The 144,179-nt window shown below is 46.0% G+C and overlaps 3 protein-coding genes across 3 annotated transcripts in view; 2 read left to right on the forward strand and 1 right to left on the reverse strand.

The window, feature by feature from the left end:
• Positions 1 to 23,954: 23,954 nt before the first annotated feature.
• fam131c (family with sequence similarity 131 member C) lies at positions 23,955 to 56,826 on the forward strand. The gene is made up of 7 exons (XM_080215136.1): positions 23,955 to 24,071; positions 32,502 to 32,617; positions 36,602 to 36,640; positions 39,249 to 39,342; positions 45,195 to 45,377; positions 47,993 to 48,103; positions 54,254 to 56,826. The coding sequence occupies exons 1-7, from the start codon at positions 24,050 to 24,052 to the stop codon at positions 54,601 to 54,603; spliced, it is 915 nt and encodes a 304-aa protein (XP_080071262.1). The 5' UTR covers positions 23,955 to 24,049; the 3' UTR covers positions 54,604 to 56,826.
• Positions 56,827 to 57,424: 598 nt separating this feature from the next.
• Positions 57,425 to 114,862, reverse strand: clcnk (chloride channel K). Its single transcript, XM_080215051.1, has 19 exons — positions 114,631 to 114,862; positions 108,400 to 108,528; positions 104,289 to 104,417; positions 97,305 to 97,444; positions 96,399 to 96,476; positions 94,881 to 94,959; positions 92,938 to 93,063; positions 90,633 to 90,717; positions 87,220 to 87,321; positions 83,181 to 83,265; positions 82,312 to 82,485; positions 81,162 to 81,231; positions 78,220 to 78,330; positions 76,472 to 76,685; positions 74,122 to 74,255; positions 70,968 to 71,065; positions 66,314 to 66,394; positions 61,322 to 61,408; positions 57,425 to 58,970 (listed from the first exon to the last, which is right to left on the reverse strand). Exons 1-19 carry the CDS (start codon positions 114,749 to 114,751, stop codon positions 58,917 to 58,919), a joined length of 2,097 nt encoding a protein of 698 aa, XP_080071177.1. The 5' UTR covers positions 114,752 to 114,862; the 3' UTR covers positions 57,425 to 58,916.
• Positions 114,863 to 130,327: 15,465 nt separating this feature from the next.
• hspb7 (heat shock protein family, member 7 (cardiovascular)) overlaps positions 130,328 to 144,179 on the forward strand; it is a 15,160-nt gene continuing 1,308 nt past the window's right edge. Inside the window, exons 1-2 of the mRNA XM_080214984.1 lie at positions 130,328 to 130,741; positions 137,668 to 137,801. Coding sequence (XP_080071110.1) covers positions 130,543 to 130,741; positions 137,668 to 137,801 — 333 coding nt within the window. The 5' untranslated portion in view covers positions 130,328 to 130,542. The remainder of the gene's footprint in view (positions 130,742 to 137,667; positions 137,802 to 144,179) is intronic.

Raw genomic sequence — 144,179 nt, forward strand, 5'->3', positions numbered from 1 at the left:
ATCCGACCTGCAGAGTTGGCAGCGGGACAGCCCCCTCCCTCACCGATTGTCCCCTTGGCCCCATCCCCGAGGACCCACCCCCTTGGCACTGACTGATGCCTGGGGGGCAGTGCCAAGGCACCCTCTGGGCATGAGCACTTTGCCCGGTGGGCAGTGCCAGGGTGCCCATGCCCAGGGGGCACCACCTCCCCACCACTTCCCCCTCCTGCCCCAGGGGGCCCCAATTGCTCCCCCCCTTCACTCCAGCAGGATCTTCCTGTGGGAGACCCTGCTGGAATAAAGGGCAGACCCAGATCCCGCAAAATGGCCGACACGCGATTCTCCCAAAAAAAATCTACGTCGACATGGGGGGATCGGGCCCATAACATCTGATGTGTTAACTGAATTTAAACTTCACCAGAACCCATGTCGCCAGAACATTAGACTGGTGACTTTGCCACCATCACCCGCACGTTATAATACATGCTAGTAGCCTGTAGAATCATAGAATCCCTACAGTGCAAAGGGAGGCCATTCGGCCCATCAAATCTGCACCAACCACAATCCCACCCAGGCCCTATCCCTGTAACCCCACATATTTGCCCTGCTAAACCCCTGACACTAAGGGACAATTTAGCACAGCCAATCAACCTAACCCGTACATCTTTCGAGTGTGGGAGAAAACTGGAGCACCCTGAAGAAACCCACACAGACACGGGGAGAATGTGCAGACTCCACACAGACAGTGACCCGAGGCCGGAATTGAAACTGGGTCCCTGGCGCTGTGAGGCAGCAGCGCTAACCACTGTGTTGCCCTAATTCCCTTAATGCACATATCTTGGGACACCAAGGGGTAATTTAACATGGCCAGTCAAATAGGAGAGAATGTGTAAACTCCACAGAGGCAGTCACTCAAAGCTGGGATCGAACCCGGGTCTCTGGCGCTGTGAGGCAGCAGCGCTAACCACTGTGCCACCGTGCCGCCCCTAAAACAGAGGGTAAGGGCTTTCTACAACTTTTGGCTCTTGCAAATCATTTACCGGATATTATGGATACGAAAAGTGCGTCTTCATACATAAGAGATGCAAGGTCCATTTACAGGGTCGAGGTTATACTTGAGAAGGTGTGGAATGACGTCACCCTCAAAATGAAAGCATTGAGGCCCACAAAAGCTGGAGGGTGTCAATGGGTTCAAAGATATGCAACAATAGTTAATTACTGAAGAGGAAGATTATTTCAAGAGAAAAAGGCTTTATTCAGGGAGTGTCCCAGCGGATTAGCCCTTGGGTAATAACTTGTATTTTGTGAGAATGTTTCAGAGTTAACTCGAACGAAGTGTCTAAATGCTTTGAATACTTAATCCACAGCACCTCTTGCCAATCAAATAAATAGGTGTAAGACTCACAATTAATCTGTTCAGACAATTTTATATCAGTCATGACTTCATCTGTGAGGATTCTTCAGCTGTGAAGGGAGGAACTAAGAAGACAACAGCTTTTATACTGGAATCTAGTCGCTGCGAGCTATGCCTTGTGTGATGTAACCGGCAAAACCAGGCCTGTCACATAGGGAATCATCAGCTTCTGCTCCAGGGTAATCCAGCCAAGCCATCAGCTGCCTATCAGACCAGAACTACACCAACTTTGGAAGAACAGACAGGTTCACATCAGGAGCAGAGGGATTCTGTGCCCCATAAGAACATAAGAAATAGGAGCAGGAGTAGGCCATCTAGCCCCTCGAGCCTGCCCCGCCATTCAATAAGATCATGGCTGATCTGAAGTGGACCAATTGTGGTGCCTCACCACCACAATATAAGCTGCAGCGAAACAAGGTTGCTCCTCTGCTTTTACCACTAAGATCCAATGTGGGATCAAGCCCAAGATGGGGTGCAATGCCTTGTCTTGACAGCTTGGATCTTGTTTATTTATTTATTATTGTCACAAGTGGGCTTGCATTAACATTGCAATGAAGTTACGGTGAAAATCCCCCAGTTGCCACACTCTGAAGCCTGCCTGGGTACATTGAGGGAGAATTTAGCACGGCCAATGCATCCTAACCAGCAGGTCTTTCAGACCTTGAGAGGGAAACCGGAGCACCCGGAGGAAACCCACACAGACACAGGGAGAACGCGCATACAGACAGTGACCCAAGCCGGGAATTGAACCCGGGTCCCTGGTGCTGTGAGGCAGCAGTGCTAACCACTGTGCCACCGTGCCCCCCCCTCTTGTTTGTCTCTCTTGTTGGGATCATGAATTGGATTCAATTTGAATTAGTTTTTGGAGCAAGCCAGGAGATAGATTTAGGTCTTGCCCGATCCACTCTGTGCATTGGCTTTGTAACTTTAAGAATGGGGTAAAAAATTTAAAATAAAAAACACTCCTCCTTCCTCCACAGTTCCACGCCGCCACTCCCGGCTTACTCATCATGCATCTGTTTTTGCCACAAAGAGCCAGCACAGCCATGATGGGTCAAATGGCCTCGTTCCTCACCGTAGTTTTCTCTGGAGTAGAACTTGTGCAATTCTTTCCGTGCTTCCAGCAACCAGATTCTATCAAATATCTGCCTCAGTTATTATCGCTATTGGCTGCTCACACTTATTTTAGTGCCAAACCCCAAGCTGAAAAAGGCTCTATAAAATGGAATAATCTCTAACCTGTGACTAAATCCACTCTGTTAACTCTCTCCCTACAGATGCTGCCAGACCTGCTGAACTTTTCCAGCATCCCCTGTCCTTGACTAAATCCAGTCACTTTGCACAGATGGGGTGGTGGTGGAGGGTGAGACAGGGTAGCGGGAGTGCAGGGGAGTGTAGGTAGCAAAAGAGGCAGTGAGAGAGGGAGGGGAAGAGACAAAGAGAGGGAGAGAGACAGAGGAGAGAGAGAGGAGAGAGAGAGAAGAGAGAGAGAGGCAGAGGAGAGGGGAAAGAGAGAGAGAGAGACAGACAGAGACAGATAGAGAGAGAGAGCGCCAGAGAGAGAGAGGGAGAGAAGGCGAGACAGAGAGAGAGAGGGAGAGAGAAGAGAGAGACAGGGAGAGGGAAAGAGACAGAGAGAGAGAGAAGAGAGAAAGAAGAGAGGCAAAGAGAGAAGAGAGAGAGGGAGGAGAAAGAGAGAAGAGAGAGAAAGAGAAAGGGAGAGACAGGCAGACAGAGAGAGACAGAGAGAGTGAGGGAGGTTAGTTGAGAAATTGCCATTGATCTCAGTGTCCACAGTGTAGTAGGAGATGCCAGTCAATGACCCTCCTCCTAGTCACAGGCCTCACCAAATCCCACCCACCCACCCCCCCATCATCCCAAAATTTCCAAATACATGCACATTAGTACAGGATTGGGTGAAGATGTAGTGCCCAATGGGTTAATACTCTGCTAATACAAATCATCTCGGCCCAAAAATGAAGAATGACTAATTAAGGGAGTTTCTGGAGGGTGGCATATTAGCCCTGGCACTGTGCCCTAACAAGAGTCACGGGATCTCAGGAAGGGTAGACAGAAAATGAGCAGAGAGAGGAACGGTTATAAAGGCCACACATGTTGCAGAGTGATTACTGTGTCTAATGGGGAGGGAGTCACATAGTCATGGCTGATAAAGAAGGAAAAGATTATTTAAACTGTAAACTGCAATCGGGGAGTGGCCTTTGTGGATGAGCCCTGAGGCACCATCAGTACTTCAGGGAATTGATTCAGAGCCAATAGGAGTGAAGGCTTGAAATCCTTTTTAATATTTAATCCAACTCAAGAGCATCAGCTGCTCCAAACAGAGTAACGTAGCAACCATCAAACCATGAGAGATTTTATTGTTGAGATTTTATTGAGATTTCACATGCATAGCTTCAGGTGAGGGGGTCTCAGGTGTTGGTGCTCAGATCAGAAACTCCAAGGTATGTTATGAATTTAGCCTAGGCCCTAACTTCGGGTAAGCGGAAGCTGTTTAGCTCTATCTATGATTCAATTAACCCACTAGGAATTTTTTTTATCAAAACAAACTTTATTTAAGAACACTTTTAGAAGATAACAAAAATAATTAGCACAACTTTTACCAGTTAAAATACTTAAACATGACAAAGTATAATTCTTAACAGCTAGCTATCACTGTTGTTCCAATTTAATAGTATCCCATAAACAAAAACCTCTTCTTCAGAACCAGTTAGCACCAAAAGCAGACATGCTCACGTGGATGTTGGATTTCCAACTTTTTAACACCACTTGACAGAGATCCAGACAGACACCTGTCTTCAGACACTCATACAGCAGACTTTATGAGAAAGATCCACCCAAAACAGCAGAATTTCAGCGAAACAGACTTATTTCCTGGCAGGTTCCAGTCTCCAATTTCAGTGAGGAAAAGAGAGGCACCATCATTTCCAAGCAGCATCTGAGTGTGAGTTTGCTGTGTAAGCCTAGCTCCACCCTGTTACATCTTTTGTTCCCTGTCAATCATTCTAATCAAGCCCTACTCTGCAAAACCCCAGGGGAACACTAAGAACAACAGAACAGCATTAGTCCAGATTAAAACAAACATTCTAGCAATTAGGAGCAATTATGCTGCTGCAGTAACAATACAGGGCTGTTGGATATAAACCCAACAGCACTGATAAAGTGGAAGGGACTGGAAAAAGATCCTGCATAGGAACATGACAAACACATTTCTTAAAAGGCACAGTATCATCACACAGGGTAGTTAACCAACATTATTTCAGCTGGTCAAAGTGCTGTCCTCTTGTGTTGAAGGCATCGACTCTTGCTATGGTATGAGATCACATAGATAATCAACACTCCTGTACCCTCATTAGGGTTTTGAACCCTCCAGGATTGGCCTGGAGTCTCCAAGGATTGGAGCTCAATCTCCAGGATACTTGCTGTGTGTGACTCCGGAGGAAAAGAAACACTAGAACATTGAAAAAGATTGGGTTATTTTCTTCATTTTCTTAAAACAACTTACCAGATAGAAACATATTGTGAATGGGCTTGGCTGGCATTCAAGCATTATCAGATTGTGTAATGTATCTTCTATGTTTTGCAGTTAAGAGTAGGAAGGCAGTAGTTGTACTATTACTACCTTGAGCTGTAGTGTCAGGTACTCTGTCCAAGACCGCAAGAAACTACAAAGGGGTTGTGAATGTAGCCCAGTCCATCACACAAACCAGCCTCCCATCCATTCACTCTGTCCACACTTACCACTGCCTCAGAAAAGCAGCCAGCATAACCAAAGACCCTACTCTCTTCCACTTTCTTCTGTAGGGAAAAAGATATAAAAGTCTGGAGCTAGTGGCCCGAACCCACTGCAGTGAAGGGGGGAAATTGGGGCCTCCTAGAGAGGGGTGTCTCTTGGGCATCAGCACCTTGGCAGTGCCACCCTGGACCCCTTGATACTGCCCAAAAGGCAAAGTGCCAATACCCAGTGGGAACCTTGGCACTGGCCACTGGGTGTTGGGCAGTGCTAATGGGGGCTGGGCCTAATGGGGCAGGGCCTTATGGATGCAGGGTTTGATGGGGGCAATCAGTAGGGGGGGTATCCCACTGCCACTCTGCAATCAGGATCGGTGGGAGAGGGAGGCCAGCGATCGGGGTGAAGGGTGTGGGAGTTAGCTGCTGGAGGTGTCAGGCTGTGGTGGGGGAGGGGGGTTAGGCACTGCAGAGGGGGCGGTCCGAACTGCCGGTAGGGAGAGGGGGAATTGGGGGAGGTGGGAGATTGGGGCTGTGGCAGGGTGTGAGGTTGGGCCCCTGCATGCTTGGGGGAGCCAGTAATTGGCCCATGGGATGGGGTGGAAAGGCTGGCAATGCGGGGGCCACGGGCCTGGCCAGTGATTGGCAGACAGGAGTCACTGCACATGCGCCGATCCCACCGCTGACAGAACAGCACATGCGCAGTGGCGCACTCAGCATTGTGCTGCTGGCTTCTCGAGTGGGAGTAGGCCCCGCCTCCTGGATTTTTACTTGATTTATGCAAGTGCACTCAGCAGTGCACAGAGTGTGGGAGATTCTTCTCTGAATTCCCATGAAAAACAAGCGTGCCTTACTTCAGTTTACAAGCCAATTGGACACTTGGAATATTTTTGGGAGAATTCTCATTGTGGGGTCTCCTATGGATTGGGCCTCATTCATGAGTCTTTGCAATTCCTTATGGTCTTGGGCAGAGCAGGAGCCTTACCAAGCTGTGATACAACCAGAAAGAGTGCTTTCTATGGTGCATCTGTAAAAGTTGGTGAGAGTCGTAGCTGACATGCCAAATTTCCTTAGTCTTCTGAGTAAATAGAGGCATTGGTGAGCTTTCTTAACTATAGTGGCAGCATGGGGAGACCAGGACATGTTGTTGGTGATCTGGACACCTAAAAACTTGAAGCTCTCGGCTATTTCCATTCGCCCCCGTTGATGTAGACTGGGGCATGTTCTCCACTATCCTCCCTGAAGCCAGGGCCCTGATAAAGGATCATCCAGATTTGAAATGTTGGCTCCATTCTCTCCTCACAGATTGTCCAACATTTTCTGTTTTTGTTTCAGATTCCAGCATCCGCAGTATTTTGCTTTGATTTTACTCAACCAATACCTTCCTAACAGCACTGCGGTTGTACCTACACCACGTGGACTGCAGTGGTTCAAGGAAATCGTTCTCAAGGGGCAATTAGGGAAGGGTAATAAATGCTGGTTGAGCCAGCGATGCCCACATCCCCCTGAAAGGATACGAAAGTTATCAGAACTGATCATTCCCTGTGTTAAAGGCCTCACTTTGTGGTCAGTCAGTGGAACTAAGATATTTAAGGGATAGCCTGATGGGGGTTTTAATGGGTTGAGATAAAGCAAATGGTGACAAATTGTTCCCACGCTCAGGGAGAAGGTAGCAAGTGACAGAAATTTAAGTTTAATCACAAAAGAAATGGAAGAGGAGGTTGTAAAAATAACTTTACACACGGAATGATTGGAATGTGGAATTCTCCTCCCAAGACTCTCGTTGAAACCATAAATTTTTCACAAAAATGAATTAGATAGCTGCTGGAAAAAAAGAAAACTTGTTAAAAATGTGGGACACAAACAGGACATTGAGACTGAGTTCTATGACTCATGAGGGGAAAAGCACAGGCCGAGATTTGTTGAATTGAGTGGTCTGGTTTCTGTGTGTTTGACCTACGGCAGGCCTGGTTTTCTGATTGTTTTCTCCATGTAGTAATGTAGCCTGTCATAATCAGATTTCAGTATCAAACACAGAACAGCCTGGTGGTTGTTAAGATAAAGGAGCAGAATTAGGCCATTTGGCCCATTGACTCTGCTCCACCATTCGATCATGGCTGATATGCTTCTAAACCCCATTCTCCCACCTTTTCCTCTTATCAATCGAGATCCTAGCTATCTCTGTCTTAAATACATTCAATGACTTGTCCTCCACAGCCTTCTGTGGCAATGAATTCCACAGATTCACCACCCTCTGTCTGAAGAAATACTTCCTCATCTCGGTTCTAAAGGCTTGTCCCTTTACTCTGAGGCTGTGCCCTCGAATGCTGGTCTCTCTGACTAATGGAAACACCTTCCCCACGTCCACTCTATCCAGGCCTTTCATTGTTCTGTAAGTCTTTCAGATACCTCACTCGGGGTGAAACTGGTGTTCATCAGTCATATAAGGTGGATGAGAATGAATTGGCTGTCCAATTTAGGACCCATGATGTGGAGATGCCGGCGTTGGACTGGGGTAAACACAGTGAGAAATCTCACAACACCAGGTTAAAGTCCAACAGGTTTATTTGGAAGCAAACGCCACTAGCTTTCGGGGCTCAGCCCCTTCGTCAGCTCAGTGGGGAGTTCTGATCACAAACAGAGCATATAAGGGCACACGCAGTTTACAGAATACTGATTAGAATGTGAGTCTTTTCAGCTAATCAGGTCTTAAAGGTGCAGACAATGTGAGTGGAGATAGTGTAGGTTAAAGAGATGTGTATTGTCTCCAGACAGGACATAAGTGAGATGTTGCCAGCCCAGGCAAATCATGGGGGTTACAGATAGTGTGACATGACTTGTCCTCCTTGAAAGCTGTGGAGGACAAGTGTGCCTCAACCAGCATCTTGGGTTCATGTCACACTATCTGTAACCCCCATGACTTGCCTGGGCTTGCAAAATCTCACTTACTGTCCTGTCTGGAGACAAAACACATCTCTTTAACCCATGCTTAATACTATCTCCACTCACATTGTCTGTACCTTTAAGACTTGATTAGCTGTAAAGACTTGCATTCTAATCAGTATTCTGTAAACTGTGTGCCTTTATACGCCCTGTTTATGACCAGAATTCCCCACTCACCTGACGAAGGGGCAGAGCCCCGAAAGCTAGTGGCGTTTGCTACCAAATAGATCTGTTGGACTTTAACCTGGAGTTGTGAGATTTCTTACCCAATTTACAACCTGCCAGATTTAACATCTGAGTTGGCCAGGGTATTGTGAAACTATTGTACTACAAGTTCACCACACCCTGGCCAACTGAGATGCAAATCTGACAGGTTGCGAATGCAGTTAGGATTGATGGGGGAGGGAGGCCAGCGATCGGGGCTGGCCATCGGGGAGGAAGTGGGGGGGGGGAAGCCTGCTGGGGGTGTCAGGGCTGAGGAGGAAGGGCGGTTGGCATTGCGGAGAGAGGGGTTGGAATTGCCAGTAGGGAGGGACTAGTTTTCAATAAGAGTCTTGAGAGGAGAATTCTACATTCCAATCATTCCGTGTGTAAAGTTATTTTTACAACCTCCTCTTCAATTTCTTTTGTGATTAAACTTAAATTTGCATGTCTTGATACCATCTCCCTGAGCGTGGGAACAATTTGTCACCATTTGCTTTATCTCAACCCATTAAAACCCCCATCAGGCTATCCCATTACTTACAGGGCGAAAAACTGCAGCAGGCGACGGTGCAGAGGGACCTCGGGGTCCTTGTGCATGAGTCGCAAAAACCCAGCTTGCAGGTGCAGCAGGTGGTCAGGAAGGCGAATGGGATGCTGGCCTTCATAGCGAGGGGGATTGAATATAAAAGTAGGGAGGTCTTGCTGCAGCTGTATAGGGCATTGGTGAGGCCGCAGCTGGAGTACTGTGTGCAGTTTTGGTCGCCGTACCTGCGCAAAGATATTTTGGCCTTGGAGGGAGTGCAGAGGAGGTTTACTAGGCTGATACCGGAGTTGAGGGGGTTGAGCTATGAGGAGAGGCTGAATAAACTGGGCTTGTACTCGTTAGAGTTTAGAAGAATGAGGGGAGATCTCATTGAGACGTATAAGATGATGAATGGGATGGATAGGATAGAGGTGGAGAGACTCTTCCCGCTCAGAAAGGACAGTAGGACTAGGGGGCACAGCCTCAAGATAAAGGGGGGTGCGGTTTAGAACGGAGTTGAGGAGGAACTTCTTCACTCAAAGGGTGGTGAATCTCTGGAATTCTCTGCCCGTTGAGGTGGTGGAGGCTGCCTCGCTAAATATTTTTAAGACGCGGGTTGATGGGTTTTTGATAAGAGAGGGGATTAAGGGTTATGGGGAGAGGGTGGGAAAGTGGAACTGAGCCACGACAGATCAGCCATGATCTTATTGAATGGCGGGGCAGGCTCGAAGGGCTAGATGGCCTACTCCTGCTCCTATTTCTTATGTTCTTATGTTCTTAGTTCCACTGACTGACCACAGAGTGAGGCCTTTAACACAGGGAATGATCAGTTCTGCTAACTTTTGTATCCTTTCAGGGGGATGTGGGCATCGCTGGCTTGGCCAACATTTATTACCCATCCCTAATTGCCCCTTGAGAAGGTGATGGCGAACGAGCTTCTTGAACTGCTGCAGTCCATGTGGTGTAGGTACAACCGTAGTGCTGTTAGGAAGGTATTAGCCGAGTGAAATAAAGGCAAAATGCTGCAGATGCTGGAATCTGAAACAGAAACTGAAAATGCTGGAAAATCTCAGCAGATCTGACAGCATCTGTGGGGAGAGAATCGAGCCAATGTTTTGAATCTGGGTGACTCTTTGTCAGAGCCCTGGCATCAACTTCAGGAAACATAGTCCCATGTCTATATCAAAGGGGTCAAAGTGGAAATAGTCGAAGGCTTTAAGTGTTTAGGTGTCCCGATCACCAACAACCTGTCCTGGTCCCCCCATGCTGACACTATAGTTAAGAAAGCCCATCAATGTCTCTACTTTCTCAGAAGATTAAGGAAATTTGGCATGTCCGCTACAACCCTCACCAACTTTTACAGATGCACCATAGAAAGCATTCTTTCTGGTTATATCACAGCTTGGTATGGCTCCTATTCTGCCTAAGACCACAAGAAACTACAAAGGGTCCTGAATGTAGCCCAATCCATCACACAAACCAGCCTCCCATCCATTGACTCTGTCTGCACTTCCCACTGCCTCAGAAAAGTAGCCAGCATAACTAAGGATCCCACGCATCCTGGACGTTCTCTCTTCCACTTTCTTCTATCGGGAAAACAACACAGAGGTCTGAGGTCACGTACCAACTGACTCAAGAACAGCTTCTTCCCTGCTGCCGTCAGACTTTTGAATTGACCTGCCTTGCATTAAGCTGATCTTTCTCTACACCCTAGCTATAACACTACATTTTGCACCCTCTCCTTTCCTTCTCTATGAATGGTATGAACAAAGAACAAAGAGAATTACAGCACAGGAACAGGCCCTTCTGCCCTCCGAGCCTGCACCAACCATGCTGCCTGACTTAACTAAAATCCCCTACTCTTCGGGGGACCATATCCCTCTATTCCCATCCTATTTATGTACTTGTCAAGACACCCCTTAAAAGTCACCACTGTATCCGCTTCCTCTACCTCCCCTGAGAACGAGTTCCAGGCACCCACCACTCTCTGTGTAAAAAATCTGCCTTGTACATCTCCTTTAAACCTTGCCCCTCGCACCTTAAACCTGTGCCCCCTTGTACCTGACTCTTCCAACCTGGGAAAAAGTTTCTGACCATCCACTCTGTCCATGACTCTCATAATCTTGTAGATTTCTACCAGGTCTCCCCTCAACCTCTGTCGCTCCAGTGACAACAAAATGCTTTGTCTGAATAGTGCACAAGAAACAATATTTTCCACTGTACGTTAATACATGTGATAACAATAAACCAAATCAAATCAAATTAATTGAACATTGTGCTGACACCTCCCACTTTGGCTGACAAAATGATGAATGAGGTAGCTGAGGACTAACAGCCCTGTTTGAACCGAACCTTATCTCAGAGTACATAATCTTCAAGAGTCAAGGAAGAAAATTGGAAGGATATAAAAATCAATGATGGTCTGGAGTTTCCCCTTATTATCTGTTCACGAGAAGTATTCACTGAATGCCTCTGAGCTCTGATGAACCACGAGTGTGTAAATCACTCTGCTTCACTTATCTATGAGGGGTGGAATGTTACAACGGATCCTTTAATGTCATGAATCACATTCGCATAGACACAGAAACTGAACAGCCGAGTTAACTCCTGAGTGACTCCAAATCTCCCACTTTACTGGCAGCAGGAATCTCCAGTGGTACACTACCAATTAAACCCATCATTCATTACACCAGACCCCCATCTTACTGACACCTTTGTTCCTCCAAGGTTGTTTGGGTGAGGCTCTTCGCTGGGGTAAGATCTCATCTCAATCTTGTTTGATTGGAGTTGGATGAATAATTAAGGGTTTTTTTTAAGAAAACACTTTCTGTGATGCTGTCTATTTGTAGCATGTGCAGGAATTTAATGACTTTTAAGAGGCGTCATAACAAATACATGGAAAAGATGGAAATGGAGGTATGTGGGAAGGGTCGCAGGCTTGGAGGGCTAAAGGACCTGTTCCTGTGCTGTAATTTTCTTTGTTCTTTGAACTGTTCCATATTGGACAGCGTATCAAGGGAAGCCATTGAAACAGGCAGTTTAAATGGACTGGCTTCAAAATGTTTCTGAAATGGGAAGGAATTGGAGAACTTGGCTATGAAGGGGTTAACCATTGACAAAGCAACATGCTTGTTAGGCATAATGGCCTTTATCTGTTCCTAGAACCAGAGAATCATAGAATACTACAGTGCAGAAGAGGCCCTTCAGCTCCTCGAGTCTACACCGACACAGGAGAAACACCTGACCTGCCACCTAATCCCATCTGCCTGCACTTGGCCCATAGCCCTGAATGTTTATGATGTGCCAAGTGCTCATCTGGGTACTTTTTAAAGGGTACGATGTAACCCACATCCACCACCCTCCCAGGCAGCACATTCTAGACTGTCGCCGCCCTCTGGGTAAAAACGTTCTTCTTTACATCCCCTCTAAACTTCCTGCCCCTCATCTTGAACCTATATCCCCTCGGGACTGGCCCTTCAAGTAAAGGAAACAGCTACTTCTCATCCACTCTGTCATAATCCTGTACGCCTCAGTCAGATCGCTCAGTCTTCTCTACTCAAATGAAAACAACCCAAGTCTACCCAATCTCTCTTCATAACTTAAATGTTCCATCCCCAGGCAACATCCTGGTGAACTTCCGCTGCACTCCATCCAGTGCAATCACATCCTTCCGATAATGTGGCGACCAGAACTGCACACAGCACTCTAGCTGTGGCCTCATCAAAGTTCTACACAATTCCAATGTGCCTTCTTGCTTTTGTAATCTTTGCCTCAATTGATAAAAGCAAGGGTCCCATGTGTCTTTTTCACCACCCTACTATCATGCCCTTTCGCCTTCAGATGTCTGTGGACAAACACAACAAGATCCCTTTGTTCTACAGAACTTCCTAGTGTCCTAGCATTCATTGAATACTTCCTTGTTAAATTACTCCTTCCAAAGTGTATCACCTCAGACTTTTCAGGGTTAAATTCCATCTGCCGCTTATCTACCCATTTGACCAGTATATCTATATCATCTTGTAGCTCAAGGCACTCTGGCTCACTGTTAACCACCCAACTAATCTTAGTTTCATCCACAGATTTACTAATCCTACCCCCACATAGTCATCTATGTTGTCTAAAAAAACACATGTTAGTGTACTACTGAAAGCGCATGTGTCACGTAGCAATGCAGTATCGGATAACACAAAGTCCCAAATAAGGACAGATAAACACACGAACACAGAAACATAGAAACCAAAAGTAGGAGTAGGCCATTTGGCCCTTTGAGCCTGCTCAGCCATTCATTATGATCGTGCCTGATCATCAAATTCAATATCCTGATCCCTCCTTTCCTCCCACATCCTTTGATCCCTTTAGTCCCAAGAGCGATATCCAATTTCTTCCTGAAATGACCCATATTTTGGCCTCAACTGCTTCCTATGGTAGTGAATTCCATACATTCACCACCCTCTGGGTGAGAATATTTCTCCTCACCTCAGTCTTAAAAGGTTTACTCCTTATCCTCAAACTGTGTTGCCTAGTTCTAGACCCCCACCCACCCCCACAACTCTCAGGAACATTCTTTCTGAATCCACCGTGTTTTAACCCTGTTAGAATTTTGTAGGTTTCTATGAGATCCCTTCTCATACTTCTAAACTCCAATGAATGTAACCCTAAACAATTTAGTCTCTCCTCATATGACAGACTTGCCATCCCAGGAATCAGCCTGGTAAACCTTCACTGTACTCCCTCTATAGCAAGGACATCCTTCCTCAGATAAGGACACCAAAACTGCACACAATAGTCCAGGTGTGGCCTCACCAACACCCTATGCAATTGCAGTAAAACATCCCTATACTCAAATCCTCTCATTTTGAAGACCAACATACTCTTTGGTTCACAAGTGCCCAGGGTGTGTCCCTGTGTTGGTGTGCCTGCAAGCTGCATGTCTCTGAGGGGGGTATCCAAACCTCCTCCAGGTTCCTCTGCAATGTTAGCCTGGGGCCTCGAGGGACCCAGTTTCTGTGTGTTGTCACAAGTAAAAAGTCTGACGACACCAGGTTTTAGTCCAACCGATTTATTTGATAGTAAACTCACTAGCTTTCGAGGTTCCCCTCTTTGTCAGGTGAATGGAGAGTTCTGGCCTCAGACAGAGCATATAAAGCACAGACAGTTTACAGGTTACTCATTAGAATGCGAGTCTTTACACCTAACCTGCTGTTCAAGTCTTAAAGTGGCCGACAATGTGAGTGGAAGGAGCACTGATCACAGGTTAAAGAGATGTGTATTGTCTCCAGACAGTACAGTAAGTGAGGTTTTACAAACCCAGGCAAGTCACGGGGGTTACAGATAGTGCGACATGAACCCAAGATCCCTGTTGAGACCGTCCTCGTGTGTGAGGAACTTGGCTATCAGTCTCTGCTCAGCAACTCTGCGCTGTCATGTGTCGTGAAGGCAGCCTTGGAGAACGCTTACCCGAAGGTCAGAGGCTGAATGCCCGTGACCACTGAAGTGTTCGCCAACAGGAAGGGAACAGTCTTGCCTGGTGATTGTCGAGTGATGTTCATTCATCCGTTGTCGTAGCGTCTGCATGGTCTCCCCAATGTACCATGCTTCGGGACATCCTTTCTTGCAACGTATCAGGTAGACAACATTGGCCGAGTTGCAAGAGTTCTCTTCATTCACCTGACAAAGAGGAGAACCTCGAAAGCTTGTGAGTTTACTATCAAATGAATTAAACCTGGTGTCGTCAGACTTCTTACTGTGTTTACCCCAGTCCAACGCCGGCATCTCCACATCATGTTGTCACAAGCAAGCACAGCTGAGGAGGTGTTGACGGGGAGACAGAGCCTTAGGCACAACACAGATAAACAACGTCATACACCAACACTTCGGCTTGCTGCAGGCCAGTGGGGAAGGCTGAAAATGAGAAACAAACTAAAATCATAAAAACCCTACAGTGCAGAAGAAGGCCATTCAGCCCATCGAGCTTGTACCGACCACAATCCCACCCAGGTCCTTTCCCCATAACCTCAGATATTTACCCTGACAATCCCCCGACGCGAAGGGGTGATTTTGCATGGCCAATCCACCTAACCCACACAGCTTAAAGTTTATTTATTAGTCACAAATAAGGCTTACATTAATACTGCAATTAAGTTACTGTGAAATTCCCCTACTTGCAACAGTTTGGTGCCTGTTCAGATCAATGTATCCGACCAGCACATCTTTCAGAATGTGGGAAGAAACCGGATCACCTGGAGGAAACCCACGCAGACACAGGGAGAACGTGCAGACTCCACACAGACAGTGACTCCAGGCTGGAATTGAACTTGGGACCCTGATGCTGTGAGGCAGGAGTGCTAACCACTGTGCCACCATGCTGCCCGCCCCCACTATGCTACTGTGCTGCCCCTTTGGAGTGTGAAAGGAAACCGGAGCACCCGGAGGAAGCCCACGCAGACACGGGGAGAACGTACAAACTCCACACAGACAGTGACCCCAGGCCGGAATTGAACCCGGGACCTTGGCACTGTGAGGCAGCAGTGCTAACCACTGTGCCATACAACATGGAACCTGTCTTCACCCATACATTAGATACACCACGTGTTGGACACATGCATGCGCGTGCGCACACACACACACACACACACACACACACACACACACACACACACACACACACACACACACACACACACACACACACACACACACACACACTGCAAGATGCGATAGCCAAGTGTTGCATAATATGTTGTGAGGTAACACAATACCAATGGGAAAATAATCACTCATTGTTGCCTGAAGTGAGGGTGTAGTGACTGAAGCTAACCTCATAATTATCATATTCTGAACACTTGGCCCACCTGATGTGCAGATAGTTATCACATTGTTCCAGATATGGGGTTTCTCTTAAAACGAATGACGCAAAGAAAAACAAACTATGATTAAATGAGAAAATAAATTACAAAGTAGCAGGGGCCAAAGTTTCTGAAGATCACTTCAATGGCGAACATGCAATGCTGCCACTGTTCAATGAGACAAATAACGCCTTCCAGGGTTCCTTGCAACTCAGCTAGTGTCAGACAGGAGGAAAGCAGAGTAATGTCACTCTCTGAACAGACCAGTCAATCACAATGCAACTCAGGGAGTTTCCAAACCTTCACTGCCAAGACCAAACCATTCCCCGCAGCCATCCCCAATATTTTGATTCAATGCAGTTTGAGCCCACCGTATATAGCATTAAGGAAAGGGCACTTGTAGCCAGTGAAGACCACGCACGAGGCTGTATCTACAGCTGGCACAATACCCATTTATTGCCCATCCCTGGTGGTGATGAACCACCTTCTTGAACCATGGATGCCCATCTGGTGTAGGTACAGTCAGAGTGCAGTCAGGGAGGGAGCTCTATGTTTCCGACCCAGTAGCAGTGAGGAGCAGTGATGTGGTTCTACAAGACCGTAAGGCATGAGAGCAGAATTAGGCCACTCGGCCCATCAAGTTTGCTTCAATCATGGCTGATATTTTTCTCATCCCCATTCTCCTGCCTTTTGCCCATAACTCCTGACCCCCTTATTAATCAAGAACCTATCTACCTCTGCCTTAAAGACACCCTGACCTCCACAGCCTTCTACACATTCACCACTCTCTGCTGAAGAAACTCCTCCTGTCTCAGTTTTAAAGGATCCTCCTTTAAGCCTGTTCCAAACCAGGATGTAGAATAACTTGGAAGGGAGGTCCTGGTATTCCCAGCCGCCTGCTGCCCTAGTCCTTCCAGGTGATAGAGATCCCAGGTTTGGGAGTTTTCTTTTATTCAGTTGGTGGTGAGCCTCACAGCGCCAGGGTCCCGGGTTCAATTCTGGCCTGGGGTCACTGTCTATGTGATGTTTGTACATTCTCCCCGTGACTGTGTGGGTTTCCTCCAGGTGCTCCAGTTTCCTTCCACAGCACAGTAGCATAGTGGTGGGAGACACGATGGCACAGTGGTTAGCACTGCTGCTTCACAGCGCCAGGGACCTGAGTTCGATTCCCAGCTTAGGTCATTGGCGCCTGTTCGGATCAATGTATCCAACCAGCACATCTTTCAGAATGTGGGAAGAAACCGGATCACCCGGAGGAAACCCACGCGGACACAGGTTCTCTTCGTGTCTGCGTGGGTTTCCTCTGGGTGCCGCTGGTGAGGGCAGCATTTATCACCCATCCCTTGAGAAGATGGTGGGGAACTGCTTTCTTCAATCACTGCAGCCCCGTTGATGTAGGTGCATGTGGTGTGGGCTATCAACGGAGCCTTAACAACTCTGTACAGTGCAAACATGGTGCACTGCTGGTGGAGGGTGTGGATGTTTAAGGCAGTGGATGGGGTACAAATCCAGTGCCCTGGGTGGTGTTGAACTTCCACAACACTCTGGACTTGTTCCTTTTAGTTGGCGGGGAGACACTGAGGAGTTAAGAAGAGAGCCACTCTGTACAGAATATTCAGCCTCTAACCCACGCTAGTGCCTGCTGCATTTCTGAGGTTCATCCAGTTAAATTTCTAGTCAATTGTAACTCCCTCCCCCCAACCCCAGGATGTTGGTGGTGGGGGATCTGGCAATGGAAATGTGGCTGAAGGTCGAGGGGACATGGTCAGTGTTTACTACCCGAGTATTCTGTAACACAAGGCATGCACAATGCATGTGCAAAGCCATTAGAAGACAGGCGTGCAAACACTAAAAGTTAACCAGCATTACAATGCAATACTGCAGGTGTTGGAAACAGTTAAGTTCAAGTTTATTTATTAGTGTCACAAGTAGGCTAACATTAACACTGCAATGAAGTTACTGTGAAAATCCCGTGGTCCCCACGCTCCTGGTCGGGTACACGGAGGGAGAATTTAACATGGCCAATGCACCTAACCACCTTTCAGACTGTGGGAGGAAACCCACACAGACATGGGGAGAATGTGCAGACTCCACACAGACAGTGATCCAAGCCGGGAATTGAACCTGGGACCCTGGCGCTGTGAGGCAGCAGTGCCACTGTGGAAATACAGACAGAAAGGGCTGGAAATACTCAGCCAGTCAACTGCGGAAAGAGAAACAGAGGCCAGAATTTTCTGGCTGGCGGGATCTTTTAAACACAGTAAAAAGTCTGACAACACCAGGTTTTAGACCAACCGATTTATTTGATAGTAAACGCACAAGCTTTCGAGGTTTCCCTCTTCGTCAGGTGAATGGAGAGTTCTGGCCTCGGACAGAGCATATAAAGCACAGACAGTTTAGAGATTACTGATTAGAATGCAATCTTTTAATCCAGTCGACAGCGAATGACGATCACAGGCTTCACGTCAGGGGAGGGAGGGGTGGGGGTAGGGGAGAGGAGGGAACACATCTATGTGGATAGGAGGGGAAACGCCATTGACAGAGGCAGAATCGGAAGATCTCGCCAGTGGCCAATGGTGAGTCACCTGCGGTGTTGGGCAAATCCTGCCCAGAGTTAACGTCTCAGTTCATAACCTTTCATCAGAATCAGCAATTTGTGCATCATTCCTTTTGTCTGAGCAGCTGAAGGTTTCGATGCACTGAAATATTGTCTGTTTGGAAAAACTCACCCTTCTGTTGTAGAGAGGTCTCAATCTGGCCTGAACTGCCCGAATAGTCTTTTGGGGGGAGGGGTGGGGTTTAAACCCAAGTTTTTAAACATTCAAAGTTTATTTATTATTAGGCTTACACTGCGATGAGGCCATGCTGGCACGGGGGCACAGTGGTGAGCGCTGCTACCTCACAGCGTCAGGGACCCGGGTTCGATTCCCGGCTTGGATCACTGTCTGTGCGGAGTTTGTATGTTCTCGGTCACCCTGTTTGTTGTGTGTGTGTGTGTGTGTGTGTGTGTGGGGGGGGGGGGGCGGGTGGAGGGGTGGGGGGGGAGGTTGGTGACTGGTCCTCAGTTTCCTGGGAGTGGAAATTGGGAGAGTTTAATTCCAGAGTGAATGGGGTGCCCTTTAAAGATGGCACCCGATCTCTGTGGAGCCAGTCTTGTTGACTCCATCCACTCCGCCCCACTAGGCTGATGGTATAAACTACACCCTCAGATCTTGTTTGCACCAAGGGCCACAAATTCTGGTGTGAAAACTCAGCTGTCCATCTGGAAAGACGCACGGTCAAATTCGCCCCGATGTGTGCAATCATTCTGTGCGGAGTCTGCACAGTCTCCCCGTGTCTGCGTGGGTTTCCTCCGGGTGCTCCGGTTTCCTCCCACTATCTGAAAGATGCGCTGGTTAGGTGCACTGACCATGTTAAATTCTCCCTCAGTGTACCCGGACAGGCGCCGGAGTGTGGCAACTAGGGGATTTTCACAGGAACTTCATTGTGGTGTTAATGTCATTGCAGGGGCATGACCTCAAAATAAGGGGGAGCAGATTTAGGACTGAGTTGAGGAGGAACTTCTTCATCCAAAGGGTTGTGAATCTGTGGAATTCTCTGCCCAGTTGAGGCTACCTCATTGAATGTTTTCAAGGCAATTGTAGATAAATTATTGAACAGTGAGATGGTGAGTGGGCGGGTAAGTGGAGCTGAGCACACAAAAAGATCAGCCATGATCTTATTGAATGGCGGAGCAGGCTCGAGGGGCCTGATGGTCTACTCCTGCTCATGGTTCTTCTGTTCTTATGTCAATGTAAGCCTACTTGTGACACTAATAAATAAGAAAGATAAATGGATCAAGCAGTAGGGAAAGAAAGACCAGTGTAATACCTTGTAGTTCCTCATGATGGCACTGCCGTACAATAAGTGCCCCAACTCACAGCAATGGCCACAGCAGGGTGTGTGGTACCGAGGTCCTGATAGTCTATAACCTCAGACTCAGATCTGCAATGGTCCCAGAAAGGTGACCTTGGCCAGTTAATTCTTCAGCTCCCCCTTCCAAAGCCCTGTTTACATTAATAAGACTTTGAAGTTCCTATGCGGCCACTCTGCCAGAGTGGATCCTCTGTAATCACGACCCTATCCTTCGCTCAGAGTAGTTCTCTCACCTTTCAGACAGAAGTTCATGCCTTCAAGTCCCTACTCCAAAGAATTTTTCTTTTATTCATTTGTAGGACATTGGGTGTCGCTGGCTGGCCGGCATTTATTGCCCATCCCTAGTTGCTCTTAGAGGGCAGTTGAGAATCAACCACATTGCTGTGGCTCTGGAGTCACATGTAGGCCAGACCAGGTAAGGACAGCAGATTTCCTTCCCTAAAGGACATTAGGGAACCAGATGAGTTTTTCCAATAATGGTTTCATGATCATCAGTAGATTCTTAATTCCAGATTTTTTTAATTGAATTCAAATTCCACCATTTGCCATGGCGGGATTCGAACCCGGGGCCCCAGAATATTAGCTGATTAATAGTCTAGCAATAGCACCACGAGGCCATCGCCTTCTCTTACACAGAATCCAGACTGCCAAACTCACACCAGGCCAGAGGGAGGTTGTAAGAGGCACATTCTTACGGTTGAGATGTTAATTGAGGCTCTGGTTACTGGTTCAGGAAAGGGTCCTGTGGCATTATTGCACAAAGGACAATGGAGTTGACCGCGAGCCCGTGCCAATTCTGACCCTCCAGCCCAATATTATTTCAAGAAAGGGTATCAACAGATTGGTTATTTATCTCGCTCCATGGATGCTGCCATGCCTGCTGAGATTTTCCAGCCTTTTCTGTTTTACTCCAGATTTTCAGCATTCGCAGTGTTTTGCTTTTATACTTGGTTAGGCTAGAGTTATTTTCCTTACAGCAAATGAGGTTCAGGAATGACCTAATTGAGGGGTACCAGATCATGAGGGGCCTGGGTAAGATAGACAGGAAAGACCTCTTTACACCTAGTTGAGGGGTCAATTTTTGATTTGATTTGATTTATTATTGTCACATGTATTATATACAGTGAAAAGTATTGTTTCTTGTGCGCTATACAGACAAAGCATACCACTCATAGAGAAGGAAAGGAGAGAGTGCAGAATGTAGTGTTACAGTCATAGCTAGGGTGTAGAGGAAGATCAAATTAATATGAGATAAGCCCATTCAAAAGTCTGACAGCAGCAGGGAAGAAGCTGTTCTTGAGTCAGTTGGTACGTGACTTCAGACTTTTGTATATTTTGCCCGACAGGAGAAGGTGGAAGAGAGAATGTCTGGGGTGCTTTGGGTCCTTAATTATGTTGGCTGTTTTGCTGAGGCAGTGGGAAGTGTAGACAGAGTCAATGGATGGGAGGCTGGTTTACGTGATGGACTGGGCTTAGGTCACAACCTTTTGTAGTTTCTTGCGGTCTTGGTCAGAGCAGGAGCCCATACTAAGCTGTGAAACAACCGGAGAGAATGCTTTCTATGGTGCATCTGTAAGAGTTGTAGCGGACGTGCTGAATTTCCTTAGCCTCAGTTACCAGTTGGCATGGATTTTACGTGTTTGGTAGGAGGATTGGGGTGGACATGATTAAAGACCTTGTCACCCAGAGGGTGGTGGTGTCTGGAATTCATTGCCTCAGTTGGTGGTTGTGACTGAAGCACTCAGTGCATTTGAAAAGTGCTTGGGTCTGGACCTGAAGTGTTGGAACCTGATGACTGTGATCCAGGGCTGGAAAGTGGATCAAAATCTGGTTTCTTCTTTCTCTGATTGGCGCAGGCACAATGGGCTGAATGGCCTCCTTCTGCAACACAACTTTTCTAAGGCTCTATGGTTCTAAATGTAAAACTTTCTTTCTTTCCATCACCTTTCTGTTCTTTTACAGGATGTGGGAGTCCCTGGCTGGCCAGCATTTATTGCCCATCCCTAATTGCCCCTTGAGAAGGTGGTGGCGTGCTGCCTTCTCAAACCGCGACAGTCCATCTGGTGTAGGCACACTCACAGTGCTGTTAGGGAGGGAGTTCCAGGATTTTGACCCGGCGACTGTGAAGGGGCGGTGACAGATTTCCAGGTCAGGGTGGTGAGTGTCCTGGAGAGGAACCTGCGGGTGGTGGTGATCCCAGGCTGCCCTTGTCCTCTGGGGTGGTAGAGATGGCGGGTTTGAAAGAATCAGAGAAACTCTACAGTGCAGCAGAGGCCACTCAGCCCATCGAGTCTGCACTGCTTCCCTGACAGAGTATCTTACCCACGTCCTCTTGCCCCACACTATCACTGTTAACCCACACATTTATCATAGAAACCCTACAGTACAGAAAGAGGCCATTCGGCCCATCGAGTCTGCACTGACCACAATCCCACCCAGGCCCTACCCCCATATATTTTACCCACTAATCCCTCTAACCTACGCATCTCGGGATAGTAAGAGGCAATTTAACATGGCCAATCAATCTAACCCGCACATCTTTGGACTGTGGGAGGAAACCGGAGTACATGGAGGAAACCCATGCAGACACGAGGAGAATGTGCAAACTCCACACAGACAGTGACACGAGCTGGGAATCGAACCAGGTCCCTGGAGCTGTGAAGCAGAAGTGCCAACCACTGTGCTACTGTGCTGCCCTTAGCTATTTACCATGGCTAATCTATATATCCTACAAATCCTGATACACAAAGGGCAATTTTAGCATGGAAAATCCCCTAACCAACACATCATTGGACCTAGCAATTTGCTGCAGTGCATCTTGCAAAAGGTACAAGCTGCTGTCGCTGTGCACCGGGATGGGGTATCGATCAAGCTGCTTTGTTAAAGTTTATTTATTATTGTCACAGGTAGGCTTACGTTAACACCGCAATGAGGTTACTGTTAAATTCCCCTACTCACCACATTCCAGTGCCTGTTCAGGTACACTGAGGGAGAACTTACCATGGCCAATGCACCTAACCAGCACACCTTTCGGACTGTGGGAGGAAACTGGAGCACCCGGAGGAAACCCACGCAGACACAGGGAGAACGTGCAGACTCCACACAGACAATGACCCAAACCAGGAATCAAACTGTGGTCCCTGGAGCTGTGAGGCAGCAGTGCTGATCACTGTGTCACTGCCGGATGCTTTTGATTCGATTTGATTTATTATTGTCACACGTATTAGCATACAGTGAAAAATATTATTTCTTGTGCACTGTACAGACAAAGCATACTGTTTATAGAGAAGAAAAGGAGAAGGTGCAGAATGTAGTGTTATAGTCATAGTTAGGGTGTAGAGAAAGACCAACTTAATGCCAAGTAGGTCCATTCAAAAGTTTGTTGACAGCAGGGAAGAAGCTGTTCTTGAGTAAGTTGGTACGTGACCTCAGACTTTTATATCTTTTTACCAATGGATGGAAGTGGAAGAGAGAATGTCCAGAGTGCATGGGGTCCTAAATTTGCTGGCTGCTTTACCAAGGCAGCAGGCAGCGTAGACAGTGTCAATGGGTGGGAGGCTGAATGATGTCAAGTGCTTTGTGTGCTGTTGGAGATGCGCTCACCTGGGCAAGTGGAGAGTATTCCATCACACTCCTGACTTGTGCCTTGTTGATGGTGGATAGGCTTTGGGGATTTCGAAAATGAACCTTCTAAAGGTGAACTTGGAGGAAACCCATGAAGACGTGGGGAGAATGTGCACACTCCACACAGACAGTGACCCAAGCCAGGAACTGAACCCGGGTTTCTGGCGCTGTGAGGCAGCAGGGCTAACCACAGTGCTGCCCAAATCCAGAAACTCAGCTAACATTCTGGGAAACCCAGGTTTGAATCCCCCCAGTGAAAAAAAAATCTGGAATTAAGAATCTACTGATGACCATGAAACCATTGTCAATTGTTGGAAAAACCCATCTGGTTCACGAATGTCCTTTAGGGAAGGAAATCTGCCATCTTTACCCTGGTCTGGTCTACATGTGACTCCAGAGTCACAGCAATGTGGTTGACCCTCAACAACTTTAAGATGACTGAGCAAGCCACTCGGTTCAAGGGATGGGCAATAAATGCTGGCCAGCCCATGTCCCATGTGCGTGTGGCAACAGGTTCCGATTCTAGACCAGTGAGCTCGGTTATCATTGCAAGCCAGAGTCAGAGCAAACCTGGTGCCTGGTGGTGAAGGAGTTAATGCCTAGATGCAGTGAGAGTGACAGATTGGTGTTCCCATCCCTGTGTGTTTCTCCGGTCTCAGTTCAGCTCAAGGACCAGGGGCTCCGCGACTGATAGCGCAGACGCCAAGACCAGCTGCCTCAGCCAGCAGTCTGTTCAGGTACTCTGAGGAAGACAGTCAAATCCTCTCTTTTACAAAAAGACATGGTACGCTTTTTTGAAAGCTAGCAGAGGACAGCCTGCTTTCTCCCTCTCTCTCCCTCTCTCCACAGCTCATTATGGGTTGCTGCATCTCCAGAGGTGAGTGTAAACGCTGACATATAACCCACTCGCTCCCAAATCAGACTGCACCCCTTGTTATCTGGTCCAATATCGCCCCCCCCCCCGCCCTCTGGCCGTGGTGTTGGGTGACTGTCTTGGAGACACTGTGCTAAATCAGTCTGGTTTGTTGCTGCTATGGTTACAAGTACGGATGGAACAGCACCTGACTGACTGCTCTTTGTTTGACTTGCACAGAGAGAGAGAGAAAAATACAAGGATGCCCAAAATGTGTACATTCAGTACACGTTTGTTGGAATATTCTAGAAACGCAGGGGTCACATTTTGTGTGTCTGGCTTCCTAAACCTGTGGTAATCTAATCTCCTGTAATTGTGGACACTCTGCTGCAAATACAATTCATTATCTTTCAAATAGGAAGCCAGGGGACTGTAACCTGGGGGGGCTCCGTCACCAGCTGATGTGCCAATTTAGTGCACATCAATAATTTCCCCGGGCAGCATGGTGGCACAGTGGTTAGTACTGCCGCCTCACAGCGCCAGGGACCCGGGTTCGATTCCTGGCTTGGGTCACTGATTCTGTGCGGATTCTGCATGTTCTCCCCATATCTGCGTGGGTTTCCTCCCACAGTTCGAAAGACGTGCATTGGCTATGCTAAATTCTCCCTCAGTGTACCCGAACGGGCGCCGGAGGGTGGCGACTAGGGGATTTTCACAGTAACTTCATTGCAGTGTTAATGTAAACCTACTTGCGACACTAATAGATAAACTTAAAGCTCTCAGATGGAGTGGCCTAGGCCCCTTCAGGTCTGTGTGGGACTGGAGTCACTCGGGCAACAGGTTTGTTTCTTTCTTCACTCAAGGGACACAGGTGTGAACCAGTTGGGTTTTTACAAGACTCTGGCAAATCTGTGGTCACTTTTAGCTGGCATTTATTTCCAGATTTTTAAAGCCTGAATTCAATTTTGCAAGTTGTCCCAAAGGTACTTGAGCTCGCTCCCTGCATTACTAAAACCACTCGCAAGGACTAGGAATTGGAAGAGAGAAATTTTAAAACCACAAGACCCTGCAAAGAGTTAAAGAAATATTAATCCGTGGCCACTATGAACTGAGAAATGAGGGGAAAGGTGAGATGACGAAGGGTTTGGGTGGCACAGTGGTTAGCACTGCTCCCCCACAATGCCAGGGACCCAGGGTCAATTCCGGCCTCGGGTCACTGTCTGTGTGGAGTTTGCACATTCTCCCCATGTCTGTGTGGGTTTCCTCCAGGTGCTCTGGTTTCTTCCCACAGCCCAAAGATGTGCAGGTTAGGCTGATTGGCTGTGCTAAATTGCCCCTTAGTGTCAGGGGGACCAGTGGGGTAAATGCATGAGGATACAGCGATGAGGCCTGGGTGGGATTGTTGTGGGTGCAGACTCGATGGGCCAAATGGCCTCCATCTCCATGGGGATTCTATGATTCTACAACAGGGAGAGTGAGAAGAGAAAGAGAGAGGGATGAGTGTAGAGAGAAAAGCAGGAAGAATGAGTGTGGAAAGGCAAGGGAGGGCGGAGTAAAGGAGTGAGGAGAGGATTGGGGAATGAGTAAATAGGATGAAGATAATAACTGAATGAACTGAGAGTGGATAGGTCCAGAGGGTGTGATAGGAAGGCAAGGGAGGAGAGAGTGAGGAGGATGAGGATTACCACAAAATGGTGAACTATCTTGGGGGGATAATTAGATATTGGAGGATATATAAACAGATGACATCAGAAGGATCAGCTGTTTGAAGCTTGTTAGCACCCCAGGCAATGGGAGCTCACACACAAGAACAGTACACACAACCTAAACAGACCCCCCACCAACAGTAGTTTGTGCATTACTCAGGGTGAAGGTTCAATACATATTGAGTAGTGCAGCATAAAGAGAGAACCAGGACTCACTGATGTGCTTTAGAATCCATAGAAACCCCACAGAGCAGAAGGAGGCCATTCAGCCCATCAAGTCTGCACTGACTTTCTGAAAGCGCATCTTACTCAGGCCCACCTCTGCTCTATTGCCGTAACTCCACACATTTCCCGTGTACTAACCTACACAGCTTGGTACATGAAGTGGCAAGTTAGCATGGCCAGTCCACCTAACCAGCGCGTCTTTTGCATTGTGGGAGGAAACTGGGGCACCCTTGTGTGACTTTGACAAATTCCTTCCTAAAGTCCATATAGACAGTGTCCACTACAATACCCTCAGCAATGCTTCTTGTTACTTCTTTAAAAAGTTCAATACAATTAGTAAAACCTGACCTTCCCCTAACAAAACCATGCTGACTTATCCCTGATTAGCCTTTCTAAGTGACAGTGTATCCTGCCTCTCAGAATTGATTCTGGTAATTCTCCCACCACAGAATTCAGATTGACTGAGCTGTAATTTTCGGGCTGGTCCCTTGCACGTTTTTTAAATAATGGTACAACGTCTGCAGACCTCTAATCCTCTGGTACCTCACCTATATCTTATGGGGATTGGAAAATAATCCTCAGAGCATCCGTTATTTCCTTCCTGGCTTCCTTCAACAGCCTGGGATACAATCCATCTGCCCTGGTGATTAATCCAGCTCCAAGGAACCAGTTCCTCCAGTACTTCCTTTCTCACTATGCTTATTGCATCTAATATTTCACACTCCACGTTTTGACTAGAATGTCTGAATCATCCTTCCCCCGAGTGAAGTCAGAGACAAAGTATCTCATATTAATTTGATCTTTCTCTACACCCTAGCTGTCACTGTAACACTACATTCTGCGCCTTCTCCTTTCCTTCCTTATGTACAGTGTGTTTTGTCTGTATAGTGGGCAAGAAACAACACTTTTCACTGTATACTAATACATGTGATAATAATAAATCAACTCAAATCAAAGCAATGACATGGTGGCAAAGTGGTTAGCCAACACTGCTACCTCACAGGGACCTAGGTTCAATTCCCGGCTTGACTCACCGTGTGGAGTTTGCACATTCTCCCCGTGTCTGCGTGGGTTTCCTCCAGGTGCTCCGATTTCCTCCCACAGTCCAAAGCTGTGCGGGTTGGGTGGATTGGCCATGCTAAATTGCCCCTTAGTGTCAGGGGGACTAGCTAGGGTAAATGCATGGGGGTTATGGAAATAGGGCTTGGGTGGGAATATGTTTGGTGCAGACTCGATGGGCCGAATGGCCTCTTTCTGCACTGTAGGGATTCTATGGTACTCTTTGAGAAGCCTGCCAACGTCATCTGAATCAACCCCCAGGTTACCATGTCTACCTCTGATCAACCCGACCTATTCCTTAGTTATTCTCTTGCTCTTAATATAGAGCTAAAACATTAGGAATTTCTTTCATTTTACTCTCCATTATTTTTTACATATTCTCTTATCTTTCCTAATTTCTCTTTTACTTCACCGCTGTACTCTCCATACTCCTGTAAGCTTTCTACACTGTCTAGTTGTTTGTGACTGCTTTGTGCTTTCTTTTTCTGTTTTATCTTACACTGTACACTGCTGGATAAGCAGCATTGCCCACATTCTTTGTGAAGACATGTTTGCATTGTGCCTATAGAATCTCATTTTTGAATACTTCCCACTGACTTGGCAATTACTTTCCTTCATACAGTTGTATCCAGTTCACTTTTGTTCAATCGCCTCTCATAGAATCCCTACAGTGCAGAAAGAGGCCATTCGACCCATCGAGCCTGTACCAACAACAATCCCACCCACGGCCTATTCCCGTAGTCCCACCTATTCACCTTGCTAATCCACCTGACACCACGGGGCAATTTAGCACGGCCAATCAACCCAACCCGCCTATCTTTGGACTGTGGGAGGAAACTGGAGCGCCTGGAGGAAACCCACGCAGACACGAGGAGAATGTGCAAACTGCACTCAGACAGTGAGCTGAGGCTGGAATCGAACCCAGAACCCTGACACTGTGAGACAGCAGCGCTAACAAGTGTGCCATCACGTCGCCCACAATTTAGAAATCATACTTCTTTTCTATCTTTTACGTAACGATGTTAAATCTGTTTATGGTCACTATCTCCAAAATGGTCCCCCTGCGCTCCTTTATCCACTTGTCCTCCATCATTCCCTAAGCTTCTTTGCAGTTTCTGCATTGCCCCCGTTCTGTTTTATGTGTGTGGGGGGGTGGGGAGAGCGGGGGGGGTGGAGGGGGGGTTACTGCTGCTCTGACTCTGCCCTGGTACCCTCTCTGCTTGGTGCAATGGAGTAAGCAGTCACCTCCTCAATGAGTCTGACCTCTGTTACCCAATAGTCATCCACAGAGCTGAGGTACAGACTGGAAAATGTGTGGCAGGTTTGACTCCCTCAGGGTAAATGAGTCATGGCAGCTTTCAGGGAATCACACACAGAGGTGGAGGTTTTCTTTAAAGTTTTAAGGTTAAAAAATGTGTAATTTATTTATCAGTGTCACAAGCAGGCTTACATAAACCCTATAATGAAGTTAGTGTGAAAATCCCCTAGTCACCACACTCTGGACCTGTTTAGATACACTGAGGGAGAATTTAGCACGGCCAGTGCACCTAACCAGCATGTCTTTTGGACTGTGGGAAGAAACCAGAGCACTCGGAAGAAACCCGCACAGAAACAAGGAGAGTGTACAGACAGTGACCCAAGCTGGGAATTGAACCTGCGTCCCTGGTGCTGTGAGGCAGCAGTGCAAACCACTGTGCCACTGTGGTAGTCACATACAAGCTGTACACTGACTGCATGTAAAGACATCCTTTGCATATATCTGTTCGCTTCTGATGCTTTGATGACAATGACAGAATTTTCTGACCATTTCTGCTGGTGGGATCTTCCGATTCTGCCAACGGCGAAATCCCATCGTGGGTTTCCTGGCAGTAGGGGTGCATACAAGGGAAAACCCCAGAGAAAACGACGGGAGCAGAAATATCCGCCATCAACCAATGCCGGGCTAAATCCTGCCAATATGTGTGTGACCAATCAGACCTTGTATTTATGGAGAGTCAGATGTTGACTCAAATTCCATTGTTCTTTGGATCTGAGGCTCCACATCTGTTGGAAAATTAAAGTGCTCTCCTACCTCAGTGAAGGGCGTCAGTCACTGATGTTATAGATTTTGAAGGAGTCTTGGTGAGCTGTTGCTAATGTGGTGGAAGGAATGAGTATTAAAGGTGGTGAATGGGATGCCAATCAAACATTCAAGCTCTTTCCAGGATGATGTCGATCTCCTTGGAGCGTTGCTGAAACTGCACTTATCCAGGCATATGGAGAGCATTCCATCATGGACAGGCTTGGGGGAATCGGGAGGTGATTTGATTTGATTTATTATTGTATTAGTATGCAGTGAAAAGACTTGTTTCATGCATGCTTACAAAGCGTACCATTCATAGAGCAGGAAAAGAGAGAGTGCAAAATGTAGTGTTACAGTCATAGCTAGGGTTTAGAGAAAGATTAATTTAGTGCAAGACAGGTCCATTCAAAAATCTGATGGCAGCAGGGAAGAAACTGCTCTTGAGTCAGTTGGTGCATGACCTCAGACATTTATATCTTCTTCCGACGGAAGAAAGTGGAAGAGAGAATGTCTAGGGTGTGTGGAGTCCTTAATTGTGCTGGCTGCTTTTCCAAGGCAGCAGGAAGTGTAGATGGGAGATTGGTTTGCTTGATGGACTGGGCTACATTCATGACCTTTTGTAGTTTCTTGCGGTCTTGGGCAGAGCAGGAGCCATACCAAACTGTGATACATCCGGAAAGAACGCTTTCTATGGTGCATCTGTGGAGGTTGGTGAGAGTTGTAGTGGACATGCCAAATTTCCTTAGTCTTCTGAGAAAGCGGAGGCATTGAGTAGAGGTGAGACTTGCCGCAGGATTCTGAATTTCTCACCTGCTCTTGTATACAACGTGTTAATATGTCAAATCCAGTTCAGTTCCTGGTAAATGGTCACCCCCAGGATGCTGATATTGGGAGATTCTTTAGTAAAATTCTTGCATGAGCATGACTGGCTGGGTCTGAGTGGCTTGCTAAGACATTTCAAAGAACATTCAAGAGTCAACCACTTTGCAATAGATCCAGAGTGAGGAAGGATGGAAGATTTGTTAATGACAATTTCCATGGTTATCATTAGACTCTTAATTCCAGAATATTTATTGAAGTCACATTTCACCATCTGCCATGGTGGGATTTGAACCCAGGTGTCCAGAGTATTACCCTGGATCTCTGGATTACCAGTTCAGTGAAGATACGACTATGCCAGTGCCTCCCCACTGATAGTAATTAAATGTCAAGGGGAGATGGTTGGATTTTCTCTTATTGGAGATAGTCATTGCTTGCCACATGTCAACCCAAGCCTGAATCTCTGCCAACACATGAAGAGTTGCCAGATGGTGAAATTACAAGATGCCCCATGTGGATCATAATACAATCGTAAGAAATGGGAGTAAGAGGAGGCCAGTCGGCCCATCAACGCTGCTCCTCATTTAGTAAGATCATAGCTCATCTGACTGTGGCCTTAACTCCACTTTTCTGCCTGATTTCCATCACCCTCTACCCCCTTGTCAATCAAAAATCTGTCTAACCGGTGGTAAGCACAGGAAAGTGAGGATAGCATGTAAAATAATTAATTAATATTACAAAATAAAGAAAAGTCTGCATCCTTCATCCACCATATCCTACCCAATACATTTTTTTCTGATCAGAGAATCCCTACTGTGCAGAAGGAAGCCATTCGGCCCATCGAGTCTGCACCGACCACAATTCCACCCAGGCCCTATTCCCATAACCCCAGGCATTTACCCTAGTTAGTCCCCTTGACAATAAGGGGCAATTCAGCATGGCCAATCCACCTAACCTGCACATCTTTGGACTGTGGGAGGAAACCAGAGCAATAGGAGGAAACCCACGCAGACACGAGGAGAATGTACAAACTCCACACAGACAGTGACCCAAGCTGGGAATTGAACCCGGGTCCCTGGTACTGCGAGGCAGCAGTGCTAACCACTGTGCCACCACGCCTCACTGTCCCAATGGAACAATGAAAGAAGAAAAGTTATTGTCATGTAATGAGGTAAGATTCAAACCCTAGCTATGACTGTAACACTACATTATGCACTCTCTCGTTTCCTTCTCTATGAATGGTATGCTTTGTCTGTATAGCATGCAAGAAACAATACTTTTCACTGTATACTAATGCATGTAACAATAATAAATCAAATCAAATCAGTGAGCGAACAAAGGTTTATTAACAGGATAACTATACACATTACAGAGTGAGGACAAAGGCTTTGAACTCCATAGGCCCAAAATCCTGACTGCTGGGACAAGCCCAGACAAGTCTGAATGAGTCTGCACATGACTCTTTCAGGAACACACCCATTCATAGGCTATGACACCGCAGCTATGGGTCAGAGATGAAGTCACACATGACGTGTGACTGATTGCACATAGCAATATGGTGCTAGATATACAATTTTACATCTGCAACACTCAGCACTCCATGTGCCATGATCATAATGAATAGCAGGGTAGGCTTGAAGGGCCGAATGGTCTCCTGCTCCGATTTTCTATGTTTCTATCTCCTGAACCAGGACAACTGTGAACAATACTTTCTTCATTTGAGATTCTAATGTGAAGGTTACAGTTTGTCCTGACGTACTGCTCCGAGTGTGGAAAAGTGTGGGAGCGGGCTCATTAATCAGGAAGTGGTCAATGGGTGACTCCACACTCTGGTTTTAAAAGCCTGCAGCGTCGGAAAGGATGGGAATTTGGAATGTGTTCCTCGGTTTCGAAATCCTGGGGAAGAGCAAGTTGGAGGAGGAGATGACATAATAAATCTTTACACAGTGAGGCTGGAATTCTCCCATCCCGCCTGCCACTGGCGGCACGGTGGCACGGTGGGTTAGCACTGCTGTCTCACAGCACCAGGGACCCGGTTCGATTCCCGGTTCGGGCCACTGTGTGGAGTTTGCACATTCTTGGTGTGAGCTTCCTCCGGGTGCTCCGGTTTCCTCCCACCGTCCAAAGATGTGCGGGCTAGGTGCATTGGCTGTGGTAAATTGCCCCTTAGTGTCAGGGGGACTGGCAAGGGTAAATATGTGGGGTTAAGGGGATAGGACCTGGGTGTGATTGTGGTCAATGCAGACTCAATGGGCTGAATGGCCTCCTTCTGTGAGGATTCTGAGAAATGATCATGTAAAGGTTCATTGAAGTTGGGCGCAAATCTCCGGTATTCAGCTGAGCACAGCCAAGGAATCCCATCCCGTGTAGCGTGGTGTAGATTAGAGCTTAGGAAAACCAAGAGAGGAAATGGCAGAGCAAGACTTCTGGATTAATATAAAGTTGGGGATGGGTTTGGAACAGGGAGTAATTAGATGCTAGAGAACTGTTATATTTCCGATGATAACTCTTTTGTAGTACAATTCATTATTTATCTCTGGTGCATGCATTGCTTATACTTCTATCAATATTTAATCTCTTCAGAAATTCTCACAAACACTTGTGAAAATCCCTCAAAAGCCAGTGATGTCCCTCAGGTTCCTGTTCCACAGGAGAAGAGAGAACCTCCACCAAACACTGAAGGCCATGACGTCTGTAAGGTAATGTCCCCCCACCCCACCACATCCTGATACACGAAAATCAGCAACAAAAAAACACACCATTCACCTTTCACCCTGTCTGTTGAACCAGTTATGGGCGACACGGTGGCACAGTGGTTAGCACTGCTGCCTCACAGTGAAAGGGACCTGGGTTCAGTTCCGGCCTTGGGTAACTGTCTGTGTGGAGTCTGCACTTTCTCACCGTGTCTGTGTGGGTTTCCTCCAAGTGCTCTGTGTTTCCTCCCATGCCCCAAAGACCTGCAGGTTAGGTGGATTGACGATGGTAAATTGCACTTAATGTCAGGGGATTAACAGGGTATATATGTGAGGATATGGCAGGATTGTTGTCAGGTGCAGGCTTGATGGGCTGAATGGCCTCCTTTGGCACTGTAGGGATTCTATGATTTATGATTTACAAAATGGCCAACCCCTAACGTTGCTGTTTAGCTGTCTGCTTGAAATCCAACACAGTAAGAAGCCTCACAACACCAGGTTAAAGTCCAACAGGTTTATTTGGTAGCAAACACCACTTTGCTAGCAAATAAACCTGTTGGACTCTAACCTGGTGTTGTGAGACTTCTTACTGTGTTTATCCCAGCGGCATCTCACATCATGAAATCCGACACTCAGTCTTCTATCTAGCCTACAACACTGAAACTTCCCTGGTCAAAGTCACGATCTGAATGTTTGTGATTATAATGCATTTTGGTCTTCTTCAACCTCTCGACAGCTTTCAACTCAATCATGTATCCAATTATCCCTTCCCTCCTTTCCTCAGATCCATCCCTACGATATCCCTCCCTGCCATCTGGTTCCAATCTTCAATGTCCAATTGGATCCTGCACCTCTCTGATGGTGGTTTCACTGCATTGCATTGTTATCTGTAAGAATGGAGTCAGATTTCTTCTGTATGTGGAGCAGAGCCAGCTTCACCTCTCCCTCATCACCGCGGGGCTGTTGCTATTCTGCTTGTTCAATCTCAAGCTGAATTCAACAAAACTATTGCCGTTCTCCCACTTGTTTGGGCCCAGCAAGAATCTCTATCTGTTGGCCCCAATCTGTCCCCTTTCCTGTATACCCGTTGAAACTCAACTTGGTTGTCTTACTGGACTTGAATCTGTGGTTTGACCTAAAAGAAACTGGACTTGAATCCGATCTTCAAACACTGTGTTTAGTCCACCACTAATACAGCCAACGTCCACATCCAGATCACAGCACATTAACATCCTTACTTCACTTCCATTGCCACTGAAGCTTTTGGCTATAAATGCCACTGCTACTACTAGACTTGAGTTTACAATCATCTCCCACACCAATAAGGGGTGGCACGGTAGCACAGTGGTTAGCACTGCCGCTTCACACCTCCAGGGACCTGGGTTCGATTCCCGGCCTGGGTCACTGTCTGTGTGGAGTTTGCACATTCTCCTTGTGTCTGCGTGGGTTTCCTCCGGGTGCTCCGGTTTCCTCCCACAGTCCAAAGATGTGCGGGTTAGGTTGATTGGCCATGCTAAAAGATTACCCCTTAGTGTCCTGAGATGTGTGGGTTAGAGGGGATTAGTGGGTATAATGTGTAGGGATATGGGGGTAGGGCCTGGGTGGGATTGTGGTCGGTGCAGACTCGATGGGCCGAAGGGCCTCTTTCTGCACGTAGAGTTCTATGGTTTAATAACCCAAGTTACACCCTTTAAGGACCAGAAGACATAGATGCGGAAGTTGGCCATTCGGCCCATTGATTCTGCTCCATCTTGATATCCCCAGACCGCTGGATTCCCTCACTGAATCTGTCTAACTCTGCCTTGAATATCCTTACCAACCCAGCCTCGACAGCCCTCCACAGTAAAGAATTCCATAGATTCACTACCCTTAAAGAAGAAATTACTCCTCATCTCTGTCTTAAATAGTGATCCCTTGGTCTGAGATTGTGTCCTCTGGTCTTAGCCTCTTCCACAGGGGGAAACAACTTCATAGTTCATAGAATCCCTACAGTGCAGAAGGAGGCCATTTGGCCCATCGAGCCTGCACCATCAACAATCTCACCCAGGCCCAATCCCCGTAACCCCACATATTTATCCTGCTAATCCCCCTGACACTAAGGGACAATTTAGCATGGCCAATCAACCGAACACACACATCTTTGAACTGTGGGAGGAAACTGGGACTCCGGAGGAAATTCAGGCAGACACAGGGGGAATGTGCAAACTCCACACAGACAGTCACCTGAGGCTGGAATTGAACCTGGGCCCCTGATGCTGTGAGACAGCACTGTGCTACGTTGCCTCCCCTCGAACTTCTCATCATCTATCAATCACCTTATCCTTTTTCACCTGGCTTCCCAATTCATTGCATCCAAAATCCTTGTCTTCATTCAATAATCTCCCTAGTGCCAAGCTGCACACTATCTTTGTTATCTCCTGCAGTCTTGGCTACTTGTTGTATTCTGCAGTCTTTGGATTACATTCTCTCTCAGCTCATTGCTCTTGGCTGAAATGTGACAGAAACTCTTAGGTGAACAAAACAGGCTTTGCCACACTTCCATTAAAATAGCAATAGCGAAGCAGGAGAAACTCCAAGGAATTTTTTGGACCCACCTGATTATCAATATCCATTATCCTGACAACATTGCAGTTCAAAACCAGTCCTCCGATTTCTCTACTCCAGCCACTTTTTTTTCTCTGTGGGACATGGGGGTTGCTGGCTGGCCAGTATGCATTGCCCATCCCTAGTTATCCTTGCAGGGCAGTTGAGAGCCTATCACATTGCTGTGGCCCTGGAGTTGGCCAGCCCAAGTAAGTTTGATAGATTTCCTTCCCTAAAGTAACCAGGTGGGTTTTTCCGACAATAGTTTCATGATCATCAGAAGATTCTTAATTCCAGATTTTTTTTATATTGAATTCAAATTCCACTATCTGCCATGGCAGGATTCGAAGCCGGGTCCCCCAGAATATGAGCCGAGTGTCTGGATTAATCGTCTAGTGATGATACCATTAGGCCAATGCGTCCGCCTTCGCTTTTACAAAACAGAGGATTCCGTGTTGCACAATAGGAAGATGAGATTTAATCTCGAGTGAATAATATTTATCAGTCTTATCTGGGGGAAGATTTTTAATCCCCTCCCCAAAGTGGGGGGTGAACATGGAGGCGGACACTTTGGGTAATTCCTCTTACCAGCCTGCATCCCAATTTTTTTCTCCCGTGGACCATTTTCCCAGAATTGGGTAAGGAAGCTCAGGGTTACACACCCATGTGGCAAGCAGCTAAATGAATCATTTCAAGGCTTATTGTCAGAGGTTGGCTACGAGGAGAGATTGAATAAAGTGGGATTGTTCTCCCTGGAAACAAGTGTATAAAATTATAAGGGGCATAAATAAGGTGAACCGTTGGAAGTTTTTTCCCCCAGGGCAGAAATGACAATTACAAGGGGGGCACAAGTTCAAGGTAGGGGGAGGGATGTTCGGTGGAGATGTGTGGGGGAGGTTTTTTACACAGAGGGTGGTGGGGGCCTGGAATGCATTGCCAAGTGAGGTGGTTGGGGCAGATACATTAACCACATTTAAGACTTGTCTGGATAGGCACGTGAACAGGCGGGGTATAGAGGGATACAGGCGGTTGGTCTAGGTAGGACAATATGATGGGTGCAGGTTTGATGGGCCGAAGGGCATATTCCTGTGCTTGACTGTTCTTTGTTCTTGGAACCCTAGTTTGACCCAACATTGGGGTCAAGAGGCCCATGAGGAAAGTCTTGCTCCACGTTAGCCTCAGCACTTCTGGGAACAGCTTTTCATCCGAATTATTATCCAATGAATTGGGAATGTGCAGATACTGACTAGGAAAGCATCACCCCGCCCCCTCCATTCCCACCCACCCCCATCCAGAACATTCACACATTAAAAATGGTAAAGGTACAGGGCAGAGGGGAGAGGGTTGCAAAAGGGAGAACCTTATTAAGCTGTTGAACTAATACTTTCTTTCGATTGATTGTTTCAGCAAGACAGGATGGATTTCTGCTGGGACCCCATCATACAGGTTGGCATCTCTTTCATCGCACGATATTGTTCCAAACGTTGTTAAATACAGGACCACATTTAGAGAAAAAAACCAAACTGACTGGAACTCTCCAGACCTTAAATGCATTGCTCAAAGGAGTGCAGAGTCAGATGGTGTAGGCAGTTCCTGGGTTCAATTCCAGTTTGTGATGTTTCTTATTCCAGGAATGTAGGTGACATTAAGCGCTACCAATGTAGACAAGAGAAAAAAACGAAATGAATGAATGAGTAATTGTTAAGTGCCAAGCTTGAGCTTTGCCAGGTACCAGCCATGGCTCAGTGGGTAGCATCCTTGCCTCTGAGTCAACACCCTTGCCTTTGAGTCAGCACCCTTGCCTCTGAGTCAACACCCTTGCCTCTGTGTCAGCACCCTTGCCTCCAAGTCAACACCCTTGCCTCTGTGTCAGCACCCTTGCCTCCAAGTCAACACCCTTGCTTCTGAGTCAACACCCTTGCCTCTGAGTCAACAAACTTGCCTCTGAGTCAACATCCTTGCCTCTGACTCAGCACCCTTGCCTCTGAGTCAACACCCTTGGTTCTGAATCAACACCCTTGCCATGAGTCAACACCTTTGCCTCTGAGTCAGCACCCTTGCCTCTGTCAACACCTTTGCCTCTGAATCAACACCCTTGCCTCTGTGTCAGCACCCTTGCCTCAGAGTCATCACCATTGCCTCTGAGTCAGCACCCTTGCCTGTGTCAGCACCCTTGCCTCTTAGCACCCTTGCCTCTGAATCAACACTCTTGCCTCAGTGTCAGCACCCTTGCCTGTGTGGCAACATCTTTGCCTTTAAGTCAAAAGATTCAAGCCCCACTCCATAAAATCTAGGATGGCACTCCAGTGCAGTATGGAGGGAGTGCTGCACTATTGGTGTCTTTCAGATCAAGCATTAAACCAAGACCCTACCTGCTCTGAAGTGGATTTAAAAGATCCCATTAACTATTCAAAACAGAGAAGACTTCACCTTTGTCCTGGCCAATATTTATAGAAATGTAGGATTTAAGAACAGGAGGAGATTATATAATGAGCCTGCTCTGCCATTCAATAATCTGGTTATGGTCTCAATTCCTCTCTCCTGTCCGCACTGTCCCCACCCATCCCCGGCCCAATAATCCAGGGATAGGGCCTGGGTGGGATTGTGGTGGGTGCAGACTGGATAGGCTGAATGGCCTCCTTCTGCACTGCAGGATTCTATGATTCTCTGAATTGCTTCTAAAGCAATGATATCCTTTTTCAGATAAGGAGGTGAAAGCTGCACACAATATTCTAGATGTGGTCTCACCAATACCCTGAACAGCTGCAGTAAAGTTTTTGTATTCCATTCCCCTTACAATACAATTGTATAGTTGGCACTGGAACCACAATAGCAGAGAGATTGAGCTGGCAGCGAGGATGGGAGAGCTGATCGGAGTTAAGGAGGTGTGTTCCAATTGACGTAACAAACTCAGAGCAAAGCAGGGGCTGAAAAATTGAGCAGGATTTTCAGTTCTGCTCAAATGGATATTTGAGGGAGTGACGTTGTCTTCTGTCTGCCCACTCAAGCTGTTTAGTCTCAGGCTTGAAGAATGAATGAAGCAAAAGAAAGATGTCAACTCCCCGGGACAATGAGTCCAGCCAACAAAAAAAGGACAACAGGAGAACTTGGCAAAAGAAAACACAATCTGAGCTCTTCCAGCCCCCTGACATCCTGGAAGCCTCCACATTGCAAAGGGACCTTAGTGTGTTTGTCCACAGGTCTCTGAAGGCGGAAGGACATGTTAGTCGAGTAGTGAGAAAGGCATATAGGACATTTGTCTTTATCAATCAGGCTATAGATTGCAAAAACAGGGAAGTTCATATTAGAATTGTATAGAACTTTGGTGAGGACACGGTTGGAATACTGTGTGTAGTTCTGGTTGCCACACTATAGGAAGGATATGATTGCACTGGCGAGGCTGCAGAGGAGATTCAGTAGGATGCTGCCTCGGGATGGAATATTTAAGCTATGAAGAGAGATTGGATAGGCTTGGGTCGTTTTCGTTGGAGCAGAGAAGACTGAGGGAGTGACCTGATTGAAGAGACATGGCGAGAGACATGGACAGAGTGGATAAGGAGCAGTTGTTTCCCCCCAGTTGAAGGGTCAGTCACAAGGGGATTTTGGTTCAAAGTGAGAGGGAGGAGGTTTAGGGGGGATGTGAGGAAAAACCTCTTTACTCAGAGGGTGATGACGGTCTGGAATATGCTGCCTGGGAGGGTGGTGGAGGCCTCACATCCTTTGAAAATACCTGGATGAGCACTTGGGGCACATCATAACGTTCAGGGCTATGGGCTGGTAGATGGAATTAGATGGAAATTCAGGTGTTTCTAATGTGTCAGTGCAGACTCAATGGGCCGAATGGCCTCTTCTGCACGCTATGGTTCTATGATATGTCACAGAGATGTAAAAGATCATAAAACCTGGTTTTCTTGTGTTCTAGGCAGGTGATGATATGATGTTGCAAGGGATGTGATACATCAGTAATCTGTTCAAAGTTACATGGTTATTTAACCAAAATCTGATTGAACATTCTGCGATTTCTTTAGTAATTCTTCCTTTCTTTGGGATTTAGAATTGTTTCGGGAGCACAAACGTCATTTTCTCCGGCTCTAAGCAAACTCTGAACGGCTACGACATCACCGCACTTGCCAGGTCATCGCTGGTTGGTAGGTTGTTGGGCATCATTTGTAAATTCTCCAGGGCAAAACTGATCTGAAACTTCTTCCACTGAGCCGTTAGCATGTGGAAAGTCACTCCGTCCGCAAGATGTTTATTCCATGCACGGCCTTTTCCAAAACCCAAGGGGCCCCAGAGCTATCAAAACCGTGCTGGGTTAGGTGTCTCAGTTGTTGAGGTTCTAGGGCAGATCATAGAGTCTCTACAGTGCAGAGAGAGGCCATTCAGCCCATCAAGGCTGCATCAACACTGGAGTAGGGCTCTACTGAGACTTGAACCCAGGATCACCAGTTTACTAGACAGGCATGTTAACCAACTGAGCCACATACACAATAGAACATAGAAACCCTACAGTGCAGAAGGAGGCCATTGAGCCTGCACCGACAACAATCCCACCTAGGCCCTACCCCACATATTTATCCCACTAATCCTTCTAATTTACGCATCCTGGGATACTAAGGGGCAATTTCGCGTGGCCAATCAACCTAACCACCACATCTTTGGACTGTGGGAGGAAACCCACGCAGACACGGGGAGAACGTGCAGACTCTGCACAGACAGTGACCCAAGCCGGGATTCGAACCCGGGTCCCTGGAGCTGTGAGGCAGCAGTGCTAACCACTGAGCCGCCGTGCTGCCGCAATGGCGGGAATTTTCCATTCCCGCCCATAACAGGAATTGTAGCGGGTGGAGGTGGAGGACGGATCATGTAAAGGATGTGATTTTCCGGTTTCGGGGAAATCCCGTCCGTAGGATCAGAATTGGTGTAACGAAGTGGCCACCTCAGGAAGGTATGGGGTTAGCCATGGCATGAATAGAGATTGCCCAAAAACTGTACCCGCCTTTCACCTTTGGCCAGTTAGCCCGCTTTGATTGATGGTCTAATACAGGTAATGATCTTCAGCAACTTCACTGCCTCTGAGTTCAGGGACCAACAGGCATCCTTTCAGCCCTGCTTTTACATATACCTGACTATGAATGGGTGAATGTATTATGCACCCACACATTGGCCCCAGTGTTGATAGAGGAGTTCTGCCTGAGTGGGATCAGGGCTCCTGAGGGAAATGCAGAAGTCAGTCTAATTGACTTCAAGTCGGAAGGGAAAGGACCAGGAAGGAGCATGGTTTGATGACCCTGGAGATCTTTTGACAAGGAGGTAAGGTTTGGAGGTGGGGTGCAGGGAAAACCCCTGTTCCTCTTGGCCCACATGCAGTGCTGTAAAGCTACTTACTCTGCCTAAATCTTTCTCCGTTATATTGATCGGGTTTCCCGAGGTCTGGATAAGCCAGCCACAGTTAAATCAGAGGTAGCAGCCCTTCCAAAAGTAAGAGCAACTCGGATCCGAGGGCACAGACTCAGAGTAAATCTTTAGAGCTGAGATAGGAAGGAATTCCTTCAGCCAGAGAGTGGTGAGTGTGTGGAATTCATTGCCACAGGAGGCTGTGGAGGCCGGGTCATTAAACATATTTAAGACAGAGCTAGATAGGTTCCTGATTGGTAAGGGGATCAGGGGTTATGGTGAAAAGGCGGGAGAATGGGGTTGAGAAACTTATCAGCTGTGATCGAATGGTGGAGCAGGCTCGATGGGCAGAATGGCCTCATTCCACTCCTATGTCTTCTGGAAGCAGAATCCATTGTAACTTTCAAAAGGGAATTGGATAAATATTTGAAAAGGAATTATTTAGCAGGGCTGTGTGGAATGTGTTAAGGACCAGATCAGAAACTCGAAAGTATGTTATGAAGTTAGCCTAGACCCTAACTTTTAGATTTAATTTTGGCATTAGGGTGAACGTGAGATGTTTCAAACCAGGTATGATTCAAGTGATCCACTAGGAAGCTTTTATCAAAACAAACTTAATTTAAAAACACAATTAGAATATAACAAAAAGAATTAGCATCATTGTTACCAATTAAATTACTTAAACATGGCAATGTATAATTCTGAACAGCTAGCTATCTCTATTGTTCCAATTTAGCAGTATTCCCCACAGAATTGAATCTCTTCTTTAGGACCAGTTAGCACAAAAGCAAAGGTGTTTACATAGATACTAGATTTTGACACTTCCGGAGAATGTACCAGACAGACATTTGTCTCCTAATTCTCATGCAGCTATTTCCAGAGAAAGCTCCACACCCAAACAGTAGAATCTCAGAGATAAAGGTTTATTTCTGGGCAGATTCCAGTCTCTACTTCAAACAGAGAAAGAGATACAGAGAAAGCAACCTCTCTCAAAATCCTGAAAGCAGACCAAGCTTGGTTTTTCTGTGTAAGCCTAGCTGTACCCAGCCATAGAATCATTGAATTCTACAGTGGAGAAGGAGGCAATGTGGCCCATTGAGTATGCACTGACCACTATCCCACCGAGGCCCCATGCCCACAATCCCATGTATTTACCCTAGCTAGTCCCCCTGACACTAAGCGGCAATTTAGCATGGCCAATCCACCAAACCCACACATCTTTGGACAGTGGGAGGAAACCAGAGCACCTGGAAGAAACCCATGCAGACACAGGGAGAATGTGTAGACTCTGCAGTGATGGTGACCCAAACCGGGAATTGAACCCAGGTCCCTGGCACTGTGAGGCAGAAAAGCTAAGCACTGTGCCTCCATGCCGTCCAAACGTATGATCATACCTATCAATCAACCTAATTAAGTCCCACTCTGCAATATCCCAGAGGAAAACACAACGCAACAGAACTCAGTTCAAAACAAACGCTGCAACAATTAAGATCAATATTGTTGTTACAGTAACAATACAGTGCTGCTGGATCCAAACAGAATGGATAAAATGGAAGGGACACATTCAGCACAGAAGAACGACTGAAATATATTTCTTAAAGACACAGTATCGTCACAAATAAGCAAGAGGGTGGAAGTAACTGAGTAGCTTTTTCAAAGAGCCAGCACAAGCACAGTGGGCTGAATGGCCTGCTTCTGTGCTGTCTCTACAGATACAGTAGAGCAGGGCCTGATGTCTTCTCATGTGACTTGTGCTCACGGCCATTGACCAAAATATCATGTGAGGGCACAATAACATCTGGGTGGGCCCTACTTTATAGGTAAAATTCTGATCCTAATTTTAGACTCCTCAGCCAGGGCAGGGGAAGCTTCTGTTCAACTTGCACCCGGTTAAGCTCCACAAGAATGTTATAAGTTTCAATGGGATCGCCTTTCAGTTTGCTGAATTCTAAAGGCATAGTCCACTCAATCTCTTGGCATTGTATACATTACTCCTGGAGTCCGATTCCTTGATTATCCGATAAGGAGAGATCTGAATTTAGCCCAAATCAAACTTCTCCTAAATCCGAGCTGAGTTCAGAATGCAGATCTACAAAAGAATGTGACTCTCTCTGAAAGTTTAATTTCTGCCTGTGTCTAAACCTCTCTGCATTCAGTCTGCTCAGTAAGAAGTCTCACAACATCAGGTTAAAGTCCAACAGATTTATTTTGGACTTTAACCTGGTGTTGTGAGAATTATTACTGTGTTTACCCCAGTCCAACGCCGGCATCTCTACCTTCAGTCTGCTCACCCAGTGCCTACATGATAATGGAGCCGAAATTCACACTCGAAACAGCCCCGGGGAAACGAGTCATCAACCTGCAAAGTAAAGTAGAGCAAAGCATTGATAATGTTCACCCAGCTGAGAGAAATTAGATTCATCTTGCAAGTATCACATGCCAGATGTGATCTAAACTACCAGTGGGATTTTACAGTCTCGCTCGGACGAGGCTGGAAATTCCTGCCTGAGGTCAATGGAAATTTCCGTTGTTGGACCCTCGCCAGCGCTGATTCCGTGGCGAGCCCATTGGTAAAGTTCTGGCCTATTTGTCTTTGGCGTAGTTTCTGCCTGGGTGCAAAATAACACAGTGTAAACCCGATTATGGCACTCCGAGGGTGATTTTCTGACTTTGCCCCATGATAAAGAGCTGTGCCCGACGGCGCAGAGGGACCTGGGGGTCCTTGTGCATGAGTCGCAAAAACCCAGCCTGCAGGTGCAGCAGGTGGTCAGGAAGGCGAATGGGATGCTGGCCTTCATAGCGAGGGGGATTGAATATAAAAGTAGGGAGGTCTTGCTGCAGCTGTATAGGGCATTGGTGAGGCCGCAGCTGGAGTACTGTGTGCAGTTTTGGGCGCCGTACTTACGCAAGGATATTTTGGCCTTGGAGGGAGTGCAGAGGAGGTTTACTAGGCTGATACCGGAGTTGAGGGGGTTGAGCTATGAGGAGAGGCTGAATAAACTAGGCTTGTACTCGTTAGAGTTTAGAAGAATGAGGGGAGATCTCATTGAGACATATAAGATGATGAATGGGATGGATAGGATAGAGGTGGAGAGGCTCTTCCTGCTCAGAAAGGATAGTAGGACTAGGGGGCACAGCCTCAAGATAAAGGGGGGGCGGTTTAGAACGGAGTTGAGGAAGAATTTCTTCACTCAAAGGGTGGTGAATCTCTGGAATTCTCTGCCCGTTGAAGTGGTGGAGGCTGCCTCGCTAAATATTTTTAAGACGCGGGTTGATGGGTTTTTGATAAGAGAGGGGATTAAGGGTTATGGGGAGAGGGCGGGAATGTGGAACTGAGACACGACAGATCAGCCATGATCTTATTGAATGGCGGGGCAGGCTCGAAGGGCTAGATGGCCTACTCCTGCTCCTATTTCTTATGTTCTTATGTTCTTATAATGCATAACACACACAATGCAGCACACCATTTCCTATCTATGCTTTCCAGTCGCAGTAGGTTGTGGATTCAAATCCCATTCCTGACTTAATGGGCATAATCTAGGCCAGCACTTCAGTGCAACACTAAACAAGTGGTGCGGTGGCACAATGGTTAGCACTGCTGCCTCACTGCACCAGGGACCCAGGTTCGATCCCAGTCTTGGGTCACTGTTTATATGAAGTTAACACATTCTCCCCATGTCTGTGTGGGTTTCCTCCAGGTGCTCCGGTTTCCTCCCACAGTCCAAAGATGTGCAGGTTAGGCTGATTGGCCATGCTTAACTGCCCCTTAGTGTCAGGGTGATCAGCAGGGTAAATACTTGGGGTTATCGGGGTAGGGCCAGTGTGGGATTGCTGTCAGTGTAGGCTAGTTGGATTGGCCATGGTAAAATTGCCCCTTATTGTCCCAGGATGTGTAGATTAAGGGGATTAGTGGGGTAAATATGTCGAGTTATGGGGATAGGGCCTGGTAAGATGCTCTGTCAGAGAACTGGTACAGACTTGATGGGCTGAATGGTCTCCTTCTGCACTGTAGGAATTCAATGATGATTCTTCTATGAAGTACAGCATTGTCTGAACACAGCTATTGGGTCAAACCGCAACATGATTTAGTGCTATTTAACGGCAAGTCTTTCTCTAAGTTTAACTCTGATTAGGACATGCCCCAATGCTTCCTGCCCTCTTCCATGTCTTGCAAGAAAGTTAACCTGTTAACGAAAACAGAAAACACTGGAAAAACCCAGCAGGTCTGGCAGCATCCATGGAGAGAGAAATAGAGTTAATGTTTCATGTCCATATCACTCTCTTTGCTTTTATAAAATTAACCTGTCGATGGCCAACCTTGCTTTTACCTGAAAAATGCAAATAAAAAGGAAAGGGTTAAGTAAAATGATTTCCAATTAGTTATATTAAATATCGAGACAGCAAACAGACAAATGAAAGGAACTGGTGTGTAAATGGAGAAGATGGAGCTAAGGGGTTGAGGTTTTCAGGACTGTAACAAGAGTCCTTCATTTATAATGCTCACCATTTAAAATTTCAGATAGTTACTTTCTGCAGTATAGAATGAAATGTGTGGATTTGTTTCACCATTGTAGTGAAGTGTGATAATGATTTTCTGTTGCAGGTCTGGTTCAGACTGTGAAAGATCACATAACAAAGCCCACAGCCATGGCCCGCGGGCGAGTCGCTCATCTGATTGAATGGAAGGGTTGGGGCGCACATGGGAGAGGATCTAACACTTGTCCGATGGACGAAGTCCATTACTCCAGTCTCACTGACGAACTGAAAGAGGCTCGCTTTGCAGCCGGTAAGATGTGTCATGGTGGGTTGGACATTGTGTCCCGCTCAAGGTGGAAGTAAAGCAGTCAGTTACAGGACTGGCCCTAAGTCAAATGTCCACTCAATCAACATGGAGGAGATAGTCAATGATTCCCATCTTTCCTCTGCCCCAATTCGATCCACTGTGTCACATTGTAGCAGGACAGGGTTAAAGAATCTGACCATCAAAAAACTAATTTTTTTAATTCATTCACGGGACATGGGTGTCGCTGGCTGGCCAGCATTTATTGCCCATCCCTATTTGCTCTTGTTCAGAGTGGCAGTTGAGAATCAACCACATTGCTGTGGGTCCGGAGTCACATATAGGCCAGATCAGGTAAGGACGGCAGATTTCCTTCCCTAAAAGACATCAGTGAACCAGATGGGATTTTCCGACAATGGTTTCATGGTCATCAGTAGATTCTTAATTCCAGATTTCTTTTATTGAATTCAAATTCCACCATTTGCTGTGGCGGGATTGAAAGCTGGGTGCCCAGATCATTCGCTGAGTTTCTGGTTTAATAGTTGAGCCATTAGGCCACTGCCTCCCTTGTAAACCTAAGATGTACGTATGAACTGCTGTGTAGTTCCAACCTTTGATCTATTGATCTAAAGTTTACTATATGTAAACTAGTGAACAGAACTATGCTCTGTTACGGCATTGACCTCGAGGCTCTCTCTATACCATATGGAAGTGACCAAAGCCAGGTCTTTCCAGCTCACACTCAGCTCTATAATGTGAAAAATCTGTGTTGAAAACAGAAGTCCGAAAGCCCAACCCAAATGGGCTTCCCAATCCATTGGCTCCCCCTAGTGAAACCTAGCAACAATACTAACTACTCGTACTTCCATAAGGGGAGATACTCTTGTTCTAATACTCCAGGTGTATATGTTCCCTGCATTCGACAGGTGCATTAAAACAGAATATAAATGTTGGGAAACCTGCTGGCAGAATTTTCCACACACTTCCCCTCCTGACCACTGCAGTTCCTAACACTTTAGGGATTAGAGAGAACTGCCGGCCAATCTGATTATTCTGCAGCTCTCTAAGGCGGGACGTCCTCCTGAGTGAGGGGTAGAGTTCCCACCTGCAGCCAATTGACACCCATTCGGATGTGAAAAGGCTGCGGGAAAGGAGGTTAATTCAGATGGCCAGAAGGGAAACCCGGCCATCTACAATGTTCAGGCCACTGAAGGCATTATTCTTGGTCCCCCCTCCATACTCTGTTCCTTGGTCCTGACTCCGTCCCTCTCCCTGGCAGCAGTCTGAGATTAAGCCAGTCTGTTCCCAAACTTGGTGTCACATTGGAATCCAAGATGAGATTACGACCTCACACTTGGGCCATCACTAACACTGTCTACTCCCACCTCTGTAATATTGCCCGACTTTACCTCTGTGTCAGCACATCTGTGGTTAAGAACACACAACCTTTCCCCTTATCCCCAAACTGGCAAAGACCTGTTCTTACATCTAGTTAAGAATACTGCTCTAACCTTTCCCCAGTAGCTCTCACTTACAACATTAACAATTGACGTCATCATTAGCTCTGCATTCAATTATTCCAACGCACTCTCAGCAGGTTTCTCAGCCCTCTGTAACCTTCAGACTATTCAACACTCTGCTATCTGTGTCTTAACTCACAGCAAGCCCCATTCCCCTATCACCCCTTTACTCAAATTAGCTTTTCTCAGGCAATGTCTAGAATTTGAACATCTCATCCTTTTCTTCTCAAGTCCCTCCATGACCAAGCCCCTCCCTATCTCTGCAATCTCCTCCAACCCCACAGCCCTCCGAGATATAACTGTGCTCATCTAATTCTGGCCTCTTGTGCATCCTAATTTTAATCACTCTGATGGCCGTGCCTTCCGTCGCCTGAGCCCCAAGCTCTGAAATTCCTTTCCTGCACCTCTCTACCTCTCTTTCCCCCTTTAAGACACCTGAAAGACAAATGTTCTGTATGTCGGAGCATAAGGGAATATGTCGTGTGACCAGGTATGTGGGTGAGCCGGTTGGGAACTGCCCTGAGTGAGCAGTCAATGTTTGGAGTGTGGAGCGAGTAGACTGAATAAAGATCTGTGTTCCCTGATGGGGATTTGAACCAAGATCGGTGGAGCTGTGAAGCAGCCGTGCTAACCACTGTGCCACTGTGCTAACTGGGCAGAAGGGCTGTCTGAAGAGAGAGGCTATGGGAGGGCTTTTGAACTAGAGAGAGACATAGGGGTTTAACAGTGCGATCATTCAGGCGCAGACTTATATTTTGCAAATAAGAAATGTTGCAAGTTTCAACTCTGAAGCACCACAAGTTCCTGCCTTCCAAAACTGGTGGAAAATTAATTATATTTTTGACTACAACATCAAGAGCCTGATTTAGTTTTACACTGTGCTTCCTTCAGTTTGATTGGACTTTAATTTGGGCTGTTTTATTAATGGAATCTAACTGAGATGGCGATTAATTTCTGTTGCATGATACTGGGGTTTCTTTGCTCAGTGCTATCCCTCTTGGTCTAGTTAAAATAGTTTTCGTTCCTGTCAATGCTTAGCTTTAATGTTGATACTCTTTAGCTTTAACTGGCTAATTCCATCTATTTTTTTCTTTTGAATAGGTGTTGCTGAACAGTTTGCCATTACTGAAGCTACACTAAGCGCCTGGTCCTCTCTAGACACAGAGGAGGTTATGGGGAGCAGTAGCCTGAGCAACACAATGGACTACCTCAGTAAGTCAAATTTGTTATTGGTCTGTTGTGTGGAGCATAAATCTTATTATAATGTTCATTCGAATGGAAAGGCCTTTCATCTCTTCCTATCAAATGCCATTGCATTGCAAAATCTTTCTGTTTCTGATATGATCTCAGTCACCTTTCCTCGTCACTCTTTCCAGTTGTTGGTCATTCTCTAAAGAAACACATAGCACACGATTCCTTGCCATGAAATAGGGCTGCACGTTGGCACAGTGGTTAGCACTGCTGCCTCACAGCACCAGGGACCCAGGTTTGATTCAAGCCTTGGGTGACTGTCTGCGTGGAGTTTGCACATTCTCCCTGTGTCTGACTGGGTTTCCTCCCACAGTCCAAAGATAAAGTAACATTTATTTCTTAGTCACAAGAATGCTTACATTCATACTGCAATGAAGTTACTGTAAAAATCCCCTGGTCACCACACTCTGGTGCCTGTTCGGGTACACTGAGGGGGAATTTTGGCACGGCCAATTCACCTAATCTGCACATCTTGTGTGGCTTAGGTTGATTGGCCATGGTAAATACCCCTTAGTGTATCGGGGGATTAGCAGGTTAAATATATGGGGTTATGAGGATAGGGTCTGGGTGGGATTGTTGTTGGTACAGGCTTGATGGGCCGAATGGCCTCCTTCTGCACTATAGGGATTCTATAAAAATGGGAGAATGTTATTTCCGGTGAGAAAACCGACCGGTGGGATTCTCCAGTCTCGCTACAACGAACAGAGATTTGGCGGAGCTCCAAATTCTCCATCCTCTCTGGTTGCAGTGGGTGACGTGGATGGCCAGAGAATTTCGGCACGCGCGCTTCTCTCCAGAGAAATAGGTTTTCCCTCCAGATCTTACGCCAAATAAAATCAAGGGGGCGTGTTTCATGATGTCATTCAGAGGGGCGGAGTCTCAACACAAAACCCGGCAGCTCAGAGATCGGGACGCCATCTTTAAATCCAGTCATAATCTGGGTAAGTCTTCCCAGCCCTCAGCCCACCAGAGAGGTCTCAGGACCCACCTATCCCCATCCCTCCATACTTCTCTACCTCTCCCCCCACCAATCATTGACCTCTTCCTCCCCCACCCCTCTCCCCGATCATCTCCAGCTTCCCTGATCATTCCTGGCCAGCATCATCTTTAAATGAATTCCAACCCTCCCCTCCGCCCCATCACCATGAGGCTTCCACTCAGTGTAACCTTCTAACATGGAGTGTATTCGAGCAACAAGCAAATTCCCCATTTACTGACACAGCCACTGACTATAATAATGTGATGGGTTAGTTAGGATTTACAGCACAGAATGAGACCATTAGACTCATCAGGTCCACCCTGTTGCTCTTTAAGTGGCAATTTCTCCCATCCATTTCTCTTGATTAATTCCAGTATCCTTGAATATTTTTCCTTTTTGAACGCTTATCTAATCACCTGTGAAATATTATTGTGTCTGTCCCAATGGTCACTTCTGGTGAGAGTTCCTAACTTTCCTCTTTATTGTTCCCATGGAATCCCTACAGTGCAGTAGGAGGCCATTCAGCCCATTGAGCCTGTGCTGACAACAATGCTACCCAAACCATATTCCCATCACCCTCATGTATTTACCCTGCTAATCCCCTGACACTAAGAGATAATTGAGCATGGCCAATCCACCTAACCTGCACATCTTTGGAGTGTGGGTGGAAACTGGAGCGCCCAGAGGAAACCCACGCAGACACGGGGAGAACATGCAAGCTCTGCACAGACAGTGACGCGAGGCTGGAATTAAACCCTGGTCCCTGGCGTTGCGCGGCAGCAGTGCTAACCTCCGTGTTCTGATCAGTCAACACCAGTCAATTGCCACTATCCTTTTTAAAAGCTCTTATAAGCTTTAAAAATTCAATCATATCATCTCTGGGCATCTTTTTTTGGATGAAAATGGTAGTGTTTTGAGACTTTGAGACATAACCACATTCTTTGAGTGCCGGAATGGAGCTGCATCCTTTCCATGGCTTGGACATCCTTTCTATCCCGGGATATCCAGAAGCATGTACAATATGCCAAGCGTGGTCTAATATTTTGCACCAGTTCACCTGACTTCCGTGCTTTTATATTTAACATCCCAAGGCATGAAACGGCACGTGAACCATTTAACCTGAGTTCAGCATTCCCTTCTCACACTAAATGCAGCATCATAATCAATACCTGCTGGAAATAATTCAATAAATTTACCAACACATCACTGAGAGATACCCAGCCCCTACAATCAGAGTGTGTAAACAAGCCTTGTGACTCACCATCAGAAGGCATTCAACCCAGTGGGAGTCCATAATCTGACTACTTTTAGCCTCCCTACTGTGAGGAACAATGTAACTTCTCCTCCCGGCTGTGTGTTATGTTCCTACATGGTGTTATAATTCATGTAGTGTGAAGAGCTAAGCAGAACGATGGATTACCTGGCTGGTAGGATGGTCTTCATTTCCTGTTAACATATTTCATACACTGCACTCTTATTCTACCATCTCACAGAACCTAGACCATAGACCATAAGATATCGGAGCAGCATTAGACCATCCAGCCCATCAATCATGGCTAATAAGTTTTTCATATGTTTCTCCCACTTTCTCCCTGTAACCTTTGATCCCCTTACCAATCAAGAACCTCTCTATCCCTGTCTTAAATGCACTGAATGACCTGGCTTCCACAGCCTCCTGTGGCAATGGATTCCACAGATTCCCCACCCTCTGGCTGAAGAATTCCTCCTCATCTTGGCTCTAAAAGGTCGCCTCTTTATTTTGCAGGATTGTAGTTTTTCTTGTGGGGCCGGGGGATTAGCAATAAACAGTTAGTTATTTCAAATTATGTGCTGGTCAAACTAAGGTGGAAAATGACACTGACACGGCAGCACAGTGGTTAGCACTGCTGCCTCACAGCGCCACGGACCCGTGTTCAGTTCCAGCCTCGGATCACTGTCTGTGTGAAGTTTGCACATTCTCCCCGTGTCTTCGTGGGTTTCCTCCGGGTACTCCGGTTTCCCCCCCACAGTCCAAAAATGTGTGGGCTAGGTGGATTGGCCATGATAAAATGCCTCTTAGTGTCAGGGGGATTCACTAGGGTAAATGCATGGAGTTACAAGGATAGGGCCTGAGTGGGACTGTGATTGGTGCAGACTTGATGGGCCGAATGGCCTCCTTCTGCACTGTAGGATTCTATGATCTCAAGATCATCTATGATTTGAGAAATACTTGTCCAAAGAATTTGTTTGCTCCTCCTGTAATACCACATCTGGTGTTTTTATGAAGACAACATTTGCTGCCAATCCCAGTTCAGGTGTGTTACTCCATAATATTATTGCCAGAGACAGAATAGCAACAGCCAGGACCAAAGATGGTGCCACTCAAATCATCACAGCTCTGTTTCAGGCAGCGGGGTCCTTTTATCTGATCTTAAGGCATCCTTAATTTCTCCATAAAGTTAACAGCTCCAAATCCATTGGATGGAGAAAATGTCTAAACTTATGTGAATTCAAGCAATGATTTAAAATCGTGGTGTCACATTTTTAACCTCTGGTGGGATAGAAGTGAATTAAAATGGATTATTTGGAGACAAGTTTCCACAGTGTAGTGTTTATCATGTTCACCTAACGCGTGCAAGGTCCCCGGTTCGAAACCAGGTGGAAAAATTTGTAGGGGGTTTTAGTTCAGTTGGGCAGTGTAGTTGGTGCAGGGACAAAGCGCCTGTTCCTGTGCTGTAATTTTCTTTGTTCTTTATACAGTAGTGACTTTTAAGGACCATCTTGACAAATACATGAATAGGATGGGAATAGAGGGATATACCAGATTGACATCATTAGTTTTCTTGTGTGTCAGACTAGTGTGTGTGCACAGATGGGTTTTAGTGGCCATTTTGCATTCGCAAGCGACACGGTAATTGTAAATGCTGTTGGCATTCGGCACTGAACGGGCGGTTTTCTTTCCATAATGAACCTTTGACATGTTTGTGTTTAGTTTATTTGTTAGTGTCAGCTTACATTAACACTGCAGTGAAGTTACTGTGGAAATCCCCTAGTCGCCACACTCCAGCACCTGTTCGGGTACACCAAAGGAGAATTTAGCACGGCCAATGCACCCTAACCAGCACGTCTTTCGGACCGTGGGAGGAAACCGGAGCACTCGGAGGAAACCCACGCAGACATGGGAAGAACATGCAGACTCTGCACAGACAGTGACCCGAGCTGGGAATTGAACCCAGGTCCTCAGTGCTGTGAGGCAGCAGTGCTAACTAACTACTGTACCACCGTGTTGCCTTTGTGGTCCTCTTCCACAAGAATATGGGGGGAAGGCGGAATCAGGCTATTGAGTTGGATGTTCATCCATGTTCATAATGAATGGTGGGGCAGGCTCGAAAGGCCAAATGATTACTCCTGTTCCTATTTTCTATGTTTCTATGTTCCCGTGTTCGGGTTTCCCTGAGTGCAGTTCATACTAAACGATTTCCTTTAAACTATTTCAAAAGATCTGGTGACTTTACAGATATTAGTCCTTTTTACCAAGCTCCCAGTGTAATAAGTCTTTGGAGGCAAAGGTCCCTTCACCTAAATCCCTTTATTTATAAACTCTAACAGCGGCACACAGGGTGCTATAGTCAGCAGTCTATCCCCCGGGGGTGTCAGAGGAACTGACACTCCCAGTTAAGTACAAGGCAAAGGCTTCCTGATTGGTCCATCAATTGGATCCTTAATCAGGGAGTTCATTCCCCAGTAGGCCAACCTCAATAACCTGATTGACGTCATTACACCCAGCAGTTCCCATTCATCTTTACCATGGCAACCTCACATTTGTCATTTCCATAGAAGTCAATTACAAAGGCACTGCTAGTAACCAATCAAGTGCACAGTCTGTTACAAGTACTTAGCGATTGAAAATGCTGTGTTGATTTCAGGCGTGGGTTGGGCGTTGAAGTGGTTCACACCAAGTTAAAGTGTGATTCTTTTAGTGATGAGCTTCTGGTTACAATTGCTGGAGGCAATTAGCACAGGCAGGCAGCTGCAAAGTGAGATTTTCTGTTTTACAAAGATATGTTGCTGATTTGACTTTTGTAGACAAATCCCATTAATGCCAACACACCCACTTTACATTGTGGGAACGGCTTCAGTAAAACGCACTGTGAGTTCTCGTAGAAGCGTAAAATCCCTACAGTGCAGAAGGAGGCCATTCAGCCCTTTGAGTCCATGCCGACCACAATCCCACCCAGACCCTATTCCCATAACCCTTCATATTTACCCTGCTAATCCCTGACGCGAGGGTTAATTTAACATGGCTACCTCACACATCTTTGGACTGTGGGAGGAAACAGGAGCACCCACCTTGCCACCCACTGAACTGGATGAATATTTCAACAATATGGCATAGTGGTTAACACTACTGCCTCACAGCTCCAGGGTCCCTGGTTCAATTCCGGCGTTGAGTCACTGTCTGTGTGGAGTCTGCACATTCTCCCCGTGTCTGTGTGGGTTTCCTCCCACAATCCAAAGATGTACAGGTTAGGTGGATTGGCCACATTCAATTGTCCCTTATTTGATTTGATTGATTATTGTCACATGTATCGGGATAGAGTGAAAAGTATTTTTTCTTGTATGCTATACAGACAAAGCATCCAGTACATAGAGTACAAAGGGGAGAAGGAAAGGAGAGGGTGCAGAATGTAGAGTTACAGTCATAGCTAGGGTGTAGAGAAAGATCAACTTTAAAAGTCCGGTGGCAGCAGGGAGGAAGTTGTTCTTGAGTCGGTTGGCACATGACCTCAGACTTTTGTATCTTTTTCTCGATGGAGGAAGGTGGAAGAGAGAACATTCGGGGTGCATGGCATCCTTAATTATGTTGGCTGCTTTTCCAAGGCAACGGGAAGCGTAGACAGAGTCAATGGATGATGAGCATCTAAATTTTTATGGGTTAGGTGGACTGGCCATGCTGAATTGCCTCTTGGTATTAGGGTATTAGCAGGGTCAATACAGGGCCTGGGTAGGATTATTGTCGGTACAATCTCAAAGGGCTGAATGGTCTTCTTCTGCACTGTTGAGATTCTATGATTCGATAGAGAGCCTATTGGAGCTCCTCATTTCTAATCCTTCAGAAGTATTGCTCTTAATGCAGCTTTTCTCTTTTTCAGATACAGATGAAGTGTACCTTGACGATCAGTCTCCCAGTGGATCGCAAACCTTTTACTCGCTGGGTGTCGAGAGTTCCTGCAATATGGTAACCCCTGTCATGTCATACGTGGCCAGCCTGTCTGGTGAAGCAGTGCAAACAGACATGACTGCTGTACAGCCTTCCCACAGCGGATCTCTGGCAGAAACCTTCGTGACCTGTGACCCTCCAACCTGCTTGTCCCTTCCAGAAACCGCCTGCCGTGGGGCGGAATTACACAGGACACTGCAGCAGAGCACGGGCAGTCACCTACATCATTCACACTCCAGCAACAGCAGCTCCCTGATAGAAGATGATGTGTTTTATAACTAGAATTAGAAGCTGTAGTCTTGGACAAGGGGGCTTACTGCTTCCCTGAAATGAAAATTGAATTGTTATTCCATTTTAACTTTGTGTGTGTGTGTGTGTGTGTGTGTGTTTTGTGTGTGGGTGTGTGTGTGTTAGTGTGTGTTCATTGAGATATGGGATGACGAGAAGTTGGAATTCCACAGTTGCTCACATTGTCCCACAGTTTGGCAGGAGGAAGTGGAGGAGGATCAGAAATGGGCAGCGTTCCCTGCTTTCCATCACCATTCGGTGAACGTCGCTCGGGGTTGAGATTAAGAACCAACAGAGCTTCACAGTCCTTCACAGTTTTCAAATAGCCAAGCCCAAAACCCAACGGACGTTCGACTGGTCTCCCGTCATATCTCCACTGGGAGTTTGTTAAAGCTTGCAGGGAAATGGTGTTCAAGTCTGGACTATTCATGATGGATAGAATCATAGAATCCAAGTGCAGAAGGAGGGCACTCAGCCCCATGTGTCTGTGCCAACTCAACACCTTACCTCAACCCACATCCTTATTTGCCCTATCCCCAAAACCCCATACATTTCTCATGGCCAATCCACCTAACCTACACATCTTGGGACACTAAGGGGCAATTTAGCATGGCCAATCAATCTAACCTACACATCTTTGGACTGTGGGAGAAAACCGGAGCATCCAGAGGAAACCCATGCAGACACAGGGAGAATGTGCAAACTCTACACAGTCACCCAAGGCCAGTATTGAACTCGGGTCCTTGATGTGTGAGGCAGGAGTACGTCACTATGCCATCCTCAGGATACTCCTGCAAAGGTCGACAGCCCAAGGAGAGAAGGGGAGAATATTGCAAGGGAAAAGTCAGGTATGTCTTGGCTGAGATCCTAGTCTAGTACGACATTACCATAATATAGAGCTCCTCCTTTTTTGATGACAAGTATTTGCCTTAAAATCGAATCTCCTGTTATATTCCTGACCATATCTAGCCTTGGTACAGCTCACTTGATGTTCACTGAATAGGGGGAGACAGTGTTATTGTGGTAATGTCACTAGACTAGTAATCCAGAGACCCAGGTTAATCCTCTGGAACCAGGCATTCAAATCACACTGTGGTAGCTGGTGGAATTTAAACTCAATCCATATAAAATCCAGCTGATCTCAGTAAAGGTGATCACGGAACTATTGATTATCATAACCCATCTGGTTCACTAATATCCTTTCTGGAAGGAAGTCTGCTGTCCTTAGCTGGTCTGGCCTACACGTGACTCCAGACCCACAGCAATGTAATTGAATCATAAGTGCTCTTTGAAGTGGCCTAGCAAGCCACTCGGTTCAAGGGTACAATCCGAGGGCACAGCCTCAGAATAGACTAGAATACAAGAGCAGGGATGTACTGCTGAGGCTTCATAAGACTCTGGCCAGACCACATTTGGAATATTGTGAGCAATTTTGGGCCCCATATCGAAGGAAGGGTGTGCTGGCCTTGGAGAGGGTCCAGAGGTTCAGGAGAATGATCCCAGGAATGACAAGCTTGACGCATGAGGAACATCTGAGGCGTCTGGGCCTGTACTCGAAGGAGTACAGAAGGATGAGGGGGAACTCACTGAGACTTACAGAATAATGAAAGGCCTGGATAGCGTGGACATGGAGAAGGTGTTTCCATTAGTAGGAGAAATTAAGATCCGAGGGCACAGCCTCAGAGTCAAGGGAACCGAGATGAGGAAGAATTTCTTCAGTTAGAGGGTGGTGAATCTGTGGAATTCATTGTCACAGAAGGCTGTGGAGGCCAGGTCACTGAATGTATTTAAAACAGAGATAGATAGGTTCTGGATTGGTAAGGGGATCAAAGGTTACCGAGAAAGGCAGGGGGATGGAGTTAAGAAATTTATCAGCCATGATTAAATGGTGGAGCAGACTCAATGGGCCTAATTCTATATTATATACATATATAATTACATATATATTATATGTCTTTTGGTACTTAGTGATGGCTAACAAATGCTGGACCAGCCAACAACATCCACAACCTGTGAAATAATATATATTTTTTAAATTCTTTCATTTCTTTAGATCTTTTTATCAAAACTGTTTGACCCTTCAGCTATTAATCATCCCATATCCCAATTAATGCGGTTAGTTCTATCTTGTGCCATGTTATGTATAAAGCACTTTGTCAAGTGTGAGTTTGCGAGGTATGTGGCATCTGAATGGCTGTGATTGACTATTCTGTCTTTGTCGAGAATTGTACTTGGAATTCAACCATATTTAAACAAAAAAGAAAATTAAACTTCATTGAAATGTATTCTTTTATTTCTTAGCTTTTTCTGGAAAGGTTTCTAAAATTCTGCAAACAATCCCAGCTGTGAATACATAACAATTAGAAGCAGGCGTAGGCCATTCAGCCCTTCGGAACCATAGGAATGGAGGAGTTTGGGTTGGAAAACATTTTTTGGAAAGCTGCTGACAAATATTGAAACATCTAACTATCCATAGCCAGCCTCTCGCTGAAGTAAGTCTAAAAACCAGCACCATGTACTAGCAGCAATGAACATGATTTAGAATATAGAATCCTACAGTGCAGAAGAAGGCCATTCGGCCCATCAAGTCTGCGCCGACAACAATCCCATCCAGGCTCTATCCCCGTAATCCTGCTAGTTTCCCTAATACAACAGAGCAGTTTAGCATGGCCAATCCACCTAACCCGCACAGCTTTGTCTGGGTGCTCCAGTTCTCTCCCACACTCCGGATTAGGTGGATTGGCCACGGTCTATTGCCCCTTGGTGTCAGGGGGGACTAGCAGAGTAAATATGTGGGCTTACAGGGATAGGGCCTGGGTGGGATTGCTGTCAGGGCAGGCCCGATGGGCCGAATGACCTCCTTCTGCACTGTAGGGTTTCTACAACTCTATGAATACATGGAACAGGTATTAAAATGTTTGTGTCTCACATTGTATAGGACCATCTTTAACAAGCTGTGGGTGAAACTTCATAAATATTAGATGGCACTCTGAAGGGTTGACTCTCTAGTTGCCTCTCATCAAATGTAAGTGGTGATGTCTGTCCCCTGACTGATAAACCCCTCTGGAGTTCTTGCTCCAATACTGGAGGATGAAATAACAAGGGTTATTTGGGGAAAACATTGCTTGCACTAGTGTGGAATATCATTGCTTAAATACTTCTGACTCTTCCTCAGTACACAGTGAATTCTTCAGAAGGCAACCTCTAACTGTCCCTTCAATAAGACAGCAGATATTCCTTATTTTTAATTCATTTATGGAATGTGGTTATCACTAGCAAGGCCAGCATTTATTGCTTATCCCTAGTTGCCACTCACAAGGTGGTGGTGAGCTGTCTTCTTGAACCACTGCAGTCCCTGAGGTGTAGGTACACTCACAGTGCTGTTAGGGAGGAAGTACTTTGACACTGAAGGAACAGCTGTTATATTTCCAACTCAGCGTGGTGAGTGACTTGGAGGTGAATTTCCTAGTGGTGGTGTCCCCATGTATCTGCTGTTCTTGTCTTCTAGAAGGTTGTGGTAGGGGTTTTGGAAGGTGCTGCCTAAGGAGCCTTGGTGAGTTCCTGCAGTGCATCTTGTAGACGGTACATGCAACTGCCACTGTGCATCAGTGCAGGAGGGATTGAATATTTGTGGATGGGGTAGCAATCAAGCAGGCTGCTTTATCCTGGATGGTGTTGAGCTTCTTAAAGTGTTATTGGAGCTACACCCATCCAGGCAAGTGGCGAGTATTCCATCACACTCCTGACTTGTGTCTTTTGGATAGTGGACAGACTTTGTGGGGGGGGTGGTCAAGAGGTGAGTTACTCGCCGCAGGATTCCTAGCCTTTGACCACCTCTAGTAGCCACAGTGTTTACATGGCTAATCAGTTCAAAGAATCATTCAGTGCAGAAGAGGCCCCTCGACCGATCGAGTCTGCACCGACTCGCAAACAACATCTGAACTGCAACATAATCCCAGTTCAGTTTCTGGTCAATTGTAAGTTCTGAGAAGGCAATACAAAATTTAATATCACAATTCAGTTATTGTAGTCTCCTCAAGCAGGAATCTGATTAAATAGTCCAGCTATTCACTACTTTAGAGTCACATAGCTCACGATAAAGAGGAACTCAAAACAACTTAATGTAGGAATTTTAACTTTTGTGAAACACTTTGGAATGTAGGAGGCACATCCTGAGTGCAGTGTCAGAGCACGAAAAGCTTAATGTGTTGCTGCAGGAACATGTCGCAACATATCACGCTGAAAGAGAACTGGAGAAATCACAATGGTACAAAGAGAAGGCACACAACTCTTTTCCTCTGTAATATTTACATCTTGGCTGGGCTACGGCCATTGGTGAGATCTTCAATCACCTTCTTCAGCTGATAGAGAACACACAAGTATTAGTTACTGAACAGCTCACAGTGCATCAACACCTGGATATACAGTGCTAAGTCATTGATCTCAGTCTGGAAGCAATATCACCGTCCCCCCTCAAACTACTTTAAAAGTAATGAGGGTACGTGTAGTGACTTCAATCAGGCCATTGAGGCTGGTCGATTGGAGTACGAATTCCCTGACTAAGGAGTTAATTGATGGACCAATCAGCGAGTCTTTTCCTTGTATTTCACCGGGTGTGTCAGTTCCTCTGGCACTCCTGAAGGTAGACTGATGTCCTGCTGTTGGAATTGTAAATAAAGGGATTTTGGTGAAGGGACTTTTGCCTCCAAAAATTTATTACCGCACGCTTAAAGATGCTCTTGCATTTGTGTCATTTGATGTGTTCTCCTCCCCTTTTGTTGTACAAAGTCCAAGCTTCTGGCAAATTTAATTGATAGTTGAATAAAAACAGAAAATGCTGGATAAACCCAGCAGGTCTGACAGCCTCTGTGGAGAGTGAATCACAGTTAATGGGCGAAACTCTCCCATCTCCCGGCCGTGTGTTTCCCGCCGGCTGGAGGTGGCGTGCCGTTTGCTAGCGATGGGATTCTCTGGTCCGGTCACTGTCAATGGGAATTCCCATTGATGTCACCCCATGCCAGCGGGATTCCCACAGGAAGGGGTGCGCTGCCAGGGAATCCAGCTGGCGTGAATGACCAAAGAATTAAGGCCAATGCTTCCAGCCTGTTCTACAGAACGGTTTTCAGTTTTTATTTCAGGTTTCCAGCAAGTATTTAGCTTTTCTTTGATAATTGGTTGTGTGCCTGGTTTTACACTGCAGGAGAGACTGACACTGGACGCAAACGGACTTTTAACTAGAGGAAACTGTCAGATCGACGCATCTCTTGGGGCTTTATATTAGCAGGAACTCACACTTGCAGAAGGACGTACAAGGCTTTGAAGAGGATGCAGAAAAGATTTACAAAAATAGTTCCAGGGGTGCGAGACTTCAGTTACGTGGACAGCCTGGAGAAACTGGAAAAGGTTCAGACCAGATCCGGGAGATGTGTTCAGAATCATGAGGGGGTCTGGGCAGAGTAGATATGGAGAAACACTTCCCACTATCGGAAGGGTTATTAGAAACATAGAAAATAGAAGCAGCAGATTCACACAGCGAGTGGTTAGGATCTGGAATGCACTGTCTGAGGGTGTGGTGGAGACAGATTCACACAGCAAGTGGTTAGGATCTGGAATGCACTGTGTGAGAGCGTGGTGGAGACAGATTCACACAGCTTTATAAATATTATAATGAAGTGTCCTGTCTCTCGAGAATGGGATACTGATGCATCAATGCAACACACAGCCAGAAAAACAGTAGGAGGTGTGTTAGCTGCAGTGGAGAATTTTAACACCACCCTCCTGACTCTCTCTTGTCCATTTCAAGGGGTTAAAACTCCCCTCTTGGTGTCCAGGAGAGTCAAGAACTTCATTCAATTTTTGTTCTACTTTAATTTGTGTGGCTGAACAGGATATACTCTAAAATGCAATGTTCCCCTGCCTTCCCATGTCTGTGCCATACCAGTACCCAGCCAGATAAGGATGACACAGTGGTTAGCACTGCTGCCTCACAGCGCCAGGGTCCTGGGTTCAATTCTGGCCTTGGGTGACTGTCTCTGTGGAGTTTGCTCATTTTTCCCTGTGTCTGCGTGGGTTTCCTCCCACACTCCAAAAAGATGTATGGGTTAGGTTCCTTGGCCAGGCTAAATTTTATTCTTGTCTGGCTGAACAAGGCTGGCTCCTTATTGTCAGGGGGATTAGCAGGGGTTATGATGATAGGATCTGAGGGGGTTGGGGTTGGTGCAGACTCATGGGCTGAATGGCCTCCTTCAGCATTGTTGGGATTCTATGATTCAATTGAATAGGATATGCTCTAGAAGGCAATGTTCCCCCTTCCCTGCCCATGTCTGTTCCATACTAATATCCAGCCAGCCAAGGATATAATTAGTGCTGAACATTTTAAATTCATATACAAATATCCCTTTCCCTCCTATGGTGGCACCGTGGTTAGCACTGCTGCCTCACAGCACCAGGGACCCAGGTTTGATTCCCAGCTTGGGTTACTGTCTGTGGGGAGTTTGCACATTCTCCCTGTGTCTGCGTGGGTTTCCTCCGGGTGCTCCAGTTTCCTCCCACAGACTAAAAGATGTGCTGGTTAGGTGCATTGACCGGAACAGACGCCAGAATGCGGCGACGAGGGGAATTCCACAATAACTTCATTGCAGTGTTAATGTAAGCCTTACTTGTGACAAATAAATTAACTTGAATCCCTGGTTACACTTTCTTCTTGTCTTACCTCATTCCTAGTCACGAAGCCAACCACCTTGCCTGCGGAGCTAACAAACATGTGCTGGAGGACAAGAAGATCAAAGAGTTTGTGTGCCTGGAAATAGATCACATTTTTAATGATATTCCTCAAAACAATTTCACCACAATTCCAATTCATTATCCCTTCCAGGTGCTGCCTGGCAGTTTGAAAATGTCAACTGATTGCAAACTGTTTAACACATTATTCATGCATTAGACACAGTTCTGTGGCGTCACTAACAGCAATAATTGCCATTAGTATGCCTCAAAGTACTTCACACAGTGAATTTCTGTGGAACAATTGTTGTTTATTGACAAATACATCAGCTGCTCTGCCCCAAGAATATACCATACACAATAACAGAAATGTGGTGGAGATGCCGGCGTTGGACTGGGGTGAACACAGAAATAAGTCCCACAACACCAGGTTAGAGGCCAGTAGCTTCATTTGGAATCACGAGCTTCTGGAATGTTGCTCCTTCATCAGCCGAGTGGGACATACCTGAGGAAGGAGCAGCGCTCGGAAAGCTCATGATTCCGAATAAACCTGTTGGACTTGAACCTGGTGTTATGAGACTTCGCACCAAGACATGTGATCAGTGAATCACTTTTCAACAGTATTGCTTGAAAGATGGAAGGACTGGCCAGGACAAAAAACATCTTGTTCCTCTTCAAATAATACCAGTTGAACAGGCAGACATTGCACCTAAAGAACAGCAGTTCCAATCATGCTAGACTTCCTCAATTCACCGTGGTGTCAATGTCAACTCCATTCTCAAGCACCCAGAGGCTAGAAGATAACCAACTGAACTAAAGAAAGAGTATGGTGATGCATTCGCCTTGACTTCTCTGCCCTTGCCAATAAATGGCTTATGGTGTGTCAACATAGAGGACGTGTAGTCCCCGATCATATGGGTGCACTGCAGCATGGTGGCACAGTGGTTAGCACTGCTGCCTCACAACACCAGGGACCTGGACTCGATTCCCAGCTCGGTCACTGTCTGTGCGGGGTCTGCATGCTCTCCCTATGTCTGTGTGGGTTTCCTCCAGGCGCTCTGGTTTCCTCCCACAGTCTGAAAGGTGTGTTGGTTAGGTGCGTTGGCCGTGCTAAACTCTCCCTCAGTGTACCCGCACAGGCACTGGAGTGTGGCGACTAGGGGATTTTCACAGTAACTTCATTGCAGTGTTGCTGGAACCCGACTTGTGACACTAATAGAATAAACTTTAATTGAAAATCAAGCTCTCCAAAACACAGTGGGAGCCTGATTTCAATATAATGAAGTGTCCTGCCTCTGAAGAACGGGACACTGATGCATCAATGCAATCCGCACCTATAAAAACGGTAGCAGGTGCGTTAGCTGTAGTTAGGCAATTTTAACATGTTAAATTCTCCCTCAGTGTACCCAAACGAGTGTGGCGGCCAGGGGGTTTTCACGGTAACTTCATTGCAATGTTCATGTAAGCCTACTTGTGACACTAATAAACAAACTTAAAACTTAAACTTAAATGGGCAACCCTTTACTCTGAGATTATGCCTCTGGGCCTAGACTCTTTCACAAGGGGAAACAACCTCTCAGCGTCCACCCTATCAGGCCTCCGGAGAATCCTTCATGCCTCAATAAGGTCATCTCTCATTCTTCCAAACTCCAATGAGTACAGGCCCAACCTACTCAATCTCACCTCATAAGAAAATCCCTCAATACTTGGGATCAACCTCGTGGTTGATCTTTGGACTGCCTTCAATGTCAGTGTAACTTTCTTTAGATAAGCCCCAAGATTGCTTAGAGTCACGGAGCATAGCGGCACAAAAATGAAGCCATTCGGCCCATTGTGTCCACATTTTGTTTGTGTCATTGCCAACTCCTTGAATAAAATTTTCCAAATAAATGCAGCTCAGGTGCAGAATTCCTGGTTCCAACTCCCAGGTAAATCTACTCATCGAACCAGACTAGGAACCTAAAGCCAGATTGCAAAGTCTGGTGCGCAGAGGGTTAAGACCGTAATCCTCTTTTTAATCTCCAAACTCTTCCTCGGCTGAAGCCAGAAGTTCTGAAGCATCCCAGTTCCATCTGAAATGTCATCAGCGTTTGCATCAGCAGTGTTCCAAAACGGGCAGGTGAGTCATCTTTCTGTTGGATTGAAACGTTCGGAGCTCTGGGCTTTGTGCTCATGCCTACATTGGTATCTGTGACAATTAGGTCACTCAGATGCTGCTGTTAAATAGCCCTGGCGAGCAGTCACTTTGCCCACAGCACAGTGAAGCGGGGCTGCTGGGGTTTAAATAGTGGGTCAGATCAGGAATTGGAATTCATGCTCCATGAAGCAGTCTGGCAACTCATACCTTCCTCGGGCGTAAGCGTCAGACAGACCACCCCGCTGGCACTCAAATCCTGACCCTTTTATTTCTGTCTCTCTGTCGATCGTTTTCGTTTAAGCAGTGAATACTAATGACACAGTTTGGATATGGGTTTGGCAATGTTCCAGGAAGCTGACTTTACACACACGGCTGAAAAGAATTCACTGCTGAAGACTGAAAAAGGAATTGAGTACAAACATACTTAATGAACGCGCTCTCCTGGAGGCTCTAACTGGCGGCACTTTAATGCTGCCATTAGCCCAATCAAAATTCATATGGATTAATATGTTGTTAAAGTAATACTGGCTGTGAAATCTCCAGTCTTTATAAGAACATAAGAACGTAAGAAATAGGAGCAGGAGTAGGCCATCCAGCCCTTCGAGCCTGCCCCGCCATTCAATAAGATCATGGCTGATCTGTCGTGGCTCAGTTCCACTTTCCCGCCCTCTCCCCATAACCCTTAATCCCCTCTCTTATCAAAAACCCATCAACCCGCGTCTTAAAAATATTTAGCAAGGCAGCCTCCACCACTTCAACGGGCAGAGAATTCCAGAGATTCACCGCCCTTTGAGTGAAGAAGTTCCTCCTCAACTCCGTTCTAAACCGCCCCCCTTTTATCTTGACGCTGTGCCCCCTAGTCCTACTGTCCTTTCTGAGCGGGAAGAGTCTCTCCACCTCTATCCTATCCATCCCATTCATCATCTTATACGTCTCAATGAGATCTCCTCTCATTCTTCTAAACTCTAACGAGTGCAAGCCCAGTTTATTCAGCCTCTCCTCATAGCTCAACCCCCTCAACTCCGGTATCAGCTTAGTAAACCTCCTCTGCACTCCCTCCAAGGCCAAAATATCTTTGCGCAGGTGCGGCGCCCAAAAATGCACACAGTACTCCAGTTGCGGCCTCACCAATGCCCTATACAGCTGCAGCAAGACCTCCCTACTTTTATATTCAATCCCCTTCGCTATGAAGGCCAGCATCCCATTTATAGCTTTGTTTAAGATTAGAATCTCACTGGGATTGATGAAAGGCAACACCTCTTTCTCTCGGCTAGTAGCAGGGGCCTTACTCTGAATGAGTCTCGGTCACTTTCATCAAATTAATATCTACAGGCCCACAACATGAACATCCCGAGACTCCAACACAAGGCAGCATTTCACTGACAATCTTACTCAAAGGAGTTCCAGTCATTGGTATGAAGAAGGGCAGCTTTATACTGGCACAATAAATAGAATCATAGAATCCCTACAGTGCAGAAGGAGGCTATTCGGCCCATTGAGTCTGTACTGACAACAATGCCACCCAGGCCCTATACCCATTACCCCACCCGAGTTAGTCCCCTGACACTAAGGGGCAATTTAGTATGGCCAAGCCATATCTTTGGACTGTGGGAGGAAACCAGAGCACCCAGAGGAAACCCACACAGACACAAGAAGAACATGCAAACTTTGCACAGGCAGTGACCCAAACTGGGACTCGAACCCAGGTCCCTGGTGCTGTGAGACAGCAATGCTTATCACTGTGCTACCATGCCACAAAGTAATGCTCTAAGATTGGTTAGGTCACGGTAGAGAAATTTTATTTTGCATGTGACCAAAGCTCTGTTTGATCTGAGATCGCTTAATGCAGGCATTTGGTTCCAGTAAGTGGGAGAAAGTAATCCGTTTCCCAGTGTGGATACCCTTCATCTCAATATACATTATATAACAGTGGGTAATGTAAGGCAGCTGCTCTGGCCTCACATAACTGCACACCTGATTTGTTTGTAGCGATGTGAAGAGCCACATTAATCACAGCTCTGCGGGTGGAAATGTCAACCAGTGGGCTCAAAGGATTTAACCGTCCACCATTGCACTGTGAAGCAGCCCGCACCCCTAATTGCTGCTGTAAACTTCACAAGATGGTGTTCCACCCACCTGTTCAAATGGATAATAAAAATCCCATGGTGGTGGCACAGTGGTTAGCACTGCTGCTTCACAGCGCCAGGCACCCGGGTTCAATTCCCAGCTTGGGTCACTGTCTGTGCGGAGCCTGCACGTTCTCCCCATGTCTGCATGGGTTTCCTCTGGTTTCCTCTCACAGTCCAAAGATGTGCGGGGTGGATTGGCCGTGCTAAATTGTCCCGTAGTGTCAGGGGGACTAGCTAGGCTAAACGCATGGGATTGTGGGGATAGGACCTGGGTGGGATTGTGGTTGGTGCAGACTTAATGGGCTGAATGGCCTCCATCAGTGCTGTATAAGTTCCTGCGCTGCCTTTGCTGTCCCGTAGAATGGGTATGCTAGCATGAGGAATAGTTGTGTTCCACTAATGGCTCGCTTGGTGCTCGCTATCTGTGTGCTGACTTAACAAAAGTTACTGTTTACGGGTGAAGAACCTTGAGATCTATTTATGAGATGTTCACTTGATTCAGGTATTAGGTGAATGTGCCTTTTGTTTTTCTATCACAGTATTAAATATTAGGATTACACTTTAAGGCTCACTCTGACAAAGTGAATGTAACTTGAGCATCGCTCACAAAAAGACACAGGTCGAAGCTTTTTAAAGTTAAATTAGGTATAAATACATAATTAAAATGTGAACACACCTTAATAATGAGCATTCGAACTCTTGTCCAGCCGGTACTCACCTGGTGTAATGACGTGCTTGGTGACAGCTGGACTGTGACTGGATCAATGTGGCACCTTTCCCAAAGGTTCACACCCATTTCCTTCCACAAAGGGGAAAAAACACAGGTTCAGACCGAGGGCGTAGTGTGTGGGGAAACATCAGAGAAAAAGAGCTCACGCTCAAGGAGAGAACCTGCCGAGGGGGGGAGGGCACGAGCAGGGGTCGAGGATAGCCCATTGCGCTGGGGAGGTGCTGACCCTATAATCGTGGTGTGTCTAAGCTCGGGCAGAGTAAGGGATCAGGATGGCCAATGAGATTAAACCGAGTCGTTTATCTGATGCAATTTTTTAAAGCCATCCCAGCCTTTTGGCTAAGATTAAGCATCAGATCAAACCCGGGATGGGGTGCAATGCCTCATCCTGTCAGCCGGGATCTTCTTTTGATCCAGCCTAAGATGGGATGCAATATCTCATCTTGTCAGCTTGGATCATGTTTTTCCCGCATGTGGGGACCATGATTGGACCTATTTGGGCTTTGAGAGTCATAGAATCCATATAGTGCAGAAGGAGGCCATTTGGCCCATCGGGTCTGCACCAACCACAATCCCACCCAGGCCCTATCCCCATGACCCAATGCATTTACCCTGCTAATCCCAGTGACACTCAGGGACAGTTTTAGAATGGTCAATCAACCTAAACTGCACGTCTTCGGAGTGTGAGAGGAAGCTGGAGCACCCAGGAGAAACCCACGCAGACACGGGGAGAATGTGCAAACTCCGCACAGGCAGTGTCCCGGGGCCGGAATTGAACCCGGGCTAACTACTGTGCCATCAGAAAGGTATCAAAAAAAGGAGGGAACGACTGAAGTTCCATCTCTTCATTTAAATGGAGGGAAAATCAAACAGTGCCAATTCTGGTACTGCATTGATTCTCACTCAGTTTTACAACATGGGCTAACTGTGAAAAGAAACTTAATAAACCCCGATACAACAAAACCTGCTTTAGATACCATAGGGGTAATATTTCTGGACTAAAAATCCAGAGGCCCAAACGAAGGCTCCAGAGACTCGAGTTCAAATCCCATCTCCACAGTGAGGGAAGTTGGAATTCAATGAATTATTATATCTGGAAATAAAGCGCAGGAGTAATACCAAGCTGTGATACATCCGGAAAGGATGCTTTCTTTCTGGGATAAATACATGGGGTTACGGGGATAGGGCCTGGATGAGAGAGTCTGTTGGAGGGTTGGTGCAGGCTAGAGGGGCTGAATATCTTCCTTCTGCTGAGTAGGGATTCTAGAGATGGAATTTTCTGCCTGTTCACGCCTGCAGGATTCTCTGGTCCTGTTGCAGTAAACGGAGATACGGCCAAGCGCCAAGTTCTCCATCCTCGCCTGCAGGGGTGGCGGGGTGTGTATCGCCAGAACATTCCAGCCAATGATTCCATGGTTCTTTAAGAGTAACACAGCAGAAAAAGGTCACTTGATAGGGCAGATGCAACACGGTTTCATTAAAGGGAAGTCGTGTCTGACAAATTTACTGGAGTTCTATGAGGATGTGTCTAGGGCGGTGGATAGAGGAGAGCCGGTGGATGTGGTCTTTCTGGATTTTCAGAAGGCGTTTGATAAGGTACCTCACAAGAGGTTACTGCAGAAGGTCAGAGGACATGGAGTTGGGGGTAGGGTGTTAGCGTGGATAGAGGATTGGTTGTCAAATAGGAGGCAGAGAGTGGGGGTCAATGGGTGCTATTCGGATTGGCGGTTGGTGACTAGTGGGGTGCCCCAGGGGTCGGTGCTGGGGCCTCAGCTATTTACCATTTATATAGATGATCTGGAGGAGGGAACCGAGTGTAGGGTGTCGAAATTTGCTGATGACACCAAGATTGGGGGAAAGGCAAATTGTGCGGAGGGTGTGGAGAGTCTGCAGAAGGATCTAGATAGGCTGGGCGAATGGGCCAGGAAATGGCAAATGGAATTTAATGTTGGCAAGTGTGAGGTGGTCCACTTTGGTAGGAAGAATGGTAGGAAGGACTATTACTTACGTGGCGAAAAACTGCAGCAGGCGACGGTGCAGAGGGACCTCGGGGTCCTTGTGCATGAGTCGCAAAAACCCAGCCTGCAAGTGCAGCAGGTGGTCAGGAAGGCGAATGGGATGCTGGCCTTCATAGCGAGGGGGATTGAATATAAAAGTAGGGAGGTCTTGCTGCAGCTGTATAGGGCATTGGTGAGGCCGCAGCTGGAGTACTCTGTGCAGTTTTGGGCGCCGCACCTGCGCAAGGATATTTTGGCCCTGGAGGGAGTGCAGAGGAGGTTTACTAGGCTGATACCGGAGTTGAGGGGGTTGAGCTATGAGGAGAGGCTGAATAAACTAGGCTTGTACTCGTTAGAGTTTAGAAGAATGAGGGGAGATCTCATTGAGACGTATAAGATGATGAATGGGATGGATAGGATAGAGGTGGAAAGACTCTTCCCGCTCAAAAAAGACAGTAGGACTAGGGGGCACAGCCTCAAGATAAAGGGGGGGCGGTTCAGAACGGAGTTGAGGAGGAACTTCTTCACTCAAAGGGTGGTGAATCTCTGGAATTCTCTGCCCGTTGAAGTGGTGGAGGCTGCCTCGCTAAATATTTTTAAGAAGCGGGTTGATGGGTTTTTGATAAGAGAGGGGATTAAGGGTTATGGGGAGAGGGCGGGAAAGTGGAACTGAGCCACGACAGATCAGCCATGATCTTATTGAATGGCGGGGCAGGCTCGAAGGGCCAGATGGCCTACTCCTGCTCCTATTTCTTATGTTCTTATGTTCTTATGACTTCAGTCACCAATAGGCACTCAGAGCAGGTGATGGAGCTATGCTAGGCAAGAGACAAGACAGAGCGGCACGGTGGCACAGTGGTTGGCACTGCTGCCTCACAGTGCCAAGGACCCGGGTTCAATTCCTGACTTGGATCATGGAACCCATAGAATCCTCACGGTGTAGAAAGAGGCCATTTGGCCCATCTAGTCTGCACCGACCTCAATCCCACCCAGGTTTTATGCCCATAACCCTACTTACTTACCCTACTAACTCCCTGACACTAAGGGGCAATTTAACATGGCCAATCAACCGAACCCACACATCTTTGGAGTCACTGTCTGTGTGGAGTCTGCATGTTTTCCCCACGTCTGCATGTGTTTCTTCCGAGTGCTTCACTTCCCTACTACAGTCCGAGGATGTGCGGGTTAGGCTGATTGGCCATGATAACTTGCCTCTTGGTGTCGGGGGGATTAGCAGGGTAATGGGGTCATGGGGATAGGACCTGGGTGGGATTGTTGTAGACTCAATGGGCCTGATGGCCTCCTGCACTGTAGGGGTTCTACGTAGGGAGAAAGTTCTGAACAATCTTTATTAATAAATCCTTAATGAAGTTTGTGAAAGTGCATTTTACACAATGACATTGTAAATTTGGATTTGTTCTTCATTGTATAGCATACAGGTGACGCAGAAGCACAGCCAGGTTCACTGTGAGGCTCGAGGCTACCTTAGATCTTTATACTAATGAGGGAAGAGAAAAAGCAGCAGCTTGGACCTGTGAGCTTTCCGTCACAGACACTTTTTTTTAAAGTTCAAGAAATATCGAGGATAATAATTGACTTGCTGGAAGGTCTCCAGCCATGGAAGGTCATTTGGTATTCTTGTTAAAGTTTATTTTTAGAATTTTGGTCTCAGATGCCAACACACACAGAGTGAAACCTTCCTTTTAAATCTATGTAATTGCCAATTCCCGATAAGGATATCTCTAATCCAGGCTTAATCGTGATTTTTTTTCTTTATTCTTTCACGGGTTGTGGGCATCACTGGCTGGGCCAGTATTTGATGCCCATCCCTAATTGCCCTTGGACTGAGTGGTTCACCAGGCCACTTCAGAGGGCAGTTAAGAGTCAGCCACATTGCTGTAGATTTGGAGTCACGCATTGGCCAGACTGGGTGAGGATGGCAGGCTTGGTAATGGCAACACAGTGGCACAGAGGTTAGCACTGCTGCTTCACAGTGCCAGGGACCTGGGTTCAATTCCGGCCTTGGATGACTGTCTGCGTGTAGTCTGCATGTTCTTCCCGTGTCTGTGTGGGTTTCCTCCCAGTGCTCTGGTCTCCTTCCACAGACCAAGGATGTGCAGCCTAGGTGGATTGGCCATGCTAAATTGCAGCTTGATGTCCCTAGAAGTGTAGGTTAGATGGATCAGCCATGGGAAGTGAGTGGGGTTACATGGATAGAGTGAGGGAGAGGGCCTAGTGCTCTCACAGAGTGTGAGTGCAGACTTGATGGGCCAAATGGCCTCTTCTGCACTGTAGGACTTCTATGGTTGCCTTCTCTAAAAAACATTAGTGACAATTTGTGATAGTTGTCATGGTCGCCATCACAGGGACTAATTTTATATTCCAGATTTATTCATCAAACTTAAATCCCACTGGCCGTCGTGGTGGGATTTGAACCCATATCCTCCAGAGCAATATTCTGGACTTCTGGGTTACTAGTCATTTAATTGACCAGTTACTGACTCGTCATTTAGTGACATTAGCACTGTGACAGCATCTCCCCCCCAACCCTCCATAGGCAGCAAAACATTTTATTTTACTATAGAGTCATATGCTCCTGAGGAGGCCATTCAGCCCATCAAGCCTTTGTCCAGCAGTTTGCTTACCAGCTGTGATTTGTCCTTGTGGCATTTCTCTTCCCTGTGAGCCTGAAGGAATTTGATAACCTCGTTCCTTTGAACTGATCCCACGAGCACCATGGATTCTATCAAGAGAAACAGAATTCCTGCTTATACTCAAGGATAAAATGCCTTCTGGAGCATTCTTGTGCCAGGGCAGCTACAGAAAGTGTTCTCTGGAATCTTCCACATTTGAATTGTAACGTGGAATTAAAGAATTCATCAAAAGTGTGAAATAATGGCCAGTGTCCTGTCTGTGGGGAGTCTGCGCGTTCTCCCCGTGTCTGCGTGGGTTTTCTTCAGGTGCTCCGGTTTCCTCCCACTGTCCAAAAATGTGCGGGTATAACGATTTCAGTCAGGCCACTGAGGTTGGTCGATTGGAATATGAACTCCCTGATTGAGGAGTCAATTGATTGGTCAATCAGGGAGTCTTTTCCTTGTATTTAACTGAAAGTGTCAGTTCCTCTGGGCTCCCAAAGGTAGACTGCTGATTGATAGCACTCTGTGTACTGCTGTTGGAATTGTAAATAAAGGGATTTTGGTGAAGGAACTTCTGCCTCTGAAGACGTATTACAGCGGGTTAGGTTGATTGGCCCTCAATGTCAGGGGGATTAGCAGGGTAAATATGTGGAGTTACAGGGATAGGGCCTGTGTAGGATTGTTGTTGGCACAGGCTCAATGGGCCGAATGGCCTCCTTCTGCACTTTCGGGATTCTTCTACAGAAAATGGGAAGGAATTCTTAGTTCAACAGCACAAGAATTTTCAGGTGCAGGTAAAAGTCCTTCACCCCCAATAAACCTATCCTATTTTCAGGGAACAACTCCCCACCACCACCACCCCCCCCCTCACCCCCCCACCTCTGTCTAATGGGTCTTAAAATTTAGTCTTATTTCTTTTCCATGTGGAATAAAGGACAAATGAACTTCAGAGAAGTCCATTGAACAACCTGGTGAAAAGCAGTCACTATGGTTCTGGGATAAGGAAGTTCCTGCCTATTCAATGAGGAATTGACAATCCATCAGACAGTCTTAATCATGTGGTGATCTTGTCCTTACAGCTTGCATACTTACAATGCTGTGCACGCAACCATTCGAGAAAGTTGCTCATAAAAGCTGACTATTACAGTTCAGAGAAAATGCGCATGGTGGTACAGTGATTAGCACTGCTGCCTCACCGCGCCAGGGGCCCTGGTTTAATTCCCGGTTTGGGTCACTATCTGTGTGGAGCTTGCATGTTCTCCCCATGCCTGTGTGGGTTTCCTCCAGGTGCTCCGGTTGCCTCCCACAGCGCAAAGACGTGCGGGTTCGGTTGATTGGCCATGCTAAATTGCCCCAAGATGTGTGTAGGTTTCCTCCCACAGTCCCAAAGACATGCTGGCCAGGTGCATTGGCCGTGCTAAATTCTCCCTCAGTGAACCCAAACAGGTGCCGGAGTGTGGTCTTAGCAACCCCTAAGGAGGAAGTTAACCAGGGTTCCTGCTGCTGGTTGCAATCCCGCAATGCTTACCGAAAATGCATTGTATAACGAGAACAAAATGAGACTTGGCTGTTATATCCCCAAAGCCAGTTGCCTCGGGGAGCCTCTTCATTAAGGTTAATGCGTGAATCATTGTCACTTGGTGCCTGAGGGCCACAGCTCATTGTGAGACTGAGGGTTGACACAGTGATTAGCATTGCTGCCTCACAGCTCCAGGGACCCGGGTTCAATTTCGGCCTTGCGTAACTGTCTGTATGGAATTTTTCCCCGTGTCCACCGGGTGCTCCACTTTCCTCTCACAGTACGAAAGACTTGCTGGTTAGGTGCATTGGCCACAGTAAATTCTCCCTCAGTGTATCCGAACAGGCTCCAGAGTGTGGCGACTAGGAGATTTCACAGTAAATTCATTACAGTGTTAATGTAATCCTATTTGTCACACTAATAAATACACTTTAACCTTAAAACTTGGGAACAGATAAAAAGAGTAGAAAACAATGAGTTCTAGTTAGAGAGCGACAATTGGAGGTGGGAGGGAATACTGATTGAGAGTGGGGGTGGCACAGGAGCTGTTGTGGGAAGAACTACTTCACAATGTTAATGACCTGAGTAGAGAAATCTTTCACGCAAATTGGTTGGATTTGCAGAGATACCAAACCAGGGTTATTAGATAGTGAGGAGACAAGGCAGAAATTATAGAACCATAGAATCTCTACAGTGCAGAAAGAGGTTATTCAGCCTATCGAGCCTGCACCGACAACAGTCCCACCCAGGCCCTATTTCCTTTACCCTACATATTTACCCAGCTAATCCCCCTGACACTAGGGTCAATTTAGCATGGCCAATCAACACAACCTTAGACTGTGGAACAAAAGCAGAGCCCCCAGAGGAAACCCACACAGTTACGGGGACAATGTGCAAACTCCACACAGACAGACAGTCACCCGAGGCTGGAATTGAACCCAGGTCCCTGTTGCTGTGAGGCAGCAGTGCTAACAACTGTGCCACTGTTGACTTATAGATTGGGTTAATATGAGTGGGCTTAGCACTGACTGCATTCAATTCATACCCATGCAAACCACTGCAGGTGGGAAGGAAAGATGAGCGACGTACATATTCCAGCAATTGTACTGAAATAACGAGGGATGAAGCTGATAAAATGTCTAACAGAGGCTGAAAAGTAATAAACAAAGTCAACAGGATGTCAAAGCAGCCATAGAGATCAAAGAATGTCATGTTCAAACTGTACAATGTTCACACCAGAACAAAGCTTGAACCTTCTGTCCAATTCTGGTCACCAAGAAACAAAGTGATATTTGAGCATAGGAAGCTGCATTGAGCAGAACCAGAAGGTTGGTTTGAGTTCTGAGGAATTCATGGAGAGACGCTGGAGAAGAGATTACTGCCCTGCTTGTGCAGCCTGGGCTGCTGACTGCATTGTCCCAAGGATTCGAGGGCCATCTGTGAACGCTCAGCTTGGAGTCACCTTGAGTGATCATCTTGGGGAAATATAGAATGATGTTGGAAATCGTCACGTGTCAGAGTTGCCCAATGCAAAGGTATCATTCACAAGTTCAAACGGCCAACAATCCGAAATGAGAGTCTGTCACTGGCAGTTTAGGTCAGAGTTCTTTAATCAAAAGTTTGCGCAATGCTAAAGGTAATTACCTGAGTTCTCTACAATGGGATACACAGTATCAGGACGCGAGCTCACCAGTCGCAGGATATCGCTGTAGCTGAAACTTTTGTCCAAACATGTGATATTGGTGTTCATGAACTCTTCCACCGTCACCTTGTAAGAGCTGAAGAATAAATTGATATTATTACAGCAAGATTCTGTCTCGGGCTGTTCCAATAAAGGTAACAGGATGAAGTTAGAATCACAGAATCCCTACAGTGCAGGAGGAGGCAGTTTGTCCCATCAAGCCTACAGCGACCACAATCCACTCAGACCCTATCCCCGTGACCCCACATATTTATCCTGCTAATCCCCCGACACTAAGGATTAATTTAGTATGGCCAATCCACCTAACCTGCACAACTTTGGAGTATCGGAGGAAACCGGACCATCCAGAGGAAACCCATGCAGACACAGGGAGAACATGCAATACTTGGTAAATACTTATTGTTCAGATGTCTATGACAGGAATGTGTAAGAAGAAATATCTCAGAAAGGACGACATTGGGCAATTTGGTTTAGAGCACATCTGTCTGTTTGGTATCTTCACACAAACACATTTTTCCTATTGGCAAACAGTGGATAAGAGCTGATACGCTCATTAACAAGTTGTTTGAATTTCCCCAAGATGTGACTGTCCATTCAGTGACAAATAAGAGGAGGCCATTTGGCCCATTGAGTCTGCACTGACAACAATCTTACCCAGCCCCTATCCCCATAGCCCCATGCATTTACCCCAGCTAGTCCCCCTAACACTAAGGGGCAATTTAGCATGGCCAATCCGTCTAACTTGCACATCTTTGGACTATGGGAGGAAATTGGAGCACTCAGAGGAAATCCATGCAGACAGGGAGAGAATGTGCAAACCCCACACAGACAGTGACCCGAGACAGGAATTGAACCCGGACCCGTGGTGCAGTGAGGCACATTGCTAACTGCCGTGCCATCGTGCTGCCCCATCTGGGAAAGGGATTTGAACCCAGAGTTTTGGTTCAGAGGCAGAGGCCCTGCTGAGCCTCAAGACCTCCTAGCTCCCTTGCTCTGGCACTGCCGCAAGCGAGGAGGGAGAATTTGAAGCTCAGCCACATCTTCATTCACTGCAGTGGGACCAGAGAATCCTTCTGGTGTGAACAGCCAGAGAATTCCACCTGTATCGTTGGAAAATTTCAAGGGTATGTTTAACCCCCAAAAATAGCTAGGTTTACGTTGGGTGGCCCATTAACATTTTTTAAATCTTGAATCCAACACTGACACATTTCGAACCGACCCACCTCTGGAGGTGCAACAGAGGAACGGGCAACCAAACTGCTCCCAGGCTGGCTATTTTAATATTATAATGAGGTGGAATTCCTCATAATCAAAATGTCTTCCTGGTTTCACCATGGCTGACTGGGCCCCAGGAAACCTAACAACTAAAGGGATGTGAAAATCGTTTCATCAGAAAAGCAAATGCCTTTACAGCACTGCTTGTGGGTCTAGAGCAGCAAGGGTGCTTCCTGCCAGGCCACCAAGCTTCCTGCCTGCTATTGGACACGTCCTGGGATCAGAGGTTGAACACCTCCCCCACTTGCCCAATTCACTCCCCTCACTCCAACATCCAGACACACCTCCCCCACCCGCCTCCCCCACCTGCACCCCCCCCCCCACCCCCCCACCCCACCCCACCCACCCTCCTCCCACAGTCTCTTACTATCATTAACCCAGCTGTGGACTCCCTCCCTGATATTGGCTCGTGGCCTCTTCCAGGGCCTTCCCCACCTGACAAGGGGGATCAAGCCTATCATTGAGGCAGGCTTCTGGTTGGGGGGGGACGTCCTTAAAAGAAAAGACAGAAGTAGTGACATTACAACAGATTCAGCTTCTGAGACTTCACAGAATCATACAATCCTACAGTGCAGATGGAGGCCATTCAGCCCATTGAATCTGTACTGACTACAATCCCACCCAAGCCCTATTCCTGTAACCCCATAATTCCTAGCATTTACACTGGGTAGACCCCCTGACACTAAGGGGCAACTTAGCATAGCCAATCTACCTAACCCGCATGTTTTTGGACTGTGGGAGGAAACCAGAGCACCCAGAGGAAACCCATGCAGACACAGGGAGAATGTACAAAACTTTACACAGACAGTGACCCAAGCCAGGAATCGAACCCAGGTCCCTGGCGCTGTGAGGCAGCACTGCTAACCACTACCACCTTGCTGCCCCTTCCAGCTAAAAATCTAAACCCAGCCGAGTAAATATCAAGATCTCAGTCTTTTTGCTCCACACCCGTTGTAACTCAGCACAGCCATCGGACACCCCACCAAGAACCTACCGACACACGGGGGTGATACAAACCCAATGTCAACACTCCGTATTTTCGGTAAATATGGCAGTTTCTTCACAATGATGGTTCCATCGTAGAAGGAAGGCTGGAATTTCTGGGCTATGGCGTTTGCCACGAGGACAGCTAGTAGAACGGGTAAGAAATGCGCCATCTGTCCTGTCAGCTCGAATACCAACAGCGCTGTGGACAGCGTGTGGGTCACCGCTCCGGAGAATGCTGCTGCCCCTGCCAGGATAAAAAAGGATTTGCCCCATATTATTTGAGCTTACAGAAGAGAATATAGCGGCCTATCAAAGCCGAATTGGAAACATAGAAACTAGAAGCAGGAGTGGGCCATTCGGCCCATCGAGCCTGTTCTGCCATTCATTGTGATCATGGCTGATCATCAAATTCAATATTCTGATCCCACGTCCCCCTCATATCCCTTGATCCCTTTAGTCCAAAGAGCTATATCGAGCTTCTTCTCAAAATCAGATGTTTTGGCCTCAACTACTTCCTGTGGTAGTGAATTCCACACATTCACCACTCAAGACTATAGAGATTTCTCCTCACCTCAGTCCTAAGAGGTTTACCTCAAACTAATACAATAAATACACCTAAAGTGGCAAAGTTGTGCCTGCGTGCCATAATGACCATTCATATCAATGTAGGCTGTACATGTTAGCGAACAACAAGGAGAGACAGCTTAAAGTTTATTTATTAGCGTCACAAGTAGGCTTATATTAACACTGCAATGAAGTTACTGTGAAAATCTCCTGGTCGCCACACTCAGGCACCTGTTCTGAGGGAGAATTTAGCATGGCCAATGCACCTAACCAGGACGTCTTTTGGGCTGTGGGGGAAAACTGGAGCACTCGGAGAAAACCCATGCAGAGACAGGGAGAATGTGCAGACTGCACAGACAGTGACCCAAGCTGGGAACTGAACCCAGATCCCTGGTGCTGGGAGGCAGCAGTGCTGAACACTGTGCCACCGTGCCGAACGCCTTTCACTGTATCCCAATGCGTGTATCAAATCAGATCAGACTGTGGGACGGAGCTAGAGCACTCAAAGGAAACGCACTTGTGGCCTCTACCAGAGCTTTCCCCACCTGACAGGGGGCAGTCAAGCCTATCGTTGAGGCACGCTTCTGGTTGAGGGGGGCATGTTTGAAAGAAAAGTCAGAAGCAGTAACATTACAACAGATTCAGGTTCTGAGTCATCATAGAATCCTACAGTGTACATGGAGGCCATTTGGCCCATCGAGTCTGCCCCAACCTCTATCCCACCCAGGCCCTATCTCCATAACCCCATGCATTTACCCTTGCTAGTCCTCCTGATGATAAGGCACAATTTAATATGGCCAATCCACCTCATCCCAGGAACTCCGTGAAGCTCCTTCAGCAGCACCTAAGCAGACTCCGCACAGATAGTGACCCAAGCCGGGAACTGAACCCGGTTCCTTGGCACTGTGAGGCAGTAGTGCTAACCACGATGCCACCGTGCCGTCCTAATACAGTGGATACCAAGGATACGGTGACACACATTACACATAATCCAAGAGGATCATCATTCACTGGCACAGCTCCCAGTACGGTGGGAAAATCTTCCGACTCTGCAGATCCATACAGAGCAATAGGGCTGCGTGTTTAGACAGCTTGCCCGCTGCACTGGAAGCCAGTCAGTAATCTTCAATCCCACAGAATGGATCTAGAAACTTGCACAGTAAATAGATAACACAGTGAACTGCTTTGGGATTGCATGACCAGGACATACTTGCCTGCAAGGGCGTATCCCCCTGGGATTATCGGGTTCAGAATGCCTTCTGACTTGATGCCATTAGGAAATATAAGTGCCACAACTTCTCCTACTAAACGACCTATCACTGCACCTACAACACAACATGCAAAGGATAAATGTCAGGGCTTTATAATGTATTACTTATACAGCACAATAAATCCTAGATTTAAAGTTCTCCTGAGCCCACCTTTACATGTTCCCCATGTGTACCCATCCTGGAGCAGGCTCCATGTCTATAATCACTCAGGAGGGAAGCTGTACATCTCCTGATCTATAATTAACCCCGAGGACACACTTTACAGCCTCTGGTTTATGGTTACCTAGGGAGAGACGACACATCCTCTTTCTCTATAAATGAAACAGCCATCTGTTCATGACTTCACTGTTTTATTCATTTACATGATGTCAGCATTTATTGCCCCTCGCTAATTGCCCTTGAGAAGGTAGTGGTGAGCTGCCTTCTTGAACCGCTGCAGTGTCTGTAGTGCAGGTACACCCTCAGTGCTGTTAGGGAGGGAATTCCATGATTTCTGACTCAGTGACAGTGAAGGAATGGTGACATATTTCCAAGATGTGGAGATGCAGGCGTTGGACTGGGATAAACACAGTAAGAAGTCTGACAACACCAGGTTTAAGTCCAACAGGTTTATCTGACAGCTGTTATATGCTCTGTCTGAGGCCAGAACTCTCCATTCACCTGACGAAGGGGCAAATCCCGAAAGCTTGCGAGTTTACTATCAAATAAACCTGTTGGACTTAAACCTGGTGTTGTCAGACTTCTTACTGACATATTTCCAAGTCAGGCTGGTGATGAAGGGGAAAATTTGGTGTTGGCATTCCCAGGTATTCGCTGCCCTTGTCTTCCTGGATGGTAGTGGTTGTAGGTTTGGAAAGTGCTGCCTAAGGAGACTCGGTGAGTTCCTGCAGTGCATCTTGTCGATAGCACACACCATTACTGCTGTGCATCACAGTGGAGAGAGTGAATGTTTCTGGAAGGTCAAATGGGCTGCTTTATCCTGGATGATGTCAAGCTCCTTGAGTGTTGTTGGAGCTACACCCACCCAGGCCAGTGGAGAGTATTCCATCACACTTGGCCATTGTAGATGGTGAACAGGCTTTGGGGAGTCAGGAGATGAGTTACTCACTGCAGGATTCGAGCCTCTGACCTGTTCTGGCAGCCACAGTATTTATATGGCTGGTCCCTTCAGGTTCTGGTTCATGGTAACCCCAGGATGTTGATGGTGGGGGATTCAGTGATGGTCATGCCATTGAATGTCAAGAGACGATGATTAGATTCTCTCTTGTTGAAGGTAGTCATTGCCTGGCACTTGTATGGCCCAAATGATTTTGCCACTTGTCAGCCCAAGCCTGAATATTGTCCAGGCCTTGCTGCATTTGGACATGGACTGCTTCATTTTTGATAGTGATGATATTTCGATAGCAGAAGTATCTCCAGAGACAGTGACAGGGTTTCATTGCAAAACTTGTGTGAAAAGGATTCACTCATTCCAGGCCAGATCTGAGGGTTAAACCATGATTACACCCTTATATTGTCACAAACTGTCAGACTGAATGATCATGTCTTCATTACAAATGGTACCGGGGTTTACATGGATCACTCACATCCTTTAGGGAGGGAAATCTGCTGTCTTTACTCAGTCTGGCCTACATGTGACTCCAGAACCACAACAATTGCCCTCTGAAATGAGCTGGCAAACCACTCAGTTAAAGGGGCAATTAGGGATTGGCAACAAATGTTGGCCTTCCCGGTGATGTCCACATCCCATGAAAGAATAAAAATAGGAAAAAATGACCCAACTCATTCTACTTACAGGGAGGTTATGCCAGAACTCTACAAAACATTAGTTAGGCCTTGGCTAGAGTACTAAACACAGTTCTAGTCACTACATTGCAGTAGGGATATGATTATACTCGCGAGGGAACAGAGGCGATTTAGTGGATACTGCCGGAAGGGGAGAATTTTGGTGATGCAGGAAAGATTGGATAAGATATGGCTGATTTCTTTGGAAAAAGGGAGGCTTAATTGAGATGTACAAAATAATGAGGGGCCTGGAGAGGAAGGGGAGGAAGGACTTAATTCCCTCAGTAGAGCGATCAATAACCAAGGAGCAGGGATTTGAAGTAATTGCCAGTAGGATTGGGTGGGGGGGGGGGTAGGGAGTTGAGGAGAATCTTTTTCACTCAGTGAGTTGGAGAGAGGGGAAGGGGAGATTGTGGATCTCACTGCCTGAAAGGGCTACAGACAGAAATTCTTATTGCATTTAAAAAAATACTTGGATATGCGGTGCTTACAGACCAGGAATTGGAAAGTGGGATTAGCCTGGATCTTGGCCAGCACAGCAATGATGGGCCAAATGGTCTCTTTTCTATTTTCTGTGTTTCAGAATTTTTTTGTTATTCATTTGTGACATGGGCATCACTGGCTGGCCAGCATTTATTGCCCATCCCTAGTTGCCCTTGTTCAGAGGGCAGTTCAGAGTCAACCACATTGCTGTGGCTCTGGAGTCACACGTAGGCCAGGCCAGATATGGATGGCAGATTTCCTTCCCGAAAAGGACATTAGTGAACTCAATGGGATTTTCCGACAATGGTTTCACGGTCATCAGTAGATTCTTAATTCCAGATTTTTTTTATTGAATTCAAATTCCACCGTGGCAGGATTCGAACCCGGGTCCCCAGAAACATTAGCTGAGTTTCTGGATTAATAGTCTAGCAATAATACCACTAGACCATCACCTCCCCTGTAAGAGAGTCAACCAATTGCAAATGCAGCAACAACTTATTATTTTAAAAATGTATGGGTTCAGATTCAGGTGGTTTCAAGATAACTTGATTTTAAAGCCTTACTCTGTCCTTTGCATTTAGTTCACACCAGAGGGATGATTTATTCTCTGAACTTACCATAAATAAGCACTGGCATGAAATACCCAGCTGGCATTGGCACTGTGGTCGCAAGGATCAGCATCCAGAACTAGAGGCAAGGGAGAGACAATCAGTCTAGCACAAAACCCCCATCAGGTTTTGTTTACTGTTGTACGTCCAGAGCTATGCCTGAAGACTGTTCTTAAATGCATGTATAACTATACTCCTGGCTACTGAAGTATTAAAAGTTATTTATTAGTGTCACAAGTAGGCTTACATTAACACTGCAATGAAGTTACTATGACAATCCCCTAGTGGCCACACTCCAGTGCCTGTTTGGGTACGCTGGCAGCATGGTGGCACACTGGTTAGCAATGATGCCTCACAGTGCCAGGGTCCCAGTTTCGATTCCTGGCTAGGGTCTCTGTCTGTGTGGAGTTTGCACATTGACCCATGTCTGCGTGGGTTTCCTCCGGGTGCTCCAGTTTCCTCCCACAGTCTGAATGCTGGTTCGGTGCATTGGCCATGCTAAATTCTCCCTCAGTGTACCTGAACAGGTGCCGGAGTGTGGCAACTAGGGGATTTTCACAGTAACTTTGAAGTAAAGTGAAACTTATTTATTGATCACAAGTAAGGCTTGCATTAACACTGCAATGAAGTTATTGTGAAATACCCCTAGTCGCCACACTCCGGCGCCTGTTTGGGTCAATGCACCTAACAAGCATGTGTTTTTGAACGTGGAAGGAAACCGGAATACCTAGAGGAAACCCACACAGACATGGGGAGAATGTGCAAACTCTACACCGACACTGACCCAAGCTGGGAATTGAACCTGGGTCCTTAGCACTGTGAGGCAGCAGCACTAATCACTGTGCCACCGTGCCACCCATTGCAACTTCATTGCAATATTAATGTTAGCCTACTTATGACTAATAAATAAACTTTAACTTCACTGCGGCAGAATTTAGCATGGCCAATGCACCTAACCAGTACGTCCTTCAGACTGTGGGAGGAAACCGGAGCACCCGGAGGAAACCCACGCAGACATGGGGAGAACACGCAGGCTCCACACAGACAGTGATCTGAGCCGGGAATCGAACCCGGGTCGCTGGGGCTGTGAGGGAGCAGCTCTAAACAATGCTTGTGTCAGCAACTAAAGATGAAGTGCTCAGTGAAAGCCACACCTTACCTTCATGAGTAAGAAGAACAGGAGAGTGCCAAAAAAACTGAAGGATGGATGGCACCATTCAATCCACAGATTGTCAGGATCGACTCTGGCCTGGATGTTAAATGTTGCATTCTGGGAAAGCACACCCCAGGACCGGTGATCAAAGAGGGAAGAGAGAAGTTCCTTCATGGTTAGCTGCAGAGGGAACACAGTCAGAGATTATCCTTTCTACACAGAAGACATTCCGCCTTTTATAGATTTAGAACAGCGGGAAAATTAGACCTTCTGTTTGGCTGAGAAAGCCTGAGTATCTGCCTTATTCCATATATTATCTCAAAGTGGATAAAGGCAAATTACTGAGGGTGCTGGAATCTGAAACCAAAAGAGAAAAAGCTGGAAAATATCAGCAGCTCTGGCAGCATCTGTAAGGAGAGAAAAGAGCTGACGTTTCGAGTCCAGATGACCCTTTGTCAAAGCTCAGCTGAAATCAAAAGAGAAAATGCTGGAAAATCTCAGCAAAGGTTCAAAGGGTCATCTGGACTCGAACCAGTGTGGAGTTGCTGGCGTTGGACTGGGATAGGCACAGTAAGTAGTCTCACAACACCAGGTTAAGGTCCAACAGATTTAGCTGGTAGCACAAGCTTTCCGAATGCTGCACCTTCATGAAGGGCCAACACTCCAAAAGCTTGTGTTACCAAATAAAGCTGTTGAACCTTAACCTGATGTTGTGAGACTACGTACTGGACTCGAAAAGTCAGCTCCTTTCTCTCCTTACAGATACTGCCAGCCCTGCTAAGATTTTCCAGCGTTTTCTCTTTTGGTTATGATCTAGAAGCAAAGCTGTATCTGATTACAAGATTGAGACATGCTTCATGTTCAAAAATACTTACCCTGCATGCCATGAACTGGCCCAGACTGCCAGGGAAGGTGATGGATGCCAAGAGCAAGGTTACAAGCCCCGCGTACACTGCCTTCCTATTGATAGAACATTGTTTGGGTATTAGCTCATGTCTCATTCATTACCCTAAAAAGGTTTGAACAATCAAATCAACAAACTGGCTCGATCAAACACTCAAAACAGTCGCTGTCCTGACGCAGTAATGGTGCAAGTAAACAGAGAGGGACAGATGATCTGTCAGAGAATTATTTTCTACAGAACGTGTGCTTTGGCTCTCACTGTGACTGTCTGGTAATGAACATTTTAACTTCGTCATATTGCTAATTAATGAATGCTTCTCTCCCACTGCCACTGTCAATTAGCGGGCTTTGAAAAACACCAGACTGACGCCTCATATAGATTTATTTGGAAACATTTCAAGCTTTGATATAATGGTATTCCCTCAGGATAACTCTCCAACTGAGCCAGCACAGAATTCCTCTTATTCAACACAGTAGAACCACCTTCATTGGTACAGGTTGGATTGTTGTCTGCAGGCTCAATGGGCCAAATGGCCTCTTTCTGCATTATAAGGATTCTATGAACATCAGTGAGCAGGTTATTGCTGAGTAAGTACCACCTGATAACACTGCTGATGGCCCCTTCCATCATTTTACTGATGATCGAGAGTAGACTAATGGGGTGGTAATTGGCTGCGTTGGATTTGTCCTGTCTTTTTGTGGACAGGTCATACCTGGGCAGTTTTCTATGTTGCCGGGCAGCTGCCAGTGTTGTTGCTGACATGGAACAACCTGGCTAAGGATACAACTGGTTCCGGGGCACAATGATACAGTACTTTTGCTGGAATATTGTCATGGTCCATAGTCTCTGCAGTATCCAATGCCTTCAGCCATTTCTTGATATCAAACGAAATGAATCGAATTGGCTGGAGACTGGCATCTGCAATGCTGGGGACTTCTGGAGGAGGACAAGATGGATTATCCACTTGGCACTTCAGGCCAAAGATTGTTGCGAATACCTTATCTTTTACACTGATGTTCTGGGCTCCCCTATCATTGAGCATGAGGATATTTGTGGATCCTCCTCCTCCAGTGAGTTTAATTGCCCAGCACCTTTCACAACTGGATGTAACAGAACTGTATAGCTTAGATCTGATCTGTTGGTTGGGAGGTTGCTTAAGTTCTATCTATCTCTTGCTGCTTTTGCTGTCTGGCAGATACATAGTCCCAAGTTGTAGCTTCACCAGGTTGACAGCTCATATCTAGGTGTGCTAGTATGCCTTCCTGCACTCTTCCAAAGATGTACGGGTTAGGTTGGTTGGCCATACTAAATTGCCCCTTAATGTCAGGGGGATTAGGAGGGTAAATAAATAGGGTTGCAGGGATAGGGCCTGGGTGGGATTGTTGTCAGTGCAGACTCAATGGGCCAAATGGCCTCCTTCTGCATTGTAGGGATTCTATGATTCACTGAACCAGGGTTGATTCCCTGGTTTGATAGTGATAGTAGAGTGAGGATATGTGGTGCCATGAGGTTACAGATTAAGGTTGGACACAATTCTGCTGCTGATGGCGCACAGCATCACAGAGTAGAATCCCTACAGTAAAGAAAGAGGCCATTCGGCCCATCAAGTCTGCACTGACCACAATCCCACCCAGTCCCTACCCCCGTATCCCTACACATTTACCCACTAATTCCTCTAATCTACCCATCTTAGGACTCTAGGGGGCAATTTTACCATGGCCAACCAACCTAACCCGCACATCTTTGGACTTCAGGAGGAAACTGGAGCACCTGGAGAAAACCCATGCAGACACGAGGAGAATGTGCAAACTCCACACAGACAGTGACCTGAGCCGGGAATCGAACCCAGGTCCCTGGAGCTGTGAAGCAGCATTGCTAACCACTGTGCTACCGTGCTGCCCTCGCCCTATTCCCATACACACATGGCGAGTCTAGTTGCTAACCAATCGGCTTGGGGTCAGAGGAAAACAGGGGTGGCCATTTCCATTCGGGGCAGGATGGGGGCTTCCATTGGGCGCAGGGTACCCAAACAGGAGGGTTCCCCACTCTGCCTTCGAATCCAGGTTGCCAGTATCAGCCTGGTGGTCTCACTCTCCCACCTGTACGTATCAAAGTATCAGCGATGGAGAGAGGAGGCCCTCACGTGGTAATCAATTGGCACATAGAAGGTCTTATTGTCCCAAAGATTGGCAGGCTTCCAGACGCCTACCCCTCTGCTGGTAAAATTCCAGTACAGAGCAAAACCTGTACAAGACCAAGTCGCGAATGGAGTAGTGAGTGTGGGTGGCGTGCAGAGTTTTATTTATCCCGTTACCCCATTCTGAAATAGGCTGGAAACTTTGTAGCTTTCATTCAGCAGGATGTAATCAGGAATAAATGATTAGAGGGGACTGGGGAAGTTAGAGCATTTTCATCAGAGCTCAGAAGATTAAGGAATGATGAATAGGAATTTTCAAGGTTATGACACGGTAAATAGTGATAGATTCTGTCCACTGATTGATGACCTGATGATGAAAGAATCTAAGGTATTTACAGAGATAAATAAATGGTGTGTTAGTTTTTTTATATTCCTGCTTGTGGGTGGCACGGTGGCACAGTGGTTAGCACTGCTGCCTCACGGCGCCAGGGACCCAGGTTCGATCCCGGGTTTGGGTGACTGTCCACTTGGGGTGGAGTTTGCACATTCTCCTCATGTCTGCATGGGTTTCCTCAGGGTGCTCCAGTTTCCTCCCACAGTCCAGAGATGTGCAGGTTAGTGGATTGACCGTGCTAAGTTGTCCCTTAGTGTCCCAAGATGTGTAGGTTAGGGAATGGGAAATGTATGGGAATAGGGCGAGGGTGAGGGCTGCATGAGATGCCTTGTCAGAGAGTTGGTGCAGACTCAGTGGGACACATGGTCTCTTGTGCACTGTAGGGATTCTATGTAATGGCCACAATGTAAAATTCTCAGCCATGTACAGCTGTTTAAACAGAGTCTTAACCTCTTTTGAAAGGGAATTAGACAGTTGCTGAAAAGGAAGCAGCAGGAAGAGTGGGCAGGAGCATGGGATTAGACTTGGTAGCTGTTGGATAAAGCACTCATCGAACTTGATTATCCAAATGGTGTGTTTCAGTGCTGTAAACACTGTTGATTTGCTAATGCTGCCCACCCACATTCTCACTATAGCTGCCAACTGATTGGAGTGTCACACAGAAGGGTTTACATTTTTCTTGTGTGCTATACTAAAATTCAGTAACTTACTTTGCTGCATTAAATACAGAGAACATTTTACATAATTAATGAATTATTATACCCAGCAGAAAATTAATTTTCTAATTGCGTCTTGAACACATTTATTTTGATGATCTTCTGTGGTAACGTATTCCACATGCCTTTCTACTTTTTAATACCTCTTTTGGATGGTGTCAGGACTGATCTTTTATATCTATCACCAATTCTCGCTCCAGGAAAACTGTGAAAATGGTATGTTTCTGCAAAGAGGGACGTGTTACCAAAGCTTTTTGTCTTGTACTCATCAGGACAAATACAAAAATACCAAATTTCCAAGGGTTGCAACAATTTTATGGAGAAAATGGTTAAAGCTTTTTATACTTATTTATTAGTCACAAGTAGGCTTACATTAACACTGCAATGAAATTAAATCTCTACTCACCACCCTCCGGCACCTGTCCGGGTACACTGAGGGAGAATTTAGCAGGCCAATGCATCTAACCAGCAAAATGGAGGAACCAGAGCACACGGAGGAAACCCATGCAGACACGGGGAGAACGTTCAGACTCTGCACAGACAGTGACCCATGCAGGAATCGAACGCGGGTCCCTGGCACTGTGAGGCAGCAGTGCTAACCACTGCCACCATAAAATGGGTGCTGATTGGTTGGCAAGTCAACTCTGATCGGCTGAAGCATTGGCAAAACACCTAATGAGCTCAGGACAGAAAACTCTGGCAACAGTGTTCAAGTTCTGTACTCCCAAGTGGATGTTTATAGAAAATAGTATTGTAATCTTACTCTGCTGCCACGAGTTTGAGGATGAAAGCATTTCTCCTTATGTACCCTATCACCCAGCGCTGACAGGACAAGTAGACACAGCTCAGCAGCCCACAGATGATCCTAATGTGGATATTAACAACGAGAAGATAAAGAAGTTATTTTCTGAATCAAAGTATTATTTCAAGTTGAAAAACTGTTACATGTTTTCAGATAGTGCAGCGGTTCCTGAAATTTACTTCAATCCCACTGCCCAGAGTGGAGCAACTTATCTGTAGCAGCGTTTAATAGCATGAAATTCAAGTATGCTATTATCAGTACCTTAGTGCATCACATATGGCCGGTGGCACAATGGTTAGCACTGATTTATGCTAATTATTTGTAATCAAATTTGAAACTATAACTCCTCATGTATTCTAGTTAGTTACCGGCACTGACCTGTGACTTTCCAGGGACTTTCCTATAAAGCTTGCATTAAAATAGCTGTTTAAGAGAACTCTGTGACTTGGTCTGGTTACTTGAAGGGTGAAATTGTGATCAATTAAAAGGCTTCCCACTCAGAAAGGACAGCAGGACAAGAGGGCACAGCCTCAAGATAAGGGGGGGGCAGTTGAGGAGGAACTTCTTCACTCAAAGGGTGGTGAATCTCTGGAATTCTCTGCCCGTTGAAGTGGTGGAGGCTACCTCGCTAAATATATTTAAGACGCGGGTAGATAGGTTTTTGGTAGGCAAGGGGATTAAGGGTTATGGGGAGAAAGCGGGAAAGTGGAACTGAGCCACTTCAGATCAGCCATGATCTTATTGAATGGCGGGGCCGGCTCGAAGGGCTAGATGGCCTACTCCTGCCCCTATTTCTTATGTTCTTATGTTCTGACGTCAAAACAGGAAGAAAATCAAAGGTTATGGGGATAAGGCGGGAAAGTAGAGTTGAGGGCACAACCTCAGGCTAAAGAGACAATCCTTTAAAACAGAGATGAGGAGGAATTTCTTCATTCAGAGAGTGGTGAATCTGTGGAACTCTTTGCCACAGAAGGCAGTGGAGGCCAGGTCATTGAGTGTCTTTAAGACGGAGATAAATAGGTTCTTGATTAATAAGGAGATCAGGGGTTATGGGGAAAAGGCAGGAGAATGGAGATGAGAAAAATATCAGCCATGATTGAATGGCAGAGCAGACTCGATCGGCCAAATGGGCTAATTCTGCTCCTATCTTAGGTCTTATCCCATTGAATGGCAGAGCAGATTCAACGGGCCAAATGGCCTACTTCTGCTCCTATGTCTGTACTGAAAAAGACAATCTCAAAAACCAAATGCATCAATTCTATCCTGAGTGTAAGATTGAACAGGTTGGTCCACACCCACTGGAGTTTGGTAGAATGTAAGCTGATCTTATTGAAGCATATAAGATCTTAAGGGGACTCCAGGTGGATATCTGAAGGGTGTTTCCTTTGGTAGGAGAGACTAAACTAGAGGACATCATTTAAAAATAAGAGATTGACCTTTAAAGAGAGATAAGGAGAAGTTTTTTTCTGATAGAGGGTAGTTATTCTATGGAATTTCACTCCCCACGAAGGAGTGCAGGCTGGGTCATTGAATTTATTCAAATCAGGGTTAGATAGATTTTTGATAGATGGGGAGTGAAGGGTTAAGGGGGGGGTGCAGATAGGAAAGTGGAGCTGAGACCACAACCAGATCAGCAGATACACAGTGGCATAGTGGTTAGCACTGCTGTCTCACAGTGCTCGGGACCTGGGTTCGATTCCTGGCTTGGGTCACTGACTGTGCGGAGTCTGCATATTCTCCCTGTGCCTGTGTGGGTTTCGTCCGGGTGCTCCAGTTTCCTCCCACAGGCGTGCTGGTTAGGTGCATTGGCCTTGCAAAATGTTCCCATTAAAACATTGATTTCCAGCACCATCACACATCACCTTGGAGGGCAGGTAATGAACCAGGACATTGAAGTAAACCCCAGATACAAAGAGAACAAGCAGTTTTAGGATGTTAGGGCCCCTTGTTACTGCATCATGTCAATGAGTTGGAAAAGGTTTTGTGATGCCAAGATCACCACAAATGTATTTGTCATTCTTTTTCAGTTTTTGTTGGAAGAATTGCATCATTTTAAACACAGTAATGGAATGTACATGTGGCAAAATAATATTTTCAATACATTCTAATTATATTGCATTTACAAACAAAGTTGTAGAATCAGAGAATTCCTACAGTGCAGAAGGAGGCCAATCAGCCCATGAAGCCTGCACCGACAATCATTCCCCCCTATCCCTATAACCCTACTTATTTACTCTGCTAGTCCCCCTGACACTAAGGGGCCATTTAGCGCGGCCAATCCACCTAACCTACACATCCTTGTTCTGAGAGGAAACCGGAGCACCCGGAGGAAACCCATGCAGACACAGAGAGAATGAGCAATCTCCACGCAGGCACCCAAGGCCGGAATTAAACGCGGGCCCCTGACGCTGTGAGGCAGCAGTGCTAACCACTGCGCCACCCCTGTGTCCTGCCATCGATTTATTCATGAAGACAAGTGCCCCTTGAAGAATGTCTGAAAATAGTGAATAACTTATATGCCTGGTGCACTCTTTTATTAATACACAGGAGCCGGAACTTTCCAGCTGTTCATGTTGGCGGGGTCATCTGGTCCTGCCGACGGCGTACCCCCACTACGGGTTTCATGGGGGCGAAGGATGCATTGATTGGGAAACGGTGTTGAGAATGGTGGGACCAGAAGGTCCCGTCACAGGCCAAAGAAAAGCCACCGCATCCCCCCACCCCCACCCCCACCATGAAACACCTGACAAGTTGCGCAGTCAACGTTTAATCTTCCTTCTCGTAGATATTCACTTTTGTTCTATATTAACAGATAGGGGCAGCATGGTGGCACAGTGGCTAGCCCTGCTGCCTCACAACACCAGGGACCCCCTGGGTTCGATTCCCGGCTCAAAGTCATTGTCTGTGTGGAGTTTGTACATTGTCTCCGGGTGCTCCGGTTTCCTTCCACAGTCCAAAGATGTGTGGGTTAGGTTGATTGGTCTTGCTAAATTATCCCTTAGTATCCAAAGATGCGCGGGTTAGGTTAATTGGTCATTCTTAACCAACCTTTAGTGCCGGGGGATTGACAGGGTAAATACGTGGGGCCACGGGGGTAGGGCCTGGGTGGAACTGTTGCTGGTGTAGGCTTGATGGGCCAAATGTCCTCCTTCTGAACTGTAAGGGTTCGGTGATTCTAAGCTTTACAGCATTATTCTCCATAAACAAATGGTGCTCTAGGTGTTTGCGTAACACCACATAATGACTGCTTTCCTCAGGATCTATGCCATAGTTTGCACTCAAAGAACAGGATGTAAAAACCTGTAAATTGCATCAATTCCATCGCCATCTATTTGAAACAGGTACACAAGAGATAAAGCAGAGAGACACCTCACCCAAGGACGATAAAGATGAACGTTTCCGGTAAGTCAAACGGGAAGTCAACTTTGAACTTTGTCTTGAAAAGAGCAATGATTGTTTCTGCCGGGTAAAACAGGGAAAATTAGGAATATGTTTCAACCTTGAAGCAAAACCCCGGAGGAGGCAACGATTTGACCTGTTTTGCAGGTGGCTGGGATATCTCCTCAAATTTCAGATTCCTCCCTGATTGTGGGGACCAGGATATTTTCTGGGAGTTACAATTCCACAGGCAGTGGCACCTCTTTGAAGAGGACATCATTTGCAATGTGAGAATTAGATCAATGAGTCCAGGCTGGCTATCCAACTGTAGAGGCCGTCACAGTTAAGCCTGATCATATGCTCACCCAGCAATAAGATTCCTAAGTGGGAACCCTACGTTGCTCTGTGCTGTCATGGGCAATGCCGCTTGTCCATGTCCACACAATGGCTCAAAGCAGCTGCTTTGACACTCGTGGGGAGCATCCGCTCACCCTTCCCAATTCATTTTACAACCACAGAATCTCATAATACAGAAGGGGACATTCAGTTTGATTTGATTTGATTTATTATTCTCACATGTATTGGAATATAGTGAAAGGCGGAATGCTGGCACAGTGATTAGCACTGCTGCCTCCCAGCACCAGGGACCCGGGTTCGATTCCCAGCTTGGCTCACTGTCTGTGCAGAATCAGAATCTTATCTGTGTGTGTTTCCTCTGGGTGCTCCAGTTTCCTCCCACAGAGTGAAAGATGTGCTGATTAGACGGATTGGTCATGCTAAATTCTCTCTCAGTGTACCCAGAGTGTGGCAACTAGGGGATTTTCACAGTAACTTCATTGAAGTTTAATGTAAGCCTACTTGTGACTAATAAATTAACTTTAAACTTTACTTTTTGTTTCTTGCACGCTATACAGGCAGAACACACTATTTATAGAGTACATAGGGGAGAAGGAATGGAGACGGTGCAGAATATAGTGTTGCAGTTACAGATAGGATGTCCAGAAAGATCAGCTTAATATATGGTAGGTCCAACCAAAGGTTTGAAGGCAGCAGGGAAGAAGATATTCTTGAGTCGGTTGGTACGTGACGTCAGACTTTTGTATCTTTTTCCCGACAGAAGAAGGTGGAAGAGAGAATGTCTGGGATGCGTGGGGTCCTTGATTATGCTGGCTGCTTTCCCGAGGCAGTGGGAGGTGTAGATAGAGTCAATGGATGACATGGGGCAGCACGGTGGCACAGTGGTTAGCACTGCTGCCTCACAGTGCCAGGGACCCGGGTTTGATTCCCGGCTTGGGTCACTGTCTGTGCGGAGTCTGCACTTCCTCCCCGTGTCTGCGTGGGTTTACTCTGGGTGCTCCAGTTTCCTCCCACAGTCCAAAGATGTGTGGGTTACATTGATTGGAGATGCTAAATTCACCCAAGTGTTAGAGGGATTAGCAGGGTAAATATGTGGGGTTATGGGAATAGGTGGGATTGTGGTCAGTGCAGACTCAATGGGCCGAATGGCCTCCTTCTGCACTGTCGGGATTCTATGACTCTATTCTAAGTGGGAGGCTGGTTACTGTAATGGACTGGGCTTCATTCACAACCTTTTGTAGTTTCTTGCAGTTTTGATTGCACGAGCTCTTTACGTTTCCTCCATTATTGAAAACAAGCACTCACCGGGTGCAATGTTGGGGATGGACAATATTTGGGGTGAGCTATATCTGAGTCAGTTGATCCAATGTCTTACACGACCAGTAAAAGTTAAAAATAACCCTGTCACCAGTGGAATCAACATCAAATATCCTATTCCTCAACCAATAAAATCTTTTGAATTTACAGTCAGATAAATATGTCAGTCTTATCTCATTTTTCATGAGATGTGGGTGTCACTGGCCGGGGCAACATTTGCTGCCTGGCCCTAATAACCCTTAGCCTGCTAGGCCCCTCCAGAGGGCAATGAAGAGCCAATTGCATTGCTGTGGGTCTGGAGTCACATGTAGGCCAGACCAGGGATAGGATAGTAAACCGGAGGGGTTTTTGCAACAACCAGTGATCATTGTCCTGGTCACCATGACTGAAACTAGTTTCCAATTCCAGATTTTATTGATTGACTTTAAGTTCCACTAGCTGCCGTGGTGGGATTTGAACCCGTATGTCCGACCTGGGCCTCTGGATTACATTACCACAATGCACTGAGTTTTAATGTTCTGCTTTTCAGAATAACCTGTTACTGTCAATGGAAAATTAGGGAAGTTGGAAAGGATGCAACGAAGCGATCTGAAGGCCTCACGGGCAGCGCCACCTTGTGGTCTTTACCTTGCTCGCTGTTGAACACAGCGAGAAGTCGGAACATGAAGGCACCACAGGTGGCAGCAAAGAAGCCTCGCCAATAATTACGCACCGCAAAATGAGATGACATCACCTCCACGCTGAACAGGACTCCTGAGAAAAACAAGCACAGATCACATTACACTACAGGGGTCACAGGTCAGCAGGGATTTATTGACATACGGTGAGGATCAAAGGCACCATCAATGCTAACATGCCCAGGCCATTGACTGACATTAATGCTTTGAACATTATAGGGTCTGATTTTAAATCTGTCAATGAATGAGTTCTCAGCGAATTAACCCCCCCTCCCAAACAATAAAGGAGCCCCATTTATGGCGTTTAAATCCCAACATTTATTGATAGCTTCTTCCCTGGAAGGAGATTTCTACAGAAATGATGTTACTTGAATACAACAATTAACAAGGGTTTATTTTTCCATTTTCAATTGTTTCCTCCCAGTGAGGGGGCAACAGGCTTCACGGCAATGCAGTTTCCAGGCGAATGTGCCATCTGCCCCCCCATCACTCCCTCCCTCTCCCCTCCCCACCCCCCGCCACGTTATTCCACCCCAAGTGTGTTGACATTGGGGTGAGTATATTTTTCTTCAATTAATTTTCTTTGTTTTTTTAGGATGGGAACGGAAGGATACGGTCCCCGGAAGGGTAAGGGGTATTAGTTCAGTCGGGCAGCATGGTCGGTGCAGGCTTGGAGGGCCGAAGGGCCTGTTCCTGTGCTGTCATTTTCTTTGTTCTTTGTTCTTATAGGGTTGGTGTTACCAACAGTTGGATATCTTGCTGGGAATGATTGTGAAGGTTTACAATGAGGATCGGAGCGAGAAGTGACACTGTCCCCCAGGAAGGTGCAAAATAAGGACCGGTTGCAAAGATCAAAAAAGAGATATGGGGAAAGGGGAAATTTCCCTGGCGTTATCTCAATCTTGAATGACTGCAGAATCCTCAGGATTGTTTTTGCTGTCATATTTATAGTTCTTCCATTTTTTTTAATTCATTCATGGGACTTGGGTGTCGCTGGCTGGCCAGCATTTATTGCCTATCCCTAGTTGCCCTTGGAGGGCCATTGAGAATCAACCATACTGCTGTGGCTCTGGAGTTACATGTAGGCCAGACCAGGTAAGGACGGCAGATTTCCTTCCCTAAAGGACATTAGTGAACCAGATGGGTTTTTCCAACAACGGTTTCATGGTCATCATTAGCCTCTTAGGCCAGAATTTTACCGCCTCACCCACCCCGATTCCCCAAGGCTCGCAGAGAGGAATTCTCTGTTAGCCTCGGGCGGGATTTTACGATCTTGCCCGAACGAGGTTGTAAAATTCTGCCCTTAATTCCATATTTTTTAAATTGAATTCAAATTTCACTATTTACCGATGGCGGGATTCGAACCCGGGTCCCCAGAACATCAGCTGAGTTTCTGGATTAACAGCCTAGCGAAATAGAGGGAAAAACCACATTCCCTGGAGAGAGGGACTTTCATTGCCAAGATCTCCTCAACAGAAGTGGAAGAAAGCAACCCTAATGGCCTAAGGTTGTCGTGTAAGTCAAGACAACTCAACACACAGCATCAAGCGCGCAGACAACTAAAAACAAACTGTCTTTTGCCACATTTTACCTCCTTCCTTGCTTTTGGGGACATTGTTATACTGTGACTGAAACCTCCCCATTTCCTCCAATAGGAGGGAGCTTTTTCACAGAATCCTCCAATCCCTACAGTCCAGAAGGAGGCCATTCAGCCCATCAAGTCTGCACTGACAATAATCCCACCCAGGCCCCATCCCCGTAATCCCACACACTTACCCAACTAATCCCTCCCCCTGACACTCCGGGGCAATTTAGCATGGCCAACCTACATAATCCACATATCTTTTACCCGGCTTGTGAAGGGGTTAGATTTTTCCTGACCAGTTTTCTTACCACTGATGGGTGCACCAAAGCAACTTGCGACCCCAACTGCTGCTGCCGCCACCAGCATCTCGTACTGCTTGTTCTTATTCTGGAGAGAAAGGTACAGGTCAGAGGCTGGAATGAGCTGCGTTCTGTGGAAACGCCGTTATCGTGAGACAATTCGAGTCAGTTTGAAACCACACCAGTTGAGATGGTTCTGGGTGCGCTTTGCTGAGTTCATGAAATAACATTACACACTCTGTTCATGGTGGTTGACAGTTCTGCTGGAATATAGCAATTAGAGGGTGCATTGACCTAGCGGCAGCAAGGTGACACAGTGGTGAGGTGGCACAGTGGTTAGCACTGCTGCCTCACAGCGCCAGGGACCCGGGTTTGATTCCCGGCTTGGGTCACTGTCTGTGTGGGGTTTGCACATTCTCCCCGTGTCTGCGTGGGTTTCCTCCAGGTGCTCCGGTTTCCTCCTACAGCCCAAAGATGTGCAGGTTAGGTGGATTGGCTGTGTTAAATTGCCCCTTAGCGTCGGGGGACTAGCTAGGGTAAATGCATGGGGTTGTGGGGATAGGGCCTGGGTGGGATTGTGCTCTGTGCAGACCAGATGGGCAGAATGGCCTTCTTCTGCACTGTAGGGATTCCATGATTCTTATGTGGCAAAAATTTGGATACATTTATTTTCCTTGAACTTTTACCCTCTGTGTCATCCTGAAATCACTGATACCCTCACGAGTTTAAGTCTTAATTTATTAGAGTCACATGTAGGCTTACATTAACACTGCAATGAAGTTACTGGGAAAATCCCCTAGTCACCACACTCAGGCGCCTGTTTGGGTACACTGAGGGAGAAGTTGGCACGGCCAATGCACCTAACCAGCAGATCTTTGGGGCTGTGGAAGGTAACCGGAGCACTCGGTGGAAACCCACACAGATATGGAGAGAACTTGTAAACTCCACGCAGACAGTGACCCAAGGCCGGAATTGAACCCGGGTCCCTGGAGTTGTGGGGCAACAGTGCTCACCACTGTGCCAACCCCCGGTTTCACAGTGGGATGTGGCCCTCAGGCAATGATTGATGCATTAATCTTGACGAAGTGGCTCCACAAGGCAAGTGGCTTTGGGGACATAACAGCCAAGTCTCATTTCGTTCTCATCCGTACAAATGCATTTTCAGTAAGCGTTGCAGGATTGTAACCAGCAGCAGGAACCCTGGTTAACTTCCTCCTTTGTGCTTGCTAAAACCAGTTGTATTTGCTCTATCACCAGTCCAAAGGTGATCAATGAGCAGGTAGGAGATTGGGCTTTCTGGGTTTATATGGCTCAGAGACGGTGAGGGTGATTTCTAGTGCCAAACAAGCCTTAAAACGGGAGAAATTTACGTCTTTTTTTGGACAACGTATAAAATCGAATCTTACCACAAAAGTGGTTTTTGTACGATTTATCTAATGGAGCTCATTCTTCCTCATTTTGTCCACCTCCAGGGTCACACAGTTTTGTTTAATGGTTTCTTAATTTCACTTTGATGTCCCTCCTTACCTCATAGTCCCTGGTGACTGTCGTTCGAATTCTTCCCAAATAGGTGGCAATCATGCTGGAGATGTGGACAAAGGGACCCTGGGGTTCAGGCAAGAAACATCTTTTAAGCATTTTACCCTTCCACAGTCAATCTTCCCCATTTTCCTGGACTTTTCACCCTTCCCTGCTCTCCTGAAGTCACTGGCATCCTCAGGTACCTCACCCAAGTGACCATGTCTTCCATTCGATATTGTCCTTCATTCAATGACTTGTACCTGTCCCAAGCCCAAAACTCCAAATATTCATGGTGAGCACCACAACATTTCCTGGAGTTCTTTTCACCCCACCACCATCCCCTGCCCCAATCTGTTTCTTCCCGATTCTCTATCCCTCTAACACCCATTCCCTTTCTCCTCACACCTTCCCAGCTCTTTCTCAATTCCTTAGTTATCCACCATTTCCTTTCCTCCCTTTAATAAGTCTCACAACACCAGGTTAAAGCCCAACAGGGCTTATTTGGAATCACGAGTTTCGGAGCACTGCTCCTTCATCCGGTGACTCACCTGATGAAGGAGCAGCGCTCCGAAAGCTCGTGATTCCAAATAAACCTGTTGGACTTTAACCTGATGCTGTGAGAGTTCTTAGTGTGCCCACTCCAGTCCAACACCGGCATCTCCACATCATGACTTCCTCCCTTTGACCAAGATTTTACTCATTTGACCAAATATTTCATTACGTGACTTGGTGTCCTATTTTGTTTTAGGGTGCGAAGTGTCTTGGGAAGGCATTATATAAATATAAGTTCTTGTTCTTCAATTCCTTTCTCTTCCCTCTTGCTCTCCCACCTCTTCAGCACTATCCCCATCTCTTGCTCCCACCACATTCCTTCCATCTCTTTCACATTATACATTTAAGTCTTTAACTTACCACTTTGCCCAGAAATATCGTGCTTCCTGCTGCCAGGGAACATGTTAAACCAACGACCTTTGCTCCAAAGTTTCTCATCGTCAGATACTCCTCCAGGAGTACCCCAGTCAGAATCGTCTTCAGTTCTGGAATGCCTGAGCCTAGATGGAAAGGACAAGTCTATTAAAAACATTTAACAGTTACAATGAGTAAGATGGATATAGAGGGATATGGGCCCAATGCGGGCAATTGGGACTAGCTTGTGGTTAAAAATAGGGGCAGCATGGACAAGTTGGGCCAAAGGGCCTGTTTCCATGCTGTAAACCTCTATGACTGTATTGGAATAAATCTCTGAAACATGATGAAGGGTGGCAAGGTGACACAGTGGTTAGCACTGCTGCCTCACAATGCCAGGGACCTGGGTTCGATTCTGGCCTTGGATCACTGTCTGTGCGGAGTCTGCATGTTCTTCCTGTGTCTGTGTGGGTTTCCTCCCAGGTGATCCGGTTTCCTCCCACAGTTCAAAGATGGATTTAGGTTAGGTTGATTGGCCTTGATAAATTGCCCCTCAGTGTCAGGGAGGTTAGCAGGGTAAATATTTGGGTTATGGGGGTAGGGTATGGGTGGGATTGTTGTCGGTGTGGGCTGGATGAGTCCATTGCCTCTTTCTGCATTATAGAGATTCAATGTATCTATGATTAAAAAGAGAAATGATAGAATAGGAATTCCTACACCGATAAAAAGTATCGGAAGTTGTGAAACACCTGGGACATTTACAATGAACCCTGAGCAATTAGAGAAAGTATGTCCTAATCTTTCACTGTTAACTCTGATACCTATTTATTCACTCCAGCATTGGTGGCAGTGCCTTCAGTTGCCTAAACCCTGGACTTCCTCCCTACACGTCTCCGCCTCACTTTTCACCTGTAAGACATACCTTAAACCCACCTCTTTGACTGAGCATTTTGTCATCGAACCTGATATCTTCTTATGTGGCTGCTGTGAAGCACCTTGGGATGTTTTTATAGTGATGACAGTCTATATAGAACATAGAACATAGAACACTACAGCACAAACAGGCCCTTCGGCCCACGAGTTGTGCCGATCACATCAACACCTACCAACCTACAGACCTATCTATAACCCTCAATCTCATTAAACCCCATATACTCATCCAGAAGTCTTTTAAAAGACCCCAGCGAGTTCGCCTCCACCACCACTGACGGCAGCCGATTCCATTCACTCACCACCCTCTGAGTGAAAAACTTACCCCTAACATCACTTCTGAACCTCCCTCCCCGCACCTTAAATCTGTGTCCTCTCGTAGCAACCATTTCAACCCGGGGAAATAGCCTCTGAGAGTCCACCCTATCTATTCCTCTCAACATTTTGTAAACTTCTATCAGGTCGCCTCTCAACCTTCGTCTCTCCAGGGAAAAGAGTCCCAGCTCCCTCAACCTAACTTCATAAGGCATGCCTCCCAGTCCAGGCAACATCCTTGTAAATCTCCTCTGTACCCTCTCAATAGCTTCTACATCTTTCCTATAGTGAGGCGACCAGAACTGCGCACAATACTCTAAATGAGGCCTGACAAGGGTCTTATAAATAACTCATATATAAATGTGAGTTATTGTTGTACTCTCTCTCTCTTCAAATTTTATTCCATTGTACACTATCTGAATCTCTTTAATCAGGTTTCCACCCTTGATAAGCCATTGAAATGGCTCTAACCAAACCTCAAATGTTGTTCTCCTGTGCCTGTGGTAGACTATCCCTCCTCAGTATATCTATTGCCCTTTGACAGAGGTAGATCGGTTCTTGATTGGTAAGGAAATCAAAGGTTACAGGCAAAAGGTGGGAGAATGGGGTTGAGAAACTTTTCAGCCATGATTGAATGACGGAGCAGACTCGTAGGGACAGAGGAATTAGGAACAGAAGTCGGCAAATCCAGCCCTTCGAGCCTGTTCAGCCATTCAATCAGATCATGACTGACCTCTCCCTGATCTCAAATCCACCTTGCCACCTTTTCCCCATATCCCTTAAACCCATTTTTTATCAGAAATGTATCTATCTCCTTCTTGAAACCATTCAGTGATTCAGACTGCACTGCGCCAGGAGGCAGCAAGTTCCACAAATTCACCACCCTCTGCAAGAAGTAGTTCCTCCTTGTCTCAGTTTTAGATCTACCGCCTCTCAACCCATACCTGTGACCTCTTATTCGAGATTGCCCCACAAGGGTAACATTTGGTCTATATTTACTCTAACAATCCCTTTTAAATTGTTATATACCTCAATCAGATCTACTCTCATCATTCTAAACTCCATGGACTCACTGGGCTAAATGGCCTAATTCTAGCTCCTATATCTTATGATCTTATGGCCCTCATCATGAGTGACAAGTCCACCTTCCTCTGATATCTCTCTGTTGTTCTGTCAGTGTGACTTTCTGCCACTGTTGCTTCTCTGATTGTAGTTGCAGCATCTTGAGAAATTGGTTTCCATCCATTCTTCCCTCTGGAATCCCCCAAGGATCGAAAAGCACAATTTATCTCCCACTATAGAGTCTAACACACAAACCTCCAGCCATAGGAACAGAAATCAAGGTCAATCCAGCTGTGTTTATAAAATTAGAAGGGTAACAGTTAAGGTGAACAGTTGGAAGCTTTTTCCCAGGGCAGAAATGACAATAACTAGGGAGCACAAACTCAAGGTAGAGGGAGAAAGGTTGAGTGAAGATGTGCGGGGGAAGGTTTTTACACAGAGAGTGTTGGAGGTTGGAATGCATTGCCAACAGTGAGGCAGACATGGTAGCGACATTTAAGACTTATCTGGATAGGCGCATTGGTGGGGTATAGAGGGATACAGACAGTTAGTCTAGACAGGACAATGTGACATGCACATCCTTGGTGGGCCGAAGGGCCTGTTCCTGTGCTGTCCTGTTCTTTGTAGGCCCGAGTTCTGGAATTACCTTCCCAAACATTTCACATCTCCAAATCACTCTCTTTCATTAAGACACTCCTTAAAAACTATCTCTGAAACTAAGTATATGGACACCTTAGTGTCACCTTCTCTGGCTCAATGTTCTGCCTAATTGTGCTTTTTATCAATACTAGAATCCTGTTACAAATCAGTGTTTTAGTTTATAAGTGAGAGCAGCTGTAACTAATTGGGGAAAGGTTAGGGAATTATTTTTAAGTATATAAGAACTGGTTTACAACAGAGAAGGATCTGTGCTTTTGTGAATAAACCTGTGTTAAAGAAAAGATTAGCTCCAGATTCATTCTTTCCTCAATGTATGAGCAGTGATTTTAACATTTTTTACGAGCTATTTAAATGTAAATTTCTGTCCATTTTCCCTCCGTAACCCAGAGTTACTGAGTTGTCGTGCTTCAACGTCTTCCCCAGATGAGTTCAGCCAACTCAGCAGACACCAGAGCTCATGCTAAAGGGGGTCGCAAGCTTAGAGCTGGAATCACTTCTTAAAGTGAACAAACACTTAGCCGTACAGAGAACAATAAGAGACACTCTAACCACCACCACTTAACATTCAATGGTGTAACCATCACTGAATCCCCCACTGTCAACATCCTTGGGGTTACCATTGACCAGAAACTCAACGGGACTCACCACATAAACACAGTGGCTACAAGAGCAGATCAGAGGCATACAGCAGCGAGTAACTCGCCTCCTGACTTCCCAAAGCCTGCCCACCATCTACAAGGCACAAGTTAGGAGTCTGATGGAATATTCCCCACTTGCCTGGATGGGTGCAGCTCCAACAACATTCAAGGAGTTCAACACCATCCAGGACAAAGCAGCCCGCTTGATTGGCACCACATCCACAAACATCCACTCCCTCCACCACCGATGCTCAGTAGCAGCAGTGTGTACTATCTACAAGATGCACTGCAGCAATTCACCAAAGATCCTAAGACAGCACCTTCCAAACCCATGACTACTTCCATCTAGAAGGACAAGGGCAGCAGATACATGGGAACATCACTATCTGCAAGTTCTCCTCCAAGCCATTCACCATCCTGAAAATTCCTTCGCAGTCACTGAGTCAAAATCCTGGAATTCCCTCCCTAAGGGCATTGTGGGTCAACCCACAGCACGTGGACTGCAGTGATTCAAGAAGGCAGCTCACCACCACCATCTCAAGGACGACTGGAGATGGGCAATAAATGCTGGCCAGCCAGCGATGCCCATGTCCCATGAATGAATAAAAAAAGTTTTCAAAAGAGATGTCTTAAGGACGGCACAGTGGCAGAGTGGTTAGCACTGTTGCCTCACAGCGCCAGGGATCCGGGTTCAATTCTGGCCTTCAGTGATTGTGTGGAGTTTGCACGTTCTCCCCGTGGGTTTCCTCCGCATGCTCCAGTTTCCTCCCATAATCCAAAGATGAGCGGGTTAGGTGGATTGGCCGAGCTAAATTGCCCCTTAGTGTCAGGGGGCTAGCAGGGTAAATATGTGGGGCTAAGGGGATAGGGGCTGGGTGGGATTGTGGTCGGTACAGACTCAATGGGCTGAATGGCCTCCTTCTGCACTGCAGGGATTCTACAATTCTATGAAAGAGAAGGAGCTGAAGGCTTGAAGATGTTTGGGGAGGTAATTCCAGAGCTAGGGGCTTACACAGCTGAATTGATCAGGATTTCTGTAACTAAAATTAAGATTGTGTGAAAGATGTAAAGAAGAGGATCAGGCACCTGCAGTGGAATATGACACTGATATTTGTACTGCAGCTCCTGCCTGTTGATCAACTATGAAAGTAAAGAGCTTGGGGACAACTGATGCAAATTTTAATCAATGAAGCCTCTTGTTCTTATCTGATGTAGAATAACTTGAAATGGCAACAGTTTCATCCAATCCAGCACCACCTCATTTTCAATCCCATTAGAAATTCAGAGGGGGTGGGAGGGTGAGCCGGGGGGCGGGAGGGGGGGAGACAATGAAACACTTGCTTTTCATTTTTAGCACTTTTAACAGTGCATCCCTGCAGTCATGAAAGGCTCTATATAAACTGGACGCAAGCTTGTCACAGTGGTTATCTCTGCTGTCTCACAGTGCCAGGGACCCCGATTCAATTCCACACTCTCTTTAATGCTTTTGCATCTTTCCTGAGCTGCGATGCCAGGATTGGATGCAATACTCCAAAGGCTGTGTTTTTCTGGATGGCACGGTGGCACAGTGGTTAGCACAGCTGCCTCAGGGAGTCGGGGGTTCATATTCCAGCCTCGGGTGACTGTCTGTGTGGAGTTTGCACATTCTCCCAGTATCTGGGTGGGTTTCCTCCCACAGTCCAAAGATGTACAGGTTAGGTATACGGGCTATGGTAAATTGCCCCTTAGTGCGTGGGTTAGGGGAGTTTAGTGGGATGATTATGGGGATAGGGCCTGGGCAAGATGTTCTGTCAGAGAGTCAGTGCATACTTGATGGGTCAAATGGCCTCCTTTTGCATTGTACGGATTCTATGATTTTCTCTCATTACAAAATAGATACTTAGTTTAAATGTTTAATTCTGCTCAGTAATTCCTAACAGCACAACTAACTTGTTGCAATGCTGTGTAAAACCTGTTGGGGGCACTGTATCCACACATGATTGCACTGATGAACCAAGTCACATTGGGAAGGTGTTAAACGGGGCCAGGGTAATCAATGTGTGGAGTGATGTTAATCAGTATTGTAACTCGAATGGCAGTAATTAACCCCACACCGGGAACCTAACACACCAACTGACAGCACACAAAGAAAATAGCTCTTTCCAACAATTCTTGTCCGTTCAGTGTTTACGCTCATTACTGACAGGCAGGTGGTTGAGGATATCACGGATAGATTCCATCTCGATCTGTACACCAACAGCAGAGACCACCCGGTGCTATTCAGAGGCAGGAAGCCTGGCTGATTCTCCCAGTAAGAAGTCTGACAACACCAGGTTTAAGTCCAACCGATTTATTTAATAGTAAATCTGTAAACTGTCTGTGCTTTATATGCTCTGTCTGAGGCCAGAACTCTCCATTCACCTGACGAAGAGGGGAACCTCGAAAGCTTGTGAGTTTACTATCAAATAAATCGGTTGGACTTAAACCTGGTGTTGTCAGACTTCTTACTGTGTTTACCCCAGTCCAACGCCGGCATCTCCACATCATGAATCTCCCAGCCCCACTCATAAGAACATAAGAAATAGGAGCAGGAGTAGGCCATCTAGCCCCTCGAGCCTGCCCCGCCATTCAATAAGATCATGGCTGATCTGTCGTGTCTCAGTTCCACATTCCCGCCCTCTCCCCATAACCCTTAATCCCCTCGCTTATCAAAAACCCATCAACCTGTGTCTTAAAAATATTTAGCGAGGCAGCCTCCACCACTTCAACTCCACCACTCGAGCATCTGAGATGCCAATAGAGTTCAGATTAAAGGACTCTAGACTGACCGGCCTTCAGAACTGGGGATTCAGTGAGGCAACACCATTGAATGTCAATGGGCTGTGGTTAGAGTGTGTCTTATTGTATGGTCAAGTGTCTGTTCATCTTTAACAAGTGATCCCAGCTCTAAGCTCACCTGGCTAAGGAGCAGCGCTCCAAAAGCTAGTGGCGTTTGCTACCGAATAAACCTGTTGGACTTTAACCTGGCGTTGTGAGACTTCTTACTGTGCTCAAAGATAGCAGGGGTCAGAGAATCAGTGCTACAATATTTCCGCCCTATCAAAAGCACTTTCATTAAGTACTGGTGCTGGCTGAAAGAACAATGAACCTCAGCTCAAAGAGGACTTTGGCTAACCACATCTTCTTTACACTAACTCTTTTTCCAAAAATGGAATCTACTACTGGAACTTATAGATGGATTGCTGAGTATCTTCCTCGGCATCCCGGTTCATCCTGACGTGGGAAGGTTCTTTCCCAGAAGAAGGGACGCAGCAGCTGTATTTTGTGGTATATTTGTTGGGATGCTGGGAAGTGGATTACACAAATAGTGTTTAGTGTATAAATAGACTGGCGGTGGCAGACTTACCTCCTGACTGCGGTGACACACACTGAGAGAAGCCAGTGGAGAATGTGGTCATTGCAATAGGGTACACCGTCCAGGAGATGTACTGGAGAAGATTACTGTCCTCCAACTGTTCAAAGAGCCAGCGGTGAGCTGCACAAGACACGAGAAAACGCCAAATCCATGATTCAGTAACAAACAAAACAAGTTTCATTTGTTTCACAGTCCAAATTCAATTTGAAAATGTGCTCCAAACTCTTTGTTAGCCTACGCTAATGTTGTTTTCACTGTTTGTTTTTTATTTATTACTGTCACAAGTAGGCTTACATTCACACTGCAGTGAAGTTACTGTGAAAATCCCCGAGTCGCCATCCCCCAGTACCTGTTCGGGTACACTGAGTGAGAATTTAGCATGGCCAATCCACCTAACCAGCATGTCTTTTGGACTCTGGGAGGAAACTGGAGCGCCCGGAGGAAACCCAAGCGGACATAGGGAGAACGTGTAGACTCCACACAGACAGTGACCCAAGCCAGGTCCCTGGCACTGTGAGGCAGCAGTGCTAACCATCGTGCCATCGTGCCACCCCCTGTCTGCATTGACACACGACAATCGTCTGGTTTAAACCTAATAATTTGGCGAAATTACTACCCACTCAACTCTCCTTGTGTTAATTCCTTATTAGTCTTATTGAATCTGTTCAAACTCACGTGCCCATCATCTGAAAATTGCAGACTGCTACAGCACACAGTCACTGAAGGAAATGCCAGACAGTAATTAGAGTTACAAAGGCAGGACAAGGGCAGGAGGTAAAGCAGGACAGCGAGCCTTTGTTTAATTATTTACTAAACACATGCACTCAGAATCAGGCTACTGAATGGGCCTACCTGGCATTAAGTTGATCTTTCTCTATTCCCTAGCTATGACTGTATCATTACATTCTGCACCATCTCCTTTCCTTCTCTATGAATGGCATGTTTTGTCTGTATAGCGCACAAGAAACAATACTTTTCATTGTATGTTAATACATGTGACAATAATAAATTAAATCAAATCAAAAAAGCACTCATTGCAATCAATGTCAGGCAGCATGGTGGCACAGTGGTTAGCACTGCTGCCTCACAGCGCCAGGGACCCAGGTTCGATTCCCGGTTTGGGTCACTGTCTGTGCAGAATCTGCACATTCTCCTCGTGGCTGCGTAGGTTTCCTCTGGGTGCTCTGGTTTCCTCAGATAGTCCGAAAGACACGCTGATTAGGGTGCATTGGCTGTGCTAAATTCTCCTTCAGTGTACCCAAACAGGTGCCAGAGTGTGGCGACTAGAGGATTTTCACAGTAACTTCTTTGCAGTGTTAATGTAAACCTACTTGTGACTCTAATAAATAACTATATCCTTCAGTTTTACTCTGGTCAAAAATAACATGGGAAGTGGATTTTAAAATGTAAAATTCCTGAGGTTGGGCTTGTTTCCGTTAGAGTTTAGAAGAGTGAAGGATGACATGATTGAAGTATTTAAGATCCTGAACGGTATTGACAAGATGGACATTGAAAGGATGCTTCCTCTTGTGGATGAGTCAAGAACTAGGTGGGTCACTGTTTCAAAGTTAGGGTTCACCTTTATAGGACAGAGATAAGAAGAATTTTTCTCTGAGAGTTGCACGAATTTGGAACTCTCTGGGCAGAATTTTCCAGCTGCACTCGCCTCAAAACCAGAAAATCCTGTCCGAGGTCAACGCACCTTTGCATAGTCTGACCCACTGCTTGCCACGATTCCCATTGCGGGTGGGATGGGAAAACTCCCCCCTCTGCCTCAAAAGGCAGTGGAAGTAGGATCGCTGAAAATTTTTAAGGCAATAGATAAATTTTTGTTTGGCAAGAGAATCGAAGGTCATGAGGGGTAGGTTGGAATGTGGAACTCAGCACGAACAAATCAGACGTGATCTTATTGAATGGTGCAGCAGGCTCGAGGGGCTGAATGGCCTACTTCTGCTACTACTTCATATGTTCATATATATATATTCCTCTGATGTGACTTTTTCACTGGAAGGATGGCAAAATGAGACATGCCTGAAGGATGAACTTTTTGATTGTATCCTGGCTTTCTCCTATGTTACATTTTTGGTGAGTTTCCAGCTGGATCCTGGCCTGCGGTGGAGGCTGGAGGGAAAAAATGTTTTCTTCAGGCTTCAGGCATTTGAAGTAGATACATGGGAATACCACCAAGCACAAGTTTCCTTCTGAACCACTCATCTTTCTGACTTAGAAATGTATCGCCATTCCTCCACCGTCACTGGATCAAAAACCTGGAACTTCCTCTCTAACATCATGGACAGGTGTACCTACACCCGCAGTCGTTCCAGAAGATGGCTCACAACCATTTTCTCAAGGGCAACTAGGGATGGGCAACAAAGGATGGTCTAACCAGTGATGCCCACATTCCATGAGTGAAAGGAAAATGAGACTAGAAGACTACAGATCAGGAGAATCTGACGATACTGTGCCTTTGAGAAAAGTGTTTTTGTCATGTTTCTTGTGAGGGGACTAGTTTATACATCAGCTGGCAGCCCACATGCCGAGCACGCAGAATAATTGATCCTAATTATTGGGGTGTTTCTTTTAATCTGAATTAATGCAGTTTTATGATTTTTTTGTGCTGTCCCTTGGGGTTTCAGAGTAGAGTTTAATTACGTTGATAGTCACGTGTGTGTCCTGTGCTAATGAGAGGAGCTAGGCTTACAGAGAGACAAGCAGGCAATTGCTGTTGGAATTTGTAAGGAGCAGCTCTTTCTTTCTCTCCCTCTCTCTCTGGAAATTGAAGTCTGGGACCTATTGGAAAATTTCCAGAGATCTGCAAAAAGCGAGAGGTGTTTTGTCCCTCTCCCCCTGTCTCCCTGGAGTTCTATTGTGTGAAGACAGGTATTTCTTAGGAGGTTGCTATCTATGAATCAGAAGACAGTGCATATAACTCAAGCTGATTCACCACATCTAACCTGTGGCTAGGTCTGTAATTTCTACTGGACAATACTGCTATAAAGTGATGTGATTGCTGTCAATAATCCTGTCCATTACCTTCAAGAAGGTCATGGAAAAATTGACCCAACTTAAAGTTCAAAACAATAAGACAACTGTATCCAGTAACTCCCCCAGAGATCAGTCACAGGACCACCTCTGGTAATCATATTTATTACTGTGCTATGGTAAAAAGATCAAAGAAAGAAATGCCTCTTGTAATCAGTAATCTCCCTGGGGTGATTAGCTTTCTGTCAAAGCCAATTAACATGCAAACACTCCGACTATTTTACTTTTGTGGAGTCCCTATGGTGCAGAAGGAGGCCATTCAGCCCATCGAGTCTGCATCGACTCTGGCAGAACATCTTACCCGGGGCACCCCCTGCCCTATATCCATCAGTCCACACATTTATCTCACTAATCACCCTAACCTACACATCTTGGGACACTAAGGGTTAATTTAGCATGGCCAATCAACCTAACCTGCACATCTCTGGAGTGTGGGAGAAAACCGGAGCACCCGGAGGAAACCCACGCAGACGCGGGGAAAACATGCAGACTCCAAACAGACAGTGACCCAAGCCAGGAGTCGAACCGGGGTCCCTGGCACTGTGAAGCAGCAATGCTAACCACTGTGCCACCATGCCATTATAATATGTTTAGTTATGAGAGCACCTCCTTGCACTAGTGTCTCTCCACACTAGACTCCCAGATCACATGAGTGTATGTAACATCCCTCCACAACACCACAGACTATTACAGTTAACCCTACACTGCACTGCAAGGACAAGATTCAGGTATACTGCATGTAACCAGTTCTGTTCATTAGGAGCCAGGTGGAAGTTTCACCATAAGCAGTCTGACTGTCTGTCTAAACTTATACAATCGCATGTTGCTGAGCAAGTTGCAGACAATTTGCTGTCCTCCTGGGAACAAGGTACGTAGACCAATGTAACACTGAAAAGGAAGACACAGCAAAACAAGTGACATAAATCTCTGGATGCAATTTTCCTGTCCCGCCTACCACGGGGAGCGTAGCCGGCAGGACACGGACTATGCAAAGGTCCACTGACCTGAGGCAGGATTTTCCAGGCTTAGGGCGAGCACAGCTGGAAAATCCTTTGCTTACCTTTGAGAAGTTTGACCACTGTGAAGTCCAGTGCGAAACTAATGAGCGCCATTAACACACCAAGAATGAAGAGAAAATACCAGTCGTCTCCAACCCGGAAGAGCTGTCTCCTGATAAAGCCCAAACATCCTGCAAAACGGAACAAATGAAGCATGGAGAGTATTCATTAAGAAGGACGTCCGAGTGACTGTCATTTTGGAGACTGGTAAGTTTATCGCTCTAAAGGTTAGCTGAACTTCTGACAGCATCATAAGTTTTAATGATCACCAAGTAGCCTCTCCAGCACTGTTTTTACAAATATGGAGTGTCACTCCATCAGGTTTTAATCATTGTTGGAGATTTTATAAGTGCATTGAATGGCGAGCTCATTGCTGATCACAGGCGCACAGTGGTTAGCACTGCTGCCTCACAGCACCAGAGACCCAGGTTCAATTCCAGCCTCGGGTCACCGTCTGTGTGGAATTTTCTCTCCATGTCTGCCTGGGTTTCCTCTGGGTGCTCCAGTTTCCTCCCACAGTCCAAAGCTACGCAGATTACGTTGATTGACCCTAGTGTCAGGGAGATTAGCAGGGTAAATGTATGGAGTTACAGGGATGGGGCATGGATGGGATTGTGATGGGTATATGCTCAATGGGCTGAATGGCCTCATTCTGTACTTTAGGGATTCTATGATTCACATCATCCAGGTCATTGTGTTTTGCTTACGACACCTAAATACTCAATTAAAGCTCCTTTGACAGTTTGGTCGGCAAAAGCAATAAGTAACTGAGCCATAAAAACTTGACGATTCCAATCGTTGATGCTGGTGGAACCACAATCATTGGCTCTTCTGCCTTGAAGTGGAGAGTGAAAGAATCAGCAAGGGTTTCCATTCAATAACTTTACCTGTTATCATGAATAAACATGCTGAGGAGATCACCAGGGTTAGAGCCACCACTTCATGTGAGCAAATACTCTACCAATTTCAATGTTCTGGTGTCATACATGACACATGGCTACATGAGCGGGTCACAGGAGGCCAGCTGATGGATGGTCACTGAATCACGCCATCAGTGATTGACGTGGATGTTGCCAGGGCTAGTTATAGGGAGAGGTTGGCCAGCCTAGGACTTTATTGCTTGGAAAGTGGGAGATAGAGGGGTGACCTTGTTAAGGTGTATAAAATCATGAGGGGTATAGATAGGATGAAGGCACACGGAGTGGGATTTTCCAGCCATACTCGCTCCAAAACTGGAAAATCCCGCACGAGTCAACGGACCTTTGCATGATCCGCCCCCCCATCTGATTCCCGTGGGAAAATTCCCCCCATAGTCTTTGTCGCAGGAAATGGGAATTGAAAACTAGAGGCCATAGATGTAAGGTGAGAGGGGAACAACTTAAAAGGGACCTGAGGGGTAATGTCTTCACGCAGAGGGCAGTGCACATATGAAATTGGGTGCCAGGGAAAGTGGTTGAGGCGGGTACAATAGCAAGATTTAGGAAGCATTTTGGATAAGTTCATGGATGGGAAGGGATCAGAGGGACATGGGCCAAACATGGACAACTGAGACCAGCAGGAAGGTCATCATGGTCAGCATGGACTGGAAACAGGCCAAAGGGTCTGTTTCCATGCTGTACTGCTCTAGGATTCTATAGCTGTATCAGTTGTAATTCCCACGGTGATAATTAACCCCACATTGATAAAATAATACACCAACTGTCAGAATATGAAGCAAAGCGCAGGAGGCAAAATTGCTCAGAAAGGGGTACACAATTAATGCCATCAAATTTCACAGAGGCACAAACATTCTTCCAACTCTCTTCACATCTTTTGAGGTTTTTCCCCCCATCTTCACTTTACAGCCTGTGCCCTGTGAAGAAACACTCCGTGTATTCAATGCGGCCTTCTTAATTAGCTCAGAATTGGAATTGCATTATTTTAAGATACGTGGGAATTCCTTTCAAACCGCACCCCCCATCTTACTTGTACATTGTACTTCTCCCACACGTAATCTTCTATATAAGGTACATGAATACAAGTGAACAGCACAGTAGCACAGTGGTTAATACTGCTGCCTCACAGCGCCAGGAATCCAGGTTTGATTCCAGCTTGGGTCACTGTCTGTGCAAGGTCTGCATGTTCTCCCCATGTCTGCGTGGGTTTCCTCCCACAGTCCAAAGATGTACGGGTTAGGTGGACTGGCCATGCTAACTTGTCCCTTTGCATCAGGGAGATTAGCTAAGATAAATGCATGGGGTTACAGGGATATGATTCTAAGATTTACAGAACTTACATTCAACTGGAGATTAGGCGAGTGGTACAGGAGCATAATGAAATTGTCCTCCTTAAGACAAGAACTGAATTACAGTTTGTAGACATGGACAATATTGTACACACTGCTCTGCAGCACACAGTCAGTCTCAAGCTACTTGTTATCTGAGGAATGTAACTGGTCACGGCTCAGTAACAAAGGTTCTAATGTGAGATCCCTATCCAAGAGATTTCATTCAATTAGGTTTTGAGCTCAGGGAGAATTTCATTTTATTTGCGTGGAAGTTTTGGCCTGTTATGGACTCTGGGTAGAACCCACAATAATGCAATTGTATTGAGTCTGTTATAAGGAATGGCCTTCTCAGCCAAGTTACTGGACCAGATTCTCCAACCTCGCCTGCAGCTGGGATTTCCAGTCCCGCTGTTGTGAACGGAGATTTGGCTGAGTGCCAAGTTCACTGGCAGTGGTAATGGGGTGTACGAGCCGGAGAATTGTGGCCACTGTTACATATTCCATCCACAATAAAGGGATATATCTGCACTCTTAGTAGTGTGTTCCCTTTCTTCATGTTTCTACCTTAAAACCGTTGGAAAAGCTTGGAGCAGGTTAGTACTGAGAATGACTGCTTACACAGTTCTGCATGAATTAGAGTCAAATCTGGTTAATAGGTATTTAACTTACCTAGATTTACATTACGATGGCAATGTGCAATAATAGAACATGATTTGTGTTGTATAAGTCCCTCAGGAACAGTAGCAAAAGTTGGTACTGAGTCAAAGAAGGAGATATTAGAAGGAATAACAAAAACTTGGGCGGGACCTGAGTTCGATTCCCGGCTTGGGTCACTGTCTGTGTGGAGTTTGCACATTCTCCTCGTGTCTGCGTGGGTTTCCTCCAAGTGCTCTGGTTTCCTTCCACAGTCCAAAGATGTGCAGGTTAGGATGATTGGCCATGCTAAGTTGCCGATTATGTCCCGGGATGTGTAGATTAGAGGGATTAGTGGGGTAAATAGATGGGCTTGTGGGGTTAGGGCCAGGGGGTGGGATTGTTGTCGGTGCAGACTCGATGGGCCGAATGGTTCCTTCTGCGCTGTAGGGTTTCTACGATTTCTATGTAGGTTTTAAGCAATATCTTAAAGAAAGTGACAGTGGTAGAGGAGTTTAGGGAAAGAATTCCAGAGCTTAGGACATAGACGGCTCACAGCACAGCTGCCAATAGTGGAACAAAGGGGACGAAAAGATATAAGGGGCAAATTTCCCCATTCTGCCTGCCACGGGAATTATAGTGGGTGAGAGGCAGACCATGGAAAAGTTTGTTAACCTTGGGCAGGATTTTCCAGTTTTGAGGCAAGCGAGGCTGGAAAATCCCACCCTAGAGGCCAGAACTGGAGGAACAGAAGGTTGTAGGGCTGTCGGAGATCATATAGTTAGGGTGGGGAAAGAGGCCAGGGTAGAATTTGAAAATGAGGATGAGAATTTTAAAATCAAGACTCGAGCGTACATTTTTTAAAAAATTTATTTATTAGTGTCACAAGTAGGCTTACATTAACACTGCAATGAAGTTGCTGTGAAAATCCCTAGTCGCCACACTCTGGTGCCTGTTCGGGTACACTGAGGGAGAATTTAGCACGGCCCAATGCACCTGACCAGCACATCTTTCTGACTGTGGGAAGAAACCGGAGCACCCGGAGGAAACCCACAGGAATGTAGGGAGAAAGTGCAGACTCCGCACAGTGACCCAAGCCAGGAATTGAACCGTGGACCCTGGCGCTATGAGGCAGCAGTACAAATCACTGTGTCATCAATACTGCATACTGGCAGTCTATGTAGGACAGTAAGCACACAGGGATTAGTGTGGGTTAGGAGAGAGTTTGGATAAGGCCACTTTCATGGAGGATGGAAGATGAGAAGCCGATCAGGAAAGGCCTGAAATAGTCAAGTTAAAAGCATGGAGGGGTGATTTCAGAGCTGGCAAGCAAAGACAGGTGAGCAATGTTATGGAAGTAGCCAGACTTTGTGATGGTGAAGATATGGGGGCGGGTGTTCGGTTCTGGGTCAAGAAAGACGTGGAGATTGCAAACAACCTGAGACAGGTAGAGTTGGGCCAGTGCCCACGTGGAACCTAACACTGTATCTTCAAATGCTGCTTCCGGGGGACTGCACACAGATAGGAAATAAGAAGGTGCCAGTGATTGAGAGACTGAAGGCAATGAGGTGGAAATCCAAACCAGGGCAGGCAATCCTGGTCACAACTGGATTGGTAAAAATGGAACCAGGAATGTAGCCCAGTTCATCACACAAACCAGTCTCCCATCCATTGACTCTGTCTACACTTCCTGCAGCCAGCATAATTAAGAACCCCACGCAGCCCAGGCATTCTCTCTTCCACCGCCTTCCGTCGGGAAAAAGGTACAAAAGTCTGAGGTCACATATCAACCGACTCAAGAACAGCTTCTTCCCAGCTGCCATCAGACTTTTGAATGGACTTACGTCGCATTAAGTTGGTCTTTCTCTAGCTATGAATGTAACACAACATTCTGCGCTCTGTTTCCCTCTCTATGAATGATATGCTCGAGTGCGCTAGAAACAATACTTTTCACTGTATTCTAATACATGTGACAATAAATCAGATCAAATTTCATTTACATTATTGTTTTTCACACAATTAACCTGTGGGATCAGTAACCTCCCCCTTTTTCGCAATCCAAATCCTCTGAAATGATACCAAATATTCAATTTCCACTGCTTTTAGTAGGAAAAGCTGGTTAATGCTGTGCACCTGCTCTGCTGGCTCAGTCACTCTGATGAAAGCCAGCACTTAATAACTACTTAACAGATTGCATGGAGCTATAACCGCACACTCTCAGTATGATCAATTAAACGCACTTATTAGCACTGAAGTGTTGGCCACATTCATTCTCAGGGGATGTCAACACAGAGCTTTATGCTATTTCCCTGTGAAATACTTAATCAGTTTAAATGACCCGAGTTACACCTTCTGTAATATTGCAAAATCAGCTCGCCGTACTTTTAACTGAACAAGGAACTACAGTAATGATTGCTTTTCTTTATGCAACATTGATACAATGAATGTAAGTCTCCTTTAGCTGTTCTGTTGCAGTAAAATTAACTGCATTCTCCCAATGCATTCTGATTAACCCAATCCAACTACTAATTGCTTTTGATAATTATACAGCAGAAGAAAAAAAGCAATGCCACGCTCACTGGAAATCATAGAATCCCTATGGTGCAGAAAGAGGCCATTCGGCCCATCGAGCCTGCACCAACACAATCCCACCCAGGCCCTATACCTGTAACCTCACATATTTACCCTGCCAATCCCCCTGACACTAAGGGGCAATTTAGCATGGCCAATCAACCTAACCCGCACGTCTTTGGAGTGTGGGAGGAAACCAGAGCACTCGGAGGAATCCCACGCAGACACGGGGAAAACATGCAAACTCCACACAGACAGCGACCCGAGGCTGGACTCGAACCTGGGTCCCTGGCGCTGTGAGGCTGCAGTGCTAACCACAGTGCTGCCTGACAAATCAAAATTTTTAATGTTGCTGGCCAGTAAAAATAATCAAAGCAATCGCTGTTCAAGCATTCACTCCATAAAATTCACAACACTAGCGCCTCTGTGTATATCAGAATGACAGCAGAACAAACTTGGGAAGCAGTTTAGGGATTATCAATGCAGTAAGATACAGACATGGATTGGAGAATTGCTCCTTACAATAAGTCTAGACCCATCTGCTGGTAATAATGACCCAGTGGTGTCCCACACCTGATTACCAAGCTTGTTCCTCCAGTTTAAAGACCTGCTATATTGAACAAATTACACTAGGATGCTTTTTCTGTTCTGTAAATATTGCAGATTTGACCCTGGCACATCTGACAATTAAGATGTATGAATGCTACATGTTGAGAAATTCGGACATAATTCTCAAGCTGGAAGGTTATTCATTCTCACTTACTTGTCACGTTCTTCCTGGTTTTGGGCCATGGTCTCCGAACCTTTCGCTGCAGAAGAACACTTTCCTCTGCTCCCAGAGTGGGAGCACTCGCTTGTCTCCACGCCTCACTCATTGTAGACATAAGGCATTACCAGCTTCCTCTGCCAGTCATCACACACACACACTCACTCCCTGTCCCTTGCTAACTATCCCTTTAGCGGGTGCACCTGAACCATGCAGAGGTTTTGCTGCAATCCTGGTTTAAACAGGATCAAAGCAACACCCCTCACCTCCCCACCCCACCCCCTACATAGCACACATAACATTTACAGTCACAACCTGCTTGCCCTTGGAAGTCACTTTATAAAGAGTCAAAAGCTTTTTCCAAAAGCTCGCAGCACCCCACACCCAGACAATGCAAATGGCCATCGCCATCCAGAACCCTCACCATCCTGAACCAGTTTATTTATCAGAATGCGGCAATTTACTTTGCTTTCATTTAACTGCTTTCTTCATGTCAGGGTCACAGGGGGTGGGGGGGGGGGGGGGGGGGGACCCCACCCTGGGTGTTAGGCAGGGTATAACTGGGATGGGATGCCAGTCCATCACTGGGCACACACTCACACACACTGAGGGGCAACTTAGCTTGGCCGATCCGCCCAACCGGCACATCTTCGGACAGTGGGAGGAAACTGGAGCTCCCGGAGGAAACTCACTCAGACACGGAGAGAAGGTGCAAGCTCCACTCAGACAGTCATGTGAGGCCAGAATCGAACCCGGGTCCCTGGGGCTATGAGGCAGCCATGCTAAGCAGTGTGCCACCCTTGCTGCAATTTAATAAAACTTAATTTCCACTGCTTTTAAGGGTCAATTAGGGACTATTTTTGAAATGTGTTTCACCAGATTGCTCTTTAGTGTGTTTTTTTCTGAAACTTTTACCTAGAAACAAAAGATGGCCATTCATCCCTTTGAGCCTGTTCTATCTTTTAGTTAGATCATGAGGGATCTTCCCCTTAGCTTTGTTCCAAATCCCTTGGTATACTTACCTAGTAAAAATCCATTGTTCTAGCCTTAAAAATTTCCATTGGCCCAACATCTACCTCTTACCTGATGGAGCACCAAGTTTGAAATTTCCGTTCTACCATTTGTGTGATCAAGTACTTCCTGATTTCAAGACTGAATCTATAGCGAGCTCTTCATTTTAAGACTACGCTCCTTGCCAGTTGACTTGTGTTGAATTTGATATGTAGGCCAGGATTTTCCAATCCCACCACAGGGCAGGCCAGTTAAAGGTCTACTGAACTTTGGTGGGACTGGAGATTTCCATCCATAAAATGGGGGGGTTTTAATGCAACTCCAACATCTAGATCAATGAGTAAAACCAAGATGGCTGCACCCACGTGGGAATAAGTGATGGGCCCCTTGTCCTGAATATCCCCCCACCAGTGGAAATTCCTCTGGGAGTGCTCACGGTGGCACCGTGGTTAGCAATGCTGCCTCACAGCGCCAGGGACATAGGTTCAATTCTGAGTTTGGGTCACCAACTGTGTGGAGTTTGCACATTTTCCCTGTGTCTGCGTGGATTTCCTCCGGGTGTTCCAGTTTCCTTCCACAAACTGAAAGATGTGCTGGTTAGGTGCATTGGCTATGCTAAAATTCTCCCTCAGTGTACCCGAACAGGCGCCAGAGTATGGCGACAGGGGGATTTTCACTGTAGCTTCATTACAGTGTTAATGGAAGCCGATTTGTGTCACTAATAAATAAACTAAAACTACTCTATTGAACCATTTAATCATTTTAAATGGCTATATCTTAACTTTCAAAGGAAATACAAGCCAAGACATGTTTTTGCTATCTTTAAATATGGTTAATGATGTTATCCAGAACCAAATAAAGGAGGAAAACAGTTGGGATTGTTTTTCGTAGCTGATGAAAATTATTGAAGACCAGAATAACGTCAACAAGTGATGCAAACACACGGTAGTACACTTGCTAAGACACACAAATGGATAAGTGGGTTTATCTGCGCATGTTTGAAGAAAATTGGTATATGGTGGCCTGGACTGTACAGTGGGAATTATCAGATTAGATCTGCCTAATTCACTGACAGAAAATGGCTCAACTCAGTCAGAAGATTGGGTGAGGTTCTGTAATGCCAGAGCTCCACTCAACTCCAGTTTGCATCATTATTCCCAGTGTCTCGAACAAGAACCTGCCCATTTTCTGGGTGATTGCGTGCCAGTGGTGCTAAAATGACGTTATTCCGTTACACAAACAAGAAATTGCGAGTAAAGATCTGTACAAATGGAATATAATCTGAACAAACGTGAAATTGTCCATTTTGGCAGGAAGAATAAAATGAAGCTTATCTAAATTTGGGTGGCACGGTGGCGCAGTGGTTAGCACTGCTGCCTCCAGCTCCAGGGACCCAGGTTCAATCCTGGCCTCTGGTCACTGTCTCTGTGGAGTTTGCACATTCTCCCCATGTCTGTGTGGGTTTGCTCTGGTTTCTTCCTACATCCTCCCAGGCAGTGCATTCCAGACCGTCATCACCCTCAGGGTAAAAAAAAATTTCCTCAAATCCCCCTAAACCTCCCACCCCTCATTTTTAACTGGTGTCCCCTTCTAACTGACCCTTCAACTAAGGGAAACAGCTGCTCCCTATCCTCTCTATCCATGTTCCCCATAATCTTGAACACATCGATCAAGTCGCCCCTCAGTCTTCTCTGCTCCGGAGAAAACAACCCAAGCCTGACCAACCTCTCTTTATAACTCAAATGTTCCATCCTCAAAGGCAGTGGAAGCAGAACCTTTGAGTATTTTTAATGCATTCTTGATTAGACAGATTCCTGATTAGCAAGACGGTAAGGGGTTATTGGGGTGAGAATGTGGGATTGAGGTTACAATCAGATAGGCCATGATCTTATTGAATGGTGGAGCAGGTTCGAGGGGCCAAATGGCCTACTCCACCTCCTAATCTGTAAATTCACATGTAAATAGGAGCAAGAGTAGTATGTACAACATGTTGCACTTGCTCTGCCGTTCAGCATGGCCACGGTTGATTTGAAGTTTCAACTCCACTTTCCTGCCCCTTCCCCAATTGCCTTGATTCCCTGAGGGGTGAAAAATCTCTCCATCCCAGCGTTAAATGTATTCAACAATGGGTAATCCACAGCCCTCCAGAGTAGAGAATTCCAAATGTCCACAAATCTTTGAGTGAAGTAATTTCTCTGCATCTTAGTCTTAAATGATTGGCCCCTTATTCAGTGATCCCGTGCTTTAGATTCCCATTTTACAGGCCTCATTTTCTTTCGAGGCTCCCTCCTTTGTGCTGTTTCACCTTCTCACCTTTTTCAAATGCTCATCCAGGATTCCCAAAAGCGGGAGAGAAGTTGAAGGGCCCGGCGTCAATGTCTGGCAAGGTCGGAGCTCACAGTCCGTACAGTCAACCAGGTCAGTAGTTTATCCTGTTCTCCCAGACTCTGGTGTTGTGTTATCCGGAGGGGAGCCCTGAAAGGGGAAAATAGTTAGGATGAGAGAATAGTGCATGTACCTTCACCAAAATGTAACATAAAGTACCTACAGAAGAATCATTTTGGATAAACTTTCACCACAAGGTGTGCAAAAACCTCTGAAGTAAAGACCTTACTTGAAAGTTCAATTCCAGATGGGCGGCACGGCAGCACAGTGGTTAGAATTGCTGTCTCCCAGCGCCAGGGACCCGGGTTCAATTCTGGCCTCGGGTAATTGTTTGTGCGGAGATTGCACATTCTCCCCATGTCGGCTTGGATTTCCTCTGGGTGCTCCGGTTTCCTCCCACATTCCTAGGATGTGTGGGTTAGGTTGATTGGCCGTGGTAAATTGCCCTTTAATGTCAGGGGGATTAAATATGTGGGGTTACAGGGATAGGGTCTGGGTGGGACTGTTATTGGTGCAGGCTCAGTGGGCCAAATGGTCTCCTTCTGCAGTGTAGGGATTTTATGATCTATTCTATGATCTAGCGCTATAAATTACACAGTGCAGGACCTCAACTGAGTGCCATTCTTGAACTGAAACACAAATGTTGAAAAAAAAACAGACAAAATGATGGGAAAGGTGTGAAGTCTTTCATTTTTAAGATGCCGATTAAATGGAGAAAAGATAGCGTTTGTCAAAAAAAAATGAGAGTCATGATAGAATGGAACCATGAGGTATACTTTACATGAGTTTCAGCATAAATAAATGGACATTTGAGAATAAGCAATGCTTGAGAATTCGAGTCATTGTCTTTCTGCTTTGTCAGGGTTCTACATTGATGTTCCATTGAGAGGGAAAAGGGCTCTGCTCGGGAATGAAGCCACGGAATTTTCCACACAGCCCAACATCCAGACTTAATCACCCTGATAGTACAAGATTGATCTAACAGGAGGTGGACAGGTTACAGGGTTAAGCACTGAGGCTGACCCCAGCGCAGTCTAACCTCCAGTTCCGATTCAGAGACATTCCAACATTTAACCAACTGATTGTGTCCTGAGACAAAGCAAGGGATGTCTAGAAACAAATGTCATTCTCTCGCTGTAACATACTACTTTACCATCCACTGTTCAGTGTGCGGTAGTTCCTCTTGTTAGTTGTATCAATTGAGGTTAAGTAGGTGAAAGGCATTGATTGGATGGTTACTTGAGCACATGTGGAGTGATACTTAATGACACAGGAATAGAGTGGATCTGGAGATACATATCTGTGAAACTCAACGCAAACTGGAAGAGAACATCTCACCTTCCGGCTACAAACATTACAACCTTCAGGTCTCAACATTGAATTCAACAATTTCAGATGATTAGCGCTTTGACCCCCTCATTTTCATTTTATTTAATTTCTAACTGTTCTCTACCTTTTATTTCTTTATTGCCTTTATTTTTCTTTTCCCCCAACTCTTTCCCCCTGTTTTATTCCGCTTTCCTTACCTTTTCTGCTCCTTTGCTTTCCCTTTCTCCCTTTATCTCAATTTTACCTCCCTCCCACCCATATCACCCCTTTCCCCACATCTTCATCTGTCACAGATTACCCTCTGCCATTTGGCCATCCACACCTTCTAATTTCTCTATAAGCTGCCATTAGCAGCCTTTCCCCTTGGTTTTGTGGCTATGACTCATCTTTCATTCCCTCATACTACAGTATAAATATCTCCCACTTTCTATGCCTTTTAGATGTGACAAGGGACTTGAAACGTCAGCTCTTTTCTCTCTCTGCAGATGCTGCCAGACCCGCTGAGATTTTCCAGCATTTTCTCTTTTGCTTACATACCTGTAATGTTTCATTCTTTGAATAAATGATGGGCGGCACGGTGGCACAGTGGTTAGCACTGCTGCCTCACAGCGCCAGAGACCAGGGTTCAATGCCAGCCTCGGGTAACTGTCAGTATTGAGGTTTGCACATTCTCTATGTAGGTTTCCTCCAGATGCTCCGGCTTCCTCCTGTGGTCCAAAGATATGCGGGTTAGGTGGATTTGTCATGATAAATTACACTTAGTGTCAGGGGACTAGCAGAGTAAATATGTGGGGTTATGGGAATAAGGATGGAATTGTTATCAGTACAGGCTAAAGTGTCTCCTTCTGCACTGTAATGATTCTATGAAAGCTATTCAAGCAAAGTCCAGCTGTGATTTCTTCTTTCATTACTTGATTTCCAGGAGTACTTAAGTCAAAGTGATACCATCTCAACACATCTCCTGACCAGCTAATCTCCAATATTTCTTTGACCCACTATCTACTCCTCAGATCAGATACCAAAGACTTTGCTCAGGCCCAGTAGTTTATTAGTTTATTTATTAGTGTAGCAAGTAGGCCTACATTAACACTGCAATGAAGTTACTGTGAAAATCCCCTAGTCGCCACACTCCGGCACCTGTTCGGGTACACTGAGGGAGAATTTAGCACGGCCAATGTACCTAACCAGCATGTCTTTCAGACTGTGGGAGGAAACCGGAGCACTCGGAGGAAACCCACACGGGGAGAAAGTGCAGACTCCACACAGACAGTGACCCAAGCCGGGAATCGAACCTGGGTCTCAGGCGCTGTGAGGCAGCAGTGCCGACCACTGCGCCACTGCGCTGCCCTGGCCTGAAAGTGTTAACAATAAAATGGGCAATTGCTTAAAGATTGGATGTGTGAGGTGAGTCGAAGGCTGGTGATGTTATGGTTAACCTCAATGAGCGTTGTGTAATGGGTAACCTAAAAGTTTATTGTGACAACACCAACTGCCATTTCACTTAAGGGACTAACAACACCAGCTGACAATTATTTAAAGCTGTATTGATGCCCGAGCTTCCAGAATGCACAGTTCTGAAACATTTCCTGGTGAATTCAAAACATATCGCGCTGAATCCAGTTCTGACATAGCAATGTCATTCCATGTAGTCTCTGTCCTCTCCACAACTCATCCACACCACGTTCGAACACACCGCTCCTTTGGCACTGCGACTCAGTTGACTGCTTCCAATTGCAACGTACCCTTGGCATCAGATGGCAGAGCAAGATGCACAATACAGATACTCTCAAAAGTTGCACAATAATCGGAATTGAAGCCACGATCATAAGGTTATGCTGGTCTGGACACAATCGCTTGCATGCCTGGTTGTAGGATTGCCAAAGCTGTAGTGCCACCTTTGTGGTAAGCTGTAGTCCAACTAAAGGTGGGCAAATGGATACGCTAACAGCCATGTTAAAATTTTGGGATAGTAAGCCCCAGGAAAACACGGACTGGGATTTTCCAACCTCGCTCGGGCGAGGCACGTAAAATCCTACCCGAGGCCAATGGATAATTCTGTTCTGCGAGCCTCAGCCACTCCGATTCCGAGGTGGTAAAATTTCAGCTACAGCCACTGATACCACAATGGAGAAGCCAAGTTGGAAGATTTGGCTTCGGATGCCGGGGAACACATCTATCCACCAGGCTTCGAACACAATAGGTAGGATTTTATGGCCTCATGCGTCCTGAAACTGCAAACTCCCACCCGAGGTCAACAGACCATCCCATGGTCACTCACTCCGATTCCCGTGATGGGTGAGGCGGCAAAGCTCCAGCCAATATGTCCTCGATCGGGATCTTCATCCATCAGCCCACCAACCGCAACTGAGACCCATCCACCGATTCACTGAGGAACCCATTCATATAACAGCTGCTCACTCAGTACAGCTCTTCCCCACAGCCCAGGATTTCTGTTCCGACATTGTTCTGAAGCAATCACGGAATTATCGTGATGCTGGAAGAGGCTGTTTGGCCCATCATGTCTGCACCAGCTCTCCAAACCCGCATTATGATCTGGTGTTATTCCCCTGCCTTTTCCCCGTACCCCGGCACATTGTATTCATATAATCACCTAACACCCCCTTCAATGCCTCCATTGAACCTGCCTCCAGCAGACTCAGGCTGTGTGAAAAGGAAATCTCACGATTCTGATTGCTCCCTTGAGTCCCTCTATCAACGAGTGGGAGTGCGAGGATCGGGGGGGGGGGGGATGGCGTGTGCTGTATGGAGATGGGACCACAATCAACATTGTTTAGTTTAAACGTTAGTTTTTATTAGTTCACAAGTAGGCTTACATTAACACTGCAATGAAGTTACTGTGCAGTTGCTTCTTTTGCAAATCTGTGCTTCTTGTTTGCGTTCTAACAGGCAGGAACGGTTTCTCCCCATCTACTCTGTCCAGCCGTCCCCCAACCCTCATCTTCATGAAGCTCACCTTCATAACTGAAGTTTCTCATCCCTGGAACATTTTTTGCAAATCTCCTATGCATTTTTTTAAATTCATTTATAGAACATGGGCATTTATTGCCCCTGCCTAGTTGCCTGAGGGCAGTTGAGAGTCAACCACATTGCTCTGGCTCCAGAGTCACATGTAGGCCAGACCGGGTAAGGACAGCAGATTTCCTTCCCTAAAGATCGTTAGTGAGCCAGACGGGTTTTTCCAACAATCGCCAATGGTTTCATGGTCATCAGTAGATTCTAAATTCCAGATACTTTTTATTGAGTTTAAATTCCACTATCTGCCATGGCTGGATTCGAACCCAGGTCCTCAGACCATTAGCTGAGTTTCTGGATTAATAGGCTCGCGATAATACCACTAGGCCATCACCTCCCCTTCAGTTTCGTTTCAGCAAATAACATATATTTCTGCAGCGCTCATCACGTACAGACAGGACACTTCTCAGGGAGGAGGACAAGGCAAAAAGATTATGGAAGAACAAAAGTACAAGAGAGGAGGTCTTCTTTGAGGGTGTAACATGGAGAGGAGTAGTATGTTTTTGATAGAGGGACTCAAGGGAGCAATCAGAATCGTGGGTGTGTGTTTCCACAAGGTTGTCAGTCCTACCTCCAGAGGTCAAGGTGCTTTGCAGAACGTGAGAGAGACTGCGCTCATGGGCACACGCAGAATCTCAGTGAAGCGTAACTTAGTGCCTGGATTGAAGGAAGGACAATTAATAATTAAACTATTTCAAATGCTAATTAATCAGTAGGAACGTGAACTGCATCGTGCTGCTGGTCTAATCTTCCTGAGGGAATGTCCAGGATACCAAATGCAGCATTTCCTCAGGTCTGTCCACATGACAATGAGATGTGGACCAGAATGGGTGGGAGTGCGAGGAAGGGGGGGGAATGGTGTGTGCTGTACGGAGATGGGACCGTAATCAACATTGTTCAGCTTAAACTTTAGTTTTTATTATTGTCACAAGTAGGCTTACATTAACACTGCAATGAAGTTACTGTGAAAATCTCCTAGTTACCACACTCGGGCACCTGTTCGGATACACTGAGGGAAAATTTAGCATGGCCAATGCACCTAACCAGCACGTCTTTTGGACTGTGGGTGGAAACCAGAGCACCCGGAGGAAACCCACGCAGGCACAGGGAGAACTGTCCACACAGACAGTGATCCAAGCTGCGAATTGAGACGGGGTCCCTGGCGCTGTGGGGTAGCAGTGCTAACCACTGTGCTATCATGAGCATTTCCAGAGAAATGCTATTTCAGTGGTGGGGAGATTCCAGGCCCTACCCCCATAACCCCACATATTTACCCTGCGGTTTTCCAGCTGCATTCGCTCCAACACCAGAAAATCCCGCCCAAGGTCACCAGACCTTTACATGGTCCTGTCCTGCCCACTCCCATTCCCATGGTGGGCGGGACAGGAAGTTTCCATCCCGTATTTCACTTGATCCACAAAAATAGCTTTATTTATTCATAATCAGCATTGTTTTGCCAAATATTTCTTGATGTACAGTATCAGGAAGCAGAGGTAGGTTTAAGTGATCTATATTTGTATTGTTAAATATTAGAAATAATGTGTAGATTTAAATGGGTCTTGTGTAGGAAAGGGTGTAATTCTAGTTAGATTTGTGTTAAACAAAGGTGTTTGCATGTATGGGGATATTGATTTCAGAGCTTGGAGAAAGAATGAGGTGCCAATTTTAGGGAAATATCTTTTGAATTTTATTGTTTAACTGGATCCAGGCAGTTGGAGATAGGATGTTAGAAAGGGAACAGCTCTCAAGTCTGCCAAAAACAGGAAAACCATACACTGGAGTAATGTGCACAAAAGCAAGCTCCAGAGTAGCTAAAGGATAGGTAGTTTTAGAAACCAGAAAATGAAAAAGAAGCTCCTTTGAAATAAAAAGGAACAAAGAGGAACTACCATTGGAACAGGGTACTATTCATTGAAGTTGAAGTCAAAACTAGGAAGAGAAGAGCTGATAAGGTTGGCTATAAAAAAGCCACATATCTGAACAATTATTTCCAGTTTTTGAAACAATAGTATTCTGTTGGAGACTGAGTACCAGAGGTTTCGTGTAGATGTTTGAATGTACATTGCAATTCAAGACAAAGGAATACTGAAGGGAGAGTTGGAAAACCTGGAAGTGGATCCTTGTCAAAACAGCTGATGGAAAGCCTTGGTTGAAAGAAGATTTTAAAACATGTCTTTTTGAGAGTGGACCTTGGAAACACTTGTGTGACAGAAGAGTAGAGTGTGCCTGTAGGCTTAACTGGAGACACAGGTTGCCTAAAAAGCCAGTCAAACCCTTAAAGCAGTTTATTAAGAAGCAACAGTTGAAGTACGATGCATAAGCCAAATAGACAAGAAAAACATCCGACCCATTACAGTTGAGGATGGTTTACGCGTCCCAGAGGATAAATGGGCAGATGACACAGAGTGGATGCTGTATCTGGTGGTAGCAGTTCCTTCTCGCTCAGCTTTTGTGAGCCAATTGAAGTATTAGAAAGCTCACTCCGGGCTTCCTCTGATTGAAGAAGCCTGGAATTTTACCCTCCCAAGCATCGGTAAATAAACCTTTTATCTAGAGGGTGGCAGACGCCTCTTTGATCCCATTTGAACCAATACCGCGGGAAAGGAACTTAGGGTAAACCTTGCTATTTCTGTCTGAAACCCATGAAGTCATCTCATGACTGGCTAAGACATCCTGTTTAATCTTTACTCAGACAGCTGGTTCGCATATGGGTCATGAATTCCAACCTTATCAGTTTTAAGAATGTCTTGCTTCACAGCCCGTGCCAGAGCCAAGTCCTTGGCAAAGATACAGGCCAAAGCTTTTCTGAGTTTGTCAACCACTTGGCCGCTGTGGAAGCTTTCTTCATAAGAGAGCGAGAGGGAGAAAGTTATTTCTATAATATTCAATAATTTTTAAAGGGGTTTTATACAGTTACTACACAGCGACTTCGCAAAGGAGTAAGTCCCATTTACCTAACGTCTGTGCTCACTGACCATTGACTCCTAGGTCAAGTAACGTCTTCATTTTCAAATTCACGTACTTGTTTCCAAACTCCTCTGTGGCTTTCCTCTTCACTATCTCAGTAATCTCCAGCAGCAACCACCTCCCCCCCATCCTTCAGGATATCTGATTTCCTCCAATTCTGGTCTCTTGCACATCCCCAGTTTGAATCACTCCACCGTTAGTTGCCTGGGCCCCAGCCTCTGGAATAGTCTCCTTACACCTCTCCACATTACCATCCTCCTTTCAAACACTCCTCAAAGTAGGGAAAGGGTTAATGAATTTAATGCATTTTGTACCTAGCGTATATCACAAACACAACCCTTCCTCATGGCCGACCTCCTTAAGCTTATACTGCTCCTAGTATCAATATAAATTATTCATTCATGTTTTCTTTACTTGTTCATGTCTTTCATTCTTTAACTTTCATTTCCATAAAGACAGATAGTCAAATGTGAATGTTACTTTGCAGGCATTGCAAACCTTATCTGTTTGTGCTAACTGGACATCGTTAAACAGCCGGTAGATTGCGATATCGGCTTTTTAATAGGGAGAGTCCTGCTGGGACAGCCCCAACCGCCCAAGTAACTTCAAGGAAGGAGATGCCAGCACCACCAGAAGCATTGTGGGTTGTGATCGGACTGAAGATTATATCGTGACTGCAGCTGCCAGATGGATAGAGTCCTGGTTGAACCGGGAGTTTGCGTCGTGACCAAGGTAGGAAGACCTGCCGTCCTAACCGGAATCGCGAGTTTGGTTCGTGATTGATACTGAGACTCATGATGTATAAATATCCCCTTGTATTTATGTTCAATGAGAAGCCTGGTAAACCAATGTCAGGACCAGGTTTCTCCCAAAAGCTTTTGAAATAAAACTCACTGTATTTTGACTCAGTCTTAGAGGTGTCTTTTACCCATAGCACTCCTCATAATCCACCGTTTTGACCCAGCATTTTGTCATCTGATCCAATATCTCTGTATATATATTCTTGGTACCATTACGTGCTGTGAAGTGCCTTGGGACATTTCATTGTGTTGAAGGCTCTACACAAATGTAGATTATAACTGGTGCCTCAGAGTATCAATACAGTCAGCCATCTCAATAGGTTAAAGGAAGTTCCTTAAATGACTAACATTCCAATTGTTGTATAATGGTCTTTTTTAGATTTTTTGCGCCAAAACTCCTCTCCACCGTCTGGAAGTGGGTAAAATCCACACCATAAGAAATCCCCAATCAACATCCATGCTCCAGGTCTATATTACAGTTCAATAATAAAGTAGATTTTGCAGTTTTTAAAAAATCCTTGTAATAGTAGAAACTCTACAGATGTGTTTTGCCTCAACTTTCAGTATTTCCTGTTTCCTTTAAGTAGTGCTTAAAATAGTCATAAGAATTCTACCCCACCCGCCTGCCACAGGAATCAGAGCGGGCGAGGAGCGGACAACGGGAATGTCCATTGACCTCAACAGGATTTTACGGCCTCGCTCATCCCGAAACTGGGGGATGTTCACAGTAACTTCATTGCAGCGTTAATGTACTTGTGACACTAATAAATGAAACAAATTCCACTGGGCGGGATTTTATGGCCTCGCTCATTCCAGAAACATAAAACCCGCTCAGTGAATTATTTTTATTTATCAATGTCACAAGCGAGCTTACATTAACGCTGCAATGAAGTTACGTTGAAAAGCCCCTAGTTGCCACACTCCGGCGCCTGTTTGGGTATACTGAGGGTGAATTTAGCATGGCCAATGCATCTTTCAGAGCACCCGGAGGAAACCCACACAGACGCGGGGAGAATATGCAAACTCCACACAGATATTGACCCAAGCCAGGAATTGAACCCGGTTCCCTGGTGCTGTGAGGTAGCAATGCCACCAAGGCTATGGGATTGAATCTTAATATTTCCAGCCAGTATTATTGTGATGAACCTTCTCTGAAAGCTTCGCAGCATCTCTGGTGGAAAGTCAGAGTTAACACATGGGTATGGACACCAGTAAAAATGGCAAACGCCCCAACAATATGGTTGATTGGAGTCACTGAGAAAGGGATTCAATTGGATAGTGTAAGGCGGGCTGCCAATTTCCTAAGCTCCAAGTTACATGACTGCTGAGAGATTGCGACTGTTCTCCTTGGAGAGAAGAAGGCTTAAGAGGAGATTGTTCAAAATCATGAGGGGGCTGGACAGAGTAGATGGGGAGAAACTCTTCCTCCTCGCAAAAGGATCAAGAACGAGGGGGTAGATTTGCAAAAGAAGCAAATGTGATATGAGAACAGGTAGTTCAGATCTGGAATGCAGTTCCTGGAAGTGTGATGGAGGCAGATTCAATCGAGGTAGTGGTTGATTAATTAAACAGAAACATGCAGGGGTACGGGGGAAAGGCAGGGGAATAGCACTAGTTCCATGATGCTGATTTGGAGAGCTGGTGCAGACACAATGGGCTGAAAGGCCTCCTTCTGCTCCATCTTCTGTGATTTCACCTCCAATATCTGCTTCACTAATGTTGGTAATCGTTAACAGGCTGGTTCAGCAATGTTTGTGGAATAGCAAACCAGCATCAAAGAACAACACTCGCTTCAGTGCTTTGACTTTGGCTTCCACTGCGGTCACCATCTTGATTGCTTCTTCTTCCTCTGGTTAGATAAAGCCGGTAAGACCTTGTTGGATTACCCACTTCTAATGAGGAAGAGCTAGAATCCGGTCTGACCTATTGGTTGCTTTCTTTAACCAAATCACCACACTCTGAGGCCTAACAAAGTCTTGTCCTGTATGTATACTATTTCAAAATCAATCCATTTCATTAAAAGGACAAACAAAAGTCTCATAAGGTTGAAAATGTTTTGAGTGCTGCAAAATCTTTATGTTTGTCACTGTGAGCATTTTCTTTTTGCTTCTCCCGTATTTTCTGCAAGTTTCTTCTTCAAATCCCTCTATCAACGGAAGTGCAAAAGGTTATAAACTTCATCTAGTCAGTCATTGTTGTGGGTCTTAGATGAGGTTGCCCTTGGCCAGGACTGATCGAAGCTGCTGGAGGCGATGCTGTTGGTAAACATAACCTTTTATTGAACAATCTACTCACTGTGTTCCGTATAAGGCTTAACACAGAACTCTCTCATGTGATCTTACATCACTGATGATATGGACTGTCTGTACACATCTAACATTATCCCTTTATACTACAGAGCTTTAGAAAGATACAGTTTATTCACTACTAACTATTCAGATTGTCTAATCATTTCACAGACTGTTATCCCATGGCACCGCTTTCAATTTCTTTTATTTAATCTTCCCTTCTTTTTCGTCAAACATGGGACATGGGTGTCGCTGGCTGGCCAGCACTTATTGTCCATCCCTCATTGTCCAAGGGCAGTTGAGAGTCAACCACATTGCTGTGGCCCTGGAGTCACATGTAGGCCAGACTGGGTAAGAATGGCAGATAGGGGTGGCGATGGCCTAGAGGTATTAGCACTGGACTATTAATCCAGCAATCAGCTAATATTCTGGGGGCCCAGGTTCAAATCCCACCACGGCAGATGGTTGAATTTGAGTTCAATAAAAAAAAATCTTGAATTGAGAATCTACTGATGAATCTGATTGTGGCAAAAACCCATCTGGTTCACTAATGTCCTTTAGGGAAGGAAATCTGCCATTCTTACCTGGTCTGGCCTACATGTGACTCCAGAGCCAAGGCAATGTGGTTGACTCTCAACTGCCCTCGGGGAACTAGAGATGGTCAACAAATGCTGCCTATGGTTACTATGGTAGTGGGGCTATGATGCTCAAAGTCCAGCCATTTTTTCCGGTTGACATTTAGAAAATGCTGTGTGTGTCCGTGGTGGTGAGTCCTACGTGTATCCCTGATGTTTTAACCAGTGTGAGTAGTGTGGCAATTCAGATTCAGCATCACACAGGCCATAGTTCAAGAGTCCAAGGGCCCAATTTTAAAACTTTCAAAACTCAAATGGTTAGCATTGCTACCCCATAGCTCCAGGGACTTGGGTTCAATTCCAACCTTGGGTCACTGCCAGTGTGGAGTCTGCACATTCTTCCTGTATCTGTGTGGGTTTCCTCCGGATGCTCCAGTTACCTCCCACGATCCAAAGATGTGTTGGTTCGCTTGATTGGCCATGATAAATTCTCCCTTTGAGCTGGATTTTATGGCCTTACTCGTCTTAAAGAACAAAGAAAATTACAGCACAGGAACAGGCCCTTCGGCCCTCCAAGCCTGGACCAACCATGCTGCCCGACTGAACTAAAGCCCCCCCGAAACTGTAAAATCCCACGCAAGGTCAACGGACCTTCCCTTGCTCCGACCCTTACCCGCTCCAGTGGCAGGCAGGCCAGTAAAATTCCAGTCTTATTGTCGGGGGGATTAGCAGGGTAGATACATGGAGATACTGGGATGGGGCCCGGGTGGGATTATTGTTGGTGCGGGTTTGATGGGCTGAATGTCCTCCTTCTGCACTGTAGTCCACACGAACAAGAGCTCAAATCAGGCCCTTTAAGATCTAAATTCAAACCCCAACTCCTGGGGGAAATCACATTAATTCTGCTTTAAACTCACTTGAAATGGGGAAAGGTTTTCTGACAGAGGGCATTGCATCCTCCACAGAGTTTTGCCTCGTTCTGTTGCAGGATTGCTTCAACGAGTGGGCACTTTCCTAACAGCTCCCTTCACTGAAAACGCACAGAAAAATGTAAGGTCCAAAAGGGCCAGGTCGAAGCTTCACCATTGTCCCAAACAGGCCACCCAGAGTCTAAATCAAGTATTTTCCAGCGTCAGCACAGCAGAGCTGCAGCTTTAACAAGAATTGCAGTGCCGGGAGTCACGCCGCTTTTTTAAGTTCTCTGCCGAGCTCGGCTGGAATGTTTGCTATGGGAACACATTCCTGGATCGCTCCATTTGTTTGGAGCACTCTAACGACCTTTCATCTGTTAGAATTTTCACAACTGCGTGTCCGATGTGGCCAGAGCTAAAATTAACAGCAAGTTTTGACATTGGCAGGCAGACTGGTTGGCAGCAGTCTGTATAAAAGCAGAGTGTAATACCGTCAGAGCACAAAAGGCAAATCGGTCTCCGGAAGCTTCTCCAATATTACCTGAGCATCGAAGCAAGAGAGGGGGGCTGCTAAATTTGCTTCTTCTTGTTCTGAGCTTATCTGCTGTCCATGAGTGTCAAATCCTCGACTGCTTTCAAATCTGAGCGCTCCTTCCACCAGAACACCACCTCGTCTTCCTCTTCCTCGGGTCCAAGTTTGGATCAGTGCATGGATAAAACACGGGGTCTCTTTGGGGACGAGTTTGAGAAGTCCTCGATCCTCCACGGAAGTTTCATAAGACCACGCAATGAGCAACTGGGATTTTCAGGCAAGTGAGATTAAGTCCTAACCATCATTTTTTTTATCCACACCAAACGCATTGAAGAATCAAAGCTTCGTGTCATTACTTAAGTTGCTTTGGTTAAATGAAACTGTGTCTTAGGTCTGAAAAAAGAAAGTTCATGTAAAAAAAAATCTTCACAGAAATTAAAAAATAACGATCAGTAAATCTCAAAGGTGGAGTGAGTGACCTAGAATATACTGAGGTTCTCATTATTGTACCTAAACTTAGAATCTTTAAGAAAATTAAATATATGATTGCGGCGGGTGCACTTAAGATACTTTGCAAGATTCAAATGCTTCTACTAAACACTTTGAAACATATCTTTCCACAGCAGCCTTTTTAGAAATGTATGTCTGGTCAAGCACATATTTATGTACATCAATATAAATTTACCTTTGTTTTAAAGTTTATTTATTAGTGTCACAAGTACACAAGGATGGCACCGGAGCGAGGCAACTTCTTGCAGGCTGTACCCAGCACATCCTCTCGTTCTATCTTTCACTCTCATTCTATGCTTTCAAAGCTCTTTTAAACCCTCGCACAATTCTTCAGTTCAATCTCTGATATTAAGTTTACCTTTATGACTGCAAAACTACATTCTGCACCCTCTCCTTTCCTTCTCTATGAATGGTATGTTTTTGTCTATTGTGCGCAAGAAACAATTCTTTCCACTGTATGCTAATACATCTAACGATAATAAATCAAATCAACTCAAAAAAAATAAGCGCTGCAATGAAGCTACTGTGAAAATCCCCTAGTCGCCACACTCCAGCACCTGTTCGGGTACACAAAGGGAGAATTTGGCATGGACAGTGCACCTAACCAGCACGTCTTTTGGACTGTGGGAGGGAGCCCATGCAGGCACATAGGAATTAGAAATATAAGTAGGCCATTCTGCCCTTCGAACCTGCTCCACCATTCATTTTGATCATGGCTGGTCATTGAATTCAATATCCTGATCCCTCCTTCCTCCCATATACCTTGATCCCTTTAGCCCCATGAACTATATCTAATTTCTTCTTGAATTCAGACAATGTTTTGGCCTCAACTACATTCTCTGATAGAGAATTCCACGGCATTCACCAGTGTCTGGGGACACGGGAAAAACATGCAGACTCCACAGAGACAGTGACCCAAGCCAGGAGTCAAACCTGGGTCCCTAACGCTGTGAGGCAGCAGTGCTAACCGTTGTGCCACCATGCCGTCCTTTTTTCTAAGAAACAAATTGAATGACCTAAACATGATTATGCAGAACAAGAGAATATTTTATTTTTTATATATAATCATGGGCCAGAGAGCTAAGGTACAGATTTACTGAAGACTTTGTGCTCAAAGCAGCAAGTTCCACTTTGAGACTGAATGAAGGCAGGAAACAAAAGTACATGGTTAAAAAACTAAGCAGGAGATGATAATGAACAGTTCTTTACAACGAGTAGTCAGTCTGATTTAATCTGAGAACGCTGATTGCCTGAGTGAATTTGAAACCTGCCTTGCTGCACCAACTTCCAAACATTCCAATTTTTAAAATGTTTGCCATGTTTAAAACAATTGCTCCCCGGATTTACTTGTGGAGTTGTGTGTGTTGGTGGATAAAACAAGATTAGTTTTTCCACGATTCTCAACTGGACAGAACACTTCAATAGCATGTAAACTCATACTGATGGGATGTAAATCCTTCTAATTGTCACGTGTAAAAAAATATAAATTAATCCGCAAATATCTCGCTGCACCAGTACTTATGGGCAGCACGGTGGCACAGTGGTTAGCATTGCTGCCTCACAGCGCCAGGGACCCGGGTTCAATTCCTGGCTTGGGTCACTGTCTGTGCAGAGTCTGCATGTTCTCCTTGTGTCCGCGTGGGTTTCCTCTGGATGCTCTGGTTTCCTCCTATAGTCCCAAAATGGTTAGGTGCATTGGCTGCGCTAAATTTTCCCTCAGTGTACCCAAACAAGTGCCAGAGTGTGATGACTAGGGGAGTTTCAGAGTAACTTCGTTGCAGTGTTAACGTAAGCCTACTTGTGACATTAATAAGCAAACTTTACAACTTGTGGAAACTATGGTAATGTATTAAACTTATTAGGATCACATGGTAGTTAAAAAAATCTAAAAATCTCAAAGTTTGTTTAAATAATCAATGACACTTGGATCAGACACAATACATTGATTTTAATCTCTATCACTGATGGTTTAAGGCTTGTGCCCTGATTATCGAGTTAGCAGATTATGTCGTATGTAATGAACGATCCAGAAAAGATCAGGTACCTTCATACAGACAGAACCCTAGGGTTGCCCATGCACACACACCCACACAGAAACAAAAATGAAAAGGAATTGGAACCTGACTGAAAAAGCAACAAAGCGATGGATATATTGAAAATAATGGAGTAACCCTCAATATTCAGTTGGCCAACTCGCCATCTAGGAGATCTTGTGGCACATTGATCAGCATCCCTACCCCTGAGCCAGAGATGCCAGGTTCAAATCTCATCCAAGGAATTGATGGCTATGGATGTTTGTTCGTATGGGTCCAGGGCTGGTACATGGAGCTAGGCCACCACCAATCAGCTTTGATCTTAGTGAATGGCAGAGCCGGCTTGAGGGGCTGAATGGCCCACTCCTGTTGCTATGTTCCGATAATGTGGCCAACATTATCAGCCTGTAAATCTTTCCAATAAGCCTGATGGCAGGTGGTAAAGAGTCAGAGAGTTTCCTGGTCAGCCATCTTGCTGTAGGCAACAGCAGACCATTGTAGCACTTTGCCAAGGCTAATCATGGACCAATCTAATGAAAGTCCATGGCCGTCAAGGCCTTCTTCGGCATGGGATCTGAAATTCACCACAGAGTGTAACAATCACACACACCAGTCAGATCCCCAGGTTCACCTTCATAGAAACATAGAAAAACTACAGCACAATACAGGCCCTTCAGCCCACAAAGTTGTGCCAGAACATGTCCCTACCTTAGAGATTACTCGGCTTATCTATAACCCTCTATCTTACTAAGTTCCATGTACTTATCTAAAAGTCTCTTAAAAGACCCTATCGAATCTGCCTCCACCACCAACGGGAGCCCATTCCATGCACCCACCACTCTCTGAGTGAAAAACTTACCCCTGACATCTCCTCTGTACCTACTCCCCAGCACCCTAAACCTGTGTCCTCTTGTGGCAACCGTTTCAGCCCTGGGAAAAAGCCTCTGACTATCCACTCAATCAATACCTCTCAACATCTTATACACCTCCATCAGGTCACCCCTCATCCTTCGTCTCTCCAAGGAGAAAAGATCTTCAGCTTGGGTTGTTAGCCAATATTTTTTTTTTCTGTTCTTTTCACGGGATGTGGGAGTCACTGACTAGTTCAGCATTTTCATTGCCCATCCCAAATTATAGAATCCGTACAGTGCAGAAGGAGGCCATTTGGCCCATTGATTCTGTACCAACCACAATCCTACCCAGGCCCTATCCCCATAACCCCATACATTTACCCTAACTTGTCCCCCTGACACTAAGGGGCAGTTCAGCATGGCCAATTCACCTAATCTTTGGACTGTGGGAGAAAACCGGAGCACCCAAAGGAAACCCAGGAAGACATAGGAAGAATGTCCACACGGACAGTGACCCAAGCCAAGAACCAAACCTAATGCTGTGGGGCAGCAGTGTTAACCACTGTGCCACCCAAAATCTTGTATCAGTTGGTAGCATTACACTGTGTCTGCTGCCCTTGTTCTTCCAGGTTGTTGAGGTTGCGAGTTTGGAAGGGTTTCGAAGAAGGGTGAAGGTGACCAGGGTGTTACAATTAATCTCAGATCTTCTTGTTCAAGGAGTGATGGGGCTAGACTGGAATCAGCCAGACTTTCTGTCCCTGTCTCTTATCTGTGACCATGGTGGAGAAGTTTGTATAAGGATTTCCAGTCAGGAGTCAAGTGTGATCAGCCTCACTATTCAACATCCCAATGATACACATCATTTCGGTTTACCCAGGAAGATTAGTAAGTCTGGGAATTCCAGAGATGAGAGGTTTGTCACTTGAAGGGAGATTGAACAATTTAGGCCCATTGTCTCTGGAATTTAGAAGAACGGGGAGAGATCAAATTGAGGTGTACGAGATGATAAAAGATACAGATAAAGATAGAGCGGATGCTTCCTCTTGTGGGGCATTCTAGGACGAGAGATCATAGTCCTAAGATAAAGGGTAGCCAATTTAAAACAGAGTTGAGGAGAAACTACTTCTCCCAAAGGGTTGTGAATCTGTGGACTTCGCTTCCCCAAAGTGCATGGGTGCTGGGATAGTGAGTAAATTTAAGGAGGAGTTAGATTTTTAATTGGTAACCAGTTGAAGGCCTATGAGTAGAAGGCAGGAAAATGGGGATCAGGAGCATATCAGCAATGATCAAATGACGGAGTGGACTCGATGGGCCAAATGGCCTCATTCAGCTCCTATATCTTATGAACTTAGAGGTCTACCAACATCCACAGAACCATACAGGTGGCCCGGTGGCACTGCTGCCTCACAGCACCAGAGACTCAGGTTCGAATCCAGACTTGGGTGACTGTCTGTGTGGAGTTTGCACGTTCCCCCCATGTCTGCATGGGTTTTCTCTGGGTGCTCCGGTTTATTCCCACTCTCAAAAGATATGCAGATTAGGCAGATTGACCATGCTAAATTCTCCCTTAGTGTCCCAAGATGTGTAGATTAGGGGGATTAGCAGGGTAAATACGTGGGATCATGTGGATGGGGCCTGAGTGGGATGCTCTGTCAGAGCACAGTGCAGACACAATGGGCCGAATAGCCTCCTTCTGCACTGCAGGTGTTCTGTGAAACAGAGATACTTAATTACTTGCAGAAAAGGAGAGGGGGCAGGACATGAGGATTTTAAAAATACTGGAATTGGAAAGGGAAAAAGAAGATATTGAGAAATCAGGAGACAAGAATAACAAAGAGGAACAAGCAAAATTAGAATTATATTACAATGAAAACAAGCAAACTGATTTTAAATAACCAGGCCTTATTATCAACTAAAGTCCTGAAAAAAAGTTGCATTGGTCTTGAAACATTAACTCTGTTTCTCTCTCCACAGATGCTGCCAGACCCGCTGAGTTTTTCCAGCATTTTCTGTTTTAATTTCAGATAACCAGCATCTGCAGTGTTTTGCTTTTGCTCATCATAGACGGTGGGTGGGATTTTCCGGCCATGCTCGCCTCGAAACCGGAAAATCCCGCCCGAGACCAGCAGATCTTTGCATGGTCCGCTCCTCCAGCTCACCACAATTTCCCTCATAGCTTCGCCATGCTTGCGAATGCAAATTGCTGGACTGGAGATGATTTAGCTACATCTCGGCCGGAACTTTCCAGTCGCTCACACTGGCCGGATTCTCCGATCCTGCCACAGTGAGCAGAGATTTGGCCAAGTTCCCCATCATCGCTTGCTGCGTGATGTGAGCGGCTGGAAAATTCCAGCCCTTATCTCTGCCGTAATCCGTATCGGTGGTAGTACAGAAAAGTCCATTAAAGGCTTCTGAATTAGATTTGGCTAAGTCAGATTTCAAATGCATCTTCCTTCCCTTTTGCCAACATGTATTGCTGCGTTATCAGGATGAACAACATCTGCACTCCATAGTCTTCCTGCAGTCGGAATGTTAATAGGATGGAAAAGGTCACCCCGCTGATTTCAAACTAAAAAATGTCTGGGCATGATAATGACTCATGCTTTTTAACATGTTGCTGGAAATATCTTTCACATGTGTGATAGCAGCTTATTAGCTTGGTTCATCATAGCCCTAATATAGCACTGACTCCAGCGTTAAGCATGTAGTGATTTGCCACCTCGGACCACACGCCTTTATAATGGAGACTGCCCAACGTATCCAACAATATTCCCCCGGGATAACCTAGTCCACCCCTCCACTGTACCCAACACCTCTCCCATCACCCATGGCACCTTCCCATGCAATCGCAGAAGGTGTAACACTTGCACCTTTACCTCTTCCATACTTACCATCCAAAGTCCAAAAGACTCATTCCAGATTAAGCAGCATTTCACTTGCATCTCTTTCAATGTGGTCTCCTCTGTATCAGAGAGACCAAGCATAGGCTGGGTGATTGCTTTGCTGAGCACCTTTGGTCCATGCACAATCAGGACCCTGACCTTCCGGTTGCTTGCTATTTTAATGCACGATCCTGTTCCCATGTCTGTCTTGGCTTGCAGCAATGTCCCAGTGAAGCTCAACGCAAACTGGAGGAACGGCGTCTCATCTCCCGGCTAGGCACTTTACAGCCTTCCGGTATCAACATCGAGTTTAACAACTTCAGATGATTAGCTCTATACCACCTCAACTCCATTGCTTTCATTGTATTTAAATTTTAACTGTTTTATTTGTTTCTTTATTGTATTTCTTTATTTTTCTTCCCCCTCCAACACTTTCCCCCTATTTTATCCCCTTTTCACACCTTTCCTCCCCCTTTGCTTCCCCTTTCTCAATTTTACCTCTCTCGCAACCATCTCCTGCCGCCCTCCCCTCACATCTTCATCTGTCACAGTTTACCCTCTGATTTCAGCTTCTCTGCCGTTTGGCCATTCAACACCCTCTATTCTCTCTATGGGCTGCCATTAGCAGCCTTTCCCCTTGTTTTTGTGGCTATGACTCACCTTTCATTCCCTCATCCTCCAGTATAAATACCTCCCACTTTCTATGCCTTTTAGCTTTGACAAAGAGTCATCTGGACTCAAAACGTCAGCTCTTTTCTCTCCTTACAGATGCTGCCAGACCTGCTGAAAATTTTCCAGCATTTTCTCTTTTGGTTTCAGATTCCAGCATCCACAATAATTTGCTTCTATCCAACCAGAATACATTGTCCATGTCATCAAATGCAAACGTATCCAATGGGACTGAACAATGTGCTTTGCCCCATATAGGCCGCCCTGGAAACATGGGGAACATAAAGACCATGGGAGATAATTACCAGTTCACAGTGGACGTGAGCGACTTCTCGCCTGAAGATATCATCGTCACCACCTCCAATAATCAGATAGAAGTTCGGGCTGAAAAGGTAAGGCACCATTAACAAGCCTTTGATCCACAGCCTGGCCTACAACCTAACAGTTAGAAACCACCATGTCCCTTGGAGGCTTTCCCCTGCGTCCAAAGGAGGTTGCTGCGTGATTCTTATCATCTATGAAAAAAAAGACTTGCTTGTAGCACGGCACGGTAGCACAGTGGTTAGCACTGCTGCTTCACTGCTCCAGGGTCCTGGGTTCAGCTCCCGGCTTGGATCACTGTCTGTGTGGAGTTTGCACATTATCCTCGTGTCTGCGTGGGTTTGCTCTGGTTTCCTCCCACAGTCCAAAGATGTGTGGGTTAGGTTCATTGGCCATCTAAAATTGCCCTTAGTGTCCTGAGATATATAGATTAGAGGGATTAATGGGTAAATATGGGGGTAGGGATTGGGTGGGATTGCGGTCGGTGCAGACTCGACGGGCCGAATGGCCTCTTTCTGTACTGTAGAGATTCTAAGTTTATTTACACAGCGGGGCAAATTTTACCATCCCGCCCATCACGGGAATTGGAGCGGGCGAGGGCCAGATCATGGAAAGGTCTGTTGACCTTGGGCGGGTTTTTCTGGTTTCAGGGTGAATGAGGCCAGAAAATCCCATCCGGCATCTTTCGTAACCCCAGGATGTCTCGATGTGCAATCACTGTGGGAAACGTAGCTGCGCACAATCTCCCACCAAGAGCAATGCGATAAATTAAAGTTCATTTATTAGTATTACAAGTAGGTTTACATTAACACTGCAATGAAGTTACTGTGAAAAATCCCCTCCGGTTCACGTTTAGGTACACTGAGGGAGAATTTTAGCACAGCCGATGCATACTAACCAGCACATCTACTAACCAGCACATCTTTTGGACTGTGGGAGGAAAAGAGAATCTGATGAAGGGCCTCTGAGGAATTGTTTCACTAACAAGTAATGCAATATCCATGAAATATTGCACAAATAAATTCCTTGTGTTACATGACACGTGAAAGTGTGAGGGGACCGGACAGAGTTGTATCACCGCTAACATCACCACCCACACCCTGCAGTGAAATTTGATTCACAGTTAGGTTTTGAATTCTCTTCCTCAGATTTTAAACTCGAATTTTGACACAACTGGGCTTAATGGAAGACAGATGAGCTTCTGAAAATAACTTGGACCCTCAGCGCGCTGGCTGTTTAAATAAGATCTAAACTAAAAACACACTTAATCTCAACTCCACATCCCAGCAATTACCAAACACTACAATATCCTGAACTCATTCCAAGAATTACACATTCCAAATGAATCTGAAGCCTTTTACAGCTAAAATATTTTTACAGAGGTGCCAAATATTCATAAAGGCAGAATTTTATCTTCACCCCCTACTAGCAGGCTTGCAGGGAGCAGCTACTCACTAATCTCCCATTCACTCTACCTCTCCCCAGTTACACGGTCTCCCCGGTTAGGAGGAAAGAGAACCTGGGGAATGGTCTCTGAGGGATTGTTTCACTACCAACAAATGCAACATCCATGAAACATTGTCACAAATAATGTTTAGGCCGGCCCACCCTTCTCCCAGTTGAAGCCATTAATGATGTGGAGATGCTGGTGTTGGACTGGGATGGGGCACAGTAAGAAGTCTCACAATGCCAGGTTAAAGTCCAACAGGTTTATTTGGTAGCACAAGCTTTTGGAGTGCTGCCCCTTCCTCAGGTGAGTGAAGGTGACCTCATGAAGCAGCAAAAGCTTGTGATTCCAAATAAACCTGTCGGACTTTAATCTGGTGCTGTGAGGTTTCTTACTGCGTCTAATTAATGACCACCAAAGACCCATTTCCTGCACAGCTTCAGTTTTTGGATGTGTTGGGAGATCAGGGACAAGACAGTAACTCAAGCCTTAACGGGGAGTTGTGTGGGTGTTGTCTCCATTGACAAACTCATTGAAACAAATGTCCCTCCCCAAACCCTACCCTCTGGGTAGTCCCTCCTCACCTGGCTCCCCTATCAATAACCCCCCGCCTCCCCTCCGCGCCCAATCTCTGCCCATCTCCCTAGGGTCTCACCATTGTTCCCCACCTAAGACCCGCATGCTTATAGTGGGGCGGCATGGTGGCACAGTGGTTAGCATTGCTGCCTCGCAGCACCAGGGACCCAGCTTCAATTACCGGCTTGGGTCAATGTCTGTGTGGGGATCTGCGCATTCTCCCCATGTCTGCGTGAGTTTCCTCCAAGAGCTCCGGTTTCCTCCCACAGTCTGAAAGACGTGCTGGTTAGGTGGATTAGCCATGCTAAATTCTCCCTCAGTGTACCCAAATAGATGCCAGAGTGTAGCGACTAGGGGATTTTCACAGTAACTTCATGGCAGTGCTAACGCTAAGAAATAAACTTAAAATTTAAATCTTCCTGGACTCTTGGGAATTAAGACAGTGGGGACCACTTGCAGTTCCAGCACTGTCCACTGCAGCCTCGGGCACTAGAGAGCTGTCAGCCTTACCGAGGCATGACTTCCTCCCCAGTGAGGGTTCAATGTCCCATTTCCACTCAATTAACACTTGTTGGGGCATTAAATGGCTACAGAGCAGCCAGTATCAGAAGTGATGCCTTCTCCACCAACTCCTTAGCTGGTGGGAAGGCAAAGCCCACCATTCTAAGAATCTGGGCCGTGGATGCGGCACAGAAGGAAGCCATTCAGCCCATCATGGCTGTGCTTGTTCTTTGAGTGAGTTACCAATGAATCCCAATCCCCTGCTTTTTCCTTATAGCGCCGCAAATATTTCCCTTCCAGTATTCACCTGATTCTCTTGTGGAAGTTGCCTTGCAGGCAGTACATTACAGATCAAAACAAGTAGCTACATAGAGAAAAAAGGTTCCTTCGCTAAAATATGTTTGTAATAAGTCCTCGGATGCAGAAGCTCCTTCACCAAAATCCCTTTATTTACAAGTCAGACAACAGCATTTGGAGTTCTTTCAGTCAACAGTGTACACTCAGAGTCCCAGAGGAACTGACACGCCTGGGTAAGTACAAAGCAAGGGGCTTCCTGATTGGTTTGGCCCTTAATCAGGGAGTTCATATTCTAAAAGGCCCACCTCAATTGCCTGATTAAAGTCATTACAATGTTCAAGGGAACATTTGTCAGCTTTATACAAAGAACAGATAATGCTGTCACCCTGTCAGCACCTGGAAAGTTCTTCATCATTCTGCATCAATAAATTACCTCAGAGCTACACCCAGCCCTGTGGCCTGTGCCGCCTCCTCTGGCCAGCTCAACTCAACACGTGTTTCCCTACCTCCAACAAATCCAAGCGGATAAAGGTTAGGAACCGCTCTGAGGCTGTGCAACAGAGAAGGTCATGTGAGAAGACGGGAGGTGCAGCAAAACACATTTGAATTTTGGGCGGGTGATTGCAATTTGGTAATGCAAAGGGCTGTCAACTGCTAAGCTCGAACCCATTCTTACATTCTCTGACTGGTGTTGGTGAGCACTCACACCCCAAGCACTGTGGGTGCCTATTGAAGGTCTTGGGCTACTGAACAGGACTCTGAAATAACTCCCAGTAAGGCCGTGTGTTTCCGATAGGCTGTATGTCCCTCTCCCCCTCTTCAAATCCTGGAATTGTGCCACCGATTTTCCCCAAATCCTTTAGACGGGATGTGCCTTCTTAAGACGGCTTACATTATCTCACTGCCTGCCTCTCTATTTTTTGTCAGTCCTCCAGTTTTTCAGTATAATTAAGTAGTCATGATGACACCAGCTTGCATGGTTCACACTGCTCCTCTCTCGCAGGAAGAGGCTATTGTGAGCCTTCGATAGAACTAAAGGCTCTCACCTCCCCCCTTCACCCCAGAATCTCAACTCACCAATTGCAGCATCCAATCTCAAATCAAAACCTCAAAATGATTTTCCATCTATCATATCGTTTATCAGGTCATTCCAAAGATTTTATCACTTCCTGAGATCTGGTTTCACTTATTTAAGTTTATTTCCTTTCCCCTGCCGTTTGGTTTACCTTACCCGGACAATTTAATGTTTTATTCACCAGAACGAGGTCTCTCCCTAACTTCCATGGGTGGCACAGTGCCAGGAACCCGGGTTCAATTGTGGCCTTGGGTCACTGTGTGGAGTTTGCACATTCTCCCAATGTCTGCGTGGGTTTCTTTTGGCTGCTCTGGTTTCCTCCCACAGCCCAAAAGATGGTTAGGTGGATTGGCCATGCTAAATTGCCTCTTAGTGTCCAAAGATGTGTAGACTAAGTGGGGTTATGGGGTTAAGGCAGTGACGTAGGCCTGGATATTTTTTCGGAGTGTTGGTGTGGACTCAATGGGCTGAATGGCCTCCTTCTGTATTGGTTATTTAGAACTCAAGCTTCATCATTTTAAGAAATTAGTGATAATCCCTCAATGCTTATCACACTCTTAAATGTCAATTCATTGGATGGAATCAGCCACTCGATCCCTGCCACCAATGGGAGTCTTGGCTTGTGGGACGGACAATCCTGTGGGAACTGTACAATTGATTTGACAGTGGGAATCGATGGTGGGAGCTTGAGGTTCCAATGATCATGGCAGGGTAATGGCAGGAGGTCACCAGGAAACCCTTTCACATCCCTTTGTCAGGATGCAGATGAGCATCTGACTAGAATCTTCCCTCAGCACCCAATCATTTCCCCTACTCCGCCGGCACAACCTGACACTGGTCTGGATCACGTGCAGATCACCATGGCGGGAATATGTCGGGGTTCACCAGGATGAAGTCCAGGGACAGCTTGCGGAGAGCGGAGGAGAGGGAGGCCTCCAGCATTTGGAAAGGAAAGCAGAGCAAATGAGATACTGTCTGCCCCACTGCGAGAAAAGCCTGGCTGCATAATAAATAAACCCAACACCGCGTCATTTGCTGTTATTTGTTTCTTCAAAAGGAACTCTTCAAATGCTGACAATAAAAATATAACAAAACTCGCTCCAACTTATAAATCAAAGAAACGTCATTACTTCAAACTTGTGGCTTCGCCCTGGACCACTACAAGCGCCCCACAATTCCCAACAGGTTCTTATTTATAGTGACCATCACATCATTCTGTAATTGGTTCCATGGTTTACTGGATCAGCTGACCCTTACAGCTTGTTACCATTGATCATATTACATCCAATACAAAAATGTTACATTCTAACATTATTTCCCTCTGAGCTTCGGGCAGAAAACACTCTTGTTTCCCGACCCCTCCATGGGATATTGGTCCAGAGAGGTCTTATTGTGTCTTATAATAACTAAATATCATTTAGCTATGGGATTGTTTGATTGTGTGTGTGGAGTTTAGATGGGGTTCTTTGAGGCTTGTCTATTCTCCCAAAGTAATCTTTTTTTGTTAGTCATTCATGGGACAGGGGCATCGCTGACTGGACCAGCATTTATTGCCCATCCTTAGTCGCCCTTGAACTGAGTGGATTGCTAGGTCATTTCAGAAAACAATTGAGAGTCAACCGTATTGCTCTGACTCTGGAGTTACATAATATAGGCCAGACCAGGTAAAGATGGCAAATTTCCTTCCCTAAGGGACATTAATGAACCAGATGGGATTTTCTGACAATCGACAGTGGTTTCACAGTCATCAGTAGATTCTCAATTCCAGATTTTTTTAAATTGAGTTCAAATTCTACCATCTGCTGTGGCAGGATTCGAACCCAGAACACTAGCTGAGTTTCTGGATGAATAGTCTAGTAATAATACCAGTAGGTCACCACCTCCCCATAATCTGTAGTTTATTAAAACCATTCCGATTCATTTACAGTTCCTGTGCACACATCTGGAATTCTGTCTGAGGTCGGAACTTCTCCTTCCTCCAGATCTCTGTTACTCAATCATGTGATGTTACATCATCATTACATCAGCATCATGTGCTTCTGATATTAACCCTTTACTCTACATTTAATACCCATTATTGGTCTGGCTTACACATGATTCTCATTCCAACCTGGTTCTCTCTTCACACCATCTAGAGTGGGGTAGCAGGATGCAGATTTGTGGAAACAAAAATTGTGTGAAGACAGCTCACTACGTATTAAAAATGGATTCTTGGGATGGGAAAGGCAGGATTTTGATGTGCCTCCCAGTCTCTTTGAGGACATAAAAAGTCAACCACAAAGAACAGGGCTGAAGTCACATCAAATTTCGAACAATCCTGTCACACCTTGAAATACGTTAGCCAGATTGCTGCTGACTTCAATAATCTGACAGCTTTCACAGTCCGGTAGTTTTCTGGTAGTGGGATAGGGTCTGGATAAGATGCACCGTCAGAGCCGGTGAGGATTTGATGGGCCAAATAGCCTCCTTCTTCACTGTAGGTATTCTATATACTTTCCCAAAATGTGCTGCTGGTGAATAAAGGATTGTGGCCAATGTGACAATTAACCCAAT

The sequence above is a fragment of the Carcharhinus amblyrhynchos genome, chromosome 30 (assembly GCF_965287045.1).
Source record: "Carcharhinus amblyrhynchos chromosome 30, sCarAmb.v2.hapA, whole genome shotgun sequence".
Taxonomy (NCBI): domain Eukaryota; kingdom Metazoa; phylum Chordata; class Chondrichthyes; order Carcharhiniformes; family Carcharhinidae; genus Carcharhinus; species Carcharhinus amblyrhynchos.

What these genes read in the sequence shown, in the direction of transcription:
- fam131c (XM_080215136.1), top strand. Translation starts at nt 24,050, where the DNA reads ATGGGTTGCTGCATCTCCAGAG. An exon ending in TGCCAGGTCATCGCTGGTTG is followed by an intron (nt 39,343 to 45,194) that starts GTAGGTTGTTGG and finishes TTTCTGTTGCAG; the next exon opens with GTCTGGTTCAGACTGTGAAA. An exon ending in AGAGGCTCGCTTTGCAGCCG is followed by an intron (nt 45,378 to 47,992) that starts GTAAGATGTGTC and finishes TCTTTTGAATAG; the next exon opens with GTGTTGCTGAACAGTTTGCC.
- clcnk (XM_080215051.1), bottom strand. Translation starts at nt 114,751, where the DNA reads ATGTCTACAATGAGTGAGGCGTGGAGACAAGCGAGTGCTCCCACTCTG. An exon ending in TTCATCTTTATCGTCCTTGG is followed by an intron (nt 87,322 to 90,632) that starts GTGAGGTGTCTC and finishes TATCCACATTAG; the next exon opens with GATCATCTGTGGGCTGCTGA. An exon ending in CATGCCAGTGCTTATTTATG is followed by an intron (nt 78,331 to 81,161) that starts GTAAGTTCAGAG and finishes GTTGTGTTGTAG; the next exon opens with GTGCAGTGATAGGTCGTTTA.